The sequence below is a fragment of the Pungitius pungitius genome, chromosome 21, assembly GCF_949316345.1.
Source record: "Pungitius pungitius chromosome 21, fPunPun2.1, whole genome shotgun sequence".
Taxonomy (NCBI): Eukaryota; Metazoa; Chordata; class Actinopteri; order Perciformes; family Gasterosteidae; genus Pungitius; species Pungitius pungitius.
This window is the reverse complement of record NC_084920.1, coordinates 5,966,399-6,105,028: the sequence shown is the minus strand read 5'-3', so window position 1 is coordinate 6,105,028 and position 138,630 is coordinate 5,966,399. Positions and strand designations below refer to the sequence as shown.

Here is a 138,630-nt window from a genome sequence, read left to right as displayed (position 1 = left end):
ATTTAAAAACATATGTACAGACGACGCAGTCCGTGTTAAACGTGCCTCAGCAGTGGGACCGGGTGGGAATAGTACATGTGGTGGGGGAAAGCCAGCAGTGACTGGCTGCCCGGTGACGCTGCAGCGGGGCCCCCGGCCGTTTCTGTGGCTCCGCTCTCGTGGTAAAGTATGGGAACCCGCACAATCCTCTGCGCCGCCGCGTGGCTCAGGTTGGCCGCCTCCAGCTCCGCGGCCAGCTGCCGTTTCCACTTATTCCTCCGATTCTGAAACCAGATTTTCACCTGTGTCTCCGTCAGGTGCAGCGATGCGGCCAGGCCGGCCCTCTCCGAGCTGCTCAGGTAGCGCTTTATGTCGAAGGTGGACTCCAGCTGGAACACCTGACTTCTGGAAAACACCGTGCGGGTCTTCTTCTTCCGACAGGGCTTGCTGTCGGGGTCCAGCTCGCCGGTTTTCCTCCTCCAGTCGTCCTCTTGGTCTATTTCTTTCTTCGGCTCCTCCGAGTCACTTTCATCCAGCGCGATATCATCGTCGGCGCTTTCATCTTTGGCATCGTGGTCGCTTTTTGGGAGATCCGGGGAGCGCCTGTCCGGTGTCGGCGATGCTTCCCTCGCGTTGGCCTTCTCAGACCCTGCTGACAATAAAAAACAAAACAATGTGTTCAAATTAGACCCTCTCAGCCATTGCAGGTGTGCTCTTCAGAGACAACCCCGTTTGATTGATGGGCATCCAGTGAATTGGTGGATTATGCGCTTGACCTTTTGTTGAAATTGTGCCATTCATTTGCGTGATTCCTGTAATTTGCACAGGCTTTGCATACACTCATTTAAAATCCCACATACTGTGTGATAAAAAGTCATTTTTATTCAGATGATATATTTAATAAATTCATATTTATTCAAACCCAAACGCCACATTTACTCCTCCAGCAGCTTCAACGTTAGTTAATTATATGTACCTCCAGTCCTCAGATGCGTCCCGAGCGTGTATGGGTACCACCAGGTGGACGCTCTCTCCAAATACTGCGCTGATAGTCCAATTCTCTGTGTGGGCAACTCAAATCGAGGGAAAGACAAGTCACCGAGCCGAGAGATGAAGCTCCCTTCAAACACTCCTTTGGACGAGCCGAGGAAGCTTTTCGGCTTGGCGGGTTTGTCTTCGATGTTCAGCAGGTTCTTTATGGAGAACGGCGAGTCTTTTGCATGTTGGCGAGTCTCTTGAGCATCAGAGTCTGCCATCACCGTTCACTGTCCGATGTCCGGATCGACCATGAAAACGTATCTAGGGCGAAAGAAAACTCCTGAAGAAGATGCTCGTTTTAGGTCCAAACTAAGGGAGAGAGAGAGAGAGAGAGAGAGAGAGAGAGAGAGAGAGAGAGAGAGAGAGATCACTGCGTCAAACTTGCGCTGGATTGCAATGATGAAATAAAAAAGATGCCACCCGAGTTAAAATGCGCTCGGTCCCTGCTATTGGACAAGTACAATAGCAAATGGGATTTGAGATGAAACCGCGAGGGGTTGTGACGAGAATAGACTCCAGAGGAATAGGCCGGGTTGTAGAGTTTTGAGCTTCCGGCTCATCACTGCGTAGCCACTTATCATCCAATTAGATTAAAGAGGAGAGTGAATCGGGGTATATTGGGGCGTGCGCGAGCAGCAATTATCTGTCAGTAAATTTAATAAACGGCCTAGGGATTATCACACTTTTAGAAGAAGCAGTAAACAGCACAAATATCACGCAAAATGCGCATATTTTATGCACTTTTGTAAACCAACGAGTAAAACGATTTCAATTTAAAACCTATGCTATATTTATTTCTTATACATACTAAATACCTATTTTTATATTTTTATAGAAGGCGATATAAAATCCTGTCGCATGCTGTTGTTAACCTGGAGAGAATCAAATATCCTCTGATTCACATGCGTGCAACAGGAAAGCATTAGGTAGCTGCACTCCTCCTGTACATGAGCCCATAGAAAATGTAATTGTATTAGTCAGGAAGTGCCACAGGCAGACATCAAATTGAATGCTTACCACTGTGATAATGGCTTTTCAAATCAGCTTTTTATAAAAGCCCGTAAGGGCCAGCAGGTGATGTGATGCATGAGGATAATAGAACAAGTCTTGTTTCTGTCAAATATTACAAGAATACTTCATTCTATTTATGTATTCTATAAGTGTAATCAGAAATTCCCCAAAAAGTGTGATAGATTAAATGATATTGCAGAATATAAAGTGTTTGAGTGTATCTGTGTTTGCAAGTCATCAACATCATTTGTTTTTTGAGACAAATCATGGATTTTTTAATGAAACAAATGCTTTGAATGTATTTGTTACTTGGAAGGTCCTAAAACAAATGCACAAAAATGTACATCAGTCACACAGCCTTTGAGACTTCAGATATATTTGTGATCTATTAGCAAATACGGCCATATAGATTAAGATTAAAAATACAAAAACACAGCATGTGATGCATTTAATCTTTATTATTAAGATTAAACTTCAAGCTGTTGCAGAGAACCAAGAGAATCAAACCAATTGAATGTTCTTACCCCACAAACATCCAGTCTGTCCTTTTAGCTCACGGAGCGCTCTCCAGCTCAAAAGGACAACACTGTGTTATGTGAAAAGCTACTTGAATCCCTGCATAATTAGAGGTCTCATAGCTGTGTTAAGGATGGGGGCGGAGAAAGAGACTAGTTGAGCTGCATTTGCCAATGCAATGTGAAAAGCAGGTAGTGTTTCCATCAGATCATGCTCATTAAACAGGCGGATGCACAACGGAGAGAGCAAGTCATAATGGATCAGAGGAGGAAGTTGTTTAATCAATGATGCAAAAGCAGGCCTGTTTTAAATGTTGTCGTTTTAGTGATTTTGTAAATGTCTGTACAAAAGATGGAGCTGTTATTTCATGTCTGTTCATGTCATGTAATTCTATTTGAACTTGTTGCGTTTAATGTCCAATGCACTCATAATAGTCAGGGCCGTTCCACGCCTAAATGATCATTTATATTTTGTCCTAAACTTCTAAAAAAAATCCTTGTGTCAACAAGTAATATTAGTTAATCAAAAATCATATTGTGACAAACTAAACAAATTAGGTTAGACATCAATATTTTCTGCAAGTGGAATGATTTAAAAAATGGTCAATTCATTTTTAGTTTCAATCTGTTTTTATCCTTGTTAACAAATATAATGAAATACTCTGGAGTTATAACTAGCTTATTGTGAAACCACAAGGTTCATTATTACCAGGGGTTGTAATGGCTCTTACTATTCTGTATACTTTGACACCACCAGCCTGTGTTGTGTAAAACAATAAACCTAATTTTGCGCAGCACATGCAAGCTGTGGATTTGTAATCAATCTCACCTGAAAAATGATCAGTAAGTCTATTATGCGAGGCAGGCTCTATTCATCTAAAGCACCAGCATAATTAACCTAATATCAAATGTCATTAGGCGTGACATGGTGCTAAACGACTTGGTCAGGGACTATTCTCAGTGAGAAGCTGCCTCAACGCTAAGGGCTGTTGTCACTTTGGAGAATGCTGCCATCTAGTGACAGTTCTTCTTATTAACATACCTCAGTCACACCAAAGGAAGATGGTCCATTGCACGACATCGTACTTCATCTTTATTGGAAGATTAATGATTAATGATAAATTGCTCAAAGATCCAGAAAATTATTTCCACTCTACTTTACAGTATTAATGGAGCAAAAAAGTGAAGTAAATGTTAGAATTCATCTGTACGAGCGCCTGCGAAGACAATATATTAAGTGGGCTCAGTCTAGGAAGGCACTGAAACATTCAAATAAAACCCAAATTGAAATATTGCATAACCGATCCATGTTGCATCTCATGGATCGGTTATGTTGTGCGAACATGATTCATAAATTGTCACTATATAGTAATAAGCAGAAGAAACAACAGTACGAACAAGAGAGAAGCGGCACAGCGCTAAAAAACATCAAGTTGCTTCTAGGCTTTAGGAAAGGTCTGTAATTTAAAAAAAGAAAACGTTGTTTCAGAGAAAATTTCAACTAATAGATTGAGAAATTTAACCACAACATCAGTAACATAAGTGATGCTTACTTCTTAACGTTTGTTTAGAGAAAACATTGGTGATATTGCTAACAAACGAATGCATATCTACAGCAATGCATTCCCAAAAGTCATTTGAGGGGAAGCATACAGAGTGTAACACGGGTTTGCAATCCATCCGGCTCCAGTCGGTTGGTTTCAGCTATCATACTCTTTGTCAATGAACTTAGCCATCGTAGATAGCTGGACGTTTGTCGTGCCCTCATAAATAGTCCCTGCACACGGGAGACAAAGCAAAGCATTAGAAACAATTCCTGCTTAACAAAACAAGGACAACTTTGTTGAACTCCCCCGCTCACTATGTGAACCCGCAGCTTTCCCTATGAGGTGATAAAGGCCTATTATCGAGGTAGAGGAATGAGGAACACAAACATGGCCATAACAGGAAAGGGCACATTTAGCCCTGGCAGGTTTCCTGGTAGTGTTGGTTATAATGGCACCTTGAGGCGTCCACCAGAGGGGCATTCCTGCAGAGTTTGATTACAGCCACTGTTATGAGCTCTTCCCTCCGCCCAATCACCAACAGCTACACCTGACCTTCCTGCAGCCCTCACGAGTTGTGTCCCTTTCCCCATGGTAGCCTCAGTCACAGACACCTAATCTATGTCTATTGTCTGCGACAACAGTGTGCAAACAAGCCTGTTTGTGTCATGCTGTGCATATTTCCTGTACTATATATGTCATGCTCACCAATTTTACAGTCTCTGTAATATTTCTCTATGGGGTAGTCTTTGGTGAAGCCTACCCCTCCCATCCATTCGATGCATTTAGATGTTGTTAGGGTTGCAACCTGAGGAAAGTCAAATACAACAGATTCTTATCCAATCCCATACACACGACACGTTACATGACTATAACACTAGGTAAAAGGATGACAAAAAAACACAGGTAACCCACATGATAGAAATATATCCTTGAAACACAGGAAAATAACTTGAGAAAACGCAGCAAAACCAAGTATAGTAAGTGAATCAGGGAGCTCACCTCTGCAGTGAAGTATTTAGCCATACAAGCCTCCTTGATGAAAGGCCTTCCCGCTTCTTTCAGACGAGCAGCGTTGTACGTCAGCAACCGGCCGGCTTCAATCTGCGTTGCCACGTGCGCTATTTGATGCTGCATGCCCTGGAATACAAACGACATGAGACCCCGTCAATACAATGGTCCCCGGAATATTGGGAATGATCCCCAAAATGTGAAAGAGTGGATTTTAACCTGGAAGTCAAAGATGCGTTTTCCAAACTGCACTCTCTGTCTGGTGTAAGGAATAGTGTTATCAAAGCAACCCTGTGCAAGACCAATCATCTGAAACGCACAGAGGCAAAGTTAGCACATGCAACATCGTCTTTTCACACGTAATCTTAGATAAATAGAGGAAGTTAAGGCTCCTTTTAAGTGGGGTGTTTAAATGAAGTCCGCTTACCTGAGCGGCTATTCCAATTCTGCCCTCATTCAACATTCCAATAGCATACTTGTAACCCTGGCCGATCTGCCCCAAAATGTTCTTCTCTGGTACCTAAAATGAAAAGCAGGAAGTTAGTAACAGTCATGGTTTCACACTGTTCAGGGGAGTGCGAGGTAAGTTACCTTGACATTGTCAAAGTTGAGCGGACAGGTGGACGACGCACGAAGGCCGAGCTTGTTCTCCTTCTTGCAAATCTCAAGCCCCTCTGTGTCCCGGTCCACTATGAAGCAGGTAATCCCTTTGTATCCCTGTTAATAATCAATGGGGAGTTTGTCTTTACATTCGTACATTACAGAGGCCCATGTGTCTTGTGTCTTTGTGCTGGTCAGAGTTGTCTACAAAATGCTTTCACAGCAAATTCCAACAATTCCAATAGCCATGTTTGTTGACAATGTTCTTTGTGATCATTTGGGGGTAATTGGCGGGGCAAGGAGATTTGGCAACTTCCCTGCAAGAGGTGGCATCTTTTGGAGGTAGTGATGCTGGCTACTTTCATTGGGTAAGAGTTGGCATCACTGGGTTGGGTTTTTAGATTAGAGGATTTTTTTTAATGTTGTTTAAACATGTCCCTTGCCTTTTAACAGTTGGATTGCATTTAAGAAAACAAAGAAAATCAGATGTTACTTTTATTTATTGTAAACCATTATTGAGATGTGAGATCTTTTTTAAACGGCCAATAGAAACAAAGAGAGAGGAGGAGGTACTCACAGAAGAGGGGTCGACATTTGCCATCACTAAGAAAACCCCCGCATGCTCTGCATTACTGATCCACAACTTGGATCCATTGATGATGTAATAGTCCTTGTGTTTATCAGCACGCGTCTTCAGAGAGAAGGCATCACTTCCCGACTCTGCTTCGGAGAGGCAGAAGCTTCCGACCTGTTTGCAGGAAAGCATTACAGCAAAGACAGTGCTGAATAGACACCCTATTGATATCAATGCCAGCATGCGGTGTGTCTTCTAACAAATATTTCTTTCATGGCTATCTTCATCTTTAGGTAACTGCTTGGTGGTTATACCGCAGCGAAAATGCAGATTTTTAATCTGTTTGCTTTGAGACTGAAGGTTGGATTTCTCACCATGTCAGTTGACAGGCGGCTGAGGTACTGCTCTTTCTGAGCTGTTGTACCGAGTTTGGCAAACAGAGTGTTGATCAGCGTGTTCTGGATGTCACAGAGTACAGCCACCGATGGGTCCACCTTCGCCAGCTCCTCAATGACCAGAATGGAGGAGAAGAATTTGGAGCCGGTGCCGTTGTACTCTGGGTCAACCTCAATGCCCATGAGCTGTAGCCCAAAGAAAGGAAATCAGTTATTGATTATGGAATTTAAAAAAGACATTGGCCTAAGTCGACTGATGTATTTGTTCATTCACAATTAAATGATTCACTTACACCCTGTTCAAAAAGAGATTTTATCACTTCCTCGTCCATGGCAGAGTTTTCATCCATCTTCGACACCAAAGGAGCAATGCGCTCTTGTGCATATTTTTTAACTGTCAAAGATGAAGACATATGTTAAGTGTTGTAAGTGTATCTGTCCATCACTGCCAGCAGAAGTAGAAACACCGATTCTACCATATGTACAACTCACCTGCTTCCCTCATCATGCTCTCCTCCTCTGAATACGTTTGAAGTGGAGGAAATGAGACCGCACCAGCTGCCTGGTCTGGGGACACATCTGCAGCAGGGTTGGTGGACCTGCTCCTCCATCCAGCCTGGCTTGCACCCCATGGTCGAGAGATCTGTCTGCACGACTAAAAACAAGACAGACAAGCGTGCAAATGTCTTTTAGGGCGTAATGTGTTCAATCCACATTTTGAATCAGATAAACACTGTTGTGTTGGCTACAATGCACCACTGTTGTAAGGTTTATCAATTATTCCCGTTTTCTGCGTTTGTGATATCATTTGCCAGCACTACTGTTGATTTGAGCCCTCGTGCTAAAGCTAGCTGTGTGTTAGCTGGTAACGCCAACAACAGCAAGTTGGGGCTGTTACACAATCCATAGACAAATAATATCTACAGTAGAAAAATACCGAAAACACAACAATTTTGAATAACTGTGACAGTGGTATTGAGTCTCACCTTGGAGAAAATCCTGACCAATGATGCTGCCATTATTAGTTACAAAATGTTTACGTGCGTGCCGACGTCATGCCCTGCGCCGGGGTTTAATGGTGCCTTCGTGTACCACTTGTGAAAATCCGCTACTCTAACCGTAAATTACAATTGTATAAGCAGAATTTAAATCAAAATGCCAGTCGTAATAAGCTTCTATTAATATATATGCTTTATCATCAAGGTGAAACAAATATTGATGTGTTGACCGTGTCAAAAACCTACCTCCTATTCTAGGAGCGTTCTTGAGACTCGTTCGCAGGAGTTCTTTTATGACGACAGTCCATGAACGCAACAGTTGCGTTTAGAGGAGCCCAAAACAAAGAAGTATTAACAAACGCGGATGCGTTCACCTGGCAACAGTGCGAGGCAAATAATTGATCCCTAGGGCCCAGTTTTCACACTTTGATCTGCTTAGTGATAATGCTACTTAGATGCTGAAAGGTAAGCTATGACTGCTTTAAGGTTGGAGCTAGATAACCGGTGATAATAATAACGATCTATGGCTTCACGGGCGAGCTAGCGAGACACATTTAATATTTTTGTTAACAGCTGTGAGCTAACGCTAGCCCACAACATTTTCACAGGCGATACGTTAGCTAACTTACTGCAGGCTGTCCGAGCTGAGAGCCACTAACTGTCAACTCGTTTCCTCTGGATCTTATTAGGCTCAAAAGGGACTATGGAAACGATTAAGACTGAGCCTGTGGATTTTGTGAAGGAATTTCAAGAATATCTGACACAGCAAACCCAGCATGTCAACATGATCTCGGGCTCTGTTGGTGGAGAAAAGGACCACGGGGAGCCGTTTCTAGCCGGTGGGAATGGAGTACAGTAAATTCAAAGCTGTGTTTCTTCGATCACGCAAGAGTCATTTGATGAAGTCGTTGTGCGTTTGGTTTAAGTTGCCCCCAGGAGTGAGCAGAATGGTCTGGACCCTGCGTCTTTGGAGGTAAGCATGCCAATAGAGGATGGTCCAGATGTGCAGATGGACGGCCTGGAGAGGACCTGCGATGGAAAGTACAAGTGCAGCTACTGCAGCTACGCCAACAAGGGCATGTCTCGTTTGATAGAGCACATCCGCATCCACACAGGTCAGAGTTCACACAGCATTTATTAAGACCACATTCCTGAGCAATTAAGGACGATATATTAGAAGAATATCTTGTACTTGCAGGGTATTTTTTGTTGATATTACCATACACATTTTGTATAATCTCATGGGCTGCACACACAACACATTGTCCTTTCTGCCTCACAGCTGCTCACTCTTGCACAGTAAGGTATGCTTCGTAATATAGGTATAATATTTACAATTATTTCATGCCCTGATTGTCACCCAGGAGAAAAGCCTCATCGTTGCCAGCTGTGCCCATTTGCTTCAGCGTACGAGCGCCACTTGGAGGCCCACATGCGCTCACACACAGGAGAGAAACCGTACAAATGTGACATCTGCTCCTTCCGCTGCAGTGACCGCAGCAACCTGTCGCACCACCGCCGCCGCCGCCACAAGCTCCTGCCCAACAGGGCCGTCCGCTCTTCTTTCTCCAACAAAAGAATATTGAGCTCCCTGCAGAAGAGGACCGGCTCGTTGGGCTTCAACAGGCGACTGCTTATTAACTACAACCCTCCCTCCACTGGGATGCCAAAGTCGGATTGTCTAAATGACTTGTCTTACAAGATCCAGCATCATATGCATAGTGGTGATCCTAAGAACTATCCCATGGTAAATGAGAATGACAGTTGCAAAAGAGATGCTAATGGTTTGACTTTTAATAACCCACTGGACCAGCTGTCTACACTTGCTGGTCAGTTAGCCAACCTCCATCCCGAGTCTCAGACCCCTGCATCCCCAGACAGGGAGTCATTCAAGGACGAGAAGCCCATTCTCATACAACAAGTCTCTAGTGAACGCGTAGTCATGTGTTCAAATGGAGTGCAGACTTTACCAGTTAAAAATGAATCTCCCACCTCAAGCCACAGGAGTTGCAGTCCAGCTCCCGGCCTCGGCTTTGAGAACCGATTGAACACTGTTACTGCGAGTGTCAGCAACAGCGGGACGAGCACACCCACCCCGGCTCCGACCACAGCCGACCAACAACTCTTAAATAAATGCCAACACTGTGATATTCAATTTCTGGATAACATCCTCTACACCATTCACATGGGCTGTCATGGCTACGAACACCCATTCCAGTGCAACATATGCGGTCACATGTGCATAGACAAATACAATTTTGCATGCCATTTTGCCCGTGGACAACATAAAAAGTGATTACGTAGATGCATATTTCAGCATATTAGTTGCACAGCATCTTAGCATGTTGACCCTGATTTTATATTTAATCATTTTGTTTTGTACAATTACCCTTTTTATTCATAATGTGACGTGGCATAATTGCCATTTTAAATGTTTTATTAACTTCAGAGTGATACATACAAACGGTGGACAAAGTGACTCACTTATATTGAATCCTTCCTTCTAGGCTAATGTAGATTTTTGTGTTAAGAGACATGATCCTGAGACATTATTGGGTCCATGAGACAGTTGGTTAAAACGCTAACGGTATTTTAACACCACACATTATGAACTTTACCAGATCAGTATTTATCTTGGGACTGTTTAACTGTTACATTTTTTTTCTCCATCATCTGTACACACCCTGTAATTGAACACCAGTTCCAAGTTTTAGTCTCAGTCAAATTGGCTGAACACATTTCGCTGAGAGAGATTTAATTGAGATGTTTAAAAGCAGGTGCATTTTTTGGTATACCTTTTTCTGTTGAAAGGTTTGTCTTCAGCCAAACTTATTATAATCTTGCAGTTCTGATATGTATTTATGTCACTCCATAAAATAATTTTACATTTACAAACCAAGTAGTTTTGTAGTACCTGTAGAGGGAGGCAGTGTAAAGAGCCTTGCAACTCAAAAGATGTAGTGTAAAATAATGTTAATTAAATAGGTAAGCTTGTTTGTATGTGATTCTCTTGTTATGGCCATGAAGGGGTAATTTGAGATCCATGTGTTTATAGGTATTATCAATGAAGTATAGAATTTCTATACTGACACCATACTAGCAGAGAACTTGTAGATGACCACGACCGTATCACAGTATCTTGAGTTTGAAATAAAATTATTTATTTCAAGTAAATTACAAGGTTAAATAGTATAATAGTAATTTGTTTGACACAATTACCAGCAAAATTCCATTTTATTTACATTTAATTAGATACAATGACATACAGTTTGATGTAATCAAATCTGCATTTGTTAAGATTCAAGAAAGTAATTAAGTCATTCATGTTCACCTATGATTCTGAGCAGGATTTCCTTTTTCTCATGACCAAAAACATCCACAGCTCTTTTCACCACACGATCTATATCAATATCCTCTTCCTGAGTGAAAGATGCTTCATGAAATAGCTGTCGCCGCAGGCTGTGCAGAAATGTTGCCTTTGATGCGCTTAGCTGAGCAGCCAAAGACCTTATGTGCTCGGGAGGTAGTTGATTCTCTAGGTTAAGGGGAAAAAATAATTATGAAGCAGGACTTTAAATTACAAACTGCATAAAATGTCAAATGGGTTTTATTAATGACTCTCACTACTGACCTCTGGCAGTCTTCATGGCTTCAGATATGTGACGTCTACAGGCCTGGTCAATCTGGTGAACCACACTAGTTGCACATTTCAGGCGGTCTGCCTCCTGCACAGTATGAGACAAGAGCACAAATACATTCTTCAGTTGCATATCTAAATTCCTAATATTAAGAGATTTGAGAGGAGATAAATGGGCACACCTTTTGCTCAGTGTTGTCTACAGATGGGCTCAGTGGGTTGCAAAGTGAGGAAGAGATCAACTCCATCACTCTCTGGCTGAGGACAAGCCAGACAAGAAGAGAAGAGGCAACACATAAATACTCAATTGATGCATATGACAGTTAGTAATAAGTGTTAATGACAACTTATTCTGCTGTCTTACATGTCACATGTGGACAAATTGCCTGTGGTGTTGATAGAAACGCTGTTTGTCTCCCATGAGTATTTCTGTGGATTTGGAGACTCCAAACGATTCACCATCTCCAATATCACGTCAGAGGGGATTGGTTCGGACCTGGTCTGGTTTCTGCTGATGCAGGACTCCACATCACACTGTAGATACACCTGGCAGAAACCCAGTGAATCTAAAATAGACAAACAAATTAATTCGAGGAGGGGGAAATATAATTATAATATAATCACAGTTTTTTTTTTTAATACTAAAACATTAGACTTCAAGTTTTTTCAAATTATTAAAGTTCTTGTGTTACAATTTTTTTCCCTGAGGTCCTTACAGAAGGATTCAATATTCCAATACAGATGTGGTTTGAATAATTTAATCAATGTAAGCAGAAACAAAAAATACTTTTGTACTTGTTGGGGTAAAACCTGCAACACTACTACTGTATTCTGTTATGAACATTCAAGTTAGTGGACTATGCTGTCGAAAGAAAGCACTTACACTTTCTTGCAAGTTGGTACACTTCATATCTCATGCTTGGATAGTAAAAGTTGTCATCCAGCAGGAGGACGAGCGGCGCCTGGCCAGCCGGTGAGCGGTCCACGGCTTCAGACTGCAGGAGCGTTTGAATGCATTGTTCCCACGCTGCTTTGTTGAGTGGACAGCCGTCCGGCAGCTGGGCCGGAGGTTGAGGATTCTCCAAGAACTGCTCGATGCACCGCAAAACCGCCTGTCTGTGTAACCTCCATTCAGTGTGCTAGAAATAGAAAACAATTTAACCAGTGAACCCATTTTTTCTTTTCTTTCTTCTTTTAGAGCATTCCGTAAAACGTAAATTGTGGAACCATCAGTAAAGCCTGGAAGAGAAAAACGACTCTGGTAACTTATAATGAAACGTGTTGTTACTACAGCTTGTTTTGTCTGATTAACAGTGCAAAACCCAAAGATATACGGTTTTCGTTCAGCTCCATACTTTGCTGCTACTACTGTGGCTGCAAATAGGTTATTCTCACAAGATATCATAAGACTGCTGTGCTATTAACATTTACAATTAAAAAGTTGGCTCCTGAAAAAAGCCCAATGCGCTGACACAAAGTCACAACAATTACATCGTTTGAGATCACACCATCCCCCTCCACCCTTCTAGTGTGAAAAGCGTGCCCGAGGATCAGGTCGTCATACGGCACCGCGCTCGCTCTCCACCCGCGCTGTGCCGCGGAGGAGAGGACCCGGAGGGCCAGCGTGGACTTCCCCGCAGCAGGTAGACCGCAGAGGACGCACAGGCAGGCGGGAGCCCGGCCGACCCCTGCGGCTTCTTGTGCTGCCATATGCTACCAGAGAACCGCTTCAAAACTGACATTTAAGCACATTTAGGCAACGGGAAAGGTCGTTAGTGGAAAGAAAATAACAAATAACTTCCGTGTTATGCGTAGAACACGTGACTTCCGTCAACATTCCTTTCAAAATAAAAAAGGTTGGATAGCTTAAGAGAGCTCTTGTTCTTGACAACTGTATCAATGCTTTTTAATTAATAAAATAATAAGTCGTTTTATTAACCTTATTACAGGAGTACTCCAGTCCCGAGAAACACTCTCACAATGAAACAAGTTGAAATAAATTGTGTTTATTCGGTTTAAAGTCATAATATCAAAATCTACGCTACATAAAATACAAAAAAGAGATAAGAGATACTTCATGTGCATGAAGTTAAAATAGGTGATAAACAGATCAAACAAATATTACAATGAGTCTTAACATGTCTATGAGCCTCAACCACCAACAAGCCAGTACACCTTAAACTCAGAGGCGGGTTTTGTTATCACAGTATTTAAAACCTCTCTTCATACAGTGTTGAGCTTTAATAAACATACATATCCCCAATACATTAAAATATGTTAAAGAACAAGATAATCAAGTAGGTATCTGCCTAGGGGGGATTGGCCTGGGTACTCCTGGGCCCTGCCTTGGAACTGGTGGTCGTGCAGGGGCCCCATTTTCATCTGCGTTCCAATAATCCTGATCTCCGTACCTGAAACTGGATGAGTGGGAAATTAGGTTGCATGTGTCTGCTTGGACAATATGGATTTACTGAAATAAAGTTTGTACCCAGGAATTGGAACTGCTGTAGCTGGTGGATATCCAGCCTTGAATTGGAAGAAAAAACAACTTAAAATATGTTATGCTGAAAACAAAACAAGTAGCTTTTTTTGATTGATTTTCCTTTTTCTCTTGTCTGACAAGTTTCAGGTAATGAATGACAGATGTTCCTACTGCGAAAACCTACAATGACTGTGCAGTGATAATCCCTAAGAGTAAACATATTTACCGCATTAGAAGGAGCCGGAAATGGAGGCTGAGTTGTGACACTTGTCTGAACAATGCCGTTTGACTTCCCATTCACATTTCGATTTGCAACATTACGTGACCTGTGAAAGTGGAAACCTTTTAGAAGGAGTACTTTTTTTCCATTTAAATATAGTATATCACTACAGTCTTTAAGTATCTATAGCTATGTTGTTAATTTGAGGTGATGTTTACTTAAGGTGTCGTCCTTTGAGGCATGGGTCCAGGGTGTCTCTCCTGAAGAAGTATAGCAGCACCAGGATGAGAAGGACAAGAACAGGAACCACCAATAGGAAGAAGATCAACAATCCGTCCCTGAGGGAGTAGTCTGTGGTAGAAAAAGTCATGCGTGAATCAAACATTACACTATATTTACTTGTAAAAGTTATACTAAAATAATGACTGTAAAGGCTAAGAATAAGTATCCAAGACTAAAACCGGTTTGTATCTGGGCGTTTCAACAACAGACGTATTTATTAACCACACATACTTCAGTCAAAAACATCAATTAAAACCCACCTATCTGAGCAGGGCCACTGTCTATGCTACCACCGCGCCCCGCCCGGTCACAGCTAGGTGGGGCCCACCCGTTTTCACAATGGCAGTTTCCTCGGTCATTACACACCTGAAGAAAACATTACAACAGCAAAGATACACTGGTATATTTTGGCTGGTCACTAAGTAAAAGTTAAACAAACGTAAATAGAATGTGTACTCACCCCTTTGCCGTTACATGTTGTCCGGGCATCACAGTTCAGGTTGGCCAGCAGAGCAGAGGCGTTCACACATTCAAAGTTTATGCAGGTCTGAGGGAGAAGATTTTTTTTAACCAAACGCAGTCATTTGGAATCATTATTAAAAATTCCACAATGACATTATTGTCCTGGTAGACGTCATTAAAGTTGGCCTGTATTCCATTCCTGCTCTTAGGCCTGTACACTTAGTCATAATAATAGGTTTGTCTACCTTTCCTTTTTCACAAGGGCTGCCAGAGTTTGCGTAGCCAGGATCAAGCACATCTGGGCCGAGGTTGAAGTCTGCATTAACACACTTTGCCCCATCAATTATTTTGATACTGACTACGGCACCAGGAGGGGGGTTGTTGACGTCCACGTTTGTACACTGCAACTTCCCACACATGGAATTTCTGCAGTGCAGATTCAAGGGAGCACAGATGGTTACATTTTTGAGAATGAAAGCTTATCATCGAGTTTAAAATGACCATCTTAAGTATATTAAATTGAAACAACTGTGAATAGAGATTTAGTTTATACGATTATTTAGTGATGAAAAACTAGAGTACTTACGCCGAAGTACATTTGATAAGAACTCCTTTGTTGTCCATTCCACAGTTACCAAATCGGTCTCCCATCAAATTTGTAGTCTTAAAACAAATATCTGCTGCCTTTGTTGCTGGATCTACAAATAAAGAGAAAAAATATCCAACAAATAACACAAACAGCAGGAGAAGTGTTTTTAATATCTTTCTAGGTGACCACAGCCTCGTGTTAGACTTTGGGCATCTGGGATTTTAATTGGGTAATAAGCGTTTTACACAAACAGCACAAAGGGTATACATTGCAGACAGAAATAATTAACAAAAGTAAAGACATCTTACACACAATGGGTTCAATTAGCCGCAAATGTCCATGTTCACACGTTATTAAATGTACCTGGTGCAAAGAGATGTTTGCACTGGAAATCATACGTCTGGCATCGACCCTCATAGCAGTAAGCAGCAGCTTGGGGGTCTTGACAGGGCAGGCCGTTCATGACGTAGAAGTCGTTGGGACAAAACCCAGCCGTGCCATTACAGTATTCAGGAATATCACACGCGTTGGCCGACTCTCTGCATGGTGTTCCAGCAACTTTGAACTAAAATATAAAGCGTTCACGCAAAACAGTTTGAAAAAGGCCCACTCCTCTGGAGATGCAAACCTTTTTTTTTTATCCAAGTACAATTCATTGCCTTCATTCAATGAGTCATGACCTATATAACTCTGGAATTAACATAATGCTGACCTGACAGTTAGAGCAGCAGCCTCCCTGAGCACAGGCTGAACCAGATGTAAATTGGCAGGTGGCAGCATCACAGCATTTATTGTTACATTCCTGTAGGAAGTAGAAGCAAATAGATCATATCCACACAACAGTAATAAAGAAAAAATCTAAAAAAAGAATGGAGTGAATATATATTAAAAGAAAAGATATTTTCCACAACATATTTTCTGCATGTGTAACTTTCTGCAGGTAAAAAAAAATCCACAAACATGGATTAAAGATTAATACCAGTAATGTGGAAGAAGGTATCAAACAAATCCTTCTCCGATACAATAAATAAAGTAGAACTTCCTGTGTGTCTGTGTGTGTGTGTGTGTTTGTTTATCTGAGCGGCAGTACTCTACCGCGGGTTTTCCACAGTCACACTGCTCTCCTTCCTCCAGTCGGCCATTGCCACATTCAGCTACACCAACCACATTTGAGGGCGAGGGCTGGTTTTTCAGACAAGTACCTCCTCCACGTACAATCAGATTCTCAAAGTCTTGTGCACTGCAGCTGCTAAAAGCAGGGACACCCCTACAAGGTAGCAGAATAACAATTAAGGGATATGTCCAATTAGACAAGTCAGACAATCCTGGACCTTTGACCGGTGATTATTTTTTGTTCATTATTAATGTTGGAATTGGAATTTCTGAAACAAGAACAAATGCTATCACATCAGTACAGAGCCACCAAAGTCACAAAGGTCTACCTGACTATTAAAGTGAAAACATTAGAAAGATCACACATTGACTTCCTATAATTCATTAATAGATTTAGTGTATATTCTGTTCTTTTCACCCGTTAACTGCACCCATGATGCATCCGCTATTCCCATTGCAGGTGCATCCGCTACGGTCATGATTCATGCCAAGATTATGGCCCATCTCGTGGGCTACCACAGTGGAGGCTGAAACCAGGTTGTTCGCACTAAACTGGGAAAAACAAACACACAGTGCATTCAGTACAGACATTCTCCATTGTCACTATATATCTAAATATACAAGTGTAAGTCAATCAGTAAGTATATGAATATTCACAGTGAAAAAAAGCCTTTCGTACAATTCATTTAACTTTTCTACTCTACTGGCATAAATGGATCCTTCAAAAACGTAAAAACATTGGAAATAAGTAAGAAAATGTGCTATGTTGAAAGGCCAAAAAATGTCATCATATTTTAGTGGATTTTATAGGTTAAAGGATCGAAAAACACTGCAACACCTGAAAAACAGGATTGACTTTCTTTAATTCATGATGCTCTACAGTGTAGATTAATGTAGAGCATCACGAGTTAAATAAAGTCTAACCTGTTTTACTTGTTACTTAGAGCGTGTGAGAATGAATTTCAACTTTAGAACACATCATTAATAATGAAGACAGTATCCGTTTCTTAAGAAAAGCTCAAAGCATGAAGTGATAGTGTTAGAAATGAAAAGGGAGTTAAACGAACCACGTTGATTCCTCCGGCTGTCCCAACGTGGCATACCGTTCCCACAAAGGCCATACCTATTATGCCACCATCGTATGCATTAGGCCGACCACTAGGAAAAAAAGTTTACAGAAAGATGAGTAACAAACTTGGTTCTCCATTCCGAATGGCATGTATGACAAAAGAACACCGCCCTTACATAATGAGTTGAGCATCATCATGCCTGATCTTTGGCAACAAAACATTCTTCCTCCACTGGACAAACTCGCCCAACACCTCTCGGGCAGAGCCGTTCACATTGAAAGGGTTACTGTCCTTAAAAATTTGGAGGCCGACCAGCACCACACGGATATTCAGCTGCTTGTAATACTAGAAGAAACACAATATTAGAAGGGATAGCACAAGACACAAACAACATTTAAAAAATTAACAGGGGGTATACTTTTTTTCCAACAACTTGAAATCTCACCCCATCCAGTAGATTGGCAATCTGCACGAGTTCCTCTCTTACAGCTGTCTCGTTTCCATTCTTAACTTTATACTGCAAATACAATCATAAAAATGACTTAGAAAAATATTTAGGCCAAAACGTTAAGCACTATATTCCACAGCATTGCAAAAAGCACTGCAACATTTAAGAACAATATACCATCACAGATTAAGAATGATAGGTCATGTGGGGAAAGTGGGAATATAAAAAACCTGTGGCAGTCAATCGCACTCATCTACCATTGAGGTCCTTAACAAATATTCACACTCACCCTGAGATTATCGGCCACCAACACCAACTCCACATATCTGGTTTCTGGTAAATTGCGCTTCCTCTATTTAAACAACAGGAGGGAAAAAAAGCTGTCATGTCACTCTTCAAAACCAAGACACACAGCAACAATGTGTTCACTTCGGGTGCACGTGGTGAGCATCCTAACCCGAAGCAGTGAAGTCAGTGATGTGCCAGGCTCAAAGGGTTCATGGCTTTGCGTAGATGCTGCCTCATTGACAACCCCACAAGTTGCGGGTCCGGAGATGATATCCTTCAGTAGGTACAGAAGGTGCTCATTGTTGGTGGACTGTGGGACAGGCTCAAGTCCATATATCTCATTTCCAACGAGGATAACACCCCTAAAAAAAAAAAAAGAGTAGTGCATAGCAGATAAATCATTAAATAAATTATTTTGAAGAAATCTGTGAACCATTAAACCAAAGTAAATATCTGTGATAAAAAAAACTTCCACTTAAACAAACAGCAAGATATATGTTCAAACCTGAGGCCTGAGCATGTGCTGAGTGCTACCACTGAATCCTCATATCCCTCCACCTCTCCATGATAATAGCAATGAACCTTGGATGAGAAAATAAAAAGGGTTCAAGAGTTGGAGTTCAAACCAGCTTAATACAAAAGAATTAGTAAATGTCAACTTCAATAAATGTCAACGTACATGCGGTTTTGGATATGACGTATTGTGGTTACCATTGGCATCACTTGAGTATTGAACAAAGTTTGGGTGCAAAAAGTCTCTGACAAGAAAAGAACAAATGCCTGGTATTACATGCGATTTCATCTGAAGCATTATGAACTTACAATAATCTCAGTGGCATTAAGTTCCAACTTTGTGCATACCTGTTCTTTTTTAGATGAAGGAGGTGTTTCCTGTTGTTTATGTTGACTGAATATGATATAGTCTCCTCTCCATAATTCTAAAATGGGTAAAAACAAGAAAGCGTTCTCAAAATTGTCATTAAAATTTGTTAAGAATAATAATAATTTATAGGATGTGTCCTACTTCTTTCGATTGTGTCGTTCTGTTGATGCTCCTTTTCAATCTGTCAACCAGCTGAGGATTTACAACGGAGTACTTGGAGACTTTTAATGTCAGCCCATTGAAAATGTCTGCAAGGAAGGTGAATACAGAGAAACTGTTAATATTTAGGAGGCATTCTGTGGGACAAAGTGCTGAAAGGAATTCAACCACATAAGAAAAACGAAAAAACAATACGTTCCTAAATCCATCACTTCCCTTTACAAGTAAAAAAACTACCACGCCTACAGATCTGGTATATTTTAGACAGAAAGCAAGTTTAACCCCCTCACAAAAAACGGCCAGAATCCTAAAAACGCTGTAGCAGTGTCTACAAAAAAACACGAAAACGTTATATCTCGGCTCCACCGAAAGACTAACCAACATTACCTTTGTTGTCAATGCAGGGAAAGCAAGATAGCAAAACAAAAGCAAATACGGTGAGTTTTCCGACCATGGTCCTGGTTAAAGTTTCAAGATGATTTCCAGTCTAGGGTTTTTCCATTATTAACAACTGCTTCGTTCATCCCTTTGCTTCCTTGCTCTTGACCAGGTGCGTCATCCAGGGCGTGGCTATAACGACAGGTGAGCTGTTGGCATGTGAACACAAACTCCCAAACTAAATTATTTGCAAAACAGTTAACGTTCTGTTAATTATTTATTTCACTGGGCTGTCCCGTTGCGTTACGTGTTAGCAGAGGGGGAAACTACTATTTATTTACGTTAACTGTCCTGAGCAGTTGAGTTTATCTCGTGACATTCCTCCGTTCAAGTCCAAAATAAATTATTGTTTTTTCGCGATTATGCCTGAATTAGAATTTCTCAATATCTAGCGTTATATCTTCGATTTTTGCTCTTTTAACCTTTGACGAGAACTGCCATCGAGTTATCGCGTTGTTTTAGTGATTACTACGTCACTGAATCCCGGAAGTGTTTCAGTGTTACTGTTTGTAACAACCGTCGTATTAAGTATTATTGTGTGTTTACACGCGGACACAAAACCAACAGCACACGTTTAAGCTAGTTTATAGTGTAAGTTAGCAGGTGAGCGTCAGCTAACACAAGCTGTGTTTTGTCCATATTTCGTTTTGTCACCCTACCGTTGGACAACAACTCACTACGACCGAAGGAAAACGTCTGAATAATATGGCAATGCAAAACACCGTTGTCCAGCATCGTTAAGTATCCAAGAGTGTGTCATGTATGGCTGCATTCTTTTTTTTACGGGTTTCTCGCCTATTGAAGAAAGGACTGCCCAAGAAACAAGTCTGGGCAAAATCAAATAACGCCTCAATCGTGGTGTCTGTTCAAGTTGTGTTGTGAGTATACATGTAGTGTCGTTTTGGGGTTGAACTGCCGAGAAACGCACGTTTCCCGATGTCTCATGTGTTACTTTGTCCTTTTGTAGAATGACTGCGCTGATGGACTTTGAACCTTCAGCAAAAAGACTAAGGGTGGAAAGCAATGCCTCAACGTCTCCTTCATCTTCTCTCCGAGGTGATTTGTTTGGGATATAAAGAATGTTAAATTTGTCGCTCTCTTTGTAAAATAATATTGTTATATTCTACAGGGCCGTCCTCATGTATTCAAAACAAGGATAATGACACACTAGATCAAGAAAGGAAGCAAAACGGCACCAAGATGGATACACGACCAAAAACTGCAGCTGTCAGTTTGCGTGGTTTGAAGACAAAAGGTGATCGTCGAAGACTCAACCCCAGTCCCCAACAGAAGTTCAGAAATACTCTTCATCAATGGCTGGTTAAGCCCCCACAAAACCCAAGTACAATGAAAGTGTGCCAAAGCCCAGAGGATGTAGAGATGGCCGGTGACTGTAGCTTTCACGGCACTTCGGCTCGCCGTCTGGATGGTGGGAATGCTGGAAATGCCATCCTGTCTGATGCAGATGAAAAGGACAAACCTGTGTCACTACAATATCTGGATGAAGACAAACCTGTATCACCACCTTCTGAAGATTCTGCAGGAGGTGGACTAATGCAGAGCCTGTCTCACAATTATGGTGGATCAGAGAAACAAGAAGCGAAAACTTGCTCAGAGGGCTCTGCTAAACACAATACAAAAATAACAGACTTCTTTTCAGGGACGACATCACCAGATAAGTCTCCAGAAGAACAAGGTACAGAGGAGGAAACTACTTCTGCTGTTGTTGAGCCGCAGGTCAAGTGGCTGGGGACGCCAATCAAAGAACTGAAGAGAATGCCTGAATGTGGCAGTGTGCTTCCTCCGCTGAGGGATGTTCCTGGCAAGCACACAGTGATGATACGGGTTTGAGACTTTCTTCTGTTATATCAGTATTCACAGCATTTCAAGTGGTTACATTATGGAAATGTACAGTCATTTAATTGGTCAACCCAATATCTTTGCAGGTTTGGTGGTCAGCTTATTTAATTAATAATTTGTACATTAGTAGGATATATTTGAGGGCTTTTGGAATATTATAGAAATAATGCGAAGACCAGGAGTCATAAAAAACAACATTAAAATAATGCTTATCCTTTCAGTTGCTCACATATCAATGTTGTATTGTCAATAAGACTGTTGTGTTTCCACACAGATGCATGTATACTAATGTCATTTATTTTCATTCAATCACATTGACAGACAGACCTTCTTAGGAGAGGTAGAGTTCCTGTTCCGTATCCTGCTAAGTTTAAGGATACTTGGGATGATGTCCATGTCAAGATGCCTTGTTCCAGTTCGAACCTATTTCCTGTACTGGATGAGGTAACAGCCCAAGTGTACAATTGCAGTAATGTATTATGTAAAAAAAGAAGTCTGAATTACACATATACAAATCTGTGCTCGGCTGCTTCTAATTGCACTGATTCTACATCAGTGGCTTAATATGGCTCATGTAAACAGTACTATAACATTGTATTGCTGGTTCAAGGCATATTCTGTCTATTATTCCTGCCAATAAGTCTTATAACACTGGGATACTCCATTCTATATGTATTGAAATATCACTACACCTTTAACTTGTAGTGTCTTCAAGTTATGATGCCACATGTCCACATTCCCTTTTTATGTTTCAAATCTGCATGTTCAGGAATGAACAAAAATGCAGGAGAAAAAGATGGTACTTTATTATTATTATTATTATATCACAACAATAATATAGCACAGCGTTATTATTCTTTGTACATGAAAATCTTACCTACAATCCCCTGCAGTGAGCCAACACTAAATTATACTTTCTTGCTAACACAGGTAACACATGGACTTCAGAATAAGAGTCGGTGGGAGTTGATTAAGGAGACTTTAAACAAGACATTTTCAAATCAACCCGAGTTGAAGGCAAGTTTCTCATCTTTGTCCTTTTATAGGCACGGGCTTATGTATTTCAATTAATGAAACAAGTGTCAGTTTGTTGTAAAGACATTGTCGTTGTTATTACTACTTCCAACCATAAGATGGCGCCATAAGCCCAGAAACAGAGAGACTCATCATTTTGTGTTTTTGACTTGTTTTTCTGAAAATAACAATTTAGCTTTTCACTTTTCTCTAATATTTGTTTGTTACAGGAGGCGATATTAAAATATAGTGCTTCGCAGGCCAAGAAATGGGACTTCACTGCATTACGTTTGTACTGCACCAAGGTAAACAGAAAACACTTTTGTTATGATAACGGATTGTTTTATGAATATCATTGAACCCAGAAGTAGTGAATGAAGTAGCTTTGTAGTGATTGAATTCATTAACTCTAGTGTAGAGACAAATGGAAGATACATGTTAAAGGATTGTTTTGTATTGTCATGAGGCATTATTCTGCATTACACAAAAAGAGTAACATCACTTAATACATTGTGGTTAAATTCTATGTAATTCATCTTCTTGTGTGGCCATCTGGCTGTTTTAGAGTTCCAGGGGTTGAGATTGTAAAGCTTTTGTTAGAAAGGCCAACTCTTTCTCTTTACAGGAGAAGGTTGGTTGTTACTCAGAGGTGTCGGTGTCTTCTCCTGGCTCATTTCGCCATCATCTTTTGTCTTGATGCACTCTGTGTAGTGTAGGGAATCGGAGAGCCGTACTACTGTCTGGCTCGTGAAGGGGATGGGAATTTTCCATTTGGAGAGATGGGCCATGTTCTGACATGAGTGTTTCTATAACAAATCTTTAGCCTGTAGGAGTAGACAAAAAAATGCTTTTCCCCCCCTTAAAGCAGGAGCATTTATCCTCTAGAATACATCAGCTACATGTTTTTACAATATTGCACATCTCAGAAAAGAAGTGCACGTAACTCTTCATGTCATAAATGCCAGTACGTCAAATGTGTCTCTATCATTTCGTACTTTAATGGAGTTCTCGTACATTAATGGAGTTCTCACAGGCGAATGTTGCAGCCCTGACGACCCTCAGCAGCCAAGTGGGAGTTAGTAGAAATAATTTAATCTTTTGTAAAAAGGTCATGTTTAGTAACTTGTCAGAAATGGAAATGGCTGACATTACATTGCAGAGAAAGCTTTACTCTGCTTTTATAATGTTGAAGCAATTGTGTGCCATAAGCATGCCATAAATCATGTCCAGGTGGGAACTCTATGAGGTAAAAAAAAAAAAAAGTTGATAGGCCTACAAAGATTCTTTTCATATTGCAAGGGTTTCCACTACCATCAAAACTATTACTTGAGTTTTGAAGAGAGGTGCCACACACATTTCTGCTCATTTGATCATTCACTGTTCTGTTGATTGAAGTCATGATGGTAATTCTGAATCCGTGCTGATTGGTGGTTCAGTAAACACTATAACTCTTGCAAATTTCGCCGTAGAATTGTGAAAGGATTTGTGTTTCATGTTAGAGGCTTCATGGAACTGTTGAGAGCCACATACTGTATACTACACATATACCATTGTAGCTCACACAACATTTGCTTTAATTATTTTCTTTTTATTGCAATGTTGTCGCACACTGTTAATTTCCACGAAGACTGTTTGATTTATTTCCATTGAACACAGAGGCAAAATGTGAATAACGAGGAGCTCAATGTAATCCCAATTTTCACGTCGTTACCTTTGCCCCGCAAGATGCAAAAATGGAGACACAGGAGCACACTTATTTTGAGTGTCAGAGGAAAGAAGACGTGGATGGCACAGAGTGACGGGCCAAGCACCCTCATTGAATATTCATCTCTGCACGCACGTCTTATGAATAACTGAACGCTGTTGACGGACAGCTTTTGGTTTCTATCAATTTCCCTTTTCCTGGCAAACCAGTGCTGTGTTTACGGCTATGAGCACACAAGTGCTTTATTTTTACATGGTCACACGTCCACAGACTCACTCAAGCAGATTGCTTTATTGCTCTGACCCGTGGGGAATAGGAACAGGGGCATCAGGAGTTGTTTTAAATCTGTTTGGCAGCTCTGGTTTCTCACGTGCCCGCACGCCTGCATCTTGCTTGATTACTTTGTCAGTTCGCTGTGATGTACGGACCTGTATCAAGTCATGCAGAGTGTCGGTTTAGTTGATTTTATGCACTGTCTTCTGCTGATTTAAAGCGCTGGGCTCATGCTAGCTCAGCCACATCCTCCTCCTTGCCCTGTCAACTGCCGTCCTTTATTACGCCCATAGGAGCGGTTTATGATATCAACCAGGTCATTACTTATGACAGTGTTTAGCCAGGCTTCTTTCGCCATAACATAAATGTCCACAGCTAAATCAAAAGTGGGGGCTTCTGGTCTGGGGTACACGCTGTCCTTTCCATTCCAAACGCTTGGTCATTTGCATCTCTTCCAGGAAGACTATTCAATCAGCTGGCATGACTGCGCAACCTAGATGAAATTGCTCTGTGATTGATCATTTTGACATTTTGTAGCCAATGAGGGTAAGATATATTTGTTGAAATACATCACTGCGTTTAAGCGGTTTTGAGGAGTCATTGGTGATTGGTTTGTTACTTTAAAATGGGCTTCCGGTAATATCGTTGGAGACTAACTGTCCAGCTAGCAAGATGTGTGTCCTAATGCTCAACATGACGTAATAATGAGTTATTGCGCTTTTAGTTTCCCACTGGCTGTTTTTACATTTGCTTTGGGTAGTGCTTTAAATGAGTATTTTTATGTATCACTTCGATTTCATTGATTTGTTTCCTCATAAATGGAAATAATGTGTGAAATTTTGATTTATCTCCGAGCTGTTGATTTTATCCATCCTGATCAACTCAAACGGCTAATAATGTCACAGCTGGGTTTTGTGGCAAAGGAACAAACATAAACAGATCTCTTGCTCTCTCCAAGGTCCTGGAGCCTGATGCTGCTGAACATCTGTTTGACTCCCTGCTGCCAGACATCGTGCAATTAGCACTGAGAGCATCTGAGCTCTGTACCAAGGTAACCGCCATCACTAACCATCAGACCCCGACGTCTGTGACACAGCAGATCACCGCAGCAAGTTGATCCCAAAGGTCACGACATGAAAAATATTTTGTGAAATAAGTAAAACGATGATTGATGGTCATTTTTTGAATGTTTTAAATACCACTTGATCTTCTGGATATTTGACGTATTGCTGATGAAGAGCAGAGTGTTTGCAGCCAAAAGAAAGTGTCATTAAAGTTTTTTCTTTTTTATGTTTAGTAATTTTGCCAAGCAGCCAGTAATCATCATAAAATTAAAATGCCTATACACGAATTCTCTGGTCTCCAAATTCAATTTATTCAGTAGAAAACTGGTCTGTTTGAGGTGGAGAGATGAAGACACTTACTTGAAATGAATATGTTGTTACGTGACTTCAACAAAAAAAGTTGCAAAACAGCGTGCAAAGGGAATTCAATCAATCCTATCCTCCATTTATACTGTGTTGTAGATAAATTGGTCTTTTTTTATTATAATATTGGCTGTGCAACTTGTATCCAAACAGTGTGTTTGTCCTGTCTGCATATAGTTTTAATGAAAGAAGCTCTCCCAGTTGTCATAACCGCATAATGCTAATGCAAATGCAGTGTTTATTTGTCAACCCACAGCCTTTACTCTTATGAGCACAGCTGGATGTTGATTGTGATTATAATGGATTATTCAACAAGCGCAGTCGTGGCAAATTGCCACATTTGTTCAACCTACTACAATCTGTTGTTTGGCAAATTGTCAAAACAAATGAGTTTAACCTTCCTCATTGGTACTTTTGTTCCCCCTCTAGCCAATACCCCTCCTTAAGGGAGGCGTGAACCACTCCATCACCATGTCACAGGAGCAGGTGGCATGTCTGCTCGCCAACGCCTTCTTCTGCACCTTCCCCCGGCGCAACTCCAGAAGGAATGAATACGGCAACTACCCAGATATCAACTTCTTCAGGTAATGTAGGGATGTGGTAGTTTTAAAGCCATTAAAGTTACATAATCCGTTTCTAAATGCTGCTGCTGTGACAACTAGTTTATTTCCATGAGGGGGCACTGCTGTATATGTTTATTTAGTCATCATTTCATCTTCTGGCCGGGTTTAAAATTACAGTACATTAAATTGAGCAAAAACTGTCTTATAACAAACGGAGACTGTGCTCATTCTTTACACACTGATCTGAAACAATTAAAAAAATATCTACGCACGCTTTAAAGCACTGCATCTGGAAACTTCACTTCACAGAACTATACACTTTCTCTTGCGATTTTACCAGAATAACAAATACCTTTCTGTACATGTAGTTAAGAGCCAAACAATTTCTTTCAGAAGCTTTATATATGACCAACCGCTCGGGGGTTCACTGCTCCGTCTTGTCCCCTTTCTGCATTGCAGTGTAATTACCTAAATGGAGGATGGAATTAGATTAACTTTGGCTCAGATGGCTGCTTTTAACAATGGAGGAGGCCATTTTTCAAAAGGCTGTAGTTCAATGCATCAGTATTTCATTCACATAGATTTTGCTGTTATTTTAAAAGGATAACCAGTATCATCAGTTCAGCTGTATGCGAAAGAATTGTCTCAAATCACTCATTTGGAGCCAGCTTTTAGCAGTCACTTCTTTACTCTTTTAATTACTTTATTACTTTTGATTTAAACTTGACAGTTGCAAACTTTGTATTCTTCATTTGCGTTTCCCAATATTAGATGAAAAAGAAAGCTAAAATACATTACTATTAAGAATGCTGTTTCAGACTTTGTTTCCAGGCTTGATTTCCCTGTTAAGAATTCATTCTTTGTCCTGATAAAGAAACCCAGCGATTCTCCATACTGCAGTCACTTATCCTCCTTTCTTGAGTTACATCATAACCTTTTCACGTCCAAGGGTGGTATATTGAAGTTATATAATTGTGTATAAATTCTCTTCCCCAAAGACCATATTGCAACTTGCTCCTAAAAGCCTGCTTTCCCTAGTGGCTTGCTTATGTCAAAGACGTTGCCCCTGAGGACCACACGATTTGTTACTACAAAAACTAGAAATGAATGGAGGAGCAGACTTGGATGAATGCATTTCTCAGACTCCCTGAAGGGCTCTTAGTGCATCAACCTTTTGTCATTAGCTTCATTTTTCAATCTCAATCTATCTCTTTATTGTGGCATGTAAGGCAGGCCGTGGCGTTCTTTATAGAGGTTCATACTGACCGAGTTGTTGGACTTTGTGCTGAAAGTTCATACAAACCCGCTCACTGCACCTCACCACAAGAGTTTTGTTTATGTGTGTGTGTGTGTGTGTGTGTGTGTGTGTGTGTGTGTGTGTGTGTGTGTGTGTGTGTTTGTGAGAAATATTTTTGGGCTGGATTGACCTTTTGCCTCTCGAGGACTGTGTTGCTTTAAAGGGACACAGGGCTTCTTAATGTACCCCCAAGGAGAGAAAGCCCTGTTTCCCTTTTCGTTCTTTTTTTTTTTGTGCGAGTGCTATGAAGTGGTACATGAGTGTGACTCTGTGATGGCAAGCCTGGGGCAACTACATTGTCGTAACAGCGTCGGAACTCCTGTATAATAGCTAGTGACTGAAAGGGAAGCTGAGTGAGAGATGAGCCAATTTATATCAAAAGTTTAGGCATGGCTGAACTCACATGGCCAAAGTGGGGGGTGTTGCAGAGTCCTTTTTTCTTTTCTTTGCAGTAGTTATTTAACCGTTAGCGGACTCTGCTGCGATGCCATGTACCACCAAATTGCTTAAAAAGTCCTCAATCTTTTTAGAAGAGGAATATAGTCAGGTTAATACAAAGAAGTAGATTTCATTCATAATCTCCTCTTGTCTCCAGGCTTTTTGAGGGTTCCTCTTCAATGAAGATTGAGAAACTGAAAACCCTAATGTGCTATTTCAGAAGTTTCACAGAACAAAGTAGGTGTACAGATTTATTTTTCAAATAGCAAACCAATATCTTGATAGTATGCAATATTAAACATTTCTTACTTTGCTTCTCGTTTATTTCCAGAACCTACCGGACTTGTAACATTCACACGGAAAAGCTTGGATAAACCTCTGAATTGGAAAAGGTGTAGTGTAAAATATATCAATTTGCCTCCATCATAAATCCCAGCCGTTTGCTCAATCCAGTGTTTGCAAAGCAAGCCGGATCCCCCCAGTTCCAGTTGATTGAACTGGAAAACATCCTCTTTTGTGTTTTCAGCTCACAGACTCAACTCACAAAGCTCCACATTACCTGTGAAGGGACCATTGAGGACGACGGTCATGGAATGCTTCAGGTAAGATGCATGGGATGGGAAGTGTGTTCATTTGTGGATAGACAACGTGATTTCGAGGGACTTTGATTTGCGGAATCACTTTCGTTTGAAGGAGCTCTTAGTTTGGCGGATACCCCGTCTTGTGTTTGGTTCCCGTCCTCTTTTGCCTCGGATGTAGTCAATCACTGAGCCGCAACATTCTGGGGTCTTTCACCCTGAATGCCTACTACTGCTGAAAAGGCCCTTTTGAGGGAGGCCGTGACACGTCAGAGGGAGCGCGTGCTGGGACCGGGGTCGAGGCCTCTGAGCCTCCTCTGCTCTCTGCGTTGGCCCGCGCGTCCTGCGCGCTGTCAGGGTGCCCCGCTCTGCCTTTCACCATTTGTTTGCCTCCAGTTGCCACAAGCTGACAGCTGATGTGCACACATGACCAACTCTGGGGCACGCTGCGGCCCGGATTGATGGATGCTCTGCAGGGCGGGTGGGTGGGTGGGGGTGGTGTTGCTGACAGCTTGTCAAAGCGGAGTTTGGAGGATGGCCCGCTTGTCCCAGAGTTGAGTGACCAGTTTGGGGAGATCTACCCTGAGAATGCTGCTCATCCCTCAGCAGCCTCTTCATGGGTCGCTCCGGGCTGCCGAGGGGGCAATGAGCAACAACTGTCTGTTTTTAAAATTAGGATTAAATGTTCCACATGGGTGCTTTCTTAACTAAAAAATAGACTTTTCATGTCTGTGTCTGACCTTAGACAGTAAAATGTGTATTTTATTGTGAAGTAAATGTGTGTCACCCACATATCGGCCCACACAAGCGGCGAGTCATATATCACAGGCATCAGTCAGCAGTCAATTTAGCAACATGTTGTGACTGCAGGGACATGTTTACTTTGGACTGTGTGGCTGCTCTCTTCTTTTTGAAATCTGCTTCTGGCAGCAGCACACCTAAGTGCAGCTCCCAGGGCGCGCTCACTTTGGCATGGGGGACAAATGTCTGAGTGATGCACGCACCCCAGGCCACGTTTCCAATCAGCTTGTCAGGGATTCTGTTATAAATCAAAGAAAAAGGGATTGGACCCTTTCATGTAATGTTTTCCTCCTGTTCAATTACTGGTTTACTATATAATATTCGCTCCAGTATAAAGAATATCTGAGCACAGGACCCTTTTATGTAATGTTTTACTCCTGTTCAATTACTGGTTTACTATATAATATTCGCTCCAGTATAAAGAATATCTGAGCACAGGACACTTATGAATTGAAGTGTTTTCTTTATCCTTTTTCTCTTGATCTGCAGGTGGATTTTGCCAATCGGTTTGTGGGAGGAGGAGTCACTGGATCGGGTTTAGTCCAAGAGGAAATCCGTTTTCTAATCAATCCTGAGCTCATTATCTCTCGCCTCTTCACCGAAGCCCTGGATCCTAATGAATGTCTGATCATCACAGGTCAGTGATCTAAACTCTCCCACCACTTTAGTGAAAATTATTTCCACTGAATGAATCTTGCTATTCCTTCGTTGAATGGTAATTTATTCCAGTAATCCAGATCTGATCAATAATGCCCCTGGGTTCATTTTGCTTGTCCTTTAATTTGACAGACACACAGCATGAAGTAAACTCCTTCAATTTTCCCCTCTCTGGCTCAGCAAGGGGCAAAAGGATGTTGGTGGCAATTGCCGTTTTCTGTATCTGTCCTTGTCACATGTTCCCTTTTGATTGGCTACATAAGGGCGAGTCTCATCAGTCTGTCCTGATTGCTCTGTTGGTGTCTTGTTGTTGAGTAATTCTTACTGACTATACTTCAGGATGGAGTGGTCGGGAGAGGCCAGTAGACCCAGTAACAAGAGTTGGACTCAGAGGGGGCGGATGTCAGCTGACACTTTTATTTTATTTTTTTTATCCGTCGAATGCTGTTTGTCTAGACTGTGGCAGAAGGTTGATTACATTTGACTAACCAGTTATAAAACAATATATACCGACTGAAGGAACTTCTAACGTATGGATTTTACTGTAGGATTACAAAAACATACTGTACCTTTTTTATTTTAAAGTACCGTCATGTCTACATACATGTTAGGAAAATAGATCCAATAGATGTATGTTCTAGTATTCCAATATAATTAAGCCCATCCTCTTACACATAGGAGTGTTAAATTATGTTATGTTTTGCGACACTGCATATGTTTAAAACAAAGTTTTTTTTTATTATTAATAATTTACAAGTAAATATATTTGGCAGGGGGCTGTTAGTAGTTATGTGTTCCTGCATATGGTGCTGTGCTCTTTATATGAAGACATGAATAGATAAACCGCCTCAGCATTGCATTACCGAGTGGGTTGGATGAGAGCAGGAAGTGAGGCGACGGTGCCTCCACCCTGCTGATCAGCAGTCAAACCGGTCTCCTTGCTACGGCAGTCACCTTCAGACTTCCCTCCCGTCATCTGTCCCTCGGCCCTACTTGCGCCACTTAACTTTATTACTGGGTCCCGGAATTAATTATAGCTGGAGGACCTGCCCAAGACCTGTTCCGCTAATGGACTCTTCCATTCCATCATCTTTATTAAACTCTGCCCGTATCTCTTGTCACCGTCCGTTGTAAAAGCAGCGTACGCCCTCAGCGGCAAGTCGTTTCCCCCTGCAGTACGTTTCTTGGCATGCAGCAGGAAAGCTAATGGATCTTACCTATGCTGAGAAATTTGCCAAAGTGCCCAAGCCTAATTGAATTGTCCATGATTGCTAGATACATGGCTTCCATCAGGGTGGCCAAAAGTCCAAAACGGTATCAAGAGGAAGCCATATGACTCATTGAAGCCAGTACGGACCAGAAAATGTGGTTGATTTTTTGATTTTTTTGTTCTTGACTGGAACAAAATCTTCATACATTAAATGTAATGTATTTCTCATTGCACAAAACTATGTTTTATTTTTTTTAGATGTGAAACCGTTTCATCCCCATGTGTTCACGATCAGACCTCAACAGTCCTACAGTAGTAAAACGTTCTCATTTTCCCTCTTTAGCCTCAACAGGAAAATGAGAAGCGCTTGTGACCTTTTTATAGTCTCTGATCCACCACAAATATGAGACACTTTATTCTCATGTATTTACACATGAAAGGAACAATCTTTCATGACAAATCTGCAGGTATATTTATGTGACCTATTTGTTATCTAGAAATCATTTCTGAAAACCCAACACGTCGTTCCCTGGCCAAGATTGGTCTGCTTCTCATTGAAAATGATGCTTGAATGACTACAGTGTGCATACAAAAATTTTAATCATAATTCATATTGTTCCTAAAGGTTGTTCATTTCAAAAGCAAATATGGTTGATCATCGAGTTTGATATTCTTGGAGGACCAATAAAGGTCATGTATTCATAGTTATTATTTTCAGGTATGCCGATGTCTGTGGTATTTTATAGTAAACTTAACATGCTTTACATTTTTCTAGTTATCTAGTTTCTAACAGTGCTTTATTTTAAAGTACCGTATTTTCGCAACTATAAGGCGCACTTAAAATCATTTTTTTTCCTCATAAAACGACAGTGCGCCTTTATAATCCGGAGCGCCATATATATGGATCAAGTGGTTGATCCATACTGGTTAACGAGGATCCATTGGAGGGAAAGTCTGGTGCCAGCAGCCGCGGTAATTCCAGCTCCAACAGCGTATATTAAAGCTGCTGTAGTTAAAAAGCTCGTAGTTGGATTTCGGGATCGAGCTGACGGTCCGCCGCGAGGCGCCACCGTCTGTTCCAGCGCTGCCTCTCGGTGCAAGATGGACGAAAGCATTTGCCAAGAATGTTTTCATTAATCAAGAACGAAAGTTGGAGGTTCAGAGATATTGTTAATATCCACATTAACAACGTTACCATGGGAGTGAAGAGTTTTCAGAACGCTTAATAAAGTTTGATTTAGCACAGCCCGATCTAGTGGATGCATAACGCAACCCCAGTCAAACGTTTTACTGCAGTATCTTCTATTCTATGCGCCTTATAATCCAGTGCGCCCTATATAGGAAAATAATTCTAAAATCGGCGATTCATTGAAAGTGCGTCTTATAATCCAGTGCGCCTTATAGTCGCGAAAATACGGTATCCTTAAAGTAACTTTAACTACTTTCCATGTTGTTACAAACAACAGTTGTTTTCTGTAGCGGGTCGGGGAGCTTGATTAATTTGCCAATTGACTCTTGTAATGCATTTGTCAAACCTTATAGCTTTCTACGGAATATTTACCCAAATATGGATTTTCATGCTATTTTGGTATTAAACAGCTTAAACCAGCAGGAGATTATCTTCTGAGAAGATATTTCACTGTGCTCTTACCTTCCGTTTATGCCAGTTTACTCTCCAAGTCTTTGCAAGGGCGCCTACACAACTTTGAACAGAGTTCCCTTCCTTTTTATTTTTTTAGTTTAAGTGACCAATAATCAAAGCAATCCAGACGTTAATGTTTTTGGCCAGTATTTTGATGATCTGGCTGAAAAACTCAATGTAAATATTAAATGTAGTGTTATGTATCGCCCATTCACTCATCGGTTTTGTTTTAAAGGTTGTGCTTACTACTTAAAAAAAGGTCTGAGGCAGACTGATTATCAGAAATGTCAAGTGGAATCTACTCGGGAGATTCCCTCCCCCCTTTGTGCACCTCCTCATACCTGCTGACCAGGGCCCCGCCACTAATCACTTGGTTCATTCACTTTGCAGCTTGAAGCATCCCAGCGAGTGCTCTCCACGGCCAGGTACTAATGAGCGCTAATGAATGGGAGGATAATTCGTGGCCTCAGTTTGACTGTGCTGTTGCCTCACTACCCTGCGCTCCCTTTCTTACCGGTGCTGAGTGCTCCCCTGTGGGCTGGGGGGGGGGCGGGGGTCGGTTGCTGCTTCCCACGTTGTTTCACGGGGGGGTAATAACTTGACCTTCCTCTTGTCAGGAGACAGCTTCTCTCGTTTCGTCCAATCACATGAGGCAGAATCACTGCACACTCCACAAAAACCTTTTGTTATACCAAATAATTGTTTTGGCAACAAGTAATGTTGGATGTAAATGGAAATATTTAAAACAGTGACCTTTTAGCAGATCATTCGTTTTCTTTTGTATTTTTGCTGTTTATTTGTTTGATTGTTCGAAATGCAAATTGATGTGTTAATGCTTTGCAGTGATGGGTGACTAATGCCCCTGTTTGTTATTACCAGGTACCCAGCAGTACAGCAAATACACAGGCTATTCTCATACCTACGAGTGGGGGGGCAGCCACCAGGACACAACTCCAAGGTACTTATTGCACCTAGATGCTTTAACAAAGAACCACATGTAATGTTTAACCCCAATGAGTCCTTTTCGACTATGCTAATGAGGGGGAAGTCCATGACTTTATCAAGACTTTAACTATTTGGTACGAACATTCATGGTCCCCAGAATATGATTCCTGGTTACTTTTAGGTTTTATAGTTTCACTATACATTTTTAGAGACATTTACGTTTGAATTGGAACAGATTTGGTGATATTTCTAGTCTATCATCATGAAAAGTTCAATCATCTCTTTTAATTTCACAAAGGATGTTTATTTATTTTTGTGCAGCTTTCAATTTTTAATGAATGTTTCAATAAGATAATGTTATGAAATGTTCTTTTTTTTTCAGAGATGGCTGGCAGAGAAGATGCACTGAGATTGTGGCCATCGATGCGTTGCACTTCAAGAACTTTCTTGAACAGTTTAATCTAGATAAACTAAACCGAGAACTAAACAAGGTATTTTATTTTTTAAAGATTTTTTTCCTCTCTGTTTTCTTTCTATTAAGTAAGTGTCTTCATTGTATATGTCACAAAGTATTTATGCTGGGTTATGCCCTTCGTAATTTTGATAATTTATGGCAGTGACATGTGTTTTTCATCTTGCTATCTACCAGTGCTCTTTGATAATAAACTTCTATAGTCATGGATTTTCAACCAATATTGACTGCAGTAATGTTTTTAATTAATTTGCTTCTTCTTGTTTTGTTTGCACAGTCTTTATGACATCTGACATGGCGTCATGTCCTTGTTTGTGCGCATGGGATTAGTCCACACTGTGCAGTCACTAATATCTTAAACCCACACCAAATTCACAGCAATGGCAATTGGATGGATGGAATATGTGTGATATGACACAATGTCAAAAAAGTATGTTCACCCAGGCCAGCCAACCTTTACGTTTTCAGGCAGTGAATGGTGTGTCAAGCGTTTGCCTGCAGGCAAATGGAAGTACTTTGCTCCTTTTCGCAGGCCTGGTTAATATAAAACATTCTAACAGCGACGTGGAACAACATGGTGATCCCAGGACCTGATGCTCGTCAGAGCCGATTCCGCCTTCATGCACAAAATGACACGTCATTCCCAGCTTACCTGAACGGCCCGGCCTTGTGTGGCTGATGTCTTGATCCAATGTCATCCAAAGAGAACCGGTTTCATTTATAATTTTAATGATTAAAATCACTCCCCAGCCGGATCTAGAACTTCTTATACATTTCACGTCATTTATTTGTGCCCTGAATGATGTCTGCCGCATGTTTTGCACTGAACCGATCTTGTTTCTAGTTGCAGAACAATAATAATAATGTCAAAATTGTTTTCGGCTCTGTGATTTTCCATTCCCCTAACATGTAGCTATTGGTCTTCCTGTGCCTTTCTTCCTCCAGGCCTACTGTGGCTTTGCTCGACCCGAAGAACGAAGCCAAAACCTTGCGACAGTGGCCACAGGGAACTGGGGCTGTGGGGTTTTTGGAGGTGACGCACGTCTGAAAGGTAAGCAGGCTCCCGACAGTAGACTATTTGGGCAAATGTGCTCCAATCATTTGTCTTTTGGGAATGCGTTCACTTAGTTATGCCTGATTCGTTGTCTTCCTCCCATTAATCTAATGACAACGTTGATATGTTTCATTAATAGTGAAATTGATCGCCTCCTCCAGTCCATCAATCCATTACAGCGCTCTGTCTCAGCCCCGTGTCATTGTCCCTGAGCGGGGAGCTTTTAGAGATTTTATGCTGACTGTTTGCAGCGCCTCTGTTTCTTCCTTTCGGGCTGTGGCCTTGGATAGCCTCGTACTTTTTAATTATCAAATCGTTCTTGGGAAAAGCAGTTGAAACAGAGCAGGGGAGAGAAACTGCTGAAGTGTAGACATTCAGGTTTAGCCCTCTTCTGAAAATGTTGATTCAGTTATGCAGATCTACTGTCCCAAAGTTCATTAATCAGCAGACGTATTTTCAGTCTCTTAAAATATTCACAGCTTCCTGGGGCCAGACCTGGCTTCCCTTTGTAACTAATCCAGACTTCTCAGTGGGGGTGAGACCTATTCCCGGATTTCTTCACTTTTACTGAACATGCCACAGAGGCTGGCTGGATGACTTTAAAATATATATTATTTATATATTTTTATGTGTTTATTTTTATGTTTGAACGATCTCAACAAAAACCTGTTATAAAGCAGATTTGTTGCCACTCTCACGGAGGAGTCTCAACACAGGCTTCTTTCCCTCCAGCTCTGCTCCAGATGCTGGCAGCTGCTGAGGCGGGCCGAGATGTGGCATATTTCACTTTTGGTGACAGCCAGCTCATGACAGATGTCCACAAGATGCACTCTTTCCTTACTCAGAGAAAGATCTGTGTAGGTAAGGAAAACAAGCATCCGGTCTGCTTCCTGTTTCTACGCAGCTGTGTTTATGACTTTCTTTTTTGCGCTCAGATCTCCCTGGACTGGACAATAATTCAATATTAATGTGATTAATTAGGTCTTGAATATTTCCTCCTCAGACTTTTAAACAACGTGGTCTGTGATATGAGACTAGATCACATACACAATCTCCTTGTCTCCTCGTCACAGGGGAGGTGTATGATCTCCTGGGACAGTACCACAGCTCAGTGTGCAAGAGCTGCCTCACTCGGCGCCCTGACGTCAGCCTCTACTCGTTCATCTACCAACAGGTCAACTCCTCCCCAGCGCCAGAGGACTCCGCCATGGGCTCGACCAGACATCGCGTCCCTGGAGACTGCCTTTAAGGTCAGGTGGCTGATGAGTCACCTTGCCTTATTTAATAAAAGAAGAAGAAAAAACATTTAAACCGTTGCTTTAATGACAAAGTTGATTAACAGTGGTGGATAAACCAAATGGGGTCTCCACCACTGGCCGCCAAAAAATTACAATCTAGCATTGCAGATAGTTTTTCAAAAACAATGAGACTGCAGAGGGTTATTAGTTACGACCCCAAACGGCGCCAAGTTCATTTTGCTGCGCCTGGTAATATGCCAGTGGATTCAACTTCAATACGACGCAATTGTGACTTTAATGATGAAGCAAAGGTTGCCATCTATCTTCCAAGTTTGTCGTGTTGCCTTTTTTTTTTTACACCCGCACGTATCCAGCCTAATTGGATTGGCTGTCAGAAATGAAGTTAAAAGACAAGAATAACAAGAAACAGGATTTAGAAAGCTTGTCTTTTTTTGGTTTTAGAGACTTGAGGAAAATCATCTTTTACCTGTTGCCTTCACAGCAGAATTCAACTTGCAATCACAGGTCCACTCATACATTTATGGGATAATTTGCTTTAAGAGACCCAGTAGCACTTAACGGACGAAATTCACCTGTCCCACCTAATGTGTATTTGTTATTTAACAGATTTTGATTTTGAAACAGCCAAAATAAAATCAGTTTGAAGTCAATGCAACATTCCAATTTTTTATACTGCCAACGTTTTATTCTGAAGCACGAATAGAGCCACAAATGTCAGTAATACATCTGAAGGAGGGCCTCTTGTCCCATGAATGTTACAGGCACAATGACTTTCTATACAGCCTTGCCATTTATTTTCCCCAGGTATTGCTTTACTCTTTCACTCACAGTTTAATAAGGTCATACCTCTTATCTAAACTTTACATGACACCTCATTAAGAGTAGATCATAGAACATCCAGTCAATGGGGCTCCTGGGTGATTTCTCTCTTTGTCAGAAGAAACACTGCCTCTTTTGCATGAAGGAGAAACTGCTTAATGCAAAGTCTCAGAGGTCAGACGTTTGGCAATTTGCATTCTGGGTTAATTTTGGCCCAAATCACAATTTGGTTATCAATATTGCAAACTTGATGTGTACACTCACCGGCCACTTTATTAGGTACCCCATGCTAGTAACGGGTTGGACCCCCTTTTGCCTTCAGAACTGCCTCAATTCTTCGTGGCATAGATTCAACAAGGTGCTGGAAGCATTCCTCAGGGAGTTTGGTCCATATTGACATGATGGCATCACACAGTTGCCGCAGATTTGTCGGCTGCACATCCATGATGCGAATCTCCCGTTCCACCACATCCCAAAGATGCTCTATTGGATTGAGATCTGGTGATTGTGGAGGCCATTTGAGTACAGCGAACTCATTGTCATGTTCAAGAAACCAGTCTGAGATGATTCCAGCTTTATGACATGGCGCTTTATCCTGCTGAAAGTAGCCATCAGAAGTTGGTTACATTGTGGTCATAAAGGGATAGACATGGTCAGCAACAATACTCAGGTAGGCTGTGGCGTTGCAACCATGCTCAATTGGTACCAAGGGGCCCAAAGAGTGCCAAGAAAATATTCCCCACACCATGACACCACCACCACCAGCCTGAACCGTTGATACAAGGCAGGATGGATCCATGCTTTCATGTTGTAGACGCCAAATTCTGACCCTACCATCCGAATGTCGCAGCAGAAATCGAGACTCATCAGACCAGGCAACGTTTTTCCAATCTTCTATTGTCCAATTTCGATGAGCTTGTGCAAATTGTAGCCTCAGTTTCCTGTTCTTAGCTGAAAGGAGTGGCACCCGGTGTGGTCTTCTGCTGCTGTAGCCCATCTGCCTCAAAGTTGGACGTACTGTGCGTTCAGAGATGCTCTTATGCCCACCTTGGTTGTAACGCGTGGTTATTTGAGTCACTGTTGCCCTTCTATCAGCTCGAACCAGTCTGGCCATTCTCCTCTGACCTCTGGCATCAACAAGGCATTTCCGCCCACAGAACTGCCGCTCACTGGATGTTTTTTCTTTTTCGGACCATTCTCTGTAAACCCTAGAGATGGTTGTGCGTGAAAATCCCAGTAGATTAGCAGTTTCTGAAATACTCAGACCAGCCCTTCTGGCACCAACAATCATGCCACGTTCAAAGTCACTCAAATCACCTTTCTTCCCCATACTGATGCTCGGTTTGAACTGCAGGAGATTGTCTTGACAATGTCTACATGCCTAAATGCACTGAGTTGCCGCCATGTGATTGGCTGCTTAGAAATGAAGTGTTAACAAGCAGGTGGACAGTTGTACCTAATAAAGTGGCCGGTGAGTGTATATTAACACCATGTTATGGATCGAATGCATCTTAAAGTTAGTGGATCATAGACACAATACTTTGTATTAGCTGTAATCTCACTATTTACAGTTTGCCCAGCAGTTTAGTGACCAAATATTTTTAGTTGAACGTTCAATCAGTTTACGGCGCTGAATGGTGTCCTGCAAGTGAATGAACGAGTCTGAGGCCTCTTAGTTTTGAGCTATCTGCTCTCGTGGAAACAGGACTTTGGGTAGGTGGATCTCTCTTTGTGGCTTGCTGAGTTCAAAAAGAGTTGGCTTTGGTGGCTGAGGTGGCTTTGGTGGCGTCTCTCCGAAGGGGTTCCATCATAGGCACACAGGGGTACCCGACTGAATTGATCCCCCTTCAGTGAGCCACATGTGTGTCTTTGACCTTTCGGCTATAATCTGTCATAAAGTCGCTAACAGTGTTTAGTCCTAAACATGACATGACTGTGCTGCACATTAGATAAATAATGCAGCTGGAAGATGAGACTTTGAACTATATAAGGTTGGCGCAGAGGGGTAATTGCAAAAAGAATATCACAGATGTACTTATTTTCTGTTTTGACCAGTTGATTAAAATCTTTTCACTTATTTTCCTTTAATGATATTCTGGGAATTGATTTTTATTATTATTATTATCTCATAATTGAAGTGTGCAGAACATTTACCCAATTGATGGAGAGAAATCTAGTTAGTATATTAAAATGCATTTGTATCCAGGAAGATTGTTTATGATTCTTGAACATTTTGTTGAAGCATATGTAAAAGAGCAGTTAACAGCTCAAATGGTTATTTTGGGGGTTTGAGTAGTTTTAGAATTTCAAATTAGGGGATCAAGCAACCTTTAAAAGGTACGGTGCATTCACATATTCCAATTGAGTATTCATACAGTTACGGCAAGTTTTCTTTATTTATATTGAAGGCCAGAGAACAAGGAAATTTTATCAAACCGTTCTTAATTAGATCTTTTTGGAAAATGGAACGACACTGGCAAACGATCTTTCCAAATTTTCTTTGTTTCCATCCAAGAAGGTCAGCTCTGATAATGTGGGGTGCTCTATTATAAATAGGGAGGCCTATGTTAATTATTTGCTATTTACTTCATGCATCCTTATTATTTTTAATCATTAGTGGAAACTCCCTGCAGTGTTTGAAGGAGTGATGTGAGGATCTCTTGGCCACAGATTAAAGACATATTCATCTTAATATAGATTTATTTGACGAAACCATGGGAGCTGTGCCATCTATTTGTGCCATCCATTTCTAAAACTGAGTCGTTGTTGTGAGCTGCCTTTTGTTAAAAGGATCGAAGTTGTGATTTATTACTATTTTACGATATTGGTAAAAATAATGAGTGTCCATGTTAAATATCAGATTAGGTTCACCAACTTTAAAGCCGAGCTTATGTCCATTTTTTGACCTCTGGATTGTTACCACACTATTACAGTAGTCACTTGTGTATAATATGAGTAACAAGCCTTCCTTAAGTTGGTTGGGTTTCTTTCCCATCGTAATCAATGTGTGCATTGCCGTGTTTTGAATTGATTTATTAAAAACCTTTTTTCATTTTTTTTATTTGACCGTCAGTACATGACACAGTCAACCGAGCGTAATGATGAATCTGACATCCTCTTTTGTAGTTACTAGGTGTGTTTGTGCTTAGGAAGGGTAGTTCAAACTGCTGAATGCTAATTACTGTTATTGCACCATATTATAGCCCCTGAGATAATCGACAATATTCTGTTACACAAGCGTTAGTATTTTCTTCCAGCCAGTGAACCATAATGTTCCTTTACAGACAGGATGTCCGCCTTGTCATGCTCATGTCCTTCTAAATCAATTTTGTAAACGTCCTCAGCCCTCACTGCCGTAGCTGTTAGCATGTTTGAACTCGGTGTGACCTACTTGTTTCATCACTTCCTCTGTGTCCTGTGTGGCGCCTCAGCAGTGTCATGGCCGCTCTCGTTTGATGGTAATTGTGTCTGTCCCGCGGCTCTACACATGCTGAGACGCTTCCTCGTCCGAAGGCCGTTCCTTCACTTCTCTGAAAAACCTGCTCGCATTGTCTTTTTTTCAATTCCGTCTAAACAGCCCGCAGTCCAAAAAAACCCTCTTAGATATGAGCCGGCCCAAGAGGAGGTGGAGGCTGTGTGTAAATCCTTAACAACTGCAATTATTTATAAGTGACAGCTTTCTATGGCCCTTTTAGCTCAAATGTTTCCACTGCAATTGATCCCCGAGAAAAATCCATTTTTATGTGAAAGCTGTAGCTTTTAACCAAACCGACCGCTCGCTCCGTAAGGTCAAGAATTGAGTGAGTGGAGTTATTTTTGCTCATAGTGTTATTAGATTGCCTATCTATCACTGGAGCGTCGGTTGATTGATACTGACTCGGCTTGAATGAAAGATGGAGCAGGGACATTGTTGCTCCCACACAACAGCGTGTAGAAGAAGTCCTTGAAGGATACAAAAATGCTGGCTAACCACTGGTTCTGCATCATTTGTCATTTTCTTTTGTTACAATACGTTTTTCTTCATAAAACTTCAGTGAAAGGAAACTGCTGAGCAGGCAATTGTGGAAGGATGTTACCACAAAGTGTACGCAAAGAATGGTAATTTAGGGACAGTCTATATATTGCTGACCACTTAAAATTCAATAGCCAGTTTGTTAGCTTTCATGTTTGCCTGCTGGTGTCATTTTACCATATATTAGGATCCTGGATGTCATATTTTAATCTCCAAAGGCACCAGGTAGGGTCTAATGATTTTTCCGTATATACTCCTGAATTGGAATGTAACTGTTTTCAACTGAAGGCATCCCTTCAGGCCTTTAATTGAACACTTGCTGCTTCTTCCACCCACGAGGTAGATAACACCATCTGCTCCGTGTCCGCACTACACCAACCACAATTAAAAAAAGAGAAAAATCTATTCTGCTCTCTGGCAGAATAGATTTTAGGGAATATGGAACACACATTTTATTCATTTTTTTGCATTGGATAAATTTGATGTGAAGCTGGAAGCATATATGGCGATTTTTGGGTTATTTGAGTATGTTGCTCATCTGACAGATGTGTCTCTCTCTCTCTCTCTCTCTCTCTCTCTCTCTCTCTCTCTCTCTCTGGTTTTTTAAAGGTGCAAGAAACAGATGCTTCCCCCACATTTCAAAGGAGGCATTTTACTGGCTCTTGGCCATGATCATTTCCAGGATATGATTAGATCCCAACACATGGCAGCCAGTCATTAACTGGGAGAAAAACAAAGCAAACTGACTGTTTCAATGAATTTTACTTCACTTTAGACATAGTGCTGAATCAATTGGTCTATTAGTTTTTTATTTAAATGACAATAAAATAAATCAACATCTATCATTTGTTGACATCATTTGACAAGGAAGATTTCGATGATTTCTAGCCTTCATCTGTTTCATAGCATTGTGGTTTTATTATATTTTGGGATTTGGACTGCTGGTCGAACAAATTTGTAGACATCAGCTTGGGCATTAACTTGACACACGAATAGTCCCCTAATCATCAAAAAAAGGGATTAATCTAATCAAATCTAAACTAAAGGCCTCTTGCTTAGTGTCAATACTTGGAGAACCTCAACTGAAAATGTTGCTGACATTTCAAAGTTCTTGACGTGTGTCGTTTGCTGCATGTATGTGAGGACTTCATGTCAGGGGACAGTGGGGGACAGCCGGACAGAGCGACTCAAGGCAAGGACCCGTCAAACGTTGCAGGTCGACTCTGTGTGCGTTCGTCCTTAGAGAGAAGGGAGCTGTCTGCCTTTTAGTGCTTCTAGGGTGGACCTCTGGGCTCTGCCTGGGAACGGGCTTGTTATGGAGCTGTCACTGGTTGAGAGGAGGGGGGGGGGCACAACGCAACAGCCCCCCTCTCTAGCCTCATCGACGTATGAACAGAATGTATGTAGAGTTTAAAGGAAAAGCACAAACAAATTAGTTCTGTTAACACCTCAGTTTACGCTTCCTTCACTGTAATTCACTTAATAAGAAGGTTGTGTTTTTTTTTCTGTGACAAAACCGTAATTACAGTGATTTGAAAGCACAGTGGATTTGCCATTAAGGCTGCACAGGGGGGTGAGGATTTCCTGGTAAGAAAGTGAATCCCTGCTGGGCCTTTTCACTGAATGTTAATTGGATTTAATCAGCGAAAGCCCTCCAGACCTTTCAGAACATCCTTTTTAATCAAAACATAAATGAAGGAAACATGATAAAAGTGATTCAAGTGTCGTACCTTGAGGCGATTTTGGACTTGTAATGGAGATAATTATTTTATCCTCTGACTCTTATTCATGATCAAGTACTTAATTTGTGATTGGAGGATATATTAAAAAGAGTGATTTTGTGTCAGGGGACTGTGAAAATAATATAACTGCTGCTGTTATGTTTTTTTTCTTCAGTCCCAAACTGCCATTATTAAACCACTTAATTGAAGAAGGCTAATCTGGATGCCACAACAATTAAAAAAAAGTTTGATATTGGCCTATAATTTTTCAAGTAAAATAATTGAAAAAGCATTTTTTCAAATACTTTTTGGCTGCAAATAACTGTGTCGATGCCTTCAAGTCAGGCTTTCGACAGCACCACAGTACTGAAACTGCTCTTATTAAGCTTTACAACGAGATCCAACACAAACAATGGAAGAATTTCATTCTTAGTATTACTCGATCTCAGCATAGCATTTGACGCGGTCGACTATGGAATCAGGAATCAGGATCAGGAAACGTTTATTGCCATGAAATGTCGGACATACATGGAATTTGACTTGCCGGTTGGTGCATGACAGCAGACAATACAGTAGTACAATAACAGACACCGTAGTGCAGCAATAAGATAAAAATATAATAAAATATATGCTATGGGTTAGTACGCTAAAGCTATGGGTTAGTAATTTAAGAAATAAAGAAGAAGAAAATTAAAAATAAAAATAATGAAAGTGCACCAGCTAAAGAGAAAGTGACAAAGTGTACGTGCATGTAGAGAATGAGAGTCAGTCAGGGGGGGACCCGGGCTCTGTTGATGAGCCCGAAGGGAAGAAACGGTTAGTGTGGTGGGAGGTCTTAGTCCTGATGGACCTCAGCCTCCTGTCGGATGGAAGGGGCACAAACAGTTTAATGTCCGGGGTGAGAGGGGTCAGCTACAATCTTTCTATCCCGCTTCAAGGTCCTGGAGAAACGGCAGATTGCAGCCAATCACCCTCTCTGCAGAGCGGATGACACGCTGCAACCTGCCCTTGTCCTTGTCTGTGGCTGCAGCGTACCACACGGTGATGGAGGAGCAGAGGATGGACTCGATGATGTCCGTGTAGAAGTGCACCATCATCGTCTTTGGCAGGTTGAATTTCTTTAGCTGCCTCAGGAACAACATCCCCTGCTGGGCCTTTTTGGTGATTGAGCTGATGTTCAGCTCCCACTTGAGGTCCTGGGTGATGATGGAGCCCAGGAAACGGAAGGAATCCACAAGGGTGACGGGGGAGTCACACAGGGTGAGGGGGGAAGGTGGGGGTGCGTACTTCCTGAAGTCCACAACCATCTCTACTGTCTTCAGGGCGTTGAGCTCCAGGTTGTTCTGGCTAATCAACTGGGTGGCACTTAACTGGTTTGAAATACCGAAAATGCTTTGTCTGTAACTAATTACGCATCAGAGTTGAAGAAAATGACTTGGGTGTTCCCCAAGGCCCCTTCTGTTCAACATCTACATGCTTCCATTGGCTCAGATTATGGAAAGTGTGTTATCATAGTTATGCAGATGACACACAAATCTATCTAACTATGTCACCAGGGGACTACAATACAGGGGCTGGGTCAATTGAACAAATCAACAACTGGATGTGTCAACAACAAAAAAATCAAACAAAGATTAAACAGATTCTGTTCCCAGAATCAGAACTAAATATGGAGAAGCAATGTTCAATTTTCAGCCCCACATATCTGGAACAAAGTCCCAAAAAGCTGCAGATCTGCTGAGTCCCTCAGCTCCTTTAAATCCAGATAAGTATTTTCTGTTTGCTGCTGCCTTTAATTTATGCAATTTGGAAATTCTTAAAAACATTCTTAAATTACAAAACATTTTTTTTCTATTTTAAATCTTTTAAGGTCTTTTTTTAAAATCCTTTTACTGACTTTTCATCTTTTGTGTTTCAATGTATCAATGTTTTTAACTCTCCTTGCTTTATGTTTGGATGTTTTAATAATGTTTTGTGAAGCACTTTGAATTGCCTTGTTGTTGAAATGTGCTATACAAATAAAATTGCCTTGCCTCTTACATAGGAACGATGGACTAAACTGACTTTACTGACTGGCTTATTTGCACCATGACACGTGTGGCATGGATGATTCAATCTGGAAACAAATCTCATTGACAAACTACCGTGACTGAAAGCAAACCGAGAGAAACGTTTAAGAGAGAATACCAATATCAATTTAGCAGCTTTTTATGTTGGATACACTTCCTTGACGGAAAAGCGGATTAGACCTTTCTTCCTCCTGCTGCTCAATTACCCAAGTGTCCATAAAAACCTCAAGTTCTGTCACTAGAGTGAGATATTGTCGCGCTGCACATGGCAATAAGACGAGATTTAGGATGAGCCTCTGCACGGTGACAGAGCCTCGGCACAGGCAGCCCCTCCGTCACCAGATATTGCGCTACCCCCGCCGCTGATTAAAGACAGACCCATTACACCACGGCCTGCTACTCCCAGCTCCTCCTTCATCTGCCTCCGCAGGCCTCCTGGAAGTTAATGAACGCGGACAAGCTCAATGCACAGAAAGCACACAAGCCCAACCTGTGAAAGGTGGGCCGTGCAGCTTTACTTTTCCACTGCGTGGCCCATTACGTTCCTAGTGCCTCCACCATATTTCTCATCACACCTTTTAATGGTCGGATTAAGTTTACTTCTGAGGGAGCTCCCCTGTGGACTATTGGTTGGTCATAGTGTGTGCAGTGTTTGGATTTCAGCTGTGTTTGCTTCACAAGGAGGGGCACTCACAGAAATCTTCATTTAGGTTGTCGTCTGATTGTGTAAAAGTGGATGTATTTAAATGTATAATGTTATTTAACAATCAAGTAAAAAAGTATTTGAAGACTATTGAACATTTTTACTCTCCTCTTCAGATTGTTCTTTAGTTTCAATTGTAAACGGCACAACTTTCATGGATTATCTGTGGACCTCAAAATAATGTGAAACCAGCTGTAAACAGGAATGTATTTGGTCTAAACTCAAAACTTTAAGCAATATCTTAAGTCAGACACTTATTAAGGCAAATAATGGGACACCTGATCCTTAAACCACACTAGAAAAAAACAAACTATTATGGAAACTTTAAAAAGTCTATTTATTTGTATAAAATCCCATTAGCGTGAAAATGGGCTTTGTCTCCTTTCACCAAACAAGCGGATGAACACACACCTCCATTGTCCCATCTGTTGGCATGGCGTTAGCTCCTCTTAATGGGTCGCTGTAATTGGCTCGTTGGGGAAGCGGGGGCGCTGCGTCTTGGTGTGTGGTTTACTTACCGGAGTCCTGAGAGCAATGAGATATTGGCAGCTGTGCGCTGCACCTCTGTTCACCTCCACCCGGCCCCGCGCAGCTCTGCTCCACGGGGACGGTGCTTCTAGGGCAAATGGCCACCTGGGAGCTGAACACTTAATGAAGCACACCATTTCGTTTTTTTTCACTCCTTTTCTCCTGAATAAGCCCCTTATTCCTAACGCTTACAATCCCTCCATCTCACATCTGGCACGGCAGCGGGCGCAGATCTGTTTGCGGAACAGTGAGGGAATTGCCTTTTGCAAAGTGTGTCTCACATGACCAGAGCCGCAAAGCCTACATATACACGCAAACTCATGCCTTTTTATTTGCCCTCATGACAGTATAGCTATTAGCTGCCTGGTGGCGGTTTTCACTTGTCATGCATTATGAGATATCCTTCCAACTCATGGCCAGTTCACAAATTTCAATGCTTCGCCGAGATGGGGTGTGTGAGGAGAATGCAGTACTCTTAATGAGCTCCTTCCATCAAACTTGAATCCCTCCTGTCGCCTTGTATCCATTCACATTTGGCTCTTATGCGACCGAGTGTCTCTCATGCTGAACTTGGAGGCCGGGCAGGCGGACAAATGGTTGTTACGCCGATGTCTGGGCAGCATTTAAGCGATTGTCTCTTTGCAGTACTTTTGTGGATGGTTGAGTTTGCCGTTGCAACCCAGTCTCCAAAAAAAGCGTGAAATGGCTACGTTGGTCCACCGTGATAAACGTAGTCATGTTACGTTTTCCCCCAAAATAACGTTACTATGTTACGTTTCTTTTGGCCCATTCATTTACATTGCTTTGCAAATAGGTCACGTGACTATCAAGTTTCCCGGTAGCGAAAAGAAAAACATGGCGGACGGTCAGCATAATCTCCGTGAAAAACACAATATTTTAAGAAAGCATCAGCATTTGTATGCATTTCGATGGCATTTCTAGCGAGAAGTATGCGTTATTCTTTCATAATCTTCTATCAGAGACTGTAGAAGACCTTCCGTTTATTCGTTTCTGCGAAGATTTGAGTGTCCCTTTGGCAAAGCGTGGCTACGCAACGCCTTTAACGGCGCATTATTAAAAAAACACTTCCAGTGGGGGCGTAAAGAGGCGTTCAGCCTTAAAGCCACTAATCGCCAAACAAAACAAACTCAAAGCACTCGAATCACATTATGACTTTTTAAACATAAATTCCGTTATTTTTATGAGTTTTCAATGAAAGAATGCATCATTTCCGGGGGTAGGCATGCCCGGGACATCCCGAATTATGGGCAATTTTGATTTGTCCAGCTTTTTGACAGCTCCAGTCCCGACTTCCAATCACAGCCTCCTAAATCAATGACGCGCCTAAAACTCTCGGTTCGAACATTACGTCTTGTTTACATGGGAAAGGGGGGCGGGGCTTCGCCCTCAGAGCGGAGCGTCATTTCTCGCTCCACACGTCTCCTCTTTTTACTGGCCAGGAAAACGGGCGATCTATCCCACGTGGGTCTGGCTCCATTCCATTGGCTCTGACGAATCCATAGAGAGGCGGGACTTATCATTTTCCCGGCAAACGGAGAGATTTGAGCTGCATTGCTTCCACTGTGCGTGAAGTGGCCGTGAGGCCTCCACTAAAGTCTCTCTCTATTTGTTCTGCTTTACTCAATAAAAGTAAAACCTTTACAGATATACTGTCCACACACTAGGCTAACATAATGGAGACTTCCAGGCTTCGTCCTTTATGTTTTATGGGGATAAAGCCCCTGTAAGTAGTTTTTTCCCAAGCAAATCTGAGTTTCTTCTTTTTTTGTGTGTCCCATACAAATATCAAAATATATATACTGATTTTCACATCCAAACACACTCACTTATGTTCCCTTTTATCATGACAACAAGAAATTTCAAGATATACCTTTTGCTTTCATAAATCATACAGTTTTAGTGTGTAAATGCCCAGCAGTGTACGGTCCGAGGGCCCCTATCGGGCCACTTGTTAGATGGGTTTGATGGGTTACCGACTAAAATATATGCCCCCACCCCCTAACTTGATTTAGGTCTGTTGCCTCAGGGTAACTTGTAAATATAATAAGTCAAACAAGCAATGTAATCATTAAGAAAGTAGTGCATTTTGAGCACATTAACCACAAATGGATTCAAACATAAATTCAAAAATATTAAACAAAGAAATGAAATGACCAACACTGTATGTACAAAATCCACATACAAAACATGTAAACTTAAAGGGCTTGTTTGTGTCAAATTTTATGGCATACACATTCAACTGGCCTACAATAACCTGAAGAATGTCTTAAAATACTGAAGGGGGGGACATGATATCATTAGAAATGTTATGCCAGAGGGAGCACAGAATGTATTGTGGGGTGTTCAACAAGGAGGATTTTCAACCTCTACTATGTCTCCATCCTCATCTTGATCGACAGACTCACTGTCACTATCATCAGACATGCGTTATCCTAGTTTTAGTGTGTAAATGCAATTTCCAGCATGAGACCTAAAAAACGCCTACAGGAATAAAAGGGTTAAACCAGATACAACTTGCTTGTTTGACTTATTTGACTTATTATATTTACAAGTTTCCCTGAGGCAGTTAGGGGGTGGGGGCATACATTTTAGTCAGTAACCCATCCAACCCATCTTAAAACTCAGTCGAAGGAGTCTAACGCCGGAGTCACAGGGTGCAACAAAACTCTGTAGTGAAAAAAGTGAAGGCCGAGGCATGCTGGGTGAGGTGCGATCCCGGCCCTTTTGGGACAGTGTTGTGCCTGAACGCGTTCATAAACTTGTTGATATTTTGGGCGAACGTGAACTCAACGTACTGTATTAATGCCCGATGAACGTCACTGTTCTCGTTCATTCTGGTGTCTATGAACGGCGCGTTCGTTCAGCTTAACATCGTTCAATGGGGTACCAGATTTCTATAGAAAACACACCATAAACGCGCATTAATAAGTGTAGCAAAGAGGCGGCGTATAATAATTTTAAAGAGTTTATGAAGTTACTGACAAGGTCGGTGAGGATGGGAGGAATCTGACCTTTCTTTGCAAACATTTGCACCTTAATGATTACTGTCCTGTTTTTCTTTTAATAATTCCTTATTTAAAAAAGACCATTTAAGCAGCATGTGTTTGAGAATGTAGTGTAGGGGTAAACTCTGCAACTGCTGCTAGTGTGGAGTGAATAGACAGCAACATAGCATCAAAGAATCATTAGGGAAATGCTGTCCCCTCAATGCTAATGTAAACCCTGGTTGGATAAGGATTCAAATTGGATAAGAAGATTAAATCTGATGCATCGCTTCAGTGTTAAAACTGATAAAATAATTGCTGTCTGTGGTTCTGGGCTGTGGCAATAATTTTAAAAAAAAATAGCTCGCAGCAACGTATGGAAAAAAAAAACTGAACTAGTTCATTTTTTGGAACCGTGAACTTAGTTCAAATATTTTGAATTATGAACTGAACTAGTTCCTTTTTAAAATTTGTAAACTAAACTTTGAACTAGTTAATGTAGAAAGTAAACTTTCCCAACACTGGCTATAGGACCCCGGAAGATGATGAACTATGCCTGGGAAGGGCGAAGCCATGCCGGTACGAGCATGATGTGCAAATTAGTCGTCAGATCAAAGTATAGTAGTGATAGACTAATCGAACCATCTAACAAGTGGCCCGATAGGGGCCCCCGGACCGTACACTGCTGGGCATTTACACACTAAAACTGTCATATTTATGAAAGCAAAAGGTATATCTTGAAATTTCTTGTTGTCATGATAAAAGGGAACATAAGTGAGTGTGTTTGGATGTGAAAATCAGTATATATATTTTGATATTTGTATGGGACACACAAAAAAAGAAGAAACTCAGATTTGCTTGGGAAAAAACTACTTACAGGGGCTTTATCCCCATAAAACATAAAGGACGAAGCCTGGAAGTCTCCATTATGTTAGCCTAGTGTGTGGACAGTATATCTGTAAAGGTTTTACTTTTATTGAGTAAATCAGAACAAATAGAGAGAGACTTTAGTGGAGGCCTCACGGCCACTTCACGCACAGTGGAAGCAATGCAGCTCAAATCTCTCCGTTTGCCGGGAAAATGATAAGTCCCGCCTCTCTATGGATTCGTCAGAGCCAATGGAATGGAGCCAGACCCACGTGGGATAGATCGCCCGTTTTCCTGGCCAGTAAAAAGAGGAGACGTGTGGAGCGAGAAATGACGCTCCGCTCTGAGGGCGAAGCCCCGCCCCCCTTTCCCATGTAAACAAGACGTAATGTTCGAACCGAGAGTTTTAGGCGCGTCATTGATTTAGGAGGCTGTGATTGGAAGTCGGGACTGGAGCTGTCAAAAAGCTGGACAAATCAAAATTGCCCATAATTCGGGATGTCCCGGGCATGCCTACCCCCGGAAATGATGCATTCTTTCATTGAAAACTCATAAAAATAACGGAATTTATGTTTAAAAAGTCATAATGTGATTCGAGTGCTTTGAGTTTGTTTTGTTTGGCGATTAGTGGCTTTAAGGCTGAACGCCTCTTTACGCCCCCACTGGAAGTGTTTTTTTAATAATGCGCCGTTAAAGGCGTTGCGTAGCCACGCTTTGCCAAAGGGACACTCAAATCTTCGCAGAAACGAATAAACGGAAGGTCTTCTACAGTCTCTGATAGAAGATTATGAAAGAATAACGCATACTTCTCGCTAGAAATGCCATCGAAATGCATACAAATGCTGATGCTTTCTTAAAATATTGTGTTTTTCACGGAGATTATGCTGACCGTCCGCCATGTTTTTCTTTTCGCTACCGGGAAACTTGATAGTCACGTGACCTATTTGCAAAGCAATGTAAATGAATGGGCCAAAAGAAACGTAACATAGTAACGTTATTTTGGGGGAAAACGTAACATGACTACGTTTATCACGGTGGACCAACGTAGCCATTTCACGCTTTTTTTGGAGACTGGGTTGGCCGTTGACATGATGGCACAACTGTTTTCCCTTCTCAACTCACAAACTCTCACTTTCTCCCTCTTTTTCCTCTTTGTTTGATCCTGCTCAGATCTGGTAAGACCACGCGTGAGCTCGAGCGGCGAGGCATCGATACGGCCGTGAGCTCAACAGTGTGCTCGTGATAATGATCATCATCACCAGAAGGCTAATGATAAATGACCATTGAGATTCCCCTTTCTCTCACTGCAACATCCCGACCCTTTCGTTTACTGTCCCCATTATTCATTCAGAAAGCTCTTTCACTGAGGCCACACAAATTAGCTGCGCTCGGTGCGAGCCAGCCGCTACAGGAGATGTCGCCGGACCGAGGTATAAATCATTCCCCCCGGAGAAGGAGCCGTGGCAGGCCCTGCGACGCACATCCACCACCTGAGATTTACGCACAGCCCCGCGATCTGGATCCTCTCCACCTGGTCGTCTTCAAATTGGTTATTGATCTTCCAATCCCAAAATGAATCATACGTTGCCAACACTGTTTAAGCACAGTGTTTACAGTGCCGCTCGGCTTGTGTCGCTGCCGACGCGCAGCCCGAGGATGGAGTATTATTCCCGAAACCACGAGAAAACAAATACCGCCGCTGAACAGGGAGTAAATGGGAAAAGAAATTAGGAGTCTACCTTGAGATGAGGAAGTGTCAAGTTGTCATCCAGCAGAGCCTCATTATAACTCATCAAAACGGCCGAAGAAACTCTTTGACAGTCGCTGAAGTGAGGAGCTTGAAGTTGGCTACTGTGGTGATATGCAACATCATGTGATTATATGGCTGCAGGGATTTTAATATTTTCATTTGAGAATAATTGCAGTGGTATTATTGTACTACAGCTCATCAGCGAACTAGAATTTGTTCATGCTGTATTTTAGCAAGTTTTCATACATGTGACGGAAACAAAACCTCTTAATTCTGCCGCCTTAATGGATTCATCCCGTATGAAGCTGGAATACACAGTATTCTGTCATAGCGCTACATTTATGGACATCACACCTAAATGGGGAAGTACTGCTTTTCAGCTTTTGGCATATCTATATTTGGCATATTATTTAATGGGGCTTCACTTCTTTCCCAATTAGGCTCCAAGATGGTGTGTAAATGGAGTGTCTGCTCCGTGAGCAGGTTCCTCATAAATGCCAGGACGGCCATTATCAGAATCCACGTGAGTGAAAACAGACAGCTATAATATGGACTTTTAACTTAATTGAAACAATCTTTCAATTTCTTCCTTAAATGTCAATATCTGACACACAGACAATGGGACATTTTTGTTTCCTGTACTGTTTTTGGATATGTCAAGCTCAATTTAAATTCAAAGATGGCTGCTCCATTACTCATGGCTTCTGAATGACCTATAATATATTAACCGTGTGTGTAGGACATTGGGATGACTTCATCACTGTAACAAATTGGCCGTTGAACGTAGTCATATTGTTATCTTGTAAATGTGGACTTTGAGTCATTTGCAGTCATGTTCAATTACAGGGGCTCATTAAGATGACAGGGAGATTAGTGATTACAGCACGTCACATGATTTGTGAGAGCTGAGGCGCTGGGTTGTTGAGCATCTCCAATGGAGACTTAAAGATTGCTAGTTATTTTAATAAGTTGATTGAACACTGTTTTTTTGGTATTAACATACAGATATTTGATGGTCCCATATATTTACAGTTCTCAATGAGAATAGAAACTGTTTTTACATATGAGGGTTTTTAGAGTCCCTCTCCTTTGCTATTATTGCTCTTAGCAAAGGTAGAAATGCAGCCACACTGGCTTTTTTGTTTTTCCTGAACTCCGGCTGGCCAGTAAGAAAGGAGGAGAATCTGGATGGACAGCCCCCCCCCCCCCCCCCCACACTCCCCCATACCCCTCCTCCTCTCTAGTCAATAGCGGCAGCCAGCATGTGAGGCTCTGTCACCGTCTGCTGCGTGGCAAACACTTATTACTGGTAATGTACTCCCATCATCCATCTCCAGGTGGGCTTCCGTCATTGATCTGGACGCCAAAGCTCGTCACCGGCCAAATGAAAGCGCCGGTCGCCGCCAGCACTGACTTTAGATGACCAGGCTTTATGTTCTGTCAATAGACACACATCTGGACAAGATTCAGCCTAAAAAACAAAACAAAATGTGCAACAGAGGTTAATGTGACTTGATATTGATCTTTTGTGGCCTAGCTTTTGTTGCCATAGAAGCAACACAATGTGACGTAATCCGCCGTGGCCAATGAAATCCATCCTTTGTGTACTTTGTGTTGTAAATGTATGAATCTGAAATAAGGAGGCTGTGTCTTTCCCGTGGCGATCTTTAAATTATGAACTGCTGACTGAAAATGGAGCCGGTGGCGTTTGACGAGTCATGGGGAGCATGATCCGTTTTTTAGGGGGAGGTCACCAATTGATAAAAAATGATTTGCTGCTGTTCTGAATTGCTCTGAATTGAAACCAGTGCACGTGGCCCAGGTGTCGGATCAGAATTTACCATTTTCCAGCAGGAAGAGGCCAGTGTGCAGAACAAGAACACAAACAGTACACATTACACTTCAGAGGGTCTATCAACATTTTAGTTCCACAGTGAAATGGTGTTGAAACATCTGAATTTAGAGCCAATGATTAGCAGTATCATGGAAGTGCACACACTAACACACTGAATTATTTTTTACCCATGTGAGTTGTCAGATTCTTTTTCTTTTATTTTATCAATTTGTATTCCAAATTTAATTTGGACCAGTTCACAGACGCTTGACTAAATGTTGCACTATTTCTTTTGGGGTCCACTTGATTAACCTTGTTCAGTGGTTTAACCGCTGGATAATGATATTATAGGTTTCTCCCTAAAGACCTTTCAGACGCCGATGGAAACGAGGCCATCTGTTGGGAGTGTGTCGGCTCCGTGGCTCCGCTATAAACAGGCAATCCTGAACAAATGAGTCCAGTTGTTTCTTCAGCTACATACCAACAAGGTGAGTTTATTTTAAAGCTGTGTTAGCTCCTCATGATGTTGGAACACAATAATTAAAGTAAGTAAATTCGCTCATATGTGTGTGATATCGGAATTAAGACTACAACCTTATTGTATTAATTGTGACAGAACTAAATAATGTAGAATCCAGAACGTTAACTGTGTGCCATGAGTTTTAACATAAAACACATACAATTAGATAGTTGTTGTTTTATTTCTGGAACACTTTTTGCTACATAACAGTTTAATACAGTTTATATTAGCGATGTCTTCAATCAATATTGTATGGTTGTAGTTTAAAAAAAAAGAAAATCAACCTTTTTTTCTGGTTTGTCTTTGATAAATATAAGTTTTCACTAAGCATTCATTGAATGTTAAAATACTTCATAAAGCACCGTGTCCAGGATGTGTCACACATTGATTCTGATTTAAAAATACTATCATAGTATGCAACATTTATACTATCGGACAACCCAATGAACAACACATGACAAATATTACATCAGTTAGATGTAACACGGATTAGATCACAAACAAATCCACTTTACTTTAGAGGTAAAACATTCAATATTTAGATAATATTACATCTGGCAGAAAGACATTAACATCAATTTATTTTAAGGCATTTTTGTTACTTATTTGTACCCTACTAGTAGTTCTATTCATCATTATATAAGCTTTTCATTTCTACATGAAGAAATACAGATAGTATAGAAGAATAAACATGCAACATGTTTTGCTTATAGTCTTTTTTTTATACATTGATTTTGAAATCATCTGCATGGTTCACATTCACTTTGGCTGATGATTGGTAGAGAAAAAGTTCATCTTGATTCAGGACAGCAAACATTTTCAACACTACAGCTCACTGGTTCCATTTTTTGTTTTCATGAAGCATCAAAGGTTGCAATACAATAAACCTTTGTAGAAGAATCCTGGTAACAAGTACATTTTGAATTGATGTATATTTGTTTAACCGAACAGCGTCCACGATGAAGATTGCTGTCAATTAATTTGAATGTTAAAAAATAAATAACGGATATTTCTGATTATCAAATATAGCTCATCTACTACATTACAAAAGCTCCATGCATCTATAGAGTTGTTTTGGTAAATTGCACGCTTACCTTCACTGCACTTGCTTTTGTTTTATTGCACTACAGTATTACAATGAATCCCTCATTCTACCTCTGAGTGCATTACAAAGTGCTTTAATACACGTGAACACATGTTTGCCTCATTCTCCACTGGATTGTATTTTAATTATAAAGTAGCACAGTATTGCACTTCACACTTATTAACTAGTGCCATAACATGAGACACACACATACAAACATACAGTACTTCTAGCTCACCTTAAATGTGCCTCTAAAACCACCAGTTTTCACCTGTACACACATTAATTCTACAACTAGGTCAAATGATTCAAATCAACTTTTTATATATATATATCTTAAAGTGCCTCTTCAGACTTCACATGTACACAGCCTCTTTGGAAACCTTGTGGTCTCAACAGACTAAAAACATGGAATAAATAGCACAATAAAATGGATCTAGCAGAGTATATAACGTAACCGACCCAGTTTGTTTTTACCTGATGGAACACAAACTGAAACAGGATCACATTTACAGGATGTCCTGAATCTTAAATATATATATTTTTTGTATACTTAACCACTATACAGAATATTCTCAAATACATTACTACTCTATGTGTGTAAGATATACTTTGGGATCGGCCCAGCTTATTGCTTCTGGTGAGGGAGTTGCCCCCCCTCGTCAGTGCTTCAAAGCGGGCATGGCTTTAGTTTCCTAAAAGCAGCAGACCAGATTATCTCAGTCTGCCAATTCAAACGGGGGTCATTACAATGGCGTCTATTCATATCCACTTCTCATTCACATCACATTAACATTTACAAAGTATGTCTGAACTTTAAGGCTTTGTTTTGTTTGTTAACAACACGGATTGCGTGGACAACGAAGACATAGAAAAGCATCTGAACTACCGAGAGAGGACTGTTGAATGGAGTTGAGTGGAGCAGCCTGAGTGGGCCTCTGCTCCCACTATTACTTCCCTGATTTATGACGCTGGCCAGCCTCCTGGCCGATATCGGCCTGCTTGGTGGCCGCGGCGCCGCTTCTATTGCACACGTCCCTGATTTCCTCCAGGCTCTCGTTCAGGGCTTTGACGAAAACGGCCGAGCTCGTCTGCGTGTACTCCCAGAAACTCGACACGCAGAAGACGATGTGGTCCGACTGCGGGTTGTAACAAGCGCCGTAGCCGTTGGGCACCACGGGGCCGTAGCAGCAGAACATTTCCATCGTGGTTGCGACCTGATACAAGAGAGCACAGGGTTGGAGAGCGGGGAAAAAATGAATGTGTTATTGCTTTATCGGTTGACTCTTTTCTTGGAATAATCATTGAGCATCTCGGTGTACTGGAAAGCCAAAGCCTTGATCACTCATTGAAGAAGGCAAAAGTATTTGGCATGGTCTCCAATTAAAATACTATAAATGCAAATACAGAACCCTATGTGAGGATCCCAAACACCAGCAGAAACTATATTTTATTTTAATTTTACATTTTGTTACTTTTTGTTGTGGTTAAAGTGAACTTTTACAGCCACAATCTCCATTTAAATGACTACAGTAGAGCTCAGCATCTCGAGATCATTTCGAGATGCCATCTTGGTTCTCCTTACTGACTATGCAGTGTTTACCAGCTGTTTTTTCTCTCCCTGAATCAGCGCCGGTATTTTTGCAAACATTGTTTTTCTGTATACTTTATCTTCATCCAGAAGAAAGATGGTGTTATGTTAGAATCGAGTGTTACCTGACTGGTTGAAAGGACAAACTTGTTACTGGCCAAATATGTCTCATCGCAGAAGATCTCTGGCTTCTCCATGTTGAGCTCCTCTGCAATCCTCAGAAGCCCGAGGAGATGATTGTCTATTGCCATTCCTGTAATGGCCTGAGAAATATTTTTATGCAGTGCATGTTTGATGCTCTAAATATATTTTGAGACAAAGTTAAGGTCACATATTTAAATGCAGTCCCAATAATGGTACTTACAAAGGCTGCTTTAATATACTTACTGCGATTGTATAATTTGTCTGGGCATTAATTGCATCTATCAAACGTCTGATTTTTTCTGAATCCTGTTGGTGAAAAAAAAGATGATTAACAAAAAAAAGTAGTACAAAGCACTTTTTACATTGTATAAAAAGGGAGCAGTGAAGCTGGGTAAATTCATTTTCCATAGACCCGTTAAATCTGCAGGGAGATTGTCTGTTTGGACGACCTCACTGGGATTGTTGAGGCGACTGGTCGCACCTGTTTCATTTAAGCAGGTGTGATAAACAGTAATGTGAGAGTAATTGAAGTCAAAGTGAGAAAAATGACTCACGGAGACATTGGCCCTCTCGTCTGTCATGGACATCACAAAGGCCAGGGCCTCGGGGGTGGCGGAGCGAATGTTGTCAACCCGACCCTGTTGGAAGCCCCGAATGGACGCACTCTCATAAGTCGTAACGAGCCTTCTGTTGCATCTATGTAATGGGACACAATCGGGACATTATCAGGGTATGTGAAAGGTCACATTGGTGGCCAACTTTGAAGATGGAGATCCTGAGTGCTTTACTTGTAAAAGGCAAGTTGTAAGGCAAGTTGTATGAATGCATCTGGACTCATCTTCTGTTTTTTAATGAATTCTTTCCCATAAGCTTTGAACTTGAAAACATCCATGTCAAGATTATCCACCACCCTGGAGAAGAAAACGCAGACCATGTGAGACAAGATGTCAATAGGAAGAACTATTTGTAGATAGTGTCGGCTTGTTTGCGTTGGTCTTGCCTCTGGAGTCTGTCTCCAGAAGCTGTTAAGAGTCGTTGGATGTGCGCGTTGCTTTTCCAGGGCAGCCTTCTTGGAGCGGGGAGCTTTCTGATGCTGGATGATCTCGCCATCTTGGAGGCACTCCCTGCTCTGTTCAAGACAACGACAGAAAGGGTGTCTCCCTCACTGTTGGCCTCAGCAGCACTCATCGACAACAATACTCCGTGTGTGACTTACATGTATTTCATCAGGTATTCAGAGCATTGCACCATAACTATCCCCTCAAATGCCGAATGCTCGCACACAACCCCGCATATCCCGTCCAATCCTACAACAAACTGAGAGGAGCTGGATTAGCTAATGGTGCAAACTCTACATCTATGGAGGATTTGAGTGACTTAAATGTTGCCCTACCTGCATTGACTTGTCATACCAGCGGTTCGCCCCGTTCTTCTCGCGGCCGCCACCGTGCAGCATCAGCAGGGCCCTGTTGGTATCCCTAGGCTCCAGCCCACTGGGCTCATCCAGACACACCACACACAGACAGCTCTCGATCAGGGCCAGAGTGTCCCTGTTGGTCGGATCTGGATGAAAGAGGGGTAAACAAGATTATTTATAGGTTTATTTGTTTGTTTGCAGTTGTTAAAAACATAGCGAAGCGTTTGAGGGCGAGACCTTTTGTGAGTACATCTCTGGCTTGTGCCCATTCTGTTCTTCCATCAGATGTCAGGATGCCAAAAGGAGGGAGCTTCTCATCTTCTCGTTCTGCCATTGTCATGATTTTCTCCAGTTGGGATAAGATCTCAGTCTCCATGAGCTGCTTGCCGTTTGCGACTACATCCAACACGAAAAACTAGTCAAAAGAAAAAGACAGATAGAAATGATGATGTTTGTTGTCTATTTCCTACATTGTATTACATCACACAAGGCTACTCAGATGTCTCCTGGTCTGCTAATAATCAATCATATCTGAGTTTGTTGTTGTTTCGGTACGTTACCTGAACTGCGAAGATAAATAGGACGCTGGTAAATATGGCTGAAAATGGTCCAGCGCCCCCCCCCAAAAAAGACTTCCACTGCGACCAGTTAAAGACACAACTCAAAGAAGCTCTGGCAGATTCAATCAACGGTAATTTAGTTAACCGACTGTATCTCCATAGGGACCGGCCCTTATGTGCTACTGAATGATAGTTCCCAGATCCATCTCCAGGTGGGAGCTCCTACTGTGCCTCCTACGGTTATTTAAAGGCACAATCATTGAGCTAAATTGAATCAAAATAGTAAAGTTTGACCTAAAACCTGCATGTTAGCAACACAGGGGCTGATGCATTTATGTGAATCTCTATAGAGGATTGTTACTAAGACCTAATTTAATAATACATTGGACACATTAGGGTTGTAGGCAGGCTGTCTTGTTACAGGACCCCGTGGAAGTGGGCTGGTGGTTTATAAAACCTCAAATGAAATTATGATCAGCAGAGAATCACACAATTTCAAACTTTACTTTTGTCTGATTTGATAAGTGAGAATATGTTGAGACCGTCATAAAATAAGAAATCAAATGTCTTACTCAAGTTGTGTAGCATTAAGATTGAGCCGTGCCGTAAACTTTAGAAAATATCTCCCAGTGTCTGTTTGAGTCTTCTTGCTCAGTCGGCCCCAAGGACCAAAGTGTTTGTCAACACTTACTTCCTTTAGATTACTTTGCAAATGTAAGACAAGAATAATTTACAATTCTCTTCCGTTTGAATATTTGATTAAACGCCTATAAAGCATTTCACTACGCATATCCGTTGCATCCTTTAGACTGTGTGCCTCCATCCCTTTAGAAATTGAAGATAAAATCTGTGATTGCTTATTAAAAGACGTTATTGTGTAGCCTGCCCTTTATTCAAAGGGTATGTACGATGAGGAGTAGGTGTGGCAGACAGTGGTAATTAAAAGTTTGATCCTGTTGTACTGTACTTTAAACATTATGTTGGAGAGTATTATGCAATGGATTGTATTCTTTTTTTGTAAACTATTACATCGATTTGTTTTGTAATTTGCTAGTGGATATTTTAATCTTGGCAAGCTCAACCTCCTTAAACTTCTTCCAGACTGTCTGTAACTAAGTGTTTTCTGAGTTTATTTTCCTGACTGTTACTGTAAAACAAACCTTGTATTCAGGGCTAATAATTTTCAATTGTGCAGAGGATTTGGGCTTTTTCAGTTGAATAAATTGTCATTCACTTAATCTGTAAAATACATGAAATACTCAAAGCTGGCACCTAGACAGAATAGATGTTCCTATGTCTATTGTGGCAAGTTCAGATTCACAGAATATTCCAATACTGAAATGTGAGGATGGGATAGTTTATCTGCACTAGAGGCCAGTATTGCTGCATGTAATGTTAAAGGCATCCCATCTCTGGCGGTAACAATAAAGCATTTGAACCAAAGCAAATTCCCAAGTATGACATGACGTCCTCCCGACCACTCTTTCACTTTCAGCATTAATCGATAAACTCAAAACATCATTGCATTTAGTTATATTATTTCTCAAATGGAATGGACACTATTTGCAGTGTGATGAAATGCTAAAAGTTTCCTCAGAGGAGGATGCACTGACCTGGTTCTTGCACGCCACAATGATGTGCTGCGACGCTGAGGACGCCTCGTTTATCTGGACCTCCAGCGTGTCCGTCTTTAACCCCGGGTAGCGATAGGACTTGAACAGGCGGTAGTACTGCTCCATGCACAGGGGCATCCCAGCTTGCTGGCCTCGAGCAAAATCCACTGGCAGCGCTCGCCTGAGAGACGATATTACACACATGACATTACCTCAGGACTCTCAATTATCTCCTTATTTTATTTTCATCTTAAATTCCCTTTTGAAGTAACACAGATGAGGTGAACCTGAGGGTTACGCGGGTGGAAGCTGAGGGTGACGGTGACATGTAATTCATTACCAGTAAACTCACGCATCAATGAGAGCAGCATACTCCAACACTCCTCTGATGAGACCAGCAGCAAATCTTAAAAAGAGTGAGAAATTTAGAAGGGAAATTTAAAAAGAACATGACACACTGAAGATGCACAGCGCACCAGTTGGTGACTATGATTAGATCTGCTCTCATCTCTCACAGGCCCAACAGTAATCACATTATGGCAAATTACTGGAATGTGGTGGGTGAGCTTTGTTTGTGTGTGTGTGAGAGAGAGAGAGAGAGAGAGAGAGAGAGAGAGAGAGAGCCAGTCCGCATGCGTTAGTGGGCGGTGTGGGCAAACAGCGAAAAACACAGATCCCCGTCAGGTCTCATGTTGTATGTCATTTGTCTTGGTGTTATTACGTTCAAAGCCGGATCAATACAAAGGAGGCGGCCGCAGTGCACCACTCCCAGTCTAATAAGTTTCTGCGTCAGTAGATCACCAGCTTGGGGCGCCCTGGAACTATTCAGTTAGCGCGGCGAGAGTTGACAATAGCTAATGTTGAGTTACATGCCTTGATGGACTGGTGTAATGTCTGGTGGATTATGGCTCATTTAATAACAGGCGGAGATAAGAGATGATGCCAGTGATTTTCTCCATGTCCGCAATTCAGATCTTAATCTCAGTCTGTGCCTGCTGAGACAAATACAAACCCTGTCAGGAAGTTAGGCTTTTTTGGTAGATGTTGGTGGAATTGTGTACTTCCACCTAAATTTGAGATTGCCTATAGCTCTCAAAATGACTGCAAATTTACAGCAAAGTACAAAGACGGTTTCCAACAGAGCTGAGATACATTTTTCGGGGACAAACAAATTCATCACCCACTCTTCTAATAATCATAATCAATGATGATGCTTTCTCAAGTGTGAGGATTCTTCGTCTTCTATGAAAGTTGCTGATACATTGCTGAAATAATTTAAGAACATTAGAGTCCTTTGTCGGAGTTGCTCATTTTTCATATTGTTTACGTGTGGTCACCATATCCTGAAGTGACTTTAGGAGGTTTTCACTTGAATCGGTCATCTTATTAACCGGTTCAGTTAAAGGTTTGGTAATAGTGGAACCAATAGACCAACACAAACCTAAGGGCATCCTTGTGGCCTCTAAACGTCTCCGTGGGAAACACCATGACAGGACTGGAGTTGACAGGTAGGGCCAACCTGTTGTTCAAGTACATGTCTTCGAGCCAGTAGTCGTACACCTGGATACAAACACAGGGACGCTTTCTGAGAAATTGGGCTTTGTCAAGCATTTTGAACTCAAGTTATTACTGTCAGACTCGGGTAATGGAGTAAAAAACACATTACAGTGTATCACTGCCAGGTGTAAAAAAGAGTGGGAGAGAGTCAATGTGGAAGTGGGAGCGTGATGGATTCCACTGAGCTGGATGAGTTGTGATTTCACCGATCATCCAGACACACGTGGAAGCAACAAGGGCTCCAATAAATCTTCATTGTAAGAGGTATTACATTCTTCAACTCTATTATTAACACGGTTTCTTTGAAGAAACTGAGGTCATCTTCCTTTTTATTTATTTTTTTCCTTCAGATTATTAATAAAAAAAAACTAAATCAAAGCCGAGGGCGATTACAAACACTATTCTAGAAGAAAAATTAGATTATTGGGCAAACATAAATTGACACAGCAGGACCAACAGGAGAAAGCAGCCGTGTTTTTGTTTTATCTTGCAGTTAGGAAAGTTTACCCAGTTAGTAGTCTTGTCCCTTCTCTCTAAAAGCTTCTTCTGGAGAACCTCGCCAACACCTGCAGGAGCCCCGAACTTCTCCACAATGACTTTTGTTTTCTTAAACTGCTCCTCCTTCACCAGGTGTTGGACACACTTTAAGTAGGTGTCGAGGGTCTGTTTGAGTGGGGGCACAGGGACCTTCGGCAACATCTGATGTCATAAAAAAAAAGAATCATAGATTGGTGTAAATGCTCATAAAGTAATGAAAGGACAGCAGCTGTTCAGTCTTTCCCCTGAAAGTTTGACACGCTACTCCTCCCACAGCGTTGCTCGCACATGTCTCAAAACATTGGGACCCCATTGGGAATCGTGTGGAATGACTTTTCTAAGAGAAAGTTAAAAAAGACAACCTCGCTTTACATAGAGAAATGATTTAAAGCTTCAAACATAGGAAGACGTCTTGACGTTAATATGCCAAAATGTTTCAATGCCAAACATTGTTCAAGTATTTGAAAAACGAGAGTCCGTTTCTGCTTACAATGTGTGTGTACGTGGGGAGAAGCGGGCGGAGCTGGATTCTTAGAGGGTAAGGTCAAGTTTATTGGAAGGTGTCAGAATCTGGTTAAAAAATAATTTATACTTTTCCACAACATCACAAGGTGATGGGTGTGCTTGTGCTGGTCCCACTCATGTAGTCTTTGGAATCCCACAGACATTTACTTTTGGTGCTGGAGCCCCATACGCTCCAATACAAATCTGCTGACATATTTCTCAAAGAGACCAGAAGGCACACGGTTTGAAAAGTTGCGATAGAGCATTATTTATGACACGCACAGACATGTAAATAACCTCAAACGGTATTTGGCCCTACTTTATAATAATAATTATTAAAACACAAGCACTTTGGATTTTTGTGTGCCTCCTATACTAAACTCTTAAGAGCTCTTTGTCCTTAAAAAGTCATATAATAACATTATCAATTTTGCATATCATTCTATCATCTAAACAACAGACTTAAACAGATGACTTGAGGTAATTAGTGAAGCATTTTTTCCCCTCCTCTCTGTTAGTCTGTCTCTGTTATGTCACAGATCTGCTGTTAGCTAATTTACCACCTGTATAGATCATGCTCACATTTGTACTTATTATACTGTAAAAAACAATGTGTAGATGTAATCTCTAAGATCAAGGTATTTCTTTTTTGGATATTTCTACTTGGTCTTACTGTTGCTTATGTAATGTGTGGTCAAAGCTGCAATACCATCCTTCTACAACTTGGGATACTTACAATGAACTAGATTAGAGAAAAACGAAGTGCTCACAATCATAATTGCTGGATTTAAAAGTGGCGGTGGGTTTATCACTGTATTTCAAAGGGCTAGAAATCCCAATGCTTTGTGTGATGCACCTTTATGTGGTAACACAATTGGGATTTTATACGGAATATGTTGTTGTAATGGTTGGGAGAATTCATTGGAATCGCAGCTTTTGTTGTGTTGAAGAGCATGGTTTGGTGGGGGGGGGGAACCAGGAAACCGGAACCAAAGTGAGAGTGTGGTTGCATCGCAACGCCTAGATCTAAAGATGGCGGTTCGCTCGTTCTCTCGCTGACAACGTGTTTCTGTTTTCCAGACATCGAGTTGAGAGCAGTGAACCCCAGACAGAATCTTTTTGTTACTGCCGTTACTTTACATTTGAAACCGGTAACAAACTGTGGGGGCTCGTCCGGGATCACTCCTCATCACAACCATTGGGGGAGCTGATCCAGAGATACAAGAACCGTGCGACCAAGGTGACAAGACGCTGCTGCCGGCCAGGAGCAAACCCGTGGGTGTCCGAGGAGGAAGGTCAAAGAGAGAAGGGATCTCCGTCTCGCTTAGGAGCCGCACTGCTGATCCTGAGGCCAGCGCACGTTACTCACCGTGGAGCCAGCGCACGCTACTTTCCAGAGGGCTACACGCTGATCCTGTGGCCATCGCACACATAGCAGCACACAGTGATTGGGAGGTCAACACACCCACACACGCCATTTAAGAAACTACGGCGCTGATTTACTGAACGCAGAAACGGACATCAGAACTACACACCATGTCGGCAACGCGTAAAGAATCAGTATGGGGCAGGTTCAGGTTGCGAAAGACATTGCAATTAACAGTAAAGATGAAAAAGAGCTGAATGCGTATGATGAAGAAGACTGCATGGAGTATGTAGTCTCCTACATGCAATCTGACGCTTTACTGGAACTTGAGGTATGAGTCAGCTGTTGGTTTTAAATGATTTGATAGGTAGAGTAATTGATGCTGATGCTCCTAATTTGCCAGTGGGTACATTAAGTGATGTTAGCACACACGTTACACCTAGTCAAAGTCCATCCACTACAGGTCCAAACCCAACAGCACAGCCTCATTCTCACCCTATCAGTACAGTGATGCAAACACAACCTCACTGTAGCGCATACCAATACAACAACACAGCCATTAGAAGAACTAAGGAAAGTCTATGAAGTACTGGGTGAGAAACTGAGACGACAAGAATGTACAGTGACCACATCACCCGCAACTCACCTCCACCAGGGTGAATCAGAGTTACACTACATCCCACTGATGAACTCAGAGAGACCAGTACTACTGAAAGACCTTTCCTACCTGCAGCGCAGAGACTTTAAGGTACATGGTGGTCAGGTTGGGGATCAGAACTCTGATTTGAATTACAATAACATCAGTAAACATATCGACGAGGGAGTGAAAGCGGGCTTTGCTGAAGCAGAAGTGGTGAGAGGGGTGTTGAGGATCATCAAACCAAGTGCTTTTAAAGATATGCTGGTAAACAAAGACTCAATTACATTATCTGAACTCAAAGGCTTCCTCAGGTCTCACCTCGGAGAGAAAGCAACGACCGAGATGTTCCAGGAATTAATGTGTGCCAGACAATCAGACCAAGAATCACCACAGCAGTTCCTCTATCGCATGATTGGACTTAAGCAGAAAATCCTTTTCCAGACCCGACAGGCCAGTGCACACATTTCTTATGATCCCAAGACCATCCAGGAGGTGTTCCTCCATACTATCTACCAGGGCCTTGGGATAAAACACGCTGACCTCCGACAGGGACTGAGACCTCTAATTTCAAACAGTCATGTCACGGACGAGGAAATCCTTTGCCAGGTCATGGAAATAATGAGTGATGAGAATGAACGCCAGCGCCGACTGGGCTAACCCTCCCGACAAAAGGTAACACAAGCACAGTGCCAAAGTTGAGACGGGAGACCTTAACAACAATAACAAGTCACGAGATACACCATCAGACAAGGAAAACCATCAGACAATACAACAGCTCACTTCTCAGGTAGAGACCCTGACACGCATGGTGGCTTCTTTGATGGAGCAGCGGACAGAAAATACTCGGGTGACTTACCCTCCTTCTCAGCCGACCTTTAACAGATCTGTCCAACCACAGCGGGGACAACCTATAGTCCAGGTGAGAGGAAGAACAGCTCGATGTCCGGAGTGTATAGAATGGAATGTGCAGGAGTGTAACCATTGCTTTGTGTGTGGAGAGACAGGACACAGAGCAGTGGGATGCCTTCAACGAGTCAGGATGCAGGGAAATGGAGCTCGGTCTTTGTCGAGGGACGCTCAGAGACCGGAGAGCAGCTTCAGTTCCTTTTAGAGGAAGAACTTATGTTAAGGTGCCCATCGCCAATCACTCAAAGCATGAGGTCACCCTGCCAAGGAGAACCACTCTGGGAACCATTCAACATGTTATCAAGGTCATTGAGACTGATGCACCAGAGTCACATCAGGCTGATCCCGCACCAAGAAAGACTACCTCAGTCGAGGTTAAAGCTGTCGCTTCTCCCAGCATCTCTCCACCTGAGTCCTGGCTTCCTCCGGTTGATATCAGTCACCTCAGCCCTGAACAACAACAGGCAGTAAAGAAAGTGCTCTACGAGGAATGTGGAGCATTTTCTCGTGACAGTGACGATATAGGGTGTATCCCCTCCATACAGATGGAGATCAGGACTAAGGATGACATCCCAGTTCAGAGGGCCTCCGCGTCCATCCCAAAACCACTCTACAGAGAAGTTAAGGAATACATCCAGGAGCTGTTGGTTAAAGGGTGGATTGTGAAGTCCCAGTCGCCCTATTCAGCCCCTGAGGGCAAAGGCAAACCACCAAGGCTTTATTGCTGAAGGATCAAGGTACCTGCCTGCATTCATAACTCCATGGGGGCTCAAGGGGGGGGGGGGGTCGAATACCCTTTGGGCTATTGAATGCCCCAGCGGATTTTCAAAGGAGCATGGAAAGTATGCTTGACACGCTCAGAGATGAATGCTGCATCCCTTACTTCGACGACGTGTTGTGCTTCTCCAGGTCCTTTGATGAGCATGTGGAGGTGCTCTGCAGAGTCCTCTAAGCCTTGCAACAACATGGGTTAAGCTGAAGCCGGAGAAATGCAAACTTGTTCGCAAGGAAGTCCGGTATGTCGGCCAGTTGGTGTCAGCGGAAGGAGAAAAAATGGACCCCAAAGACCTTGAAGCAGTGCGGGCACAGAAAGACAAGAAGCCACAAACAGTTGGGGATATCAGGCAGTTGCTAGGGTATCTGAGCTATTTTCGAACATATGTGCAGGACTTTTCACGTATAGCCAAGCCCCTGTACGACCTGCTCCAGTCAAAGCCCAGCACCTCTCTGACCAAAACGTCAGGAGGAAAAACAAAAGGCAGTCAACAGTCCTTCTGTACTCTGCTAGAGTGGAATATGCAACACCAACAGATCCTTGAACAGCTTGTGGACCGGCTGACCAAACCCCCACTGCTGGGGTATCCCGATTTCAACCGGCCCTTTACACTCCACACAGATGCTTTCCAAAAAGGTCTCGGTGCCGTCCTTTATCAGAACCAGGATGGGAAGATGAGGGTGGTTGGGTACGGGTCACCTGCACAGCGGGAAGCTAGAATTTCTAGCATTGAAGTGGGCAATATGTGAGAAGTTCCGTGACTACTTATTCTACGCTCCGCATTTCACAGTCTTCACGGACAATAATCCCCTCACATACATCCTGAGTTCTGCCAAACTGAACGCCGTGGGTCACCGGTGTGTGGGGCAACTGGCCGATTTCAACTTTGATATCAAATACCGGCCAGGCAAAACCAACATCGATGCTGACACTTTATCATGCTGCCCACTGGACATTGACACCTTCATGGCTGGATGTTCGGAAAAGATATCGGAGGAGGCAGTATGTGCTGTATGGGAAGGAAGCCAAAGAGCACAACAAGGGGATGTGGCCTGGGTGGCAGCCCTAAACCTAACATCCCAAAGCCAACCTCAAGTTGAGACTCTGCCGGAAGTCAGTCATGATTGTGAGAGGACAAAGAAAAGACCCCGCTATAGGGTAAGTGATGGCGCTGAAGGAAAACGACACACCACCAACGGAGAATGACAAAGAGAGAATGGACACACAGGCAAGGAGGCTATTAAGAGAGTGGAGCAGGTTGTACATAGAGAATGACCTTCTCTACAGGAAGAGTGCAGGTCGACAACAACTGGTCCTGCCCGCCACCTACAAACGAACAGTACTCACCCAGCTGCATAACAACATGTGCCATGTTGGCGTTGAAAACGTTCTGAGCCTGGCGAGGGAGCGATTCTACTGACCTTTCATGAAAAGAGAAATAGAGGAGTATGTGACCAGAAAGTGCTCTTGCATTAAGCAGAAGAAGCCAGTCACTCATCAAAGAGCACCTATGGGAAGTATAACATCAAATTCGCCCCTTGAGTTGGTGTGTATCGATTTCCTTCACTTGGAAGCAGAGATGCTCACGAGTCCCAAAGCTCGAGTCGAGTCTGAAGTCTTTCGAGGACGAGTCTCAAGTCAAAGTCACCGTGTGTGCGACTCGAGTCGCACTCGAGTCCGAGTCTCAAACTCGAAGTCCCCATCTCTTATATCGTCCCTTTTACCGTAAAAAAACCCCCATACCAACAACTTTTTACTCCTCCTTTACTCTTTACTTAATGTTTTTGTGTGGTTTTTCCCATAAAATGAAAATACGAAGCGTAGCCGCTAAACCGGAAGTACGTAGATTTTCACAGTAAGAATTGACGCAACCGTCTGCAATGACAGCGGTTACCAGGGTAACAAGAGGAGAAAAGTTGATTAACGGATATAAATAAATAATCCTGGTCCGACGGGATGTGTTAGCAGCAGTAGTTGACTACACTCGCTGCTCTTGTCCACGTATTGTTTTGCTTCAGTGAGCAGAGCAGAGACAGTTTAAGGAGATCGCAGAGTAAACGGTCCGCCGCTGGAGTGCATACGTCCCGACGTCAGCGGACCGTCCCAGCAGCGGCAGGTGCATTCGACATCTTTCTCGTGTGTGGCCGCGCGAGCGCAGCCAGCAACATATGTCAATGTACGTGTTACGTAGGCAGGTAACGGAGGGAGCGGTATAGCGAGCTCATCAGGTTTTTCCTAAAATTAAACATTGTTCACGAGTCCCAAAGCTCGAGGTCGAGTCTGAAGTCTTTCGAGGACGAGTCTCAAGTCGAGTTGGAAGTCACTGTGTGTGCGACTCGAGTCGCACTCGAGTCCGAGTCTCAAACTCGAGTCCCCATCTCTGCCTGGAAGCCTGTCGAGGTGGATACGAGTATATCCTGGTAGTGATTGATCACTTTACAAGATTTGCACAGGGCTACCCTACCAGGAACAAGGCTGGTAAGACGGCTGCTAACAGGCTTTTCAATGATTTCATTCCCAGATTTGGGTACCCGGCCAAACTACACCCTGACCAGGGTCGGGAGTTTGAAAATGAACTCTTCAGAACTCTCAGGCAGTTAGCTGGTGTCGCCCACTCAAGGACTTCTCCGTATCACCCCCAGGGCAATCCGGCAGAGAGGTTTAACCGCACATTGTTGCAGATGCTGGAGAATTGGAAAGACCACCTGCCCCATGTACTCCAGGCATACAATTGTACAAGGCACGAGGCCACATGTTTCTCTCCACACTATTTGCTGTATGGCCGACATCCTCGTCTACCAGTAGACATCCTCTTTGGCCTCATAACAGAGGAGGGAGCTGAAACTAATGGACCAGGAGGATACGCTGAGAGATGAGCAGGATGGGCATACAGAATAGCAGACGCAAACAGTCAACAGTCCAGCTCCAAAGGCAAGAGATACTAAGATAAATGGAGCAGAGGTGTGGTTCTTCAGCCTGGGGACAGAGTTTGAAGATAATCCTGTTTACAAAGTATGCCCGGAGGCCGACCAGTTACACAGGAACCTCCTGTAAGTCAACAACCTACCTGTAGACCCACCTGAGGACCCAACGAACAACACAGCTGAGTCACAAAAGAGAAAGAAGAGAGTTCCAGACATCCCGAAGCCCATGCATGAGACACGAGACCCAGATATAAGTGACTCGGAGGAAGATGAAGGCGCGCCTCGATACTGGTGCGGATACCGAAGGAGAAGGCTAGAGTTGAAAGTTACTTACCGGTGCTGCATGTGAATCCTGACTGCCGAAACAGATCCGACCAGGATAAGACTCACCTGGGAGACAGAAGTTATGCAGAACCTGAACAGGACAGGGAGAGTGTTAGGGGCGAGGAACAAGAGACATCCAGTGAGGAAGAACAGTTACCAGTTACCAGAGTCTCAGTGGACCATACCCCCACCATTTCCAACCCCGGTCCATGCCACCATACCCGTACCTGCCTGTAGTGTACCCAGCTCACTGTGGATGAGAAGCCATGAAAGACAATTGCATACATTCCATACTCAGATGATATCTGGCACACACCTTATAGAAACAGATAGGATACATTAATTAAGAGTTGAAATATGTTGTGTGAAAAAAATGTTCGGAGTGAAATTGTTCAGAATATCTTGTGTCAGGAGCCACTTTTATTTTGTTGGGGAGTGTGTGATGCACCTTTATGTGGTAACACAATTGGGATTTTATACGGAATATGTTGTCGTAATGGTTGGGAGCATTCATTGGAATCGCAGCTTTTGTTGTGTTGAACAGCATGGATTGGGGGGGGATCCAGGGAAACCCGAACCAAAGTGAGAGTGTGGTTGCATCACGCCGCCTAGAGTGACGGACGCCTTACTTTTCTCTCATATTGAAATTGGGATGTAAAGATGGCGGTTCGCTCGTTCTCTCGCTGACAACATGTTTCTCTTTTCCAGGTTCGTACTCAGTGAAAAAAAACAAGAACTGTTTCCTCCCGGGGTGTATGAGGTGTGTTGTAGCTGTGGCGGGTTGCTAGTTGGGTGTTTGGTGGGTGGAGCAGAGTGGGAGAGCCGCGTTCGTGATCGCAGGAGAGGGCGTGTGTCGATGATATTCGATATTTGATATTATGACTTGATGTATTGTAATAAAGATATTGAAATTGGTATCTAAAGATGGCGGTTCGCTCGTTCTCTCGCTGACAACGTGTTTCTGTTTTCCAGACATCGAGTTGAGAGCAGTGAACCCCAGACAGAATCTTTTTGTTACTGCCGTTACTTTACATTTGAAACCGGTAACATTTGCATTTTATAATACAGGTCATTTAGCTGACACTTTTATCCAAAGCGACTTTCAATTAGTGCATAAGTTATACGTCGATATTGTGACATCTGTGGGCGATCTAGGCCACACTCTTAAAATTTCTTCAAACTTTTCTAGTTCGAGAATGAACTCTTCGGCCCTGTGGGACTTAACACTCTTTTTTGTATTAAATAGGAAATGCACATTGATTATCTTTTCTGTCTGATGTTTGACATTTGCATAACTTAACTATAGTTGCCCCAGATATATACTATTCCCTACTGCAGTGGAATTAAGAATGGGTTTCCTATAGATTCCCAAAATTAGATGTTTATTTTACTGTCACACAGTTTCATTGTGGATTAAGTTACACAAAATAATTGCAATGCCTAGAAGGCAAAAGGCCCAGCGTCTTTTCTGCCCCGAGTGGCCAACTTGAACACCATGGACAATGCCAAGTATTAGAATATTGTTAAAAGACAATAAGCAGTGTGTACTGATTTAAAAGAACTAAACATTTTTACTGTGAAGGGAATTGCACGCGTTCGTACTTGGCATTTTTTCTCTCTGGCCGTCTGTTTCTCCATGATTGGCATCTTTGCATTCCAGTCCAGTTAGAGGGAATTAGTGTTGAACACCTTTGGAGACGATTCGGAGTCAGTCTTCTATGCAGCATGTAGAGATATTTGAGAAAAGCAGAAAATAGAAAATAAAATTAGGCCTGCTGAGCAAGGTTATTGCACAGTGAAAGTGAACCATCAGGCTTCCATTCTTCATCGCTTTGCAGCATAATGTAATTTGCTTCATGTCCTTTTCCATTCCAGCTGCGCCTCATCGTTCACCACCGCAAAAAGATATGCATCTAAAAAGCTCCTCGAAGCTTAATTTTTGCCCAAAACAAGTGAAAGTTTTGACAATGAATTGAGAAAATGTGCACTTATGCATCTTGAAATTGTAATAAAATACTGATAGAATAAATATACAGTTATATATGATTCTGTATCGATGGATGCAAGGTTTAGATAAAAAAAAGTTAAAGGGTTAACAATTAGAACAGTTTTCAAAATCCTTTTTCACAAGATAGTTGACTTTAGAGTACATGAGTTTTAATAGACACATAGTCGTACACGCACCAACAGAGCTCATCCAACATACTCCCATTGTATATAACCATATACTTTAAAGAGAAGAAAAGTTAACTTACCCCCACCGGTGCACCACTCAAGAGGTCAGCTGAGTGAGCGGAAGTTCACATTTCGAAGTTTACATTTAAACCACGCTGTGAAATCCCATTTTAGTATGAGGCTCCATTGAGACGCTGGACTTCACTCCCTCGCCTCGCCAAAAGGCTGTGACTCCACATTAAAGTGCGCCTTGGAAAAGATGCTGAAGGTGTTTGCGTCTACCTACCCCCTTGGGGCAAGAAACTCCTCCCATTGAAATCTATTCGTAGAACATATTATCTGACAGCTTCTCCCCCCTCCCTCTTCCTCATCGCTCCTTTCCCTCAGTCGGTAAGATTTTTACTGTTGAAAAAAGTAAAGTCGCTTTCTGTTCAGTACATTCAGACGTTTTCGGGCAAAGTCTTTAGCCTGACTTTAATGAACGTGGGTTGCACCTGTGGAAAAAATATATTCTTTTGCATCCGCGGCCTCATTTTTTAAACCAAAGTAACCTTTTAATGCTTTTTTTCTTCTTTTTTTATATTGCGGCAAATGCGCCGACATGCGAGAGACCTGAAACTGCAAAGCATTAGGTATTTTAGATATTAACCAATATCACATCAGAAAATCACATAATCACCTTGCATAATGACACTGCGATTTACTTTTTTTCAACCCAAAGAAAACGGAGTCTGGATCATTTTTATAAACTGAATTCATGATATTTCTAACGATGAATGAATTTAGTTTTTATTAATTTGAAGCTTGAAAGAACAATAAAATCACTAGTGTCACACAAGTCCAAACAGAGATTTATTAAAACGACAATTGATAGATGAATATACACATGTTTTCATCTGAAGGAGACTGACTTCATTGGCTACGTCTTGATTAAATGTTTAAACCATACACCCGCGCGTACACACAAACAAACGCACAAACACTTTGTAGAGGTCCACATATTAACCATTTACACTGTGCACATATCCACATATGTACAAAATCAATTTTATATGATACATTTAATTCCAAACAATAGAAACATTTCAAACAGGCCCACTTGAATCAAAATTCACGATTATTTTTAACAACCTAAAAGGAATATCCGGCCTTTGATGTGCAAGTAAAAAAGGTTTCTTCGGAGACTAGAAATATAGGCTATTTTTTGTGTAGGAAGGGGGGGGGGGGGGGGCGGACTGTGCTGCATATAGTTGGTCCCATATAATATTGTGCGTACATTTATCTATTCATATCTTTTTACAATAGTAATACACACGAATTCAACAGTAGCTGATAGATCTCGCACAAAACTCCATTTATACGTCCATGACAAACGCTACATAGACTTCTTTGACACAATAAAATCACAGTCAAAAAGAAGCAATAAAAGCAGATCACACCATGTTCTTGTTGACTTGGTGGTTTTTATATTGCACGTCGGTACTTACATAAAAGTTTAAATGACTTGACTAGAACCTGCCTGATCTCCAAATCTCTCCTGGGGAATGTTTCGAGGTTGCGGTGAGAGTGTAACCGGGTTACATGTACTCCGGACCGGACGACTCCTCTGACACGGACCGCTGTGCTCTAAATTGCTCAAACCCATTTTCATCTACCGCTAAGCAATTCCCCGCCGAACGGTAGCCCTTCTTTTTAGCTCTTCTCTCTTCCATCTTGATAGTATCGTACAGCCCTTGCGGAGCCTCCTCTAAGAGGTTATCTCTCTCGGAGTAGGACGGCTTCATTTGGCACACGTTGCGCAGCAGCAACAGGGCTGGCGCGTAAAGCACATTGACGAGTCCCATACCCAAGTTAAGTTGGACAAACCCGTGATTGTGCACTATCTGCCCGGCTACTATAGGACCCATTGCATACGCAACAGAATAGGAAATATCTGCTATGGCATAAATACTACCGTAGACTGAAACATGACGCACGTCTACTAGGAATGCAAGTGTCGGCAGCAGTGCAGTGTCTACCAGTGCAATGCCAAAACAAATGCCGCACAAAGGCGCGATGAGCTGCCCAAAGGTTTTGCATGCAGGAACCGTGCAGGAGCTCGCCCCAATGATAACCATACCCAAAGCCCCGTAGAACCATTGCAAATTTGGATGCTTAGCTGCCAGTTTCACTGTTATGTACACCCCAAGGACATGAGGGAAGAAGGCTGGGAGCCATGTTAGCCCCATTTCCCACTGAGTGGAGTGCATGGTGGTCTCCATCCAGTTGGCTATGGTGGGCTCGAGAAAGGCCAGTGGGATGTTACAGACTGTCAGCGCCCCGGCCACCACAGCTATGTACGGGTCAACCATGAGTTTGTATATGGGGGTGCCGACTGGCATGTTCTCTCTAGTCCTGTTGGAGAACGGCTTGATCACAGTCAGCAGCAGAATGCCGTCCACCAGGCAAATGCACGCGAGCACGATGAAGGGGACTTTCTTGCCCGCGAACTCGTAAAGGATGCCCCCGAAAGGAGGCGCAACCAGACTCCCAAAAGAGATGAACGCCAGAGCGATTCCCAACGCCGTGCTTCTCTCGGACTCCTCCGTATATTTGTCGGCTATCATCGCGATTCCAGAAGTGTCCGCGAAAGCCGAGCCCAGACCCTGCAAACTTCTGGCGACAAAGAGCGTCACGTAGTTCTCTCCGATCGCAAATATGCACGTGGACACGAACATAACACTCAATCCAATTAAAAGTGGAATGTCATATCCAACCCGGTCTATGAAAGTTCCCGACAGCGGGCTAACTAACAGCTGCAGGATCGCTTTGGATGCAAAAAGTACTCCAATCTGAACATCTAAATTGTTCTTGTTGATTTTGTCTTGGCTTGTGCTGTTGGTTGAAGAGTTGGGGTGTATCACTACGTGGACGTGCTCTGACTGCTCACTCTCCAGTTCAGCAAGATAGTCCGGAATAATTGGCACGATTACCATGTAGAGCATATTGTCCAGCAGGAGAGCCACGCAAACGATCACTAAGATGATCCGTCTTTGCTGATGAGGATCCTTCATCGCGGTGCCTAACTCCTTGGTCCTTTCGCTAATCTCCGACAGTTTTACCGCGGCTGATTTGACCAGCCCGGACGATCTCCCCTCTCCATCCATGATGTGCTTTTTATGACTTTCGATTTTTTTAGATGGTTGTTGTGCTTCTTCTCCTCTTCTGCCAATCTTTTAACACCTCGGATGACTCATTGGTGTTTTCTCTACATCGATGCGTTGCTCTCCGTCCTCACCTCGCCTGTGCGTAAAGGGGGAGGCGAAGGGGAACCCGGCTGCCTCATCGGTGGAAATAGTTTCCCGCCGTTTTCTCAACGTGTCTTCGCTTCAGCCACATCCGATGTTGTTTCATGATCTCCCGAGAAGTGACTTGGTGAAATCGTCGAATTTCTGCACTGCGCAGAGGTTTCAGTCACTAATCTTACATGGCAAAGCTGGTTTGGAGAGAATTTGACTACTTATTTGCGACACCTTAGGGCGCTAAAACTATCTCGTCTCTGTGCTCATTCCTCCTATCACCTGTGGCACTTTTGTGCGCAGCTCTGAGATCACGAGTGACTTCGTGGCCATTGGTGCACATTAAACCCGCAGGTTCAACGCTATTTTAGTCCATTTTTGTCTCCTCTGTTCACCAAGAGCTGTGACGCATCACCAGCTTTCCCCCAAGTGGATTTCTTCGCCACTTGCCTCCTTTATGTTAATTTCCATCCATGGCAGCAATCACTTCTACCAATAAGAGCCAATGAGCACAACATCACACGGCCCCTCTCAAAGAGCCTCGAAGAAAAAGAAGCTTTCTCATTCTCAATGTCCAGTGTCACTCTCCACTTTGGTGGTATTCTTGAATTATTCTATAGACCGTGACTGCATAGCGTGTGCAAGGAAATCTAAAGAGAATTTAATAATCACTACACAGATAAATAAAACAAACATAGACTCACTTCTTGCCAACAAGTCTCCATAAATATAAAAGATCAATAAAATACTCTATCCACTACATTTATTAACTATGAAAGTAAGTTTCTAGTTTAGTGTATTTGTATTTGTTAACCAGTCATGAACTCATGAACGTCCTATTTCAGCAGGAGCTAGAGGGGTTTCAGCACCACGGGACTGTGGACAGCTCCCGTGGGACCAGACGCCGAGGAAAAGACCACCGAGGAAATCGTTATTTACTTCATGAATGAAAAAAAAAATAGAAATGTTAAAAGGTGGATGTATACAAGGAACTAATCATGCCAATAAACGCACTAATTATGCAATTGTCAAGTCCTGAGAATCGTGCCAAACACTACGGCGATGTGGGGACCCTGTGAAATATTTAACATAATACAACGGCGACACCGTGTGGCGAAAATCCACAAGTGCACTCAACGACATTAAGTTATGTCAAAACATTCCATATGAAAACACCCCATATCCCAGTGTTGTTGTACATGCAATAGCTACTTTATTGTAAAACTGTAGCCTAATTATGCCCTTCTTTACAGTCGAATCGGATATCTTTAATTATTATTTTCGTTATGGGTTCATTTGATTTGCGTAAAAAAAGATTATTATCCAAAAATACTAAACTAAGTTTAAACTGGCATTTTCTGTCAGTAGAGGGCAGTAAAGACTTGCAAATAATGATAAGTGTGATTCATGATCTCACTGTAAAAGCATAGTATAGTACCTACCAGAACAAAAAAGACTATGACCTTAAACACTAGACCAAAAAAAGGGGTTTAAATTAACGTCAGTCATACAATTTCTAAAAGCTAATAAATTGTCCCTTAGGTAATTATTTACTACTTTATGTGTTTGTGTCAGTTTGTGTAATAATGTGTCTGTTTCTTCCAAATGTGACATGTTTTGCCATGCTTTTATTGTAGAAGTTACTATTGTATATTCAATATCAACACCTTTGATGATTACATTTAAAGAGAATATTGGATGCTGATCTCAGCAGACACCGGATGGGCGTTTCCAGCATGTTAAGTGGATTATTTGATGCAGAAAAAGCCACATTAATACACCAACAGGAGGATTAAAACATCATAGGAAATTACTGCCCAATTTCACTAATGAGAAAGGCTTGGCACAGCAGCAGCCGTTAGATAAACAAGCTACAGTTCTTCTAATACACCGATTTTAACCGAGTGACAGTGCACTAATGTTGTGGATCATAATCTGGAGTTCAGAGGGTCAGCGTTGTCCCCTGGGTAGAGACATAGACAATGTAAAGACGTTGTGAGAGATCATGAGATCACGAGACCAGCAGAAAAGATATCTGTGAAGGCTAGTGACGCAAGTGTATTCTAATCCAGATTATACGCTCTAAAACAATGCTTTGAATGTTTTTTTCAAGAAAAACTAACAGGACTATTCTCACATTTGGTACTGTGTTAACATTAGAATATTAGTTGGTGAAAGAGAAATTATTTTGGTTTATTAACAGACGCACGCAGTGTTACGTAAGGTCTTTGTTTTTGTCATGTGACTCCTGTCATCTAATCTGACTGTAACATGAAATGTTTAAAGCTGGATTCTCTCTGACCTTTGCTTTTTTTCTAAATACCCCTGAGTTAAATTATTATGTAACAGACTACTGTGTTAAGTGGGCCAATACAAAGTTAATAATTTACATGGAAATGTAATAACAGTTTTACTCAATCAACCTCTGTGCTTCAACTTTTAGTCTGTAAAGTCTTCTACGCTCTGTGTATTTATCTATTTATCAAAGTCAAACTTTTCCATTGTAAAATAATTTGAAATACAGTGCTAGTAAACCGTAATCCTTGTGCTTCTTGTTTTTTTATAAAAGTCTAATCCAGCAGCCGTCAATAGCATTCATATTGTACTCTTGATAAAATATCTATAACTTGAAGTGTTTCAGAATTCAAAAAGTTGAACTGTACTTGCCCCTTTCATTATCTTTTTTGCACTATTTTAATTGTTTTATCCTAATTATTTAATTATAGCTCTTTAGTGCAGTAGGTTTCATACAGAGTGCCATGTTGTCATTATTGTTACGTTCAAGGTTTACTACCACATGATCGAAAACATCAAAACATCCAAATGCCGCTCTTCTAAAAGTGTTACTTTAGTTATGTATAGTTTAGTTTACTGGTGTTTCAACGGTGGGGCAGAATTGGGAAAGTTGGTGATGAGAAGATGATATCAAAGATTTCTCAGTAAGTTTGACGCATCAGGGCTTAATTTTTCTAAATAGATGACTGGAATTGAGTTTTTCTGGAGCTCCTAAGCGCAACAGCTGAGTTTTATTAACTAAATCTCTCTGAGCATGTCACATGTGATGAGCCATGTGTTTTTATGCTGCGTTATACGTAGCTTCACCTCACCTTTTGGGTGGATGGTAATCTAAATCCTGACTCGACTAAATAATAATGGTTGTTGACAGATTTAGCACCATGCACAATGTGTCTTAAGAAAGCTCAAGGAGACTTTATCTCTCTCTCAGATAAGTTGTTCTTACTGGGAGCTTGTTGCTATTTCTATTGCTTCTGTCTACAGCTCGGACAGATTTAGATCGCCGGTCCTCAAACACTTGTCCTTTAATCAGAAGTCAATCAATGGGGCGGCTATTCCCAAGAACTCAATGCTAATCTTTTGGAGTCATTCCTGGGTACAACCCCGTTCAGCCCAAACGGACGAGGAGCAACACAGTTATTGAGGGAGTGCATGATTGAGCCTGACGTGTAATACCTGCTACTGAAAAGAGCTTAATTGGGGTCCTGCAAGGACACTAAGGCTCCTTGAGTCAGCTTATTGCTCTAGGAGTCAGTTCTTTTTTCTTTCTCAAATCAGCATTCAGGAAAAGAGCATACATTACTATAACGAAGGTCATGAGATATACATTCAGGTTTCCACGAAACAGTCCTGTGAGTTCCGTGTTTTAAATATAAAAAGCAGGTAAAATGTTTTCTATCTGTTTAGACTAGCCTGTTAGCATGCTAACTGTTGTGACATTTAACAATACACCCTTTAAAGTCAATCTGGACCTCATCACAACTAGTACGTCAACGTTGGGGGGACCACAATTGTCTGTTCAAGTGATACACCCTCTAGTTCTTGAGTCATGGCTGATAAAAACTAAAATGATTGACTTTAAGGTGAGTATTGGTCAGTGTTTTTATATCTATATCTATATATACAGTATATATATTGAGCATTCTATCCTATCATTGATCCTTTTAAGTGACTTAATTAGAAAATGTATCATGGACTCTCCACGCCGATAATCCAAGGCTGTGAAACTTGTGAAATAAATGTTATTCTTTTACTAATTCAGGGAGACAACAGGAGCACTGGATGGCTCTGAACCTGCGTAAATGTTGCTCATTAGGGCCGACTCCTCCTCCGCGTTGGCTGCTTCCGACAGTGAGAGGATTTCACCTGCTGATACCTGTCCAGCAACAATGTCAGTTGGCTCTGAGATCAGTGTGTCAAAGGCTTGTTTCTATGGTGAAGGTTTTCAGCAGCCATTTGATCAAAGTGCTGTAGTTTTTTTATTTTTATGTGCCCTCGCTGACACTTGCTTTTATTGTGACTCAAATAATGCTTCTGAAATAAATAATGGAAAAGATGGAATCCATGGAAATAGGTAGTAAAGAACCAAACTTTTGAATGTTGGTATTACCATTGTCTTTGTCATTGTGCGCACCGCGGACCCCGGTTCTGACTCCTGGCTCATGGCTCTGCTGACACCTGCTGCTGCCATCACCATTACTTTAAATATGATTCATATTACTGTCATCATAAACCAACATCTTTCTGCTCTCCCTCCCCACAGAAGCCTCTGTGGATGGTGGTTGTCCCTGCAGTGGTCCTGCCGTACACCTGTTCTGCTACTTGCAATTACTTGTATCATTTCTGTTAGAGGATTTCAATGTATTGTACATTTTTAACAATGTTGATTCTGTACACATGGCATCCATTGCAGTCTGTCCATCCCGGGAGAGGGATTCCTCCTCTGACGTTCTCCCTAAGGTTTCTTCCCTTTTTTCCCCATTGAAGGGTTTTTTCATATTTTGGGGAGTTTTTCCTGTGCCGATGTGAGGGTTTCGGGAAAGAGGATGTTGCATGTGTACAGACTGTAAAGCCCTCTGAGGCAAATTTGTAATTTGCGATTTTGGGCTATACAAAATAAAATGAATTGAATCGCATATGCAAAGTCACTCTGAAAATTGTTTCAGCAGAGAGGGCTGTGAATTATTTTTTTTCTGCACAATTTCAACTCCTTAATACTACAATATCACACTGAGTATGGTAAGGCAATTTGGTATCTACCGCCCAATCTACCTGTTTATCAGTTTATACCATTTAAAACCTCACCTACCTTGAAATTAGTTTGCATTGCCTCAAGCATAATGCTTAGTAAATGGTCAAGACACCTGTGTCAGGAGAGGGCATGTTTGAATGATTGTAGAAATCTTAGTTAATTAATTAATCATTAATTCATGAACAACAAGTTACAGTAGATGCAGCATTCAGTGGCAGAGAAGCAGCACAATGGGTTTATTGTAAGTGGTGCGGCACAGACGAACAAGCATTGCAGCTTTACGACAAATGTAGAAATGATCCTGTGATTTGAACACAGAAAATGGCTGAAGACATATCCAGCAGGAGGCTCCAAATGTAGAGAATGTGATGAGTTTTAGCTCAGGTCCACAATATATACCAGCTGTACAGACATCTGAAGGGCTCATTGATGTTTACAACATCCAAGCAAAGGAGGATCTGATGATGACATAAGTAGTTTCCTTTTATTTTGACTTCTTGACAACCGGATCAACCATCTTCTGCCCGGTGAGGAAGTGCCACACGCCGCCGCGGTAGAACTCATTCCCAAACGAGTAGAGGAGGGCGTTGAAGATGGGATTTGTCTTTGCAACAACTGGAAGCAACTGCGAGCACCAACAAGGATTTTCATCATGTAAGTGCTTGGTTCTAAAGGCTAGTTTGAGTTTATTACAACTAGGTTCACATTTTCTTTTCAGGTAATTGATGGTAGAAAAACACATTGACATCGCTACAACAAACATGAGCAGTCAAAGTCGGCATTTGAGCCAGATTCAATAAACTACAAATTATCCTTTAAACTGAGACTTACTTTCTTCCTTTTTCTCACCTTTGACTGTACTTCTGGTATATTGAATAAAACTAAATAAATGCTCACCATTCTAAGCTTTGGAGATACAACCTTCACGTTCTCAAAGCAGGCGTAGATACACATGATGACGTAGGGGCCCCAACACATCAGCAATACCCTCAGGGGCGTACTGGTGTTGAACTGGGAAACAAAGTTCATTGTGTTACTACAGAAATGACTCATGGACTGCAGAGGGTGGCCAGTTTCCCGTCTTGTTGCTAAACTAAGTTCATTGGCTTCAGGTATCAATATCTCTGTGCAAGAGGCCAAAGGATTGCATTTCCCAAAATATCAAACTATTGCTCTAATCTCAAGCTTATTTTTTTCACGTTAGCCGTACATGCCATTTAGTCTTTGACTAAGATGGTATCCTCCTTTTATTTGACATGCCAGAGAACACACTCAACCCCAGAAGACACGTGTGTCTGTTTGTCCAAGCACACCAGACCCTTTCTGCTACAGGAGCAGCTTACTTAAACAAGTCTGTTTGCATATTTACCCTGTGGAGATGGATCTTCTTAAAGTGTTTGTGGATGGCATCATAACATGACCACATGGTGAGCGCTGGGAACATCAGATAAAGGAACACCAGAGTCAGCATGTAGGTCACATAGTCCCTGTTGAAAAGAGATTAATAGGAAAGTATGATGTAATGTGTTAAAAACCTGAAAACTGCATTCCTTACTTAATGCGCATGCTATTTTGTCTGAAAAAACATACAGACATACAGATATGAATTGTGTATGTAAATAACATTCCAGCTTTGCTATAGTCATATGATTGTACCTGTCCCCTCTGGTGTAGTCCAGCGTGCAGCACGTCCTCATAGGCTCAAAGTCATAGACGCCCCATCCCATGAGGGGAACAGCAGCCCAGAAGATGGAAAGGATCCAGATGATGGCGCTCATCGTCAAAGTAGTGCTCCAGAAGAGCTTCTGTCCTTCAGAGTGAAGACAAATATTGGGTTGAGAGTTGACTTTTGACATATTGTTTGTTTAAAATATAGTTACATGACATGCAAGATGAACTCTCTACTCTGCTATTTCTGCTGCAAAAACAAAAGAAGGTGCAACCGGATCAAAGGCATTCCGTTTTCCCTGTTGCACAATTTATAAAACTTTGTATATTGTATAGTACTGACTGTCACAGTGTTATACAGTACTTATATAAATAGAGTCACTATGACGGCATCAATGATTTGCCTCTAATTCGTTTTTACAAATATCTTCAATACCTTTCACTTTGTTTGTGTAAAACTAAAAATTAGCTGTGATTATCTTGTTTAAGTTTTTATATTAAACTGATACAGTTGTTGTGAAATGTTTTACTCACTGGTGCAGTACTGGTGATATCTGTCCCACGCGATGACGCCCATGAAGCTGATGGAGGCCAGTACCGCCACCATGCCCTGAAACGCATGATAGGTGCATCCATCTTGACCAAAAGGCCAATATCTAGAAAAAAGAATGTAGTTATATTCTTACATGTAGAGGAATGCTGCTTAAAACCTCATTGTTACATATCTATGGGTCCTGCGTTAAGCTGTTAAAAGCATTGCAATGACCTTTCTGATAACACAGCGGTTACAAAAAAACAGCACAGCTGACTTAGATTAACTCACTGATTTCTTAATTTCCTAGCATGTGACCAAGTAAGTCTTACCCACAACCCCTCATACTTGTGGGCCGCATTTAAAGATGAGCCGTGAGCATTTCAACCAAAGAGCGACATGCTCTTCTCAGAACGCCCCGGATGGGGATTATGAACCCGAAGGCTTATTTATCTTGTGCAACCCACTTGGCTGACACAGAACACTAAGCCATTGTTTTTATTGCCATAAGAAACGTTTAAAACCCCAACGTGGTGTAAAAACGGGCCTCGGGGGGGAGGAACGCGTCTCATCTTTAAAGCCTCGGCGTTTGATACCTGAGGTAGCTTGCATAGGCCGCTGTGAGGCCATTCATGTTCAAACAGATGTCGGCCACAGCCAGGTTGAACACAAAGAAGTTGCTGGGATTCCACATCTCCTTCACCCTAAGGAAAGACACGATGCTGATGGCATTGAGGAAGAAGCCAATCAGGCCTGAAAGAAAGAGAGGAGAGAAAATGTCCATTTCATTTTCTGAATGGATCTGCAGTTGCAAATCACATCACAATGACAAAAAAGCAGATGCATGTTTGGTTTTCTTCAATTATTTTAAGACGCTTTTTTCAGCAGAATGAACTGTCTCTTTAAGTGCAGCAGGAACGTGTCTTCCGGTGCTCTCGGTGTCCACTCACCCCCCACCAGAAGCGCAGAGCCGAATGTAAACATGTCAAACTCCGTGAATCCCTCCGGTAACGCAAACGCTGCCATGTTTAAAAAAAATAAAATGCACAAACTTTCACACCCTTTTGCCCACGATCAAGTCCTCTTCTCGTTGCGCACAAAAAGGCCGCCTTATAAAGGCGCTTTCACGTGAAACGGCACAAAGACACTAATCTGAGTACCCCCCCCGCCCCCCCTTTTTTTTAAAAATCCCCCAAAGAATGTCCTAACGAGCGCACTGCTCCTCGAGCCCCCTGCGACTGCAACAACTCGTCAATGCAAAGTTTGCCCTTTGTTCAGATTGTTGCTGCTGCGGTAAAGTTGTGGACCCTGTTTGGATACGTCGAGTCTTCTGACTCCCACTGGCGGGGTTTCTGTTGCAGTGGGTGATAAGGACCACGTGGAGACATGGGAAATGTGGTTTTTCTCCAAGAGTAACAGCTTCCTGTCCACTTTAGATTATTACTGTATTTTTGTTCTTTTTATGAAATAAAAAGGCCATGATGGATTGATAACATCCGCCGCTGTAAATTTAAATGCATTTGCAAACATAACTTGTATGTTTTATGTCTGTCACTTGTCAAATATGGGATTTTTAGCCTTTATTCATAACATTGAATTGATAGAAAAATGAAGCAAATGGGACCTTGGGGTATGTTTTTGTTAAAATCCCAAAATTGTGAATACACAACTTCAAATTGAATTGCGTAAATGAACTGTATGTGTATACACGCAGATCCACGTTCAGCTTTGTCTTATGTACGTAAAAAAAAAAACCATTGTAAACAAACTGAAACCTTCCTTGGATCTTGAAGTACGCATGTGAAGAAAAGGGCCTACACAATGTCCTATTGTTCACTTGGACTCCACCTCCTAATGTTTCCTTTAGGTGAGAAAGGTCAAATAAAGGTCTCTGAAATCATCAGAAATGCATTCCTTTACTCACAAATATCCTTAAGAGAAGAGGGCTGCAGCCTAAACATTTAAAAATGTTACATTTGTGCCGAATCTGATTGCACCACTAATCTGCCGACAGATTACCACAAACTCATTAACTATGAAGTAATGATGTGTCCCAATAGACGTATAATACCCTTTTCTCAAACGGCCCATAATGTTCCCAGTGAAAGCTCGCAGCAGAAATCATCACTGAAAATGTGAGTGGATTTAACAACTGGTATAAATTGAAATCGCTGTTTGTATTGTTTTTTTAGGGACTCTACGCCACCAAATGCCGTTATCAGAGTCCTGGTTCCACCGTCATACTATAAGCTAAATCTGAAAGAAAACACTGTGCAAAACAATTATTGATAGACGTTGCACCAAACAAAACAAAGTCAGCACCATGGAGCTGTAGCTCAATGAAAGAAATAAGGATCTAATTGAACTTCTCATCTAATATAGACTTAGTGGGAGGCTAGCAACATATAAATATTATAGGAATAAAACACACAACTAAAACCGACCTTAATACCGTGTCTGTGATACATTTTTTTATATAGCGCCTGCACCCTTGCAGTGTTTACACAGTGATGCATTGGCTAATACTTAATTACACAATCATAATCTGCTTGTTCTGCAATAAAACAAAGGTTTTACTGTTGAACACTTTCAAGATCAAGAACAAGATGAAAAAGTGATATAAATGTTAAATTTAAATTAATAAATTAATTCCTGTAAAAGTACCAAGTGAAAACCAATGACTTTACTTATGGACTGTAGTTTGTACTGTAATTTGCAAGTAATTTTTTTCTTTTTTCCACAACAATTGCCAGATATTGTTTTTATTATCATTCGTATTCTTTGGAATTCCTTAATTTGCCTGTGACAAGCTTTCTGAAACAAATGGAACAAAGATGTATTAATAAGAGAGAGAGAGTTGACTGGATTAAAGGATTTAAAATCCTGTTGGACAGCCGTGTCTTTAAACCTTTGCACCTGTGAAAAAAAACACAGAGACTTCGACACTCCTTCTGACCTCCACAAAGTGTGTCACACACAAAATGTGTTCTGCAGGATACGGAAAATGATAACTACGAGTTGAATAATAGCATATTAGTAATCTTAATAAATTAAGATAATGATCTTCTTTGACTTCTATGGTTTTAAAAGTGGATCTCTATTTTTTATTCAAAGCCATCGTGGTTACATTCTGCTGTCATTTATCTGTTTTGAAGTCAGATAACAAGGGGAGTAACACAAAAAATACCTGCAACTACTCTCTACCGCCACCCAGTGGTCATGTGCTGCTGCATTTCTACCCTTCAAACTACACTCATTATGGGACTTTGTTAGACTGCATAAATCAGCACAGCATAACATAACTAAATACTTGTTAAAGCAAACTTAAGCACATCCCTTTTATTTTATATGAATCTGTTTTTGGTTACTAATTGTTGGTCTAATATTTAGCAATCGACTTGATGTAAAACATTTCACATCATTTAGAAAGAAAAACTAGAATAATTAATATATATATCTTAAGAAATTCCACATATAATTTTTTTTATTTTTTATTGATTTCTTCCTCTTCATTTAGGTGCTGTGCAGTTGTGCAGTTGTGTTCACTAAATAACTATGCAGTCAATACTGAAAACTATTCTCCAGAGGAATAAAGTAAAAACTATGCAGCCTATCAGCTTCCGGGAAGCAATAGCCTAATCGTGTGAATGAAAATAACCCAAGTCCTCCACTAATCCCTGCCTATCCTTTTTATCTGAGGATTCAGACCAGTTGGAGCAGTATGGAGCCGAGAGCCTGCACACCACGACCATGTGTTTGATGCCGCAGTAAACGCTAGCATTTTTTTCAATTGTAGTCTAGCTGCGTAGCGTTTAGTAGCTTGCGGGATAAAAAATGAGTCGACTTTATTTTGCTGTTTTTGGTCTGGCTTTAGTTTTTCTTCCTTTGCTGAGCAGTTCATGTCCTGCACAATGCAGCTGCTTCTTCCACAAGTTAAGCGACGGTTCAAAAGCAAGGTAAATATGGCTATTTGCTACAATAAATGTTGTTGTTTAATTTGTATTCTCAGTATGTTTTACATTCTTTCTCTGCAAAAAGCTTCTCCGTTCAGTCACTCTGTTTATTGGAGGATTAACTTGGTTGCCTTTTAATCTGCTTTGCTTGTTACTGAACAATAGATAACTACGTTCTTCTCAAATAAATGCTTAACTATTTCATTTTTTTATGTAAAAGCAGGAAATGTATTTGTTTTGTAATTTTAAATAATTCAAATACATTGTAAGTACATTTTTTCTTTCTTTTTTTTTGCAGGAGTGTACTTTGCAATGATCCAGAGATCACTGAGGTTCCTCCAAACTTTCCCATTGACACATCGAAGCTCCGCATCGAAAAGACAGCCATCACACGCATTTCAAGCGACAACTTCCACTACCTCAACAGCCTGGAGTTTCTGTGGATGTCTTTCAATTCACTGAATCTACTGAGTGTTGACAGCTTCCGAGGTCTCTACAACCTGGATGAGCTCCGGCTGGATGGCAACTCCCTCACCTCCTTCCCCTGGGAATCTCTGACGGATATGCCTAACCTGAGGCTCCTCGACCTGCACAACAACAAGATCACCGCTGTCCCCGCCGATGCCACCGTGCACATGAAGAATCTCACCTATCTGGACTTATCCAGCAACTCCCTGACCACCGTGCCCGCTGACGTTCTCACAATGTGGCTGAGCGTGAAGCCGCTTCAGGACGCAGATTCCTCCAAACTAATTCTCGGTGAGGCTCAAGCCGGGACATATTTTTGGAACCTATTATTTTTATGCTGCCTTGCATAGCAACTACTTCTTTGACAGCTTTTACAAAGTTAGGGATTAGTCTAATTATTGTGTCACACTAATTCTATGTATTTGAATTCACAGCCACCTGCGCTTGGTCTTACAGTAACTGCCGGATAATAGTGACGCTCGTTCCTGTGAGGATGCTCTTTTTTTTTTGCTCACTTTCTCGCACCTCATCTCCTTCTGCAGGTCTCCATGACAACCCGTGGATGTGCGACTGCCGGCTGTACGACCTGGTCCAGTATCAGAAATCCCCGTCGTCATCGGTGTCTCTCATCGACACCAGGCTGAGGTGCGCTGATCCGGAGAGCTTGTCGGGGGTCCTCTTCAACGAGGCCGAGCTGCAGAGATGCCAGGGCCCTCGGGTGCACACGGCCGTGGCTCGTGTACGGAGCTCGCTGGGCAACAACGTGCTGCTGCGCTGCGGCACAGTCGGAGTCCCCATCCCCGAGCTTTCCTGGAGCCGCGCTGATGGAAAGAAAATGAACGGCACCGGTGAGTCCTGCCGAGCTCGCTCCACGCGTGGTAGGATTGGATATGAATGACATTAGTGTGATGCATCCTTGTGGTAACCTGGGTGTCCGCTGTTCTGTTTTTCAGTTCAGCAAGAGATTTCGAAGGAGGGCATCATTTGGTCGATTCTGAGCGTGCCAGCGGTCGCGTACCGAGACTCTGGGAAATATATATGCAAAGCCACCAACTTTGTGGGCTCCGCAGACGCCGTCATCTCTTTGGTGATCACGGATTCCTTTCCGTCAGAGGAAGCGGGCGGGGGGACGTCCAAGAGAACCAGAGGGAAGAAGCCCAGTGGCATTGGCAGAGCAGCGTACCAGGAGAAACTCATTGCCAGATATGTACCTCCATCCAGCACCGCTAACCAGCCCATCATCAAACCGCTCAACAGCCAAGGCGTGACCGGGAAGTATGAGGTGGAAAGCTACAGCATCTCGGATGCTGCTTCAGAGGGAAGGGGCAAGGCTCCAGCCCCCCCGAGACCGGTGGAGATGGACGCTCTGAGCAACTTAGCTGCCAATGCCTCGTCCCTACAGCAGGCTCCGGAGAAAAGGGTGGTGCGCTCGGTGAAGGTGATGGGCGACACCGACCACACCGTCTCTCTCAACTGGCGAGCCCCTACGGCCACGAATGTCACCGAGTTCAGCGTCCTGTACGCTGTATTTGGCGAGAGAGACATGCGTCGGCTCAACGTGGCAGCCGGAAAGAACCGGGTCACCATTGACGGCCTTGTGCCTAAGACAAAGTACATTGCCTGTGTCTGCGTTAAAGGCCTCATCCCGAAAAAGGAGCAGTGTGTGATCTTCTCGACGGATGAGGCGGCGAGCGCCAGTGGCACCCAGAAGCTCATTAATGTGGTGGTGATAACGGTGGCGTGCGTGATCGCCGTGCCTCTGACGCTGATCGTGTGCTGCGGGGCGCTAAAGAAACGGTGCCAAAAGCTGCTGGGGCGGCAATCCAAGGACATCCAGGACTCGTACGTCACCTTCGAGACCTTGGGCCCTGGCAACAAAGCGAAAGGGATGGAGGGAGAGTATCTGACCAGGCTAAATCCCGACGAGTCCAACAGGTTGCTCTCAGCGAGGTCCAGCGTTGACTCGGAGGCCACAGCCAGGACTGAGGTGCCACCCAACGAGTACTTCTGCTGAAACCAAAACAAACTCCTCAACGCACTTCTTTCTTTTCTTTTTTTTTTTTACCAGCCTGTGATGTAAATAGATGAAGTGATGTTGCTGAGAGACTCGAAAGACTGAGGACGGCGGTCAGCATTGGATGCATGAAGTTATTTTACAGCCTTGTCGGAATATAAACCACCATTATTTTGGTGGATGACAAAGAAGGGAACATATACACAGTGACACAGTTTCAGTATTTACAATGTGGAGTAACGTAAACGTGTAAATCTGTTTTTTTATTCATCATGCACTTTTAAAGGTGATGTTTTGCTGAGGAAAACATTGCACACACCTGTTTGAAACCCAATCTTTTTCTTTTGCAGATGTAAGTGTCGAACTATTGAGGGAAATCATAAACCAGCAGTGTATAGTCTATTTTGTCAGTATGAATTTAATGTGCCAGGTTTCTGTTGGGTCAAAAAACCTAAAATACACTATAGTCCTCCATTTTATAATGCTTAAATATTCTGACCTGAAATATATGTATGTATTAATGTACTGTATAAAAATAAATATTTTTATATTGATTCAATTCAATTCATTCCAATATTTTGCCGTAAAGGGCTTTACAATCTGCAAACATAGAAGAATTATTTCCATGCTTTTTCCTACATCTCAAAATATTGATTTTTGAATAGATGGCTGAAAATAGCTCAATAAAAAGTATCATTTATATAGCTGTGAAAATACGTTACAAAGCAAACTGCTAATTCACTGAGAGGATAGCCACAGCTAATCTCAGCGTAATCTAAACAATATTAGATGATGTGACAGCTTGATCAGGACATATTACACAACATTTTCTTTACTCCAAATCACAATTCATGTTATTTAAATCTTACTACGCTTACACCGTAAACTGAAATTGTAAACATACACCTGTTGAACATGTTGGTATGGTGGCGCATGGAGTGTCGTGATGCGCTGGGAGCCGCAAGGTTAGCGGTTTGAAGGTTAGCGGTTTGAAGGTTAGCGGTTTGAAGGTTAGCGGTTTGAAGGTTAGCGGTTTGAAGGTTAGCGGTTTGAATCTCATCTGTGTCCCTGAGCAAGACACCTAACCCCTCATTGCTCTCCAGGCAAAAATATAACCCATGGGTTACAATGCTATGTAAGTCGCTTTGGATAAAACCGTCGGTTAAATAACATGTAATTGGAAATATGTTAGACTATTAAGGGATACAAATGTTAAACTAATAACATTTTAAAAATCTAGATAGATATAAATGCATTCAACTGTCATTATTTTGATCATGTTATCCCAAATAAGATCAACTTATGGTTTTGGGTACCCTATTGAACTATTTGGGTTAGTATCAGACAGATATCCTACTTCAGTATCCATGCCTCTCTATAAACAGATCATAGTATGCTTTATTCAACTAGGAGTTGCCTACATTTGCTCGTTTTGCCTTATGAATATTGGCAAAGTACACCAATGAAAAGGAAAATCCTTTTGTTAAAGATCGAAACCAAAGTGCTGTAGATGTTGTCCTTTTCCACATAACCCCTTCATGCTGATTTACCAACCTGAGAGGCAACCGATGTTGAGATTATTGAGGGCAGATTACAGGCCTCTCCAGACATCTGTCCCTCTGTCACTGTGCAGCCCTCCCTCTCTCTGCTGCTAAGCCCAAAGGGCTGCGGCCCACTTAATGCAGGCGGCCCTCCTGTCATGTCAATGCCTCCGCTTTGGTGGGGGACAAATACATTAAATGAATCTGATGCAAATCGGTTGAGGGGGTCATACCTGAAAGAAGAACTGCAGTATGGAGACACAGTATCTTGATTGAACATTTACGGAGAGTGTTTTTTGTGCTCTTCGTGAGATTTGACAAAGTTAACGATTGCTATAAATAAACACCTCACCTATGTTTGTCTCACATGTCACTTTGTGTCTTAACTGTTACGTCAAGGAAGATTAAGGTAATAGGCTTTCTGCTACACAGCCCATGTCCCGTCCTCACGGGCCTATCTCAGTGGCTCCTGCCGGAATATGGACGCATTTTATGTTGCATTACGTATCGCTTTGGTATTTTATCTCGTCACCCCTGGATCGTCAACGTGTCTGAGTGGTTGCTCCTGCACAGGTGACCACTTGGGAAGGTAGGTGACCACTACTACTATACAAACTATTAAGAGTAGGTCATGTGTTAGTCATAACACCATTGTGTTAAATGTAACCTGCTAAACAAGGGGTATGAAAACCTACAATCCTGATTGTTAAAATAGATGGATAGAATGTGGATAGAATAAGCACTTCTATTGTCTAAACATGTCTGGTCTAACTGTCTTAGGTCTTTACTATGTATGGAAACCTCCATGGCAAAAATACCAGAGGACATCCCACATGATTTCACAAAAATCCGAATTGAGAACTGCCATCTGACCGAGTTACCTCGAGGATCTTTCTCTAATGTTAGTGCCTTAGAGTTCCTTTGGCTGAATTTCAACGAGATCACGTTGATGAACATCAAAAGCCTGGACGGGCTGGCCAACCTGACTGAGCTCAGGCTGCAAGGGAACAAGCTGACTTCAGTAACATGGACGGCCTTTCAGGAGACCCCGAAGCTCAAAATTTTGGACCTGAAGCACAATCGACTGGACGTCCTCCCCGAACACGCTCTGAGGCACTTACTCAAACTGACCTACTTGGATTTATCCTTCAATCAGCTTAGTGTCATATCAAAAGATGTCTTCATTAGTTGGCCGCTTTACCAAACGGCAGAGAAAGCGTGGGGTAAAGAAGGGCTGGTCTCCAATGTGGTCCTGGCACTGCATGACAACCCCTGGTTATGCGATTGCCGCCTCAAAGGCTTTGTGGAATTCATCAGAGCGGTCAGCCCTCCCATCATTCTCATGAACTCCTATTTGATGTGCTCGGGCCCCGCTTCCAAAGCCGGCAAATTCTTCCACGAGGTCCAGTTAAAAACGTGCATGAAGCCTGTGGCCTCCGCCCCGGAGACAAACATCACTTTACCTGTTGGGGCAAATGCAACACTCACATGCTTAGTAAAGGCCAGGCCAGGCCCAACCATTGAGTGGATGTACACTCTGAAAATTATAAGAGGATCTGCTGGTAAGTTTTCTTTTTTCTTATCATTGAATCATTGTGAACCTGCTGTAGGAGAACTTAACCTGGTAAATGTGGTACTTTCAGGCCACCTTTGCTTCATGAAAAGGGAAAATGATCGTGTTGTCTGTATCAGATGTAAACAAACTTCTGAATTTAACTCTCTGACGTTATGGTTTCCTCTTGCAGCTACAGAGACCCACCTGGACGAGGAGACCGTCACCTCCCAGCTGGTGATCCCCTCTCTTCACCCTGCAGACCGAGGACTCTATACCTGCACGGCCAATAACTTCATTGGCAACACCTCGGTCAGCATCACAGTCAACATCCACACTTCCAATTCCTCCGCTGCTCTCCCTCCACCTGTCCCCATGTTGTCTTCAAATGAGAACGTCGACATTGACATACGCATCGCCAAGCAGACAGTTTACGGAATCACCCTGGAGTGGTACGCGACCACGGTGGACCCGGCGGGAACTTGGTTCACCATCCACTTTGGCAAATATGATTCCCACAAAAAGGAGACGATTTACATTGGTCCCGGGATCAACAGCTACACTGTGAGCGACCTGCTCCCGGCCACCAAATACGAGGTGTGCGTGACCCTGAAGAGCCGTCCGCCGAGGGAGGGCCAGTGCATCGTGTTCGTGACAGGAAGTGACATCAGCGAGCTGGAGCAAAGGGCGAAGCTCATCCACATCGTGGTTATCGTGTGCGCCATGGTGCTGGCGGTGCCGGCCGGCATGTACGCCTGCACCACGGAGGCTCGATTCAGCTGCGTGGAGCGCTGCGTTAAACTGTGGAAGAGGCGCAGGCTGCACGGAGAGAACCTGCCGCGAACGGAGAGGCAAGGCACCTTCGACAGCCTGCAGGCGGCCAGCGACGAGGGCCTGTGCGAGGACTCGGAGAGAAGGCCGAAAAAGTAGCGTATGTCTGAGGATAAGGGCAAAGGCGGAGGTGCAGCTCAGTTACAGTAACATTAGTGTCGAGAAATGTACATACATTTGTAAATAATGTCAGCGTGCATAGCTTGTATTTTCTATTACATCGGAGTCTTTGGAAGAATAATAATATTTTCCAAATAATAAATACCAGGGATCTTCAAAAATCAAAGATTGATTGACAATGAGTGTGAGTTTTTCCTCTACAGGAACACAGAAATGACAAACCTCCTTGCTACTTTTCTACAAATGATTGTTTGGAAAAACAAAAAAGTGGAAATTGGTTCAACATTGTTTAATTTGGCAGCATACAGAATATCTTATTGTCTCATGATAAAAATACATTTTGAGGAGTCTTGAAATACCTTCAGAACAATGTAAAGTTTTATTGAATGTTGATTTTTCTGTGACTCAATGCAATACCAATACACAAATGACTGCGATAATATGATAATGCTAATAGATAGATGGTCTTCATGTAAATATACATCCCAAGCTATCAGCTCAAAGTTGAGATGCCTTCCTGCCTTATTATAAGGACAGTTTCTATTATCTGTGTCAATATATATGTACAGGACAAAGTTTGTGATAAAATACATTTGACAGTTCTTTTTTTTTTTTTTTTTATAAAATGTTATACTTAATGCAAGAAACAATTCATATTTTGTGTATTAATTTACCAAACTAAATCGTAGGTGTGATATGTGAGGAGATTTATTTTGAATTTGTTTCCCGATTTTCTGTCCTGTAATGGGATGAAGATGAAGAATGTTTCATGTGGACTAAAGAGAAGTCAGAGGTGAATGCTGAGACATACTCAGATTTTTTAGCAGAATCACGCAGCGGATTTGTTACATAAGGAGTGTTTTCCTGTCCACAAGATACACTTGTAAGCTGATTAAAATTATTTTCTATCTGAATCCTGGTCAGCAGGAAATGATATTTCCATTTAATGACAACTCCAAGCTCACTGTGTGTCTCCATTTCAATATGGCTTGCAAATAAGGGCTGACACTATATAATCAATATTTCTTTTTCATTTGTTTTTCACATTTATTTGACCACCTATGGTGTGATTTTTATTTATTTTTCATAACATACAAAGTATTAATTTTCTTTTGACAAGAACATTTTCCTGACATAATATACTGACATATTTGACATATTACAATACAGTGGAGTAGAACCTATTATGAATAATATACTAGTAATGTTAATAAAATTATTATTAAATAATGTAATTTTTTCTAGAATACCTTTCTATGACTTGTTAATGTTTTCATGGTTTACAATCCATTTCTACAACATACTATATGACCTTTCAGTAAATGTTGTAAAAAGCCAAAGAATAATATATCAACAAATCATAGTATAGTATACAATAATAATGTCATAAACGGTTTTATTAATACGTAATATCACATTTAGATTAAGTGTAGTACGTCATAAAAAGACACAGTATTGTATATTACAAAATTGAAAAAAGATATTATAGTATATTATAAAAAAGTTATACGGTATTCCTTTAAAATGTCTCAGGGAATGTAAAACAGTAAGTTAACAATAATAATCTTGTTTGTATCCCATTTCCTTCTAAACTCAAACCAATACAGCAAAGGGACAAAATGACCACAGAAAAAATATTTTCAAATATTTATTCAAAATCAGGACTGTACAAAGACGGGTACAAATATATGTTACTTCAAAGGACCAGGCAAGTTCAATTCATAGTTAAGATACAACTTATTTCAGATAGCTATGAGTTAAGATACAGTCAGAAGATATGGGCAACAGAAAATGAACCTACTTCAATTTTAGGTGCCTATATTTGAAGGCGTTGATGAGTAAGTAACCACAAGAGGAACCAAGTAATTCAAAATATATATACTTCAACATCTACTGTATATCTTGAATCAGACTAGTGCTTTCCTTTGTGCCTTTTCATATCTGCAAGCTACAGGGAAATGTTCATATCCCGTCATACATGTATAAATAAATACATTTAAAATGGATACATGTTATTTATATAAAATCCTTTTTCTACTAGTACCTGTTAGAATAAATAATAGCAACTCTTTTATCTTTTGTTACTGTGAAAACCTACAGTGGCACGTTGTAATCATACAAAAGAGCAACCGTTCAGCTTTCAAACGGCTGATGAAACACAGTAAAAAATATGAACACAGGTCCTTTAGCACTTTATAAGAAGCATGTTTTTCATGACTGTTTCATTCAGCTGCACGCTCCACATTGAGCAATATCGACATTTTGTTTGATGGATATTTTTAAATGACACTTTTCAGGAAGCTCTCTTCGTTTTAACTGACGATTCTTGTTGTGTTATCTTCCCATTGACAGCAGTGTGTTGAATTATTTAAATTTATACCATACCAACCCAAACAACCTCCTCGCCAAGTCAACTGAGGATGCCCGCTTTACTCATCACGCATCTTATTTCAAATATATGTAAACCTTCCTTTTCCCATTCACTCATGATTAATCTACAGGTATCCCCCCCCTTTACCAGATCATTACATGAAGGTGTGAAATCGCGGACACATGAGATTCACTAAGAGCAAATTGAGTCGTTTGTATGAAAGACTTAATAATAACCTTGGTTGTTCTCAATCATTTTCTGCTCAAGCTTCTTTTTAAGCTCTGACACCAGAGCTGAGCTCATATTCCCCTCTTTACGCCGATTGGATTTGGCTTTTTTGGAACCTTTGGACGCCAGAACACCAGATATGGTCGGCACTGCTCGGGGCCTCTCATGTGGCCGCGTGAAACACGGGGGTGGGGGAGCACTGGGGGGAGGAGGCTTCGGCCACGGGCTTCTCCCTTGGTTGTCAATAAGGAACTTATCGGCGGGATTGCTGAATTTGACCACGGGCATGTTGAAGATCCAGGGCCGCTGGTCCCCGCGTCGCCTCTTAATGATGCGACGTGCTGGCATGATCCTGTTTGACTTTGAGTTTCGCATGTACATAGCCGCAGAGATCAAGGCGGTCACCCCTACCAATAAGCTAATGCCAACGGCGACCATGCCAAGGACTCTCATGGGACTGTCCCTACTTTTCATTAAAAAGACCGCCATAGGCCCCTTGAGAGGAGTCTGTGAAAGAGCAAAAATGAAGAAACATATTTTAAATCAAGCCCCAGGGACCCGAAGCCAAGGGTCGACAGCGCATTAGGCCAAAGCATGCAAGCGGAAGATGGACGTGCAAAGCACTGACAAGAAGAGGTGCGAACGATGATACTCTCACACTCAGTCGCCCGTCTCGCTCCTGTTCTACAATGCAGAACTGCTAGTGCAAAGCTGAGGACTATGCAGCACACCAGCTGTGTGGGAAAGCAGTGCAGGAGGATTTCACTTTGGTGTGTGACTGATGAGAGCTGAACATGAAAGGTGATGCTTAATGACACCAAAACGTGCATATCTGAGATAAAAATGAGATTAAGTGTGCAAAAAAAAGGCTATATATATTTGTCTAAATAATGCTAAAATGTGGTGCTGTATGAATCCTCAGATAGTGTGTTTTAGAATATTTTCCACAAAAAAAGAATGAAACGAATAACAAAAAATAATGTTCTATGTCTTTCAAAATGTGCATCAGTAATCGTTTACAGACAATAGCTAGTCGGTAAAAAAATAAAAAAAATCTTTTAAAGGTTATGAATAAATCACAAGGTGCAGGTGTCAAATATCTTTCACTTGATTCTGCGCACCACTTTGATGTAGTTACTCTCAGGGTTGATTCTGGACTTTTTCACTGAGTTACAGTACAGGATTGTGGATATGCACATTGTTAGCAAAATGAGAGATGAGACAATGGAAAGAAAAATTCCAAAAACAGTCAACGGACGCTTGCTGAGGCCCATGAAGTATGAAACAATTCGACCTTTGATCTGAAAAGCACGATCCACAACACCAAAACAACAGCAAAAACACTGAGTCACCTTATCATGCAGTGAAGGAATGAACACATTGTGAAAACATACAGTAAATGTCAACGACAAAAAACTTAAAGGACAACGCTGCAGTGACTTTACATTTAGTAGCAATTATGTAGCCATACAGTTATATTGATAAAACCTGGATAAACACAGCAATATAAAATCAATGAATAGTAAAAAATGCCTTTTTCAATCATTTTGGCCTATTCATGGGATAATAAAGCATAAAAATGGCCGGCATTATCCTTTGAAAATGTGAAATTGATCAGTTGTGACTGAGTGAAAGACAGATGTTTAATTAGCAGCTGCGTAGCGTGCCAAAGATGTGTATTAGCATACGGTAAAGTGCTTGAATCTAGAGCCCATGCTGCCTAAAGCTTCCAAAAGCAAGCGCCGCAAAAACTGCTGCAAGCCAGAGCTAGGTCTTACCGCCTCTGTGATGTCGATGTTGACCACAGCCGTTGTGCTGAAGGACGGAGAGCCTCTGTCCCTGGCTTGGACCACCAGGGACCACTTGCACTCCTTTTGCTCGGTGATGTTCTGCACAATCTCCATGGTCTTGATGTAAGGCTTCAGCTTGATCTCTCCAGTGTCTGCGTTAATATCAAACGCATTGTCAGGGTCGGCCGTCATGATGGAGTATTCAATGACGTTGTTCGGGGACTCTGCATCTTCATCCACTGCCTGTGAAAATGAGTGCATATTTGGATCATTTTAACAATTACTTTAAATCAATGGATTCAATTAAAAAGCTAATCATTTGATTTGTAAATCCCCAAAATAAGTATTTCTTAATTATGTACTGTGAATCTAGATTAAAAAAATTGAAATTCTGTATATATATATATAATACACTACAAGTGTCAGTACAACAAATAACTGTATGTACCTCCACTCTGACAGGGGTGCCAATAATCATGGTCTTTTCCAGGAGCTTTTCATCAAATGCTGGAGAGTGGTCGTTCATGTCGAGGACGGTGACGAAGACTTCAGATAAGCTGTACTTTCCCTCTGAGTCTTCAGCCTTGACGTAGAAGTTGTATTTCGACCTAACCTCTGCATCCAGGCTGGTCCAGGGCTGCGTGGAGATGAGGCCTGATGACTGATTGATGGCAAACCTGCAGGGGCAGAAGAGGTGACGCGGTGTCTTAACCACCGTCATCTCCAGCAACTAGTTATGTGATTGTTAGTCCTGAATGTGTGTTTGTTTGCCTGCTGATGCTGATTAATAGTATATTTTACTTCCATTTCTGGGCAGCTTCATTCTTATGACCTAATTCAGTATTATTTACCACAATATAGTTGTTTAAAATCCGCTTTACAATTATATGAAATATCCTTTGTTGTAACTAGAAGGGGCCTAAACCTAAAGTCCCCTGAAACGGTGACCCATTCTTCCTTTTTCCTTTTTTTCATTTTAAGGAAGTTATTAAAAATTGGATCACAGGCTCATCTGAGATATTAAATATAAACAAACCGGAACCTTTATCATGGAATCATCTATGGGTGATTTGAAAGTTTGGCTCCCCTGAACCTCGTCCACTATTCTGAGCCACTTCTGTTTATAAAGTGCTTGAGAGCCTGGCGTGTGAGGAGTTAGTTTATATGTTAATGACTTGTTGTCACCAGATTCATCACAGAAAATATTTTTGCTTTTGTTGTTATGCCATTTCCCAAAGGTTAACACAAGACCAAAAATGAATTTAGCTGTGGGTTTGTGCTTTCAAAGTGCTGTTACCAGTTCACATTGGGCTTACTGCCATTTTATGCAGCCACTGTGAAAATTAACAAGTTGGTTTGAAACTGATAAGTTTCGCACTATTTACTCAAGTCACTGCCTGGAGACGAGAATACATTCTCACTTTGCTTTCGCTGTGCCTTGCTTCTCCCAAAGCTGCTATTTATGAAGCTCCAGCTGTCACATTGCATGTTAATTGGCTCTCCCTATGTGAGACGACCCTGTCTATTTTTAATCCTCCAATCCAATTAGGAGATTAGCCAGAATCTTGCAGCCATTTTAGATGGAGCTGTTTGTGTAGCAGTGGGACCAACCAAATTGGCTTTTTGCTTACCTCTTCCATCAAAGAGGCAAAGATTAATCTGGGCGTCCATTTGATTGAGTTTAACAAATAACTGTCAGTCTTCAGTCATGAACCTGAACAAATATTTTTTATAAAACTCGAGAAAGTGCTATTTTTGAGAATCTGATCAGATCTAAACGGGCAGGATTGAAGGAATTTACTTACAAATCTGATCCTGATCCATAAATCGTGTATCTGACCTCCCCCCAGGGCCCTGAATCTGGATCGTTTGCCTAGAGGGTGGGACAGGAGAGAGATTAAAACCCCAAAACGTATCAAACACACAAAAAAGTCTGAAACATGTACACTTTGTGAAAAGAACATTTACCAATCAAATACATTTAATAAAAATAAACTGAGCATTAGAAAAGCTGAACCAAGTGATCGAAGGTGGCGCATTTAGATGTTTTTTTTACTGCCGATGGCGGAGGATAACCAGCTAGGGTCTTAAGCTCATGTGGGAGGGGCGGGCTATAAGTCTCTTTCTGTCGTGAGTGCCGATAGAGGTATAGGTCAGCATGATTAACCTTGGGGCAAAAATAAGCTTTCTGCCCCACACTACGTGGGACATAATTCCTGGTTGCGGGATGCATGCAATATAATGCAAAGGAAGAGATAAATGTGTTAAAATGTCCAATAATGAAAGCCCTGCATGAGTTGTAGCATCAACCACATGCCAGAGAGCCAAATGGACACATGGATTTCATAAGTAGGACTAACAAATACAAAGCCAGGGGACATTGAGGTCATTTTTTCTGGCAATAACCTGCTTGCATCTAAAAAAGCATTTATTGAAAGAATTGGCTCATATAATCATTTTGGTCGGGTTAAAAGAGAGTTAAATCATGATTGACGCACCGTTACACACACAACACTGGAGCCCCCATGGGAGTTCTCAGGGACCCCGGCGATGTAATACTCAGATGTAAATTTGGGGATGTTGTCATTGGTGTCCAGCAGGTGGATCACTATATCTGCTGTGGCACTGAACCTCTCCGGAGTGTCGATCTCCACTGCCAGCAGCTGCAGAGATGCACATGCATGCAAAGTGTGATTCACTCTGCGCCCAAATCGATTAATGGATGTGTTTATTGACAAAGAACACTAAAAGCACACATTCGTGCACAGAAGCACTGCTGTGATGTGAATAGGAAAGTCATTCAGTCTGATGTAAAGCTCATCCTAAAACACTAAAACACACAGAACTTTGAAATATTTGATGCATTTTTTAGGTCAAAAAATATTTTTGAGCCCTTAGTTGTAATTACTTAGTATTTCAAGTAAACATCTGAGGGTCTTTGGTCAAGGCTCCGCATGAGCTTTAAGCAAAACAAATTATCGGATAATTGAGTTGTTTGATTGAGTCTGAGTTATTAGTATATATATATATAAGTCAAACCTTAAAAGAGAGTGTTCTGCCCTTTTCATAGTCGATGCCAGACGTGTCCTCCACAATGATGGTCACCTGTGCTTCATTGAGGACGGTCTGGGGAACCACTCGTAAAACTCGGCTCGGCCCCACTAGCCTCAGTTTAAATTTAGCGTTTGCTCCCTGCAAAGAAAAATAAACAGCAGGATTTACAAACTTTAAATAATTTGCCAAGAAAAACCAGAAAACTACTCAGGATGAGTTTAGCGAAGTTTAGTCAAATAGAAAAAAGGGGGAAACATTTGGCAGATGCGTTGATGAAAGCATTTTAGTTGAAGAAGATCAAAGGTATGAGGGAATAAATTCACCTGATCTGAGTCATTGACGGTGATCTTAAAGCCTCTCAGGATCTCCCCTGAAGGAGGATGCTCGTACATGGTCACCTCAAAGTTGCTCTGCGGTCCGTCCTGTCCGTAAAAGGTCGGCGGATGGTTGTTGAGATCCACCACGCGGACCGTCACCATGGTAACGTCGTAGTCCTGCTGCTGATCGTTAGGTCCTACCTCGGACGCCTTGGTTTGAAAATGATTAACGCATTCAGTATTAATAATAGCGGGTTTAATTAAGTGTAATTTCAAAGAAATAACTTTGAAAAATTACCTTCACTGTAATTTCATACAATTCATTTCTCAGCAGATTTGGATAGGTTGACAGGGTGATGCATCCACTGGTGCTATTAATGTCAAAGGCTCCATCACTACCTAAAAGGCGTTAAAACACATTGTGAGTGTGTGTGACAAAAAGTAAAGTAATAAAAGATTAAAAAAACATTTTATTTCTTGATGCATCGTTCTTACCATTCATAATGGAATATTGTATTTGGTTAGCGTTTCCTTGATCTCCATCTTTAGCGTACACTGTGAATATTTCAGAACCCTGGAAGAAATAAAATGTAATTAATCTTATACATACATACTGCGTGATCTCCCTCAACACATTCATTGATGGGTAGAGAATGAGTGGAAGACTTACAGGGACTGAGACTTCATAGACGTAGCCAAAGTAAGGGCTTCCTATGAATGATGGAGGCATGTCTTGGGCGTCAAGCACATTGATTGTCACTGTGGCTGTAGAGGTCAAAACCTGGTGCTTCCCCTTGTACTTTCCACCTCCATCCTGACACAACAGTAAGGCAGAGTAAACACATGTTATATTCTTTAGAGTAAACTTCTTATAATGCTTTTATCCATGGCAAAGTATGACAAAAAAATGAATTGAATGTATAAACTTAAAACCTTCAGCAAGTAAAATTCACAATCCATCACTGTGGCCAGTGGAATCTGTCATTTAATTTGCATGGATGTGTCATCATTTGATCCTTCTAAGACAGCAAAAAGATGCAGGATCATTTTTGTGTGGAGAAAATGCTGCTTTGTGTTGTTTTAGTTTAACCTGGGTTCAACTGATGTTACTGTTGGTACTGGTTGCCTCACAAATCCTCTAAAATGTGCAATGTCTCACCTTTGCAACCACAGTCACAAAGTGAGTAGGCGTGGTCTCGTAGTCCAGAGTCTCTCCAGGTTTGACTCTCAGGATCCCGCTGCTCCCGTCGATGGTGAACTTGGCAAACGGTGAGCTCTGATAGTGAATAAAGCCACACAGTTACAGTGTTTATGGTAACAGTAAGCGTACTTCATTTCATCTCACAGTTGACACGCTGAACACCAAAAAACGACTGTGCTTTCAGCTGTTGGCCTGGACCAAACTTAAGCTCCTATTTAGCCTTCAGTGCCTTGCTCAAATGTAATTGGAAATTAATCCACTAAAGTAAAACTCTTTCCAGGCTGCTCTCTCATGTGAGATTAATCTCTCTACTATCCACACACTGTTGTGTTACTCGAATGCCCTTTTCCTCTTTCCACATGGCGGCACAGCTCTCGTGATGTAAGCTCGACCTCTGGTCTCTCTCAGTAAATGTGATTACTAACATGTTAACAATAACATCAATTCTGAAATCACCTGTTGACCATGAATGCGTGGTGAGGGTAAAGTGAATTAAGGTTTTTTTCAGGCTAAAGCCCAGGTAGAAATGGATGCAGCGTTCTGAGCAAGAATTAAAAAAAGGATGAACTACACTCAGGGAATATTTGATTCTGGTTGTTTTGCAAATTTGGATAGTTTTCTTCAACCGGGGTGAAAATAAAGCTTTCTAAGCATGCTGTGTGTTGCTGTAATCCAGATGCACCACTTTTCTATCAAGAATTTCCACAAGGCAAAGCTTTAGAGAGACACATTTGTTCACCATTCACAAGAAAGATCTAGGATTACCTGTAAATAATATGAGACGCTGCCCCCTGAGCCCATGTCTCTATCTGCTGCTTGGACCCTGTAGATGCTACTTCCTGGAGCGGTATCCTACGGGAAGCAAAACATTATGTAACCCTAAAACAGACTTTGTTCTCAATTTATTGTTTGGCCCGTGTTGTTTGTGACTCGTGTTTATCATACTTGGTGTATCTATTTGATATATACTGTACCTCTGGGATGTCGATGATGAAAGGCAGGTTTTGAAAGTCAGGCGGTTCATCGTTGGCATCAGTGACAAACACTCTAACAGTCTCAAAGACCTGAGAGAAAAAATCAAATTATCACAAAATAATCTCAGCATTTGTTGTTTATTTCTTGACTAAGTGCTTTCTCAGAGAGAAATAAGTTATCCAGAAAAAAGATCATTTTGTGTATGTGAACACCGTCTTCCCTGAAACACAGATCACACACAGCTCTTAATGTGTAAATATCATATATAATGTTTGTTTTTGATTCACATGCATATTCTGGTTTTAATGATATGATTTGTAAACTCATTGTAACTTACTTTATTGCGCCCATCTGTTATGCTCACGAGCACTGAGATTTCAGCTTGCTTCTACAAAGAATAAAGGTGAGAGTCATGTTGAGCCACATCGGTGACGTATCGAAAGCAGGTTCCTTCAAAATAAGAAGCTCACCTCTCTGTCGAGCTCCAGAATCAGAGTCACTTCTCCCGATTTGGAGTCCGCTCTAAAATATTCTGTGGAGCCCATTTCAAAAGTGAGGCCGTATCGCACTGGATCTCCTTCGGGATCTGACCCATTCAGAGTGTATATCTGTGTACCTGTGTGGTGAAAATGACAGAAACACTAAAGTCAAACTAAGACATTTTAATGTTGATCAAAATCTTGGGAATTCTGTGTTAAAAAAATGTCAGCATGTTTGATGATCCAGTCACTTGATCAGCCACCACCCATGTTGTTTTTCGTGATCTACGTCACGATCCAAAAGGTATTACAGCGATCAGAAGGCACCTCGATACCAGTGGGATGATTTCATTTTACACTTTACACGTAAAAACAACACCGTATTTGAACTGACCAGATCTGTAATTATTGAAGTGAGACTCACCGACCGGTGTATCCTCAGAAATACTGAACAAGGCCATATTTCCATTTGTGCTGTTGGGTCCATTATCATAAAAATACGGAGCATAGTCCGATTGCCCTTTAAACAAATAAACAAATAAGGTTATTTGAGCAGAAGCATTTCCACATACTGTATGAATCTGAAAAGCCACATAGATTTGATCTATTTCTAATGGAAAGGCCTCTGTAATTAAGACACAACTGTTGCACTCACTTGCTAAACAGGGCGGGAACCGAAAGCAGGGAGAAGGAATCGGTACGTAAATCAATTATGAGCATATTTGGAAGCACTTTGAATATTCACAACACAAACACACTACCACACGTTCAGCATGATCGTTCTACACTAAGATGCCCTCTGTGTGTTAGAGGATTAACCAGATGAGATCAAGGCAGGAGGTCCTAATCACACACAAAGAACTAAAAGAAACAAAGAAAAGCTTTACCCAAGGAGAAGTGAAGCAGGAGGACCAACAGCAAAGTGTGCGTTTTCTTTTCCTTCTTCATCCTGGTGCCGAGGCAAGGCTTGGCTGGCTCATGTGAAAGGCTTGGCGGAGGGAAAACGAGCGGCCAGTGTCGTGTCCTTCTGGAGGCGTCTCAGCAGCTCAGGAGGAAAAGAGGCTGGGGAAGATTCTCAGGCACTAATCCAGTGACGCATCCCTTCACCACTCAGACATCTCACCCCGTGCCGTCTCTCTCTCTCTCCAATTTGTATCCGTAAAACTATGTGTTGAGGGGTGAGTGTTCAGGTTTCACACATTATGGTGTGATCATCGCACCTCTGCATACATGGGAGAATGAACACAAGAGGCCCTGGATCCATGATTACTGTTAAATCAAAGGCTTTAGCGAATTAAATAGGTTTACTAAGATTTGGCGTGGCGTTTAAAACAAGACGCCGGTGTTATAATAAACATTAATACTCCAAGTTACGCTGGTATGCTCAAACATGGACACATGGAACATTGGGTTCCTCTATGGCCGATGTTTTTAAGGGTTTCAACAAACTCATTAGTCACATGTGAGTCCACGTGGCTGCTCCTCTTGGCACCTTGCTGATCAACACAAGCCTCGACTGCCCTTGTGGATCTGTGATGTACTTATAGCCAAGAGGCTTTGTATGAACTCCACTTTCACTGCAAAGTCCAGCTACTTGTCAATCACTATTTCCCAATACAGATAAAAAAGCTTCTGTTAGTGTTGATTTTACATTTTGTAGCTTGAGAATGAAACATTTATTTTATAGAAGTTTTCCACAATCACAGTTTAAAGGCATAAGGTCAAAGTAGAAAAATGATTGTGACATTTAAAGAGCCCGAAACATCCTAATTTTCACGGTTGAATGCAATTTGGAAGAACTTTGCACCTTCTTTCAAAGCAGATCCGCCCGTGAGCAGGTGTTATGCAAGTGCACACTTTTCTGCTGTTTCTGAGAGGTGTTTCAAGTGTATTGACTTGCTCACATTGAGGTGCAGACATGAGCACTGCCTACTTTCACAGGTATCAAAATAGTGTCTGACGCTGAGTGACACACTCATGTTAGCAGCCAATGATAAATCTGCTGTTTATTAGAATAAACTCAGAATCCAGGGACTGCTCTGTGGTGTTAGAGCACTTCAGCGGCACAGACACAACCTGATTACTAAAACAATTTGCATAACTGCTATCTAACATTGAGCTAAATGCTAACTTTAGCGTGCTTACGTGAAGGTATTAAGCAGGTGTGTCATCACTCAGTCTAAACTGTGTGTGCATACTGTCGGTCCGATATGGGGTGCTGGAGAAGAACGACAGGTGTAACTTTCGCCTTTAAGTTGTTACCTGATAATGACCAAAGTTTTTGCTTTTGGTCTTGCAGGAAATATGAATGCTTGCAAAAGTAGCGATGATTTGACAAAACATTTCACTAGAAAACACAAATGTCAATTTCCTTGTGGCACTAAGGTCAAATTCTTGGGCTCATCCGAAATGAACATGCGTGGTGTACATCATGTGATCGTTTATGTATTTAAATCTATTTTCCAAAGGAATGATTATATTTTTAAGGTGGAGAATTAGGACTATGCCCATTGCCATTTTTCAATGTCCCTGGAACTGCTTATAGTCCATCGCTCTCTTACGCACACAGAAAAAAAATAACAAGGTCTACATAACGCAAATCCTTGGTCCCTAACCAAATACTGGTCATCAATGTAAAAATGACTGCCAGAGAGTAACTTTTATCCCCAGTAATGCCAGATCTCCAAATGCTGAAGCTTTCCCTGATCTCATCCATTATTGCCCTTTTTACCCCGTCCATCTGCAGTTCTCTTTTTTTTTTAAATACACAGTATATATGAATCATACGCTTGGTAAACATGCAGATGATCTGAGAGATTCAAACACTTCCTGACAGCTGTTTGCTCCATGTGTCTACGTGCTTTAATAAAGCACCTGGACATTTACAGATGTTAGCGTCTGTTGCAAGTGCCCTGGTTTGAAGGTTTAATTTTAGAGAAGCAGCCAGATGGTGGACAAGAGGATTACTTCACTAAGCCTTTGTCATCTGCCGCTACACACTGACTGGTTGTAAGCAAATACAAGGTGGACCTTCCCTGACTGGTCAGAGCTGCTGCGTGGATGAGGAATAGTTCTAGGTTTTCAGCTGCGAGGAGTTGTTTCCAACACTTTAAAAAGCAACTTCTGACAAGACAACATTTTAACGTATTTATTGAGTGAATCAATTTCTCAGAAATATATGCACTGTATGAATATGAATCTGGATCAGTCTATGGTTGATGTGTGGGGACTGTCTGTGGCATGTACCAGATAATCTTCAATATTCATTCATATTTAAACACAAACCATCAAGTTGAAATAAATACAAAACAAAGAATACAAACAATAACTGAGGCAAGCAAAATGATGCTGACAAATTTAACCCATATGTAACCTTCAGGATAAACTCCAGGATACACTTGGGGAAAGAGCTCTTAGTAGGTTATAAATGTATACGTTTTGTCTTCTTTCCACTAGAGTGAGATACTCTTCTTCACACTGTTGCAAAGCTATCATGTATTTTTTACAAGTTGGATAGGATTTGTCACCTGGCGTATGTGGCTTGTATCAAGATAGGAATTTGTTCAGCGCAGTGGATTGTAAAAAATGTAAGTTTACTTCCTTTTGCCACCACTACCTGAAAGAATCATCACCAATCTCATGAAGATGTTGAGTGTGTCCATGTAAATCCCCATGCACCTGTGAGAAAAAAATAACATTAGACATATATTTGTGCAAACTAATATGGTTTGCCGGAAAACTACATTTAGTGAGATTGTAGGTTTTCTGACTTACGCGTTAATGGGGTCATACTTCTGTACACCATAGAGTGGATGTGTCTCTGCCCTCTTGATGACCTTCTGTGTGTCATAGAGGAGGAACATGCTGAACAGGACCAGGCCTCCATAGACAGCCACAGAGTACAGGCCTGCCCCAAACACTGACGTGGGCGGCAGGAACATTGATCCTAAAGAAGAGCATAAGATTTGCTGTGAGACAAGTACAGACCCAAATAATTCCTATTGTGTTCAGAGTTCTGTCCACAAACGAAATGAACAGTATCAATGCTGCCTATAGTGCACCGGAGACAGGTTAATGAAGTGAAACTGCATTATACTGACCAATAGAGGAGGCGAAGACCACTCCGAAGCCAACAGCCAATGGTCCGCCCATGCTGAGGAACTTCTCACTTGGAGCACACATGGCCACAGTAGACAGACCTCCCACAATTCCTGCTGTGTACCAGGCGGCCCTCATCACCAGAGGTCCTCCGAGGAGAGTCAGGGGAGCGATGACAGCACCCATCACACCTTATCAACAGATGAAGCAAAAAAACATCTGAAGACCACATTCAAAACACACGACAAAAAAAACCCGATCCGCGCCGTTTGTCTGAAAGTAGTGGTTGCAAATAGGAGATGTGACTGAGCCTTTACACGACCTCCATCTAGTGTCCAATTGAGGCAACTACATGATAAAAATACTGGGGCCAAGAAAGAGAACATTATAACAAACCTGCATGCATCATCCAAGCAAGGTGTTTGGGCATTGGGCTGTGCTCATACGAAATGGACCTAACCAGCATTCCGGCACCAATCATAGCCGCAAACGTTGCTCCAATAGCCTGGGTCAGAACAAACAGCAGGCATTCATTTCAACAATACATTCAAGTACTCAATATTGACAAATAAAGATATTGCTGAACACGCATGGTGAAATAGCCTTCAATTTATTTTGAAAATAAATGTCGCAAAACAGTAAGGAACTATGTATGATCTATTTGAGTTACAAAGCTTACCAGCCAGGATCCTCTCATCATCAGACCCATGAGTGCGGGGGTTCTGCTCACTGCTACAGCGGACAAAGCTGTCAGCCCAATACTGCCTGCAAAGTACATGTAGGTGGAGTGGATCCTGTCCTTCACATACTGAGGCCAGATCCTGTGCAGAGAACGGAGTGCCAGGTGAATATGGAGCTCTTGACCAGTTTTTCAAAACAAGAATAAGCCAGAAACAAAAAGGTGATACTCACATAGATTTCTCAATGGCACCGATTTCATTGGACATGCCGAGGCCATAGTAGCACAGAGCTCCAAGGCCAACTGCTGCACCTCCAGCCAGAATAATTCTTCCCATGCTGTCAACTGTGCACACAACAATAAATCTCTTAGACACACCTTAAAATCTATACCATAGTATTACATATAAAACAAATACTTCATGTGATGCAGATTTTTTTTTAAAGGGACAGTCAAAGTTAAAACGTTTGATGCGCGCCACAAAGGGAGATTTGGGCGTAATGGTCACGTAAAAGGTTGAGACTATGCGGGTTTATTGAATGCTGGCACACCCTTTCCAAAAGGGTGGATTAAAAACACTACAGTCATCAAAAACCGAATGATAAAAGTATATGAAGTCATTACTTTTAATAGCGGTATCCATTGCTGGCTCAAAAGCTGCTTCTTTCAGCTGGTCTCTGGTTGTTTTCCCACGTCGGAAACCAAATCTGGCCTTAGTCGAATAACCCTGGTGAAAGAAAAACTCATGTTACACAAAACTGAAATTGTTGTTAAAAAGGTATTTCTTCACTCAGTCTGTTCAATGAAAACCAAAAACAACCAGCGAATTGTATGGGTAAACAGCGTAGAACATTTAAGCTTTCACTGAGAGGTCAGAGTTTATAATATTCAATCAATAGGCGTGCTTTTGGGACAGGAATTCTGCTGCTGGTTTCAAAATACGCAAAGCCTCAATTTCATGGTGGTGGTTGTTAAGCTTTCTGTCGGATCTCTGAATTGCTGCCGGGATGATATTGTAATTCCATTACTGTGCCATTGGTTATAATATAACGACCCCTTCTCACTCAGAAGGCGGCGCAGGTACTGATTCAGGCTTTTTGACTACTGTAACTCTCTCCTGGCAGGTCTCCCTGCTACTGCCATTCGACCACTGCAGCTTATCCAAAATGCAGCAGCTTGACTGAGAGAAAAGCACTCAGCGAGATCGCAACTCTTTGCTGTCCTGGCTCCCAGATGGTGGAATGAGCTCTCTGATAACATAAGGACTGCAGAGAGCCTCTACATATTCCGCCGAAAACTCAAGACACACCTCTTTAGACTCTACCTTGACTAAAACACTAGCAAACCGTAGCACTAACAAATCGTAGCACTTAAAATGTACGTATAATGGCACCTTTCTATAACAGGTTTTGAAACTGCTTATTTGATGAAAATTGTACTTTCTTGTTACTTGTTCTTCTGAGTTTGTAGCTCTATGTGGAAATGCACTTATTGTAAGTCGCTTTGGATAAAAGCGTCAGCTAAATGACATGTAATGTACTGTAATATATGGCTGGAGTTTCTTATCCTGCAGGTCGTTTTAAAAAATTATAACTTTGTTCCTATCCATGGCCTTGGTAAAGGCAATTGTTTTTTTAAACCATAGTTTACATACAGATTTAGTTTCGCTCCTACATAGACATATTTTGCTGTCTTTATCCATCTCTCAACAAAACAAACATATACATAAAACTAAAATGTTGATTTAATCAAGAAAGGCAGACTTGAATGTTTAGAGACAAATCAAAGTAGTTTGAGGTCAGATGCACTGTTTTCTTTGCATTAAGTAGGCCACCATCTGATGTAACAACATCACTGTACCTGCTGGGGCCTGAGCAGGGGGGCACCGGCCTTCAGGGTGGGTGCTCTCAGGGTTGCGGAGCCCTGCGACAGCACAGGACGCAGCCCGGCGAGAGGAAGACTCCTCAGGCACGTCAGCCTCGCCACCAACATGGTCATGATAGATTATTCAGTCTGAAATATAGAGAGAGCGTCAGGTAGCGTGACGGTAAAAGACAGACACTAGTGTGACATAACACACATGTTTAAACGTTTAACATTGTTGTGATTACAGATACGAAGTCAGTATGACAAACCGTTAGAGTGCTAAAGTAAAAATAGCAAAGGACATCATATTTATCATTACAGGTTAGTTAAATAAGCAAGCTAACGCTAAAAGTTAGCAATTCTCTCGTACACTCTTTTTCGCTAGTCTTTGTGAATTTCCGGTATTATGGCGTTCAGTTTGACAAAACATATGCAGTTTTATCACAGGCAAATTCTTTTCAGAGGTAAGATGGCGGATTTCTAGGCATTAAGTATCGTTAATGTTACATACCGAGAGAGCAACGTTCGTCGTTCACCTTTCTAGAAACAACTGCGCGACTTAGTTTGACGCAATCGTTTTGCAACCTTCGTAATGGGTCAGTGCGTCATCAACAAGCGACACGTTTCTTGGGAACTGTAGTTTACATTTTATAAGCCTATAAAACTGCAGTGACTTTAATCATTGGTTGAAAAAACATTCAAGAAACAAATAGCCATGTAAAAATATAATTAAAAAATTAGAAAGATTGCAAGCTTTAAATTTAGTGTTTTACTGAAGTAAAAATGTTATGAGCAATTGGTACTCAAAATAGAAGTAGAAGCCTATTCTCACAAATACCAACTTTGAGAGTTTTATAATTTCACCATACACTAACATTGTATAGTATAACTGATGCACTTGTGGTAAAAGTGCTCAATCAGATTTAATTTAAACTACTTCACATAGTACAAATATATACAAATAACGAATCCAACAACATATATGTATTAAGTGTTTTGTATATATGTATACAATAATATGTAAATGTAAATGTAGAAAGGAAATCTGTCAAATAAAATTAAGCTTATTTATTGTCTTTTTTAAAATTAATTTGGTAACATGAATATATTATTAACAATAAATCTAATAAATGAATCTGTTCCACATGGAGTCAATGTAGAAATTGAAACGCATGCACCTCGTCCACTAGGTGTCGGGCTTGCCCTCTTTTTTGGTTGTTGCGATTATCATTAATAACAACAACAAAAAATTAAGCTGGCCAAATGTCAGCATTTGATTACAACAGTATTTGGCTTTTGTATTTGCTTTATCGTGTGTTTTACGTGTATAAAGTTTGTTTGTAATTTCCTTATTACAGACTATTCGGGTCTGCGAGAGGTCTTGGCGGTGTCCCTCCTACCTGAAGCTCCGCTCCAGGACCAAACCTTTCGCATTTGATTCACTCCGTCGCAACTGTTAGACTTACTTGTCATTTGGTTCACTAAGCGGTCTGGCCAGCAGCCTCCTCAAAAACATGATTTGCAAAACTTATCAAGAAACTTTTTCTTTTGGATTTGATAGTTGTTTGTCTACGAGTAAAGTGTATTTGGGAAGTAATGGATTTCCTTACTACACGGAGTCACTCGGAAAAGCTGATCAACTTTACGTATGAACTGAAGCGGGAAGCCTTCGGACACCGCAGCTCATCATGATGGTGAGTATGGAGCCCGAACTGTGAGTGGATCCTTTATAAATAACTAAACGCTACAGTCACATGTGAGGATTGGTAGGGTCTAACATCCCCCAGATAAAGTGCAATTCAATCACCATGCAACTGTCTAAAGTTAAAGGCTTGTTTTTTTCAAGGGTCTTCCTATAAAGCATGACTTTAGTTCAGCCGGTTGGTCCTTGTGACCTTTAAATGAAATAGCGCATGCTCTCCAGAGACCCTGAACACTGTTGCATGAAATCCGGCCTTTTCTGGTCTGAGGTTTCTATCCAATCTGTTCATGATTTGGAAGTGAAATGTTACAGGCTAAGTCACTGATGTGTTTATAAAGTAATACAATGCATGTAAAGCCCACTTTATGAGTGTGACTCTAGACACACCATAACAACCTCGAGTAAGTCTGCCACCTGCTGCTCTCCATAAAGAGTTTGAAGGCAACATTTCACATGTAGGCAAGTAGTATATATCCATATCCATATCTCCAACACATGTTTTTAAAAATGATCTAAATGTCCCTGAAACAGATCAGTACAATTTATCAAGAAATAACCTGCCAGTCAAACAGGATGGAGATACAATACTGTCTTCCCGTTTTTCTTTGATTGATGGTTATCATAAATATTCTACAATAATAATATATCCTATGTAGCCTGTAAAGTAATGCATCACAGTATAGGTTATGTATCCCATGTATCATGATTGTATCTTTTGTTTTTTTTCTGAAGAGTAAATTAGGAAACACTTCAGATGGGAATATATTATTAATATCGGTATCGGCTAACCTTAAACAATGCATCCCATATTTAGTATGTCAATGGTGTGTATTGTATGTAAAATCTCAATTAGCAAAGTAAGCATAAAAGCTATAAAATCCATTTAGTGCAAAAAAGGGCCTCCTTCACTCCCCATTATGACTTCAAATTGCACCAAAAACAATATAACCGGCATGGAGAAGTGACAGTTGACAAGTTTGGAGAGGGATGTCGCACAATCTTATTCCGTCATTACATTTCAAAAGTTCTGTATTTACTAGTCTGTTATTTTTGTATATTTAGAAACACATTCTTTAATTGTCCCACCTACCCACTGTGTTTAAGAGAGGATCTAAAATAATCCCTTTGCCTGTTGTTATGGGGATTGGAATGGGATGACAAATCTCAAGCATAGTGGGTTTGGCTTGGTGGTGTTTAATTTGTCTTCACATAGATTTGCATTAAATAAGAGGCAGCTATTAAAAGCATTTGTAGCAAGATGATAAATGGTGCAGTGGCAGTTTTGTTATGAGTAGATGATCAAAAGTGTCATATGCCTCAGTGGTTTGTGAATATTCAACAATGTCAGCTCATGTGTGTTTTTTTCACGTTACACAGCAGATGCAATACGCTGAGATAATTGGTATACATTTAACATATAAATGACAAAACCTAAGACCATTTATTTTGTTGATAAGTTGCCAATGTAGCTGTTTTTGGCTTATTTAAAATTGATTAAGGGGAAAAATAAAAACTGCTTTAGTACACATTGCAGTAATAAAAAAATATTTTCCACCAAAAGAACCGTTAATTGTTCACTAATGTGTAATTTATGAGACCAAATCATTTTTGGGGTTTGTCTTAATCGGTTCAGGTGCTGTAGGAAATAAACTGTGGAACAAATATGCTGTACCATAACGGTATATTTACTCCGATCTTCTGCTGGTTTACTTACAGACTGTGAACTGTTTAATGTTATACGACCACTTGAAACTAAATAACTGACTTGTTTCTTGTGGTGCAGCCGACTTTCTGACCACGTGACTTGTAACATCGGGGGGTTACTCACTGACCCTGTGACGTGTGAGTGACCTGGCCGTTTATCCCAGCCACAAAGCAGGTTTACAGTCACTCCTCCATAAAGAGACCTTTGTGTTTGTGACATGCGGCGGCAGGGTGGTGACGGAACATTGTTAATTCTCCCCCCCCCGATGAGAACGTCTCTCGGCACTCGAGCTGTTCCCCTTTTCTTTACACGCCGTTCCACGTCAACAAGGCACTGCCGCAGCTGTAAACTTCCCATTCAGTCTCGCAGAATTTCGCAAGCGGCGCCCAACCATTCCCAGTGTGTTTAGATGTCAGCCACTTGGGACTGGACCTCTGGCCTCAAAACTGGGCCTGGGACAGAGGTCGCAAAAGGTTGTGAGATGTTGTGTTGAAAGTCAATGTCAATCGGGGCGAATTAGAAGTCAGAATATGATGCTCATTTATCAAGCTCCCCACACACTGCTGCTTATTGTAGGTGTCAAACACGTGACTACTACCTTGCTGTAGTTATTGAGTGGAAACGTCGGTCTGTTGGCTTTTGGCTCTGCTGATTAATAGCGGCAGTTTCACTAATGTGTTGGCCCAGAGGCTAGACTCGCAATCGTTTAACACTGATCCATAAAAAATCACAGACTTACACACACACACACACACACACACACACACACACACACACACACACACACACACACACACACACACACACACACACACACACACAGAGGAGCCTGTGCATGACACCTGACGGATCCAATAAACAAATCCTTTCACAAACCCAGTCTGATTTAGGATTTTAAAAGTCTGTAAAGTACACCCCTATGCTTCTAAAATTCTAACATGGCATTTTTGTGGTCACACATCAAACTGACATACTGCCAATTTCCTCAGGGTGGAGACAATCTCATTTATTCTTGCCGTGTTATTGACTCTTTCTTTGGCAGAAGAGGTTCGCCAGAATCCCAAAATGAATCTGGGTGCCGGGCGAAGCTGCTGTTATCTTACAATATTATGTTTCAGGAATGTGTGAGACATTCCCAAATACCCATAGACACCATCAAACCCATTGTTATCTTCATTTGACTTTCCCTCCACAGAGTAACACGAGTACTGGTAACGGCCTGCAGGCATGGAGCGCTGCAATTTATGTCTCAACGACACGCAGGCCTCTCCCCCTTTAATTTCAGCACTCTGCAGTTACACCTCTCAGCGTTTGGACCTGTAGCCCCTTCAGTCACAAATCAGAAGCGCAAAGACATATTATGGGAACGCAGCGAGCTGTTAGCTTGTCACCAGATGGTCTGCTGTACCAGTAGCCCGTGACACTGAGGGCCTCCATTGAAAAGAAATCCTCCCAGTGTTGACGTTAAGCTGCAGCTGGTAGTTTGGACCACACTTCAGCCGGAGGTTGGATAATCACTCCAACTCAGACACGTTTTTTAAGTTACAGTCAAACCACAAAACTGGGTTTGTTTGCAGTCTGTGTCTTATATTTCATTTGTGCACTCGCAATTGTTTCTGCAAAGACGGTCTCATAACCACAGCTTTATTTATGTGCACCACTGTCTTGCAGGGTGGGTGGCCATGTTCCTGAAATGCACCGGTGCACTTAAAGATATCAACGACTTTCTTGTAAGGAAAGGAAGGAAACTGGCTTTGAGTCTAGCCTAAAACACTTAGTTCTATTCTCACCCTGTTAAGATATTAAATTTTTTTCTCAGAGTAAATGCCTCCATTGTTGGTTATGCAGAAAACAGTAGAGTGATGCTGTGTTGGAATAAAAAAGAGAAGATAAAAAGTTGTGCGAAGCGGAAATGCTGACAATGCTGACTGCAGCACAGTGATGCTGATAAACCATCAACTTCCCCATATTCATGAGAAGTTCAAAAAAATACTTTGATGGACTTTGACAGGAGGAATTGAGACCAAAGTAGGTTTACTCTCCGCCGTGCTCAAATGTGCAAAATGTGTATCTGACAGGCTGATGTTTATTTCATTTTCAGGATGAAACATCTCTTACAACAGGGAATACACATAACTGGAAGGCTCTCTAAGAAGGCAACTGGAGACCTGCGAGATTGGCAGAACCCATTAAGAAGCAATCTGTAAGAGAATAACCGGGCACAGCTACATCCAAGAATGAGGATCAAATACACAATACCGATCGTCTTTTTTGTGGCACTTGTTATCATTGAGAAGGAGAACAGCATTGTCTCAAGGTAAGTCCATTTCAGGGATTGTCAGCTGGTTTGTGTTTATCTCCTCCATCTCTAAAGAGATATTAGAGGAAACTTGTACAACATAAATTTGCTGCCAATGTCAAGTTAAATAGCACGACTATGACTTCTTCGAGTGAAAGAGAACAACGCTTTGTGATTCCTCTCCCAGGGTGACAGACAAGCTCGCCTTAAAGCAGACCTCCCAGACTCCTCTGCAGCCTCCTCTCCACACACCGCTGAAGCCCAATGGCTTCTTTACCTCACTCAGGAAGATGGACTCGGCCTTCATGCTGATGAAGCGGCGCCTGGAGGACTACAGCCAGCACCAGGAGGTAGTGACGGAGGGCAGGAAGCACATCCTCCTGTTGGCCACCACCAGGACCGGCTCCTCGTTTGTGGGGGAGTTCTTCAACCAGCAGCGCGACAACATGTTCTACCTGTTTGAGCCACTTTGGCACGTGGAGAAGATGCTGACGCTGGAGACGGGCGGCACCAACGCCACAGCAGCGGTTAAGGCGTACCGCGATGTGCTGCAGCAGCTCTTCTTGTGTGACTTCTCCCTGCTGGAGAGTTTCATTGACCCACACCCTGTGCGCCACACCACCGCCGCTCTTTTCCGCAGGGCGTCCAGCAGCTCTTTGTGCGAGGACTCGGTCTGCAGCCCGCCCACCAAGGGGGTCTTTGAGCGTTATCGCTGCAGGAACAGACGCTGTGGTCCCTTGAACTTGACCATGGCGTCTGAGTCCTGCCTCCGGAAGGAACACAGGGTGATCAAGTCGGTGAGAGTGCGCCAGCTGGAGAACCTGCGTCCTCTGGCTGAGGACCCGCGCCTCGACGTCAAGTTCATTCAGCTGGTTCGGGATCCTCGGGCTGTGCTCGCCTCGCGCATGGTGGCCTTCGCGGCCAAATACAAGAACTGGAAGCAGTGGGCTACGGATGGGGATATTCCGATTGACAACGACGAAGTGAAAAAGCTGAAAGGGAATTGCGATAATATCAGAATGTCGGCTGAGATCGGCCTTGGACAGCCAACCTGGCTGCGCGGGCGTTACATGCTGGTGAGGTACGAGGACATCGCTCGGTTCCCCTTGAGGAAGGCGACGGAGATGTACGGGTTCGCTGGGATCCCGTTCACTCCACAGGTGAAATCCTGGATCCTGAAGAACTCCCAGGCGTCCAAGGAGACCAGCGGCGTTTACTCCACACAGAAAAACTCCTCGGAACAAGTGGAGAAATGGAGGTTCAGTTTACCTTTTAAAATAGCTCAGGTTGTGCAGAAAGTTTGTGGACCAACGCTGAAGATTTTTGGGTATAAATTTGTAAGCAGTGAAGAAATGCTAAGAGATAAGTCTTTTAGTTTGATTGAGGACAAAGTTTTCAAGTTTTTATAAACTTTTACAAACATGAACTCTGAACCCAGATGCAGGAAAACTGAAATGACATATTTATTACAGTAATTTATCCTGGTACAGAGAGCCACATATTTTCAGAGTGTGTACGATTTTAAAATCAATATATCATATAAAGCTTTTAAATGTGGGACAATAGAAAACCATCTTTGTTTTTGCACTCTGGACTATTTTCTCTGTCCAAACTTTATTGTTGGCTTTTTCTGCAAGCCTTTCAAATTCTCAGCAAATAGAAAAAAGTCCCAAGTAAGATGTCTGTGTTTTGGTGAACATAACAAAAACAGTTTTTTACACTTCCTGGGACTTCTGATTTAAAATAAGCAACATCAACTGCTTTTACACCAAAGAAACTTGGAAAAAGAACGAGAAATATTGTCCACTTATTGATGAGACTAAGTAATGTCCCGTGTTGATTTATTTATTTATTTTCTGCTAAAAGTCATTATGACTCCGCATGTGCACAGGCTATTTTGCCCTCTGTAGAGGCTTTTTCTTGCACACATATACTGCAGTTTGCTGTACATGCATGATTGTTATTGGTTTTCCTTGTGATGGGATATTCTGTGAAAACAGATGTTTACACTGCCACTGTATGTCAACATTCCAACTGCAGCTGGTTTGCAGGATTGTGTAAGGTTTGTCGGCAGATCTGTCTGTTGACACAAGTCCCTTGGCTGGTAACTAAAAGAGGCCCGATAGTCTCTACCCACGGACTGTTTGCTGATGTTCCAATCTCTTCCTTCAGCAACTTGTTTGTAACAATAAATTCCTTTACATTATCTGTAAAACGTGTCCCTTTCATAACTGTCGCAAAGCTGTTTTTCTAGTTCACTTTTTTCACATTTAACATACAATGAGCAAAACTTCCTCATTGTCTCATCTATATTAGTTATCATTCATTGCTGATTAAAGAGGTTAACCAACCCAGAAGCAGATGTGGACGACCAATTCAAAAGATAACCATTATAAATTACACAAGAGGTTGGTTATGTTGCGTTGCATCAGACTGTGAATGTTATACTAGCAAACCACTAGTCGATACAATGTGTTGTACGACCAATTTGGAAAACAACCCCCTCCCAAACATATATTGTTAGAATGATGCAGAGGGATCGGGCTTCTTATGGTCTTCCACAATCTGACGAGCACTTCTGGTTTCTGGTATATTGCTACATTTGGCCCGTTATTTGCTCCATTAGCAGTAAGACTGTGAGTTAGTTGAGCTGTTTTGTCCACAAAGCAGTGAGTTTCATAGTTTTAGCCGTGAAAGACAACCATTTTTGTTGCAGTGGTACATTTACCCACCTTTGTTTTTTTAAATTCTGGTTCCATACCAAATGCTGAAGCTTCCTGCACCGACTAGTTTCTCTCAGACAAGAAGGAAGGAGACTGGAGGCAGCTGCCCTGACTTCCAGTGTGTTTACCACTGTGGGCCCTGCTATTTAAATCTCCAAACCTAGTAATTACCAGCTTTACATGTAATGTGGTCCGAGACATTTTCATCCACCTGACCCCACCCGCAGGGAGGCACACATTCACAGTCTTTCTCTCAGTCGTCCTCTTTTACATTAAAAATGACTTTCTTTTTATTCAAACATTTAGTAACTCACTCATCTGAACACGTTGCAGAGCAGAGCCACATCACAGTACTTAAAGGACATTCACTCACATCAACAGATCATTATGTGGTTAGTTTAGACTGGTTCCTCTATTTCAATAAAATGTGTCCCCAGTTCGGCTTCTGCCTCTTTCTTAGTCCAAACCTAATGAGAAGAGCTTCGGCGTTCGGAAACTCTTATATTAAAGTGACTTTATGTGGGACGCGTGAAGGGTGGAGTAACTGTATGGTTGAAGTATATATAGAATAACCACCTTCCACTGAGTTCCCCCCTTGCAGTAAAATGAGGACATTTAGGTGACCCCACCCTCGTGCTTTGGTAAATGGAGCCCTGCCACATCAACCATGAGGGGTTGGACATATGCAAAACAAAGCAGAGGATCTGAATGATACTCTGCTGTAAGGTCTGTGATAATCAAACACACAGTTAAAAAGCTAAATGATGTGTCTGATTATCACAGGTCTCTGAATGATCGCAATGATAGATAGCTCAAAAATTTCTCCGAGCTACAAAACTTGATAATGACGACTGAGGAAGAGACATGAATCTAAACACACAGTGAATTATCTCACACTGAAGAATGCAATTCATGTTGTTGCATGCAATGATGAGTGACTCATGACTTTCCCAACAAGACATGGAATCCATGTGGGCGGATTTTTTAGCCTGTCAGCAAAAGTTGTGCAAAGATCTTTGGCAGATTTTGCACGGAATGCACTTTTTGTTCAATATCATGCTGCTTCAAATTAAATGCAGGCAATTAAACCGGTTTCTCAAAGGCATTTGTCGATACAGGATCAAATGTCCAACTGTCGCTGACATTTCTTTTAATTTTAAGCTGGAACAGGAAATCATAACCTGTGGATTTATAAGTGCTGTTATTTTCTTTCTTCGAATATACACAGACATCCATGTCTTTCCATCTTTGTATTTACGTTTCTGTTTATCCTGTTCATTTTGCTGTGTATCAGACGATTAAAATAACTTTTTTGAGCTACTACACATGAACTCCATTGTGGCTGGCAACCCCAAAAAATGTGGAAAACGTTAATGGATGCCCATTTTCTCTGGATTTAGAATTGGCGAAATAAAGTAAAAATTGGACACAAGATGTGGTCAGAGGCTTAACCCCTCTAACCATTACAGCCCACTTAAAGGTATTAAGACATAAATTAACAACAATTGTTATGACTGTTCGCTTAAAACAATGAATTAACCCATTTTCTTTCTTACAATACAGTCCAAGCATTCTCTAAGGTGTTTGTCGGAATAGAAAAAACGTCTTTTACAAAGTTTTAATTACTTTGTGCTTGAATTTTGTTATGAAGTTTGAATATCACTAAAAAAGTCCTGTTGGAGTACTACCAAAGTAACAAGATAAACCCTAAGGATTTTCTTCCTAAATACATTGTAATCTTGAATTTCCCTACTTGGTTTTCCCTTGGTTTGCATTTATTTTTACTGGCAGGCTTTATCCTTTTGAATATGAGCTCAGTGTTGACGTAAAGTACTGCCAACCTCTCTACCCTATCACACAAGAAAACAATAGGCTTCATTCCCACTCTAAATTTAGATGTCTATTCTAGTTTGAAATACCTAAAACATGCCGTGGTTTTAGCAATCTAGCATGACATGTAGTTGCACTCAGCCCTCTGTACAAACAATGGCTTTGTGTTTAAGGGGAGTTAAAGTAAATACTTAAGTCAGCAGGTGATGTAAAGGGAACAAAATGACAAAGTGCTGCTCAAATTCTTTGTGAAAGGTTTCATTCTCTTATTTCCCATTTGTGCCTTTATTTTTTCAAGGGAATAGTCTCATCTTGCAAACCCAGAAGGACATTCATCCTTTATTATTTTATATTCATTTCTTTAATGCCACAAATAAACAGCATTCACAATGCATTAATATGCTCTTTGTTTCTTTTCTGTTCGTTTTCGGCATTAGAGAAACTGACCAGAGCCCTGAACAGCTTGTCAGTTTCAGTGTCTGGAAGGATTTGTGTAAATTCTTTAAAATCTTTTAGTCTCTAAAACTTAGCATGAATGTCAACATCACATTAAAAACAGAATAATTTATTAAATCTCCTCAAGTACTAATGTTACCACAGAACTCTGTAGGTTTCTCCAACACAATTTGCATTTTCAATTAATGTTTGTAAAATAGTTTTGTCAGCCAGTTCTGTTGGACATACCACAAAGTTTCACTCTTTTCCTCACATCAATGCCTCCTTTTGTGTCACCACCAAGCCAGAACGAAGAGGTATTCAATTTTTTACTTTATATTTTTTAACTACTGAATGGGTCGCTCCATTTGTCTCAAACTGTTGGCTTTGGACCAAGTACAAAGTAAGTGCCTTTCTAGTGCCACCATTAGTCACAATAAAACAGCCATTACAGTTTAGTGCTAAAAAAGAGGGAGACGAGGAAGGGGGGGGGGGTAATGGGGAAAAATTAAGCATCTTCATTTGCGGTAAGATGTGGTGCTGGTGCATTTACCAATTATTGATTTGTTTCCAGCCTCAGCGGTGTAATGCATTTTTAGAGGCCTTATCATTTTTTGACGCAACAAGTGTCATGTGAGCACCAACCATGTGACCCCGGCGCACGTTTGCAACAAATAAAATGAGCCAACAAAGAAAAATGTTTGCACAGCACACCCGAGCAGACAGCAGGTGTCCATTATTACAGGGAGGAAATGTTGGTGGAGAAACTGAGCCATCGTGGACTCCCGTTCCAGCTTTCTGCCCTATTTGTAGCTTTCCTCTTAAGCGAGAATAGAAGAATCGCCCGTGTTATTCATAGTCAACCCTGACCGAGGGACACAGAGTTCATTTTGACTCTAAGTAGAGCAGTAATTACAGACTATCGTGGCGTGTTGTGGGATTCATAATTTGGAGTTGTCATGACATTAAACAGTTTTCTTTGTATATATTATTCTAAGAAGATTTTCATATAGGTCAGTAAAAATAGAAATTAATGGTATGCTTATGTCCACATTTAAGCACAAACCGTAGTTCTAAAATAACTGAACTCACGTCCGTCCAGTCTGCCTCACTGCAGCTCGGCAACAATTTAAAGAACAAAATGAGGGCCATACGGTTATTTGTCAACCTTAACGTTTCAAATAGTCACTTAAGATGCTATCTGAATAAATAATGAGTGATGAAGACAAGAAATTTCCCTTCAGCGCAGCCTAAAATATGTCCAGGCATTTAGAGAACATTGAGTAAGATGTCTCCATTAACAGAGACAACTCTTCATGGTTTCGGTCTCCTTCTGTCTTCTGTACTGTTCTAGCTCAATCTCCTTTGAATATACATTGGATTTTAAGCTAGATGAGTTAAAACTGAAGAAAACAAGCCAGCCCTGTGCACTCTCTTTGACTGAGGCAGCAGGAAAGAATATTTTCTAAACTGTACCCCGGGCCATTAGTGTGTACACAAGGCGTCTCTTTTCCTCGCGCACAAGGCGGTGCTCTTAGACACGAATGGTTGGTCAGTGCAAATAAAGGTTCTGGAAAGCTTGTTATATTCAGAGGCCAATGAGTCTAAAAAGCTCAAATTTCCTATTGCAAGATTCCTGTCTTTGTCCATCAAGCTGGTTTATTCCAAAATATAACACACTTGCATAATCTGTCTTGTGTTTTTTACATGAACAAAATACATTTTAATAGAAGCATTCCTCAGGTGTGCATACTTTAAAATAAAGAACAGAAAACAGTTGTATCATTATCATTATCACAGAGGGCAAACTGGACAGATGCTGCACATACAGCTACAGCAACATCTGTGCAGCTAGAACAACGCGTTGAAAGGACTGAACGCACTTCTTTTCTCTTCTTATGACAAGGCATCTAATATGCACTGTAAAAGATATATTTTGGATTCGAGAGCTTCTATTGGCTCGTTTGAGGTTCCACAGTGAAGAGAATTTAAATTATTTCGGATTACATATTATATCCTTACCCCTCTCTTAAACACCTTGTTACCTTTCTATTTTATGCAGGAAGGAGAAGTATGCCTCAGAGGGGAGGCCCACTTCCAGTTGAAATCCAAGATTTTTTTGTTTTTATTTGATTTGATGTGGGGAGGAAAAAAAAAATCCCCTTTTCTGGGTTTTACATTGACGGAATTATTCATTTCCAAGTGGTCTCAAAATTCTAGACTCAACAAAGTAACTGAGTGCATCAAAATTTGTGGTTAAAAGGCCATGATGCAAAGAAAGTTTGAGTCAGTACCCTGAGGCACCGGGGCCTCTCGCATGCCTCGTAAACGACCAGTTGCTCACAGGCAGATAAGTCACTTCCCATGCTCGCCTCTGACTTTTCTCTTCCACGGATGGTGCTTATCAAATCTCTGGTCAGGCCGACACGGAAGCCAGCCGCTGATAATCCGATGGCAGCAGCTTGAAGCAGAGGGAGAAGTGACTAGGGCTCCAGGGCCCATCCAGCCTGTCACATGGCTGACGATAGGCAAGATGAAACAGAGATGGCATAACATGTGGCGAATGCAGGTTATGATTTCCAAACACACTGTCTTCTCTTCTGTGAGCTTAAGAGATGATCTAAATCTAAATTGGTCTATTTTACCTGCATGCAGGTTCAAGTGTTTGATGTTATAATGATATAATATGACACATAATGATATAAAGCAATAAAGAGAAATATATATTTTTTTATATAAAGTTTCTGTTTTTTGGAAGCACACTGCGTAAGAAAACAAACTGATGAATCGGTGATTTATATTACTATTTATATACCAAAATCCACACAGATTTAAAATAACACTATTAGAACGACCAAAAATGGAGATTTACAGACTCTTCACTGGGAGAAACCAAAGCAAACTCACCGTATAAAAGAAGTAATACACATGTTGGTGTTTTGATGTCAAACTTAACGGAATAAACATCCACCCAAACTTTAAATACAAGTGTTATCGGCAACCCTCAATTTAGCCGTGCAAGTAAAACCAAGTGGTCTCTGGTTTTTCAAAGTCAGTGATTTAAAATACAGAAACAACCCTGAAAGAGTGAACAAACCCCCGGTGTTATATACGACACTGGTTAGCTCAAACGACATGCTAACAATTTACCAGAAAGACCACCGGAGGAAACTAGAAAGACACGCGTGAGACCTGCTGAAGTGTAGTACACACAAACACAATTGTTTTAACATAAGAATAACTTTTGACACGTTTACATATGATACACAGAGGATTTAATTCTGTTTGAAATGGAAATTAGAGATATTTATTGAGCAACCATTTGCCATTAAAGGCTTGAGTGCACTCTCCCTAACGAATACTCTTTCATTTTGTGACTTTATTATCATTTCTCCTCCAACCACTTTTAGAGTTTGCCAACCTTGTGTTGGGGAACTTTGAAGTGCCACTACTGGTTTGCACAAGCTTGTAAACAATATTTACAGTTACAGTCCCCCTCCCCTTCAGTTTTTAATTCTTGAATATCCTGATGTGCTGAGTTTTCACAATGGCAGCAGCTACTTTAGTGTCGTAATGGTCACTTAAGAGAAAATTGTTCACCGGCTTCCCTGTTTGGACAATCTGCATAGTTTCATCTATGATTGCTTCCTGATTTTCTATAGCAAGGAAGTGTGAGGAATTATCTCTTCAAAGGGATGTGTGGCCCACCAGCACTAATCCCCAGTTAATGGCCAGCAGGAGCAACAGACCCCGACAACCTCACATCCTGCAGAGGTTTCATGTACGTAATTCCTCTGCCAGGTTAAAAAAAAGAGTCTCTAATTGGGAAAAAGAATAATAATTGCAAGAGGGAAAAATATCAAAATCTATAACTTCTCCTGATAAATCCATGACTCCATGAATTTAAGGGAACATCACAACCTCAAATCCACATCTGAACTTTTCAAACTGAAGATTATTGTTACACAAAGCTGTAAGTTAACATAGCCACTCAAGTAGTGAAGAAGTAATTAGTGATTGACTTTCCTTTGCAGAGGCTGTTGTCTGTCATGCTTTGTTCCAGTGACTCTGGGAAACAAGCGCAGCTCTCCCTGGTGGCCTCCAGCTGAACCAACAGACCGTAAGTGGACTCACAAACTCCCAATTTACAGAATTAGGGAGAGCCATCAGCCTGTCTCATCCTGCTCAGGACAGACACTCAAAGACAAAAAGGAATAAGGGAGATTTTGAAAATGTGGTCCAATGCTAAGTTCACAACGGTTGATGTCAAGTGAGAATCTTTCACAATTTAAGAAGGGATTTCCTTAAATATTCCCCATTAAATTCATCACATTCTACTGTGGAATATTAACGCATGGGTTTCCTTGCAGATAGGGACCCCCAATTAACGCTTTGGCGCTTCAAAGTCTAATATTTGCTCTAATACAAGCACAATTAATTGGTGAAACGTGGATATTTCGGCTGCACACATGTAGAACAGATGCCACTGAGCCTTGGGGAAGCGCAAACACTTCACTTTCACGTCGCTGATCTCTCTGGCTGCTTTGCAATGATTTAGCATTTGTTCGAATTATTCAGACATCACAGTTTGTGCCATGTGACCTGTCAGCGCTCGTTACGGAGCAATTGAGGCTTAAGAAGTGTGACACGTCGAGGAAACTGTCAGCTTTTGGATTTTTTTAAAATACCGGGGTTTTCTGCAAATTACAGGTAATCTGTGAAAAAATAGTTTATTTTGTTGAAAAAAATACTAATCAAATGTAAAATCCCCATAATTAAATGCTTTCCAATGTTACTTTTATTCATAAATCTATGTTGTGGTGTTCATTTTAGTTCTACTAAGGTTACACTAACACTTTGATTGGTAATTTCAGGATTATTTGTGCTCTTCTTCCAATATTTATACCATCCGTAATGGATATCAAGAAAGTTTTTAGCTAATGGTTAAAGATAACACCTCTCGGGCTCAACGACAAGATCTCCTATTGGCCAAACCATCAAATTTTGAATCTTTAATCGCTTTACCTTTTGGCTAATTCATAATTTAGTGAACTGGGAGTGAAGCCTTTCGATTTTCCTGGCTACGGCCCGCTAAATGAAATGGTGTGGAAAGTGTGAGGTCATTAAACCTGTTACAGATATGTTCTCCCCTAATATTGGAGATAATGTATCGCACCCAAGTGTGACAAAAAAGGGGGAGAACTCGTTCACAGGTATTCGTTTTTTGAAAAACTTCATTCTGGAACATTAGCCTATGAAAAGTTAATGTGTTTTTTAATCAAGAGGCTATCCCTTCATATCTGGGTGATTTCCACTCTGCTGCTTCAAGACCAATAGAGGAAGAGCACAAAATAATTTCCAATCATCCTCCTGTGCATATAGCACAGTGTTTATTTATAGCACTAAATTCTTAACCAAATATCAATCATTTATTTGCCATTGTGACTTAAATGTTCATCTAAAGATAAGATTGCTTTCAAGCTCATTTGTATAATGTAGGGACGAGTATCTTTTTTCTTTGCCTAATATTAAAATTTCTCTTAAAACCAATTAGAACAGCTCATTTTTTGTATGTTTTTTGTGATAGTTTTTTTATTTCCTGACATTCTTTGGAATTACGTTCATGACATGAGGTTTTATGGAAGTAATTGAAATGTTTTTTTGCCAAATGTAGATCAAAACATTGATTGATGCGTTGAACATCAGTACGGCCATTTTATAAGAAATTGTAAATACATGATTTTCTATTGACAAAAAAAGCATATTGGATATTCATAATGACCATGTTGCAAAGCCTGACACGTGTTCCTCTTTGCTGCAAGGTGTTTTTTTTATTTTATTCAGATCTTTTTATAAATTTTTTAGATCTGTCACCAATGTGGCTGAAAAATATAAAAATAACGTTCAAAAGCACTAATTGAAACATTATAAATACGTTAGCACAATCACAGTGTATGTTCAATGCATAGACAAGTTCCTATTTTACTACTCTGATTTTGTTTTTATTCTATTTAAGTAATTTTCCATTCCTATTTTATTTAGATTTCTACCTTTTAAATTCATTTCTGTATTTCATGTGAGTTGCTGTAAACCCTCAACGTCCCACAATGTATTCATTCAAATCCGACTGTAGTCTGATATGTGGCAGGTGATGCAGAATGTTTGCATTACATCCTTTTGTTTTGGCCCATGTTCTCAGACTCCAACGCTGCATGCATCTTAATACACTTAATGCTTCCTGACGCTGTTTGACTCGCTGCACACGACGCCATAACTCCTGATGTTTTTATCGATCCTTCAGCCTCTGTTGAATTCATTTCTACAAGTCCATACAAATCTGTTTCTGTGCAGGGTATTGTACCAGATGGGTTAATGTATTACACAAAGTGTTCAGATCAGGGATTAGATTTCCACCCAATTCCATCAGTCAATTCTCGGTGCTCTCGGGGGCATTCATCATTTTGACAGTTGCAGATAGGGCAATTATTTTCCACGAGCAACTACAAAATGTAGACAAGTGCTCCTGTGACAGAGTGTCTGTTTGAGGGGGGAACACAAATATTATTCCACCAGTCACTGTAGGCATATATTGCTTGCTACAAAGCGATATCCTCTGTAACACAAAGGAAACAGATGTTATGAGCGTTTCTGTGTCCTAATGCACTTCAGCATTTGATCTCTATACAGTGGGGCTCCATGCTGTTATTCAATAGAATGTCTTTTTCTGACTATTTTTTGAAAATGTCTTTAAGAGGACTAGCAAGAAAACACAATCAATGTCTAATTATTGCATGAACTTCGTTGGTTTCATGGTAACATAAAGAGAAATATTTGACTATATTTACTGAAAACTAGTGTAAAGAAATATGTGTATTCGCAAAGGTAACAAAGTTAGATTCACATTGGTTTGAGCATGATAAATAATAATAATAATAATAATAAATCAAACTTGTATAGCGCTTTTTTGGACACTCAAAGACGCTTTACATGAGGGAAAAAACAAAAAATGGGGTTTACGGAAAAGCTAGTTTGAACAGGTGGGTTTTGAGCACTGATTTGAAGGAAGGTAATGAGTCAGATGTTCATACAACACCAAACAATGTTCAGCCTACTGTCATGAGACTGTTCCCTCAGCATGAGCATGTTTAAATGAGGGAGCTTCTGGCTGCAGGCCTGAGTGTGATCTCCTCCGCTAACCCCTGGGGGGCAGCAGAAGACTTTTGTTTCTACTCTGGGGCAGCTGCTTATGACTGACTTACACCATCGGCTCCAACAGCTGAGACTCAAGTCAGGACACCCTTTAGGCTGATTAGAAGCCCTTTACAAACAAACAGTTTGCTCTTACAAACAGAAATGCCTTTTATTCTTATACTTCCTTTGAGGCTAAAAAACATACGGAAAGTTCGACTAACGTAACTAACAGCAGACGATTGTTTAATGCAAATATTTAGCATTATATTTTAATCCTAGAGATCCTCTAATGAATCTATGATTTATGTGAGCCCTATGTTTTGAGCAAATAAAAGTGAGGTGAGACTGCAAAGAATGTCTGATGTCATTGCAGTGATGGACATTAATGAGCGGTTTTGTTAGATGTATTAAATAATGGCATCTTAGTGCACAATGGCACTATAACAATTAAGATACATGAAAGATACATATTAAGAAAAATCACATCCTAAATCTTTACTTCCCATTTTTATAATCTGTGATCCAAAACCAATTATGTATGAAACTTAAAAAAGGCAAAACAGGTCGTGGAGGTGGGTTATGCTCCTTTTTTTGGCCTTATACCTTCATGTTCATAAAAGTGCCATATTTTAAGTGGATGGCATTATTTCACAGAGCCTCCGAGTTAATAAATGTTAGAGAGCAGAGGCCGAGCAGGATGATGACGTTACACTGAGCTCAGGTCCGTCACCGGATCAAAGTGAGAACTCGCTCTCCCATCGCTGTCAGCACGTTTTAATGATCGTTGAGCCGGGCCGAGCTGTTCCTCCCTAAAACTTTCCCATACCGAGTGTCTCATTGATTCATGGCTTAATCATTAACTTGCACTTAATTTGTCTGCAGCAACATTAAACTCATATTACAAGGGCATTTTGGCAAAGGTTAGTTTCATCAGATGACATGTCTGTCCTTAAAGTTAAAGAAATATGAATACTAGGAAATAGATGAATTTTCTGTTGATCTAAAATCGAAATAGTAGACCTGAGTTAACCTCAAATATGGTAATTTTAATTAATTAATTTATCATGTCCATCACTATCAGTTAAAAAAAAAACCCAGTACTTTACCTTGTACCCCTTTAACAGCACTAACCCAAGTAAAAAAAAAAGGTTCTGTCACGGTTTGTGAGTAAAACAGTGACTGGTTTGGGGAACGGATATAGAGAGAAACATTTTAAGGATGGCAAAAATGATTCAAACAACAAAAACATTGTCATTACTGGAGTGACAAAGGTTTCATGAGGCTGTCTGAGCCGAGCTGCTGAGACAATAAATCACACACAGAAAGAAGGCCGAGGCCTTTATGGCGACTGCCACCCATATATTGACTGCACATCACAGTAGCCCTCCTATTGTAGGCTGGATTATAAATCCCATTTCGGAAAGATATATGGTACTTTGGATGTTTCCTAAACCTAACCACGTGTTCCTTATTTTTCTCCACCCAGTTACACTCACATTCCTCCCAGACCGCTTTCAAAGAGCCCTTAAAGCCACTGAGAAGTTACTTTACACATGTGGCAATTAGACATCTGATCGAATACAAAGCCGATAACGTTGCTACCATTTGCTAAGTGCAGTGTTAGTATTTATTTTTAGTAAAGATCTTTGTACTTTAAATCAGCTTACCCCTTTTTTGTCTGAAAGCGTCCTTGCCGCCTGTACGTCTGACTGGACGCATCGTACATGTAATGAATGAGATGGCTGGTGTAGGCCTCCACAGGGACAAAAAAGTTGTTTCAATGCAAGAGAGAGAGGGAGAGAGAGAGAGAGAGAGAGAGAGAGAGAGAGAGAGCCAGAGAGAGAGACAGAGAGAGAAAAAAGATCAGCCAACAGACGTTGAGGGAAGAATGAAAGCTGAACCGATCATCAGCCCATTCAAACTGTCCTATGTTTGCATCTTGAAGGTAAAAGACCTAATCTGTCCAGAGCCCGGGCTTTTGAGAACTGTCTTTGTCAGATTCTTATTTTGTGTACTTGTGTAACTTCCCGACAGAATTTGACGTCATCTAATTTTATTTAGAGAATGTGCTTGTGCAGCTGCTACAACCCCAACAAATCAACAAGTTGATGTGAAAATGTGTGATCAGAGCTGGTTTACCTTTTACCTCATGTCTTTTGAACACTGACTATCTTTGGTAAAAAGTGCCATTGTTCAGACGTCACTTTGATAACAGCATTGAAACCTGAATAGTTTTTTGGTAAAGCTCAGAAATGGAATATATATATATGAAAATACTTCAATCAATGAAATATGAAAAAAAAGAAATGCGATTTTGGGGGTCTTGTGGTGGAAGTTCTGAAAAACCCTGCAGCCTGCATCAACTTCTTTACCGCTAAACTCATTTTCAGTAACAATTTATTATTTCATTCAGGAACACATTCAGAGACACTAGATGCTTCTACATTGTCTTTTGAGTCAGGGAAAACATTTACATTTCCACTGCATGGATTCTGCTAAAACTATTATAGCGTGAGGAGTGACTTGTGTGGAAAGTTTACAGTCGACGCTCAAGAGCACAAACGAATATACACACGTACTGTATACACAAACACATGTGCCCATGCACACAAACACACACACCATCCTTCAGAGCCATTGATTCTGTTTTGAATAGTGTATTTTCTCCTCAGTCTAGATAGTCTTGCCACTGCCCATGCTGTTAGTGCGCCAGGCGTTTTCAAACTCCTCACATCCATTACATTCCACTAGGTAAATACCTAATGCTGGAAACATTTGTCAATGTGTGCGCCTGGCTGAGCAGAATAGATTATTGAAGGGGGGCTGAGCAAAATACACTGCATTTCCCAACAGCACTATGCCTGTGACATATTATAAACTTCCCAGAAAAGTCCCCGTCCCCCCCGCCCCCCGCACTAAAGATGTGTAATATTTTAAGTAAATAAAGCATGCAAACAGTGTTAAACGTTCTCTGTGAAGAATCTAACGTCAGTTTTTCAAGTGGCATTAGAAGTAAGGCTATTTCTGCTGCTATGGCAACAATATATAGCCTAAACGTCCTCATGTTTACTGTTAATGACAGGGAAATTAACAAACTATTTCAGTGGAGTGAGTACAGTGTGTTATTTATTGTCATTCTTCAACTGCCTCACACCTGCATGTTATTTAAGTAAAGACTCAAGGCATTCTGTCTTCTTTCTGTTTGCCAAGAGTTTTAAAATCCTTTATTTATTTTCACTCTTACATCCTATTCATGCGTCTTTTATATATTGCCTCCTTTCCTTTGATATCTCGTCTAAATATCATTTGCCTGCTTTGTAAAGCACTTTAAAATGCCATGCTGTTGACAACTTAAAATGTATAGTTTTATTTAAATTATTTATGGTTTACACTCAACGACAGGGCATACTGACTCATCGTGGAGCACCTAAATAGCAATGGGAAAGGACCAGTTTCATTCTCATTAATCGGATTAACAACCTTTTGAAAAGGCCGTAAGAATACGCATGTGTGATTTACAGAGGACACTTTTAGCTCACGTAATTAGAGTCAGAACATCTTCACATCTAAAAATGGAGAAGTGTTCATTTAAGTGGCAAAGTAAAGTTTTGTTTCTTGAATACACCCATTATACTGCTTATATGGTTTTACATTCTATGATATTCACTAAAGGGAAAACACAAAATTATAGAAGATAAAAGAAATAAGGGATTAAGGTCCAGGCAGTGTTTTTCTTCCTGTCCACAGGGACTTTGTCCACTTCAATTTGTTTTATTGTTTTATTATTTCATATTTGTGTTCCATCTACATGTAGACAAGATGCAGAGTAAAAACCTGTTCCACTTCCATTGTAAAATAAGTATTTTAGAGAATTGTCCGGCTTTGTGGACAGCCTTCAAAAAAAACAAACTAGCTGGGTAGTTCTTATTTGCGTGTGACACCTAAAAGTATTCTCTAAACCTTCCCCAGCGTCAGCATGCCTCTTCTCTGTGCCTCTTTGATCTCCAGTAATTGGTAGACAATGGGACTCCTGTGGCAGACCCTCTTCCACAAAGATAAACAATGAGGAGCAAGGACTGAGAGTGGCCGGGGGTGATGCCGGGGCTCTTATTTGGGTGTGTTTCCATTCATTCCTTTAATATTCCATTCCTGGTTCTGCTTCATAGGTTTGCCTATTGTGGAGCCCTGAATGGGGGGAGCGCAGGAGCGTCTCTGCTTCCGTTAATTAGAGCCTTTTTTTTGGCGCTTCCGCTCCTTGAGGAGTCAAAGTTTAAGCGGTGGAGAGAGAAAAAAAAAAAAGAAAGAAGAAACCCTCTGTGTTGCTCCAACCTCCAGTCCTCCATTGTGTCTTCAAAGACATGAAAAGGTGTAGTTTACCACCGGTTGGCGTGTAGGTGGCTGCATGTTGGAGTGTCTGAGACTGGAACAAAAAAAAAAAACTCAAGAGATCATTTTGATAAACTCCACGGCGCCTTTAGTTTAAGGAGCTCTTTTGTAACTTGTTATAAGAGGCACAGCTTGAGTTTAGTGTACTTTTTTGAGAGCTGTAGTGACAGCAGAGTGCTATACATCTAAATATGAAGTTCATGTGTAGTTAAAAGCGATCACACATTCCAAGGACTAGACATGAAATGACCAATTGTTTGTGCAGCCTTAAGTGATTTAAGTCCTGGCATCGATAATGACATGTGGTTAGGGGGGTGTTCTTTTATACCTTGAGAATCCCTTTGCCTCATTAGTTACCACACTTTCTTAGTTTTGAACAAAACCTTAGCTTGAGTTCTCCCAGCAGAAACCCCCCCCCTTCCGCTGAGTCGATATTTGCAGGGCCTGCAGCAGAGTTTCAGAGTGAGGGCCCTTTCCCCCCTGTCCTAACAGCTTTAATACTTGTAATTATCTCTTGCTGGGGGAGGCTGGAAATTGGATTAGGGTGGTGAGTCTCAGCTGAATGAATTACCTCCATCTCCCCACTTGGTGGGCCACACACTGATAAAGTGCGGAAAAACGGATTTGGATTCAGCCTCAGCATTCATGGCTTCCTTGTGGAAAAATGAAATTTTCCAACAGAAGGGGCCAGTGTGCCAGCAGTATCTGTCCACAGCATGTTTCATCTGCTCCTGCTCTTCTGGAAATGCAATTACCTGTGTTATCGGGGCCTAAATGGTGACAGTTTGGCAGGGGAGCAGTTCCACCTGCCAAAGGCGTCATTCGACAGTGTTTCCGGACATTCAGTATTCTTTCAGTTAGAAGTTATCCTTCCCTATTTCTACCTGTCAAGAATGAAACAATATGCAGAGATGTTTACAGGTGGAAAACATGAGAAATTCGATGTATTTTTTTGTATAAATGCTGGCTTTTCTTCATGTGACTTATCGCTTACTCGCGTACTGAAATTCTCACACACATTTCTGTAAATGTTCAATGAAGTAAAAACATGACAAAAACTCAAGTATCGGCAGTTCTCTTTGATGACTTCAACAGTTTCCAAAGAGCAACGATGTAAAGCAGAGTGTGGCAGAAGTACCGAACAACAAATGGAACAGCTAATGACGATGTTTCATTTCTGGACTGTACTTCAGCCGTCACTTGAATGACTGCACATACAGAATAACTTGATAGTAAATGATTTTAACAACAACAATTCAGCTAATGTTCTACACGTGTTGTTTCCCTCAACAGAGCAAAGCTCCTCAAAAAAGTTTATTATATTAATAAGTGGGAAGGCTTGCCACTGTAGACAACTCACCCTCCGATACATCTCACAAAAAGGGAAGCCAGCTAATAAAGCTGCTGGATTGTCAATTTCAAACTATCAAAAGTAAGCGTAGTTTTAATGTTCTGTGTGCTGTTTTTTGCATGATAGATGGTTTTATATTAGGTTTTTATTACAAATCATCAAACACTTCCATAAATGTTGTGTCGAAATGAAGCGGAAATTACCTCAGACTAAGCTGAACTAAAGAGGAAATCCTCTGAGGAGAAGTTAGACTTCCACTCAATTTGGAAGGAAGCCAGATTTATTTCCCCGTTGTTCATTAAGTAGTGGTTTTAATTCGGTTTCATATTTAATTTCCCGCTGTGTCATTGTAAGGAATCAGATCAAACAGAGGACAAACTAGCCCTACATCCCCAGCACCAGCTATCAGACACCCCCCTCGTCTTTTCCACTTCCCATTCTTTTAACCCCCCACTGAGGACAATCCTTGAAGGTAGATAAAAAGAACAACAAAAGATAATTAAATCTAAAAAAGGAGCGAAAAATCTCTGCTTTCTCAGTCAAACAGTTGGGGATGGATTTCTGCACAGTGAGGGTTTAGATAATTTATACAACGGCCTGATGGGAGTCCTTCAACATTTACACTCTGCCTGGGACATGGATGGGTAAAGGGAAATTATATTTTCATCTAATTGTTATACGTCCCTATTTTCACTGTCTTACCTTATCGCACTTCCCAGCACAAATGAAACACACTTTATTTGCATTTGTCCGATTGCAGGACCATCAAAAGACAAATTTTAAATTTCACGATAAGATTATCAATTTACAGCTGTGCCGTTATCAGAGAAGTAAAGATTGCTTTGACGTGCCTTGTTGTTCCAAGTCAAACCTGCATCCCATCGGTTACAAATCTAAAATTATAATACAGTAATGCTTCACATAGACCCAGCTATTTAGGCGTGGATTTAATATTCATTGCTTTTGCAGCTTGGTTGGTTTTAAGGTGCTTTCACCCTTATCCACCCTCCTCCTAACCCCGCCCACTTCCCAGCATCGCCGCCACCTACACTCCGATATCCAGCAAACAGGGGCAAATGGCAGTCACTGGGACAGACGCGCCTCACACACACACACAGACAGCCGTCTCTTTGTCCCTCCCTCCTTCACTCATTTCCCCCATTCTCTTTCTCCGGCTGCCTCTCTCTGTCCCCCATCACTCTCCCTGTCCTTGTTTTTGATCTTCAAACGCTGGTAGGGATAATGACTACAAATCAGGGATGAAGGTGAGTGATCACAATGTGGCCCACCCATCCCAGCTGGCCTTTTTACTCCCCTCATATGATGCATCTTCCCGGGACTCTTTCTGAGAACCCGCTGAACTGCACAGTGAGGGTTTCATGTGGAGTTCACATGGCGCTGAATACAATTGGATGGACACAGGAGTTTTTGGGATGCAAAGTTATATTACTCTCAGTAAGAACAGTTGGAAACAATGAACTGCAATGTTAAAGTCAATGTTGAAATAAAATATTGCATAATTTAACTTTTCACCTAATTGCGTTACGCAATTGACAATTTGTGGCAGAATCCTATTGGTTTTAACCCTCAAATAATTTTAAGTATGGCCATTCAGAATTTCAATTGATTCAATACTCATCCAACATCTTGGTTGTATCAATACAGGGAAACTAGCTGCTATTTCTGCTCCGTTTTCTCTCTAAGGTGACACACAAACAAACTATTTATCTTTTTAAAAAACTATTTAAAAAAAAAGACGATCAAATAAACATAAACGGTACATGATAACAGTATGCGGGCATGTTTCAAATGTGTCTAAATACTTGAGTGGCTGTCCTGTGTGACTGGTTTTGGAGCTGGGTCAGTCACTAAGTTTTCTACCCACTTGTGTTTATTCACAGTTTCCATTGTCATACACATTTCCTATTGATACGTAAAGAGTATAACCGCAGAAATGCACTTTATCTCACAAAACAACATTTCTTGTGCTTTGCTGGGATGACAAAGTTGGTGTAGAAACAAAATGCAACAAAGTGCAATGAACCGACCAAATACCAAATAAATCAATCACGTGCTTTCAATGTCCAATGAAACTCCAGGTCCACTGGAGAGATGAGCGCTCAAACCAAAACTGTGCCACAAACATCCACTGACTCCAGTGATGTAGTCTGTGCCCCCCCGAATTCGGAAAATGTGTTTCAATATTTAGTCAGCCTTTGGATGGAAGTTAGAACATCCAACCTTTGGAGTTTAATTCAAAATGTAGCATCTCCAAGATCTCCTGTCTGTTTGGATGTAAAAATAAAAAGAGTCCTCGTACCAGGAGAGCTACCCTTTCACATCATAAGTTTCTAATGGGCAGTGAGGATGATTCATGCCAATCAAACATCTGTTCTGCGTTCCCCTTGTCAAGAGGAGCACCTGTTGACCTTTACCTGACCTCCCGTGGTGGGAGAGAGGGACTATGGTTTCCTTTTTCAGGCAGGAGGATAGAAAAGACCAGGAAGAGGCAGTTTTATGTCCACTGTTTACCTTGGTGGCAGCAAGCCTCTTTTCCTCCCCCCCTTAATGTGCCCGGCAAAAAAATGTTTCACTAGGGAGCAGGAGGTGAAATTTTTCTCATCCAAATGGATGGCAATTTCCTACCATTTAGCACCTGAAGGTAATTAGCTTGAAGAGATTGCGTAGTGAGAAACACGTTCATGGAACATTAACTCTCGTACATTCTCCAGTTGCAGGGAATTAATAGGAAAGATTAAAGTTTAAAGAGAGCAAATGCCATTACCACACAAACCACCTCGCTGTGGCACCATCTTGGGCTAACTTTTATCCTTTTTTATAATAATAAGTCTGCACTTCATGATGACATCGAGGTCCGGATTACAATAGCAGGTAATAAGTGGTGCAAATGACACAGTTCTGCAGTTTTGCCACGCGGTTGTATATGAGACAATGTAGAGCCTCAATAGCCTGCAGCTTTATTTTTATCCATAACAGCTTCCTGCCTGCTTTCTCATATGAAATATGCTAATAACCCATTCTGCAGCTTTTTACTTCCATAGCACGTCAAAGAAATATAAATGCATACCGCAATTTAATTGAGATCTTAATAATAAGTTATTACCTCAAATGACTCATCTTGTTAATTAGCTTATCTTAATGTAGTCCGATTATCAACATAATGTCTGAAAACCAGCTTTTTATGTGTTCATGTATGTAGAGTATAACAATACTACTGTTTATTCTTCTTGGAAATGGCAAAGTTGGCTACATTGAACAGTGTTTTTTAAAGACGATCAAGACCACACGATAAATCTTAGTTTCAGATTCAAGAGCTAAAAGAAATGAAATTGAGACATGGTAGAATTTATTGTGCAGAAAATACCATTCTGCTATATGATTTAAAAAGTCCAGTCCTCCAAGCTCTCGAAAATCTATTTTCCACATTTTAATACCCCACATAACAGTCCTCATAATTCATCCGAGTGTGTTAAGCACAGTTTTATTAGATCTGAAACAAATTTTGGTGGGGGATCCTATAGGCCATTAACCATGGAGTAATTTTATCCTTGTTTCCTTAATGATGCCATAATGGCGACTGAATTTCTTAACTAAAGACCAAAGAACATTTTGAAGGTCAGCTTCATCTTCAGACTCCTTCATGCGCTTCTCTGAGAGATTGGAAAAGTCGGAGATCTTAGAAGAGTCATTAATAACTCTAAAGCTGAAGGCCTATTTGCGTTCTCGCTTTCTACCTTTTAATGTTACAAATTCATCCCGCTATTTCTCTCCCTTCCCTTGCCTCCTCTATTTTGCAGTTTCTGTCATGCAGAATGAATGGAGTGCTGAATGAGAGGTTAACAACGGCAGCGCAGTGACATACAGATCCCCGGTGTGGTGCCTCAATAATTTAAATTTTATGCCTTTGTTATCACTTTAATCATTTTCTTTATTCGTTTTGTTTCAGCGATCGGGGGAAACTGTTGATGGGCCAAAATGCCATGGGAACTCTTTTTATTTGGTGTGTGGTGCAAAGTCTAATTAGAATTAGAATTTTGCTGAGCCTTGAA

At 41.4% G+C, this 138,630-nt stretch overlaps 14 protein-coding genes across 21 annotated transcripts in view; 5 read left to right on the top strand and 9 right to left on the bottom strand.

The window, feature by feature from the left end:
* hmx3b (H6 family homeobox 3b) overlaps nucleotides 1-1,511 on the bottom strand; it is a 2,350-nt gene extending 839 nt beyond the window's left edge. Inside the window, exons 1-2 of one of the 2 annotated variants that reach the window (XM_037463945.2) lie at nucleotides 956-1,511; nucleotides 1-631 (exon numbers count right to left, since the gene is read on the bottom strand). The exon at nucleotides 1-631 is cut by the window's left edge and continues 839 nt beyond it. In XM_037463945.2, the coding sequence (XP_037319842.1) occupies nucleotides 36-631; nucleotides 956-1,235 (876 nt within the window). In that variant the 5' untranslated portion in view covers nucleotides 1,236-1,511 and the 3' untranslated portion in view covers nucleotides 1-35. The remainder of the gene's footprint in view (nucleotides 632-955) is intronic. The other variant, XM_037463947.2, reaches the window with a different exon arrangement.
* Nucleotides 1,512-3,613: 2,102 nt separating this feature from the next.
* Nucleotides 3,614-7,747, bottom strand: acadsb (acyl-CoA dehydrogenase short/branched chain). The gene is made up of 11 exons (XM_037464439.2): nucleotides 7,654-7,747; nucleotides 7,160-7,322; nucleotides 6,961-7,061; nucleotides 6,647-6,853; nucleotides 6,276-6,446; nucleotides 5,690-5,815; nucleotides 5,526-5,618; nucleotides 5,318-5,407; nucleotides 5,090-5,227; nucleotides 4,796-4,895; nucleotides 3,614-4,320 (listed from the first exon to the last, which is right to left on the bottom strand). Exons 1-11 carry the CDS (start codon nucleotides 7,684-7,686, stop codon nucleotides 4,244-4,246), a joined length of 1,299 nt encoding a protein of 432 aa, XP_037320336.2. The 5' UTR covers nucleotides 7,687-7,747; the 3' UTR covers nucleotides 3,614-4,243.
* Nucleotides 7,748-7,973: 226 nt separating this feature from the next.
* LOC119213163 (zinc finger protein Pegasus-like) lies at nucleotides 7,974-10,659 on the top strand. Its single transcript, XM_037464255.2, has 4 exons — nucleotides 7,974-8,130; nucleotides 8,355-8,504; nucleotides 8,592-8,780; nucleotides 9,030-10,659. The coding sequence occupies exons 1-4, from the start codon at nucleotides 8,121-8,123 to the stop codon at nucleotides 9,959-9,961; spliced, it is 1,281 nt and encodes a 426-aa protein (XP_037320152.2). The 5' UTR covers nucleotides 7,974-8,120; the 3' UTR covers nucleotides 9,962-10,659.
* Nucleotides 10,660-10,880: 221 nt separating this feature from the next.
* Nucleotides 10,881-13,123, bottom strand: LOC119213164 (L-seryl-tRNA(Sec) kinase). Its single transcript, XM_037464256.2, has 6 exons — nucleotides 12,794-13,123; nucleotides 12,186-12,441; nucleotides 11,667-11,868; nucleotides 11,485-11,560; nucleotides 11,297-11,390; nucleotides 10,881-11,200 (listed from the first exon to the last, which is right to left on the bottom strand). Exons 1-6 carry the CDS (start codon nucleotides 13,010-13,012, stop codon nucleotides 10,983-10,985), a joined length of 1,065 nt encoding a protein of 354 aa, XP_037320153.2. The 5' UTR covers nucleotides 13,013-13,123; the 3' UTR covers nucleotides 10,881-10,982.
* A 169-nt stretch (nucleotides 13,124-13,292) lies between these two features.
* Nucleotides 13,293-20,095, bottom strand: zgc:174164 (uncharacterized protein LOC570656 homolog). Its single transcript, XM_037463562.2, has 22 exons — nucleotides 19,686-20,095; nucleotides 19,281-19,387; nucleotides 19,118-19,194; nucleotides 18,936-19,014; nucleotides 18,762-18,838; nucleotides 18,426-18,618; nucleotides 18,258-18,320; nucleotides 17,966-18,037; nucleotides 17,696-17,865; nucleotides 17,518-17,608; nucleotides 16,869-17,002; nucleotides 16,433-16,604; nucleotides 16,050-16,139; nucleotides 15,701-15,902; nucleotides 15,335-15,446; nucleotides 14,994-15,174; nucleotides 14,747-14,833; nucleotides 14,547-14,652; nucleotides 14,223-14,355; nucleotides 14,011-14,110; nucleotides 13,791-13,828; nucleotides 13,293-13,719 (listed from the first exon to the last, which is right to left on the bottom strand). Exons 1-22 carry the CDS (start codon nucleotides 19,750-19,752, stop codon nucleotides 13,596-13,598), a joined length of 2,475 nt encoding a protein of 824 aa, XP_037319459.2. The 5' UTR covers nucleotides 19,753-20,095; the 3' UTR covers nucleotides 13,293-13,595.
* Nucleotides 20,096-20,224: 129 nt separating this feature from the next.
* Nucleotides 20,225-38,236, top strand: LOC119212795 (poly(ADP-ribose) glycohydrolase). 3 transcript variants are annotated; one of them, XM_037463564.2, is made up of 18 exons: nucleotides 20,225-20,614; nucleotides 20,704-20,792; nucleotides 20,866-21,282; nucleotides 21,397-21,581; nucleotides 21,918-22,040; nucleotides 22,527-22,613; nucleotides 22,841-22,915; nucleotides 25,547-25,639; nucleotides 26,445-26,599; nucleotides 28,471-28,550; nucleotides 28,645-28,705; nucleotides 28,840-28,915; nucleotides 30,182-30,329; nucleotides 34,081-34,159; nucleotides 34,529-34,637; nucleotides 35,564-35,669; nucleotides 36,405-36,533; nucleotides 36,746-38,236. In XM_037463564.2, exons 1-18 carry the CDS (start codon nucleotides 20,499-20,501, stop codon nucleotides 36,919-36,921), a joined length of 2,304 nt encoding a protein of 767 aa, XP_037319461.2. In that variant the 5' UTR covers nucleotides 20,225-20,498; the 3' UTR covers nucleotides 36,922-38,236. The 3 variants fall into 3 exon arrangements, with proteins under 3 accessions (XP_037319461.2, XP_037319460.2, XP_062415972.1); XM_037463563.2 differs by having other exon boundaries at nucleotides 20,866-21,581; XM_062559988.1 differs by lacking the exons at nucleotides 35,564-35,669; nucleotides 36,405-36,533; nucleotides 36,746-38,236 and adding an exon at nucleotides 35,151-35,556 and having other exon boundaries at nucleotides 20,866-21,581.
* A 16,525-nt stretch (nucleotides 38,237-54,761) lies between these two features.
* Nucleotides 54,762-73,147, bottom strand: LOC119213280 (choline O-acetyltransferase-like). 3 transcript variants are annotated; one of them, XM_037464467.2, is made up of 15 exons: nucleotides 72,957-73,147; nucleotides 72,304-72,414; nucleotides 63,233-63,424; nucleotides 62,610-62,728; nucleotides 61,521-61,574; nucleotides 61,169-61,349; nucleotides 59,233-59,410; nucleotides 58,972-59,141; nucleotides 58,795-58,895; nucleotides 58,579-58,707; nucleotides 58,367-58,489; nucleotides 58,133-58,274; nucleotides 57,822-57,884; nucleotides 57,560-57,697; nucleotides 54,763-57,060 (listed from the first exon to the last, which is right to left on the bottom strand). In XM_037464467.2, exons 2-15 carry the CDS (start codon nucleotides 72,346-72,348, stop codon nucleotides 56,794-56,796), a joined length of 1,902 nt encoding a protein of 633 aa, XP_037320364.2. In that variant the 5' UTR covers nucleotides 72,349-72,414; nucleotides 72,957-73,147; the 3' UTR covers nucleotides 54,763-56,793. The 3 variants fall into 3 exon arrangements, with proteins under 3 accessions (XP_037320365.1, XP_037320364.2, XP_037320363.2); XM_037464466.2 differs by having other exon boundaries at nucleotides 72,304-72,417; nucleotides 72,957-73,146; XM_037464468.2 differs by lacking the exon at nucleotides 63,233-63,424 and having other exon boundaries at nucleotides 54,762-57,060; nucleotides 72,304-72,417.
* A 568-nt stretch (nucleotides 73,148-73,715) lies between these two features.
* On the bottom strand, nucleotides 73,716-77,621 carry slc18a3b (solute carrier family 18 member 3b). The gene has a single exon (XM_037464651.2). It carries the CDS (start codon nucleotides 76,020-76,022, stop codon nucleotides 74,454-74,456), a length of 1,569 nt encoding a protein of 522 aa, XP_037320548.1. The 5' UTR covers nucleotides 76,023-77,621; the 3' UTR covers nucleotides 73,716-74,453.
* A 3,761-nt stretch (nucleotides 77,622-81,382) lies between these two features.
* rgrb (retinal G protein coupled receptor b) lies at nucleotides 81,383-84,753 on the bottom strand. The gene is made up of 7 exons (XM_037464621.2): nucleotides 84,352-84,753; nucleotides 83,998-84,154; nucleotides 83,404-83,525; nucleotides 82,858-83,011; nucleotides 82,571-82,688; nucleotides 82,099-82,212; nucleotides 81,383-81,826 (listed from the first exon to the last, which is right to left on the bottom strand). The coding sequence occupies exons 1-7, from the start codon at nucleotides 84,425-84,427 to the stop codon at nucleotides 81,686-81,688; spliced, it is 882 nt and encodes a 293-aa protein (XP_037320518.2). The 5' UTR covers nucleotides 84,428-84,753; the 3' UTR covers nucleotides 81,383-81,685.
* Nucleotides 84,754-87,149: 2,396 nt separating this feature from the next.
* lrit1b (leucine-rich repeat, immunoglobulin-like and transmembrane domains 1b) lies at nucleotides 87,150-90,390 on the top strand. The gene is made up of 4 exons (XM_037463948.2): nucleotides 87,150-87,357; nucleotides 87,653-88,113; nucleotides 88,365-88,670; nucleotides 88,776-90,390. Exons 1-4 carry the CDS (start codon nucleotides 87,236-87,238, stop codon nucleotides 89,834-89,836), a joined length of 1,950 nt encoding a protein of 649 aa, XP_037319845.2. The 5' UTR covers nucleotides 87,150-87,235; the 3' UTR covers nucleotides 89,837-90,390.
* Nucleotides 90,391-92,164: 1,774 nt separating this feature from the next.
* LOC119213072 (leucine-rich repeat, immunoglobulin-like domain and transmembrane domain-containing protein 2) lies at nucleotides 92,165-94,446 on the top strand. The gene is made up of 2 exons (XM_037464100.2): nucleotides 92,165-92,939; nucleotides 93,123-94,446. The coding sequence occupies exons 1-2, from the start codon at nucleotides 92,171-92,173 to the stop codon at nucleotides 93,857-93,859; spliced, it is 1,506 nt and encodes a 501-aa protein (XP_037319997.2). The 5' UTR covers nucleotides 92,165-92,170; the 3' UTR covers nucleotides 93,860-94,446.
* Nucleotides 94,447-95,515: 1,069 nt separating this feature from the next.
* Nucleotides 95,516-105,429, bottom strand: LOC119213361 (cadherin-related family member 1). 2 transcript variants are annotated; one of them, XM_037464604.2, is made up of 17 exons: nucleotides 105,183-105,429; nucleotides 104,720-104,815; nucleotides 104,287-104,432; nucleotides 104,154-104,204; nucleotides 103,816-103,905; nucleotides 103,607-103,693; nucleotides 102,800-102,916; nucleotides 102,311-102,454; nucleotides 102,136-102,214; nucleotides 101,939-102,039; nucleotides 101,647-101,850; nucleotides 101,309-101,461; nucleotides 100,768-100,932; nucleotides 100,075-100,142; nucleotides 98,718-98,946; nucleotides 98,258-98,512; nucleotides 95,516-96,986 (listed from the first exon to the last, which is right to left on the bottom strand). In XM_037464604.2, the coding sequence occupies exons 1-17, from the start codon at nucleotides 105,241-105,243 to the stop codon at nucleotides 96,477-96,479; spliced, it is 2,556 nt and encodes an 851-aa protein (XP_037320501.2). In that variant the 5' UTR covers nucleotides 105,244-105,429; the 3' UTR covers nucleotides 95,516-96,476. The 2 variants fall into 2 exon arrangements, with proteins under 2 accessions (XP_037320501.2, XP_062416186.1); XM_062560202.1 differs by lacking the exon at nucleotides 105,183-105,429 and adding an exon at nucleotides 104,951-105,158.
* Nucleotides 105,430-107,429: 2,000 nt separating this feature from the next.
* ghitm (growth hormone inducible transmembrane protein) lies at nucleotides 107,430-111,568 on the bottom strand. The gene is made up of 9 exons (XM_037464443.2): nucleotides 111,450-111,568; nucleotides 110,933-111,085; nucleotides 109,697-109,799; nucleotides 109,306-109,417; nucleotides 109,073-109,214; nucleotides 108,790-108,898; nucleotides 108,396-108,584; nucleotides 108,070-108,241; nucleotides 107,430-107,973 (listed from the first exon to the last, which is right to left on the bottom strand). The coding sequence occupies exons 2-9, from the start codon at nucleotides 111,068-111,070 to the stop codon at nucleotides 107,889-107,891; spliced, it is 1,050 nt and encodes a 349-aa protein (XP_037320340.1). The 5' UTR covers nucleotides 111,071-111,085; nucleotides 111,450-111,568; the 3' UTR covers nucleotides 107,430-107,888.
* An 818-nt stretch (nucleotides 111,569-112,386) lies between these two features.
* Nucleotides 112,387-118,802, top strand: LOC119212452 (carbohydrate sulfotransferase 3-like). Of its 2 annotated transcripts, XM_037462844.2 has the most exons (3): nucleotides 112,387-112,632; nucleotides 116,447-116,662; nucleotides 116,832-118,802. In XM_037462844.2, the coding sequence occupies exons 2-3, from the start codon at nucleotides 116,583-116,585 to the stop codon at nucleotides 118,051-118,053; spliced, it is 1,302 nt and encodes a 433-aa protein (XP_037318741.2). In that variant the 5' UTR covers nucleotides 112,387-112,632; nucleotides 116,447-116,582; the 3' UTR covers nucleotides 118,054-118,802. The 2 variants fall into 2 exon arrangements, with proteins under 2 accessions (XP_037318741.2, XP_062416097.1); XM_062560113.1 differs by lacking the exon at nucleotides 112,387-112,632 and having other exon boundaries at nucleotides 116,362-116,662.
* The last annotated feature ends 19,828 nt before the right edge of the window (nucleotides 118,803-138,630 follow it).

What these genes read in the sequence shown, in the direction of transcription:
- LOC119213361 (XM_037464604.2), bottom strand. Translation starts at nt 105,243, where the DNA reads ATGAAGAAGGAAAAGAAAACGCACACTTTGCTGTTGGTCCTCCTGCTT. An exon ending in TTCTGAGGATACACCGGTCG is followed by an intron (nt 104,433 to 104,719) that starts GTGAGTCTCACT and finishes TTCACCACACAG; the next exon opens with GTACACAGATATACACTCTG. An exon ending in GCACCCCTGTCAGAGTGGAG is followed by an intron (nt 98,513 to 98,717) that starts GTACATACAGTT and finishes TCATTTTCACAG; the next exon opens with GCAGTGGATGAAGATGCAGA.
- LOC119213072 (XM_037464100.2), top strand. Translation starts at nt 92,171, where the DNA reads ATGGAAACCTCCATGGCAAAAATACCAGAGGACATCCCACATGATTTC. An exon ending in AATTATAAGAGGATCTGCTG is followed by an intron (nt 92,940 to 93,122) that starts GTAAGTTTTCTT and finishes TTCCTCTTGCAG; the next exon opens with CTACAGAGACCCACCTGGAC.
- ghitm (XM_037464443.2), bottom strand. Translation starts at nt 111,070, where the DNA reads ATGACCATGTTGGTGGCGAGGCTGACGTGCCTGAGGAGTCTTCCTCTC. An exon ending in CCCTGCTCAGGCCCCAGCAG is followed by an intron (nt 109,800 to 110,932) that starts GTACAGTGATGT and finishes TTCTTTCACCAG; the next exon opens with GGTTATTCGACTAAGGCCAG. An exon ending in AATGGATACCGCTATTAAAA is followed by an intron (nt 109,418 to 109,696) that starts GTAATGACTTCA and finishes TTGTGTGCACAG; the next exon opens with TTGACAGCATGGGAAGAATT.
- LOC119212452 (XM_037462844.2), top strand. Translation starts at nt 116,583, where the DNA reads ATGAGGATCAAATACACAATACCGATCGTCTTTTTTGTGGCACTTGTT. An exon ending in GAGAACAGCATTGTCTCAAG is followed by an intron (nt 116,663 to 116,831) that starts GTAAGTCCATTT and finishes TTCCTCTCCCAG; the next exon opens with GGTGACAGACAAGCTCGCCT.
- LOC119213164 (XM_037464256.2), bottom strand. Translation starts at nt 13,012, where the DNA reads ATGGCAGCACAAGAAGCCGCAGGGGTCGGCCGGGCTCCCGCCTGCCTG. An exon ending in ATGGTGTGATCTCAAACGAT is followed by an intron (nt 12,442 to 12,793) that starts GTAATTGTTGTG and finishes TTCTATTTCTAG; the next exon opens with CACACTGAATGGAGGTTACA. An exon ending in AGCCATGAAGACTGCCAGAG is followed by an intron (nt 11,201 to 11,296) that starts GTCAGTAGTGAG and finishes CCCTTAACCTAG; the next exon opens with AGAATCAACTACCTCCCGAG.
- rgrb (XM_037464621.2), bottom strand. Translation starts at nt 84,427, where the DNA reads ATGGCAGCGTTTGCGTTACCGGAGGGATTCACGGAGTTTGACATGTTT. An exon ending in ATATCACCAGTACTGCACCA is followed by an intron (nt 83,012 to 83,403) that starts GTGAGTAAAACA and finishes TTCACTCTGAAG; the next exon opens with GACAGAAGCTCTTCTGGAGC. An exon ending in GACTACACCAGAGGGGACAG is followed by an intron (nt 82,689 to 82,857) that starts GTACAATCATAT and finishes TCTTTTCAACAG; the next exon opens with GGACTATGTGACCTACATGC.
- zgc:174164 (XM_037463562.2), bottom strand. Translation starts at nt 19,752, where the DNA reads ATGGTCGGAAAACTCACCGTATTTGCTTTTGTTTTGCTATCTTGCTTT. An exon ending in CTTCATCTAAAAAAGAACAG is followed by an intron (nt 19,015 to 19,117) that starts GTATGCACAAAG and finishes TTTTCTTGTCAG; the next exon opens with AGACTTTTTGCACCCAAACT. An exon ending in CTTATCAAATGTACTTCGGC is followed by an intron (nt 15,175 to 15,334) that starts GTAAGTACTCTA and finishes TCTGCACTGCAG; the next exon opens with AAATTCCATGTGTGGGAAGT.
- lrit1b (XM_037463948.2), top strand. Translation starts at nt 87,236, where the DNA reads ATGAGTCGACTTTATTTTGCTGTTTTTGGTCTGGCTTTAGTTTTTCTT. An exon ending in AGCGACGGTTCAAAAGCAAG is followed by an intron (nt 87,358 to 87,652) that starts GTAAATATGGCT and finishes TTTTTTTTGCAG; the next exon opens with GAGTGTACTTTGCAATGATC. An exon ending in TTCCTCCAAACTAATTCTCG is followed by an intron (nt 88,114 to 88,364) that starts GTGAGGCTCAAG and finishes CTCCTTCTGCAG; the next exon opens with GTCTCCATGACAACCCGTGG.
- LOC119212795 (XM_037463563.2), top strand. Translation starts at nt 20,499, where the DNA reads ATGGCTGCATTCTTTTTTTTACGGGTTTCTCGCCTATTGAAGAAAGGA. An exon ending in CATCTGAGCTCTGTACCAAG is followed by an intron (nt 25,640 to 26,444) that starts GTAACCGCCATC and finishes TTCCCCCTCTAG; the next exon opens with CCAATACCCCTCCTTAAGGG. An exon ending in TCAGAGAAAGATCTGTGTAG is followed by an intron (nt 36,534 to 36,745) that starts GTAAGGAAAACA and finishes TCCTCGTCACAG; the next exon opens with GGGAGGTGTATGATCTCCTG.
- LOC119213280 (XM_037464467.2), bottom strand. Translation starts at nt 72,348, where the DNA reads ATGCCAATCATGGAGAAACAGACGGCCAGAGAGAAAAAATGCCAA. An exon ending in GGCCACAAGGATGCCCTTAG is followed by an intron (nt 61,575 to 62,609) that starts GTTTGTGTTGGT and finishes ACTCTTTTTAAG; the next exon opens with ATTTGCTGCTGGTCTCATCA. An exon ending in TATGCTGCTCTCATTGATGC is followed by an intron (nt 61,350 to 61,520) that starts GTGAGTTTACTG and finishes ATCGTCTCTCAG; the next exon opens with GCGAGCGCTGCCAGTGGATT.
- LOC119213163 (XM_037464255.2), top strand. An exon ending in CGGGGAGCCGTTTCTAGCCG is followed by an intron (nt 8,505 to 8,591) that starts GTGGGAATGGAG and finishes GTTTGGTTTAAG; the next exon opens with TTGCCCCCAGGAGTGAGCAG. An exon ending in GCACATCCGCATCCACACAG is followed by an intron (nt 8,781 to 9,029) that starts GTCAGAGTTCAC and finishes ATTGTCACCCAG; the next exon opens with GAGAAAAGCCTCATCGTTGC.
- slc18a3b (XM_037464651.2), bottom strand. Translation starts at nt 76,022, where the DNA reads ATGGATGGAGAGGGGAGATCGTCCGGGCTGGTCAAATCAGCCGCGGTA.
- acadsb (XM_037464439.2), bottom strand. Translation starts at nt 7,686, where the DNA reads ATGGCAGCATCATTGGTCAGGATTTTCTCCAAG. An exon ending in TGGTCAGGATTTTCTCCAAG is followed by an intron (nt 7,323 to 7,653) that starts GTGAGACTCAAT and finishes TCTTGTTTTTAG; the next exon opens with TCGTGCAGACAGATCTCTCG. An exon ending in CTAAATACTTCACTGCAGAG is followed by an intron (nt 4,896 to 5,089) that starts GTGAGCTCCCTG and finishes GACTTTCCTCAG; the next exon opens with GTTGCAACCCTAACAACATC.